The sequence below is a fragment of the Taudactylus pleione genome, unplaced genomic scaffold (genome assembly GCF_031769625.1).
Source record: "Taudactylus pleione unplaced genomic scaffold, aTauple2 ptg000731l, whole genome shotgun sequence".
In the NCBI taxonomy this organism is placed as follows: Eukaryota; Metazoa; Chordata; class Amphibia; order Anura; family Myobatrachidae; genus Taudactylus; species Taudactylus pleione.
In genome coordinates this window covers 1,524,650-1,663,100 of record NW_028285133.1, presented here as the reverse complement: position 1 = coordinate 1,663,100, position 138,451 = coordinate 1,524,650, and the positions used below count along the sequence as shown (strand labels likewise).

The window sequence follows — 138,451 nt, the reverse complement described above, 5'->3', positions numbered from 1 at the left end:
TGTCCACCCTCATTTCATCTTCAGGATCCTGGTAGATGGCAGCAGATATATATCAAGATCGTCTCTGTACATTTTTCCATTCATCCTTCAATTATTTTAAGTATGCCAGTACCATATGCTGAAAAACAGCCCCACACCATGATGTTCCCACCTCCAAACCTCACTGTTGGTGTTTGTTTGGTGATGTGCAGTGTCATTTCTCCTCCAAACATGGAGTGTATTATGGCATCCAAAGAGTTCCATTTTGGTCTCATCTGACAGGCTATATTCTCCCGGTATTTCACAGGCTTGTCCAAATGTTGTGCAGCAAACTTTAAACGAGCTTCAACATGCTTTTTCTTCAGCAGTGGAGTCTTGCGTGGTGAGCGTGCATACAGGCCATGCCGGTTGAGTGCATTACTTATTGTTTTCTTTTGAAACAATTGTACCTGTTAATTCCAGGTCTTTCTGAAGCTTTCCACAAGTGATCTTTGGCTCTTGGACAACTTTCTCTGATAATTCTTTTCACTTCTCTGTCAGAAATCTTTTGCGAGGAGCACCTGGTCGTGGATGGTTTATGGTGAAATTATGTTTTCACTTCTGGATTATGGCCCCAACAGTGCTCACTGAAACATTCAGAAGTTTAGAAATCCTTCTGTAACTGATACCATCAGTATGTTTTACAACAATAAAGTTGTGAAGGTCTTGAGAGAGCTCATTGCTTTACCCATCATGAGAGGTTTCTTGTGTGACACCTTGGTAATGAGACACCTTTTTATAGGCCATCAATTGGGACTGAACCAGTTTATATTATTTTGCACTGACAAAGGGTAGGATTGCTTTCTAATTACTGATAGATTTCAGCTGGTGTCTGGGTTCTCCATGCCTTTTTGCACCTCCTTTTCTTCATGTGTTCAGCACTTTTTCCCTGTGTCACATTATTACACATAACTTAATTTATGGACAGCTATGGTTTGATCTTTGCATGTGTGGATTGCATGGGTCGTTGCGGGTATTTGGTGAAAATGTCATTACAATAGCCACATTACAAATATATTTACTGAGAAAAATGTTCATGTGTTCAATACTTATTTTACCCGCTGTATATATAAATAACGGAGAAATATACATTCAAATTGGATAATTTCCCTGCATTGATTATAAGGCACAGTGATCCCTATGGCTACATGCATTTTCTGAAAAGTATCAGTGTGTTTTCATCAACAAATAATGCTTACTAACTGCTTTGGGGCTCAGTTACATTTGGATGCAAGTCAGGTTTAGGACACGTCTCAGATGCAGCATTACACGCCCACTTTACCGCCGCGCTCATAGGTGCTGCTTTCACACTCAGGGCCGTATTCCATTAGTTTCGCACTCTCGATACTTTTTCGCATGGTGGACTTTTCACCTACATCACGTATTTTAGCTGCGGAAACTTATCGTGCGCGCCCCTGCTATTCGCCGTATTCAATTCCAAAACACGTGAAAACGCAACCCGGCGCATGAAAACCAGGTGAGAAGTACTGTCAGAATTGAGGAAATCAGCCTGACACCCCGTAAAAGATGCACTAACATTGGGATCAATGTAAATGCCCCCAAAAATAGCCCTAATAAAGCTATGTGGGGTACTTAAGGTGTGTCTATTTTTTCTAATTAGCGTCTCTGCACTAGTTGTGAATAGCATTAAGCAGTTTTTTTTTATAAAATAAGTAGTCCTGTCAGATTTGGGGTACTTAAAAATGGGTGCAAGCATGATTTAAAGTCTCTAAAAACACCTCACCCATTCTTGCAGACCCACTTTGCACTTTTTCGCCCCCAGTTTCTAAGTAATTTTTTGGGGTGTTCTGTTGTTTTTAAGTTTGTATTAATGCAGTTATCTTTTGGGGGGGCTGTCCCAAGGATGCAGGGTGGTTTTTCCACCTTTGCACCCCTAATTAGCGATTTTGCACTTTTTTTTAACATCTATTCATAGGTGAATTTTTTTGCCTATTACATTGCATTGCGTTTTCGCGTACGCGAAAAATGTTTGCAATTGAATACGGAGATAAGTTTCTGCCTGGCGAAAAGTCGCAATCGGCAATACTTTTTTGCGGATTCTAACTTTTCGCCGGCAATTAAATACGGGCCTCTAGATCTCTGGACAAGTGCAAAAGCACATGACTACCCCATATGTCTTAGATAAGAGCCTTTTCCAAATGAATGATTTAGGTAGGTGCATATTACGGTCATCCTAAGAGTAGGGAAAATGGCACAGGATAGTGACAAAAATATTTTTGCTCATCCATTTCAGAATATGCGTCACATCAGATTATTAGGAGGAAAATAGGTTTTGTGAAAACATTGGAACATGCAGCACTTATATTATAACCAATCTCCAATTTTCCAAAACGTATCTTTCACTTAGACGGTGGTAGAAACCAGTATATGAGGAACTGGCAGTACGGTTGGTGTAATGGCTAGCATTGCTGACTCACAGAACTAAGGTCTTGGGCTCGATTCACACCAAGGTCCTCATTGTGTGTAGTCTATGATCTCCCTGTGCTTACGTGGGTTTTCCTCTTGGTAGTCTGGTTTCCTCCCATGGTCCAAAACATACTGGTGTGTTAATTGGCTTCTGACAAAAATGAACCCTAGTGTGTATGTGTAATTGTGTATGTACATGTGGTAGGGAATATAGATTGTAAGCTCCGCTGCGGCAGGGACTGATGTGAATGGCCAAATATGCTCTGTAAAGTGCAGCGGAATTGTGTGCGCTATATAAATAACTGGCTGAGTAATGTTTTGGGATGTGATCCCATTTAATCATTGGAAAATATGTAAATATTGTCATAAAGAAGGCAAAAATAATTTTGGATTCCGCAAATAAAAGGAAAATATTCATTAATTGAAAACCATCTGGTGTGATATATAATCTTCAGTATGTTGTACCTTTACATATTCACGCAAAGTTTGACTGGAATCGTGAATTGGGACTTGCATGTCCCACATGCAAGAAAGTCAACCATTAATGCTATGTAAGTTTTACTATATCTGCTTAAATAAAGATGTGTAAATACCTGATCCTGGTTCCACATTGGCTTCGAGGTGTATGGAGAAGAGGAGGTAATAGTTCTGTTCAACTTTGCAAAGTATATAATTAATAGTACATATAAGTCACTAGTATATCATACCATTTTGCCAGTTTCTTTTAATGGTCATCTAGATGAGGAGGTCCAAAACAGGTTGCTTGACCATTTAAAAAAAAAAAAAAAAAAGGTTGGATTTATTTTTGTCAGTTAGGGCTCACCTGCGAAATCACATAAGCTCCTAAACTTACGCCTCAGAAGTCTTCACTTATAACAGCCGTTGTATTCATGGTACTTGGATGCCGCCAGGAGCTAACTCAGGTTAGTTTAGGAGCTTATGTTAATAACCAGGTCGCAGCAGGGAGTACAGGCTGGAATAGGTATAACTGCCGGCTGGTTTGCCAAAATAAAACAGGACTGTAGTTTTAGTGTTAATAATACAGACTGGATTGCAAAAGCAGAAGTACTGGAGTAGGTATGGTAATGCAGGGTAATTGCTAATGCAGCAGGGCAAAAGCCAGGGCAGCACCTCTGTGAACTTAGCTGAAGGATCACCCAGGCAGCAGGCAGAATGCTTAGACCAGGCAGGAATTGGTAAATAACAGTCAGGGACCAACAGTAACACAGGGTATACACCAGAGCACAAGAACCAGGCAGCAGACACCAAGGGCAAGCTATAACTGGCTAAGCCTTCCCTTCTTTTTACCAACACGGGCCAATCATATGGTCTCATCAGAGACAAGCCCCCTAATGAGATCCTATCTGCAGCTGTGCAGATGCACATACAGGGACAGGCAGGGAAGCATCCTGGCTGCTTAGTAAGAGCAAGGATCATCCGCCAGTGCGGCTGCTCTGGACCTGGCTGCCATGGTAACCGCAGAGACCAGAAACCCTGGCGACTGACGTGACGCAGCGTCCCGGTAGCGTAGCAACGGCCGGGTCCCACTGGAGGATGCGAGACTGAGACTAGCAGGGTGGCTGATAGTATGCCAATATTGTTCAAAACCACATATTATTCTTTTACTTCTTTCCTTTTAGAAATGGCAGCTGTTTTTAAATCATGGCGCACACACCTTATCATGTTTGTAGTCACTTAAGCAAATATCTTGGGACTTGGAGGTGGTAGAGCCTTGGGACGAAAAAAAACAAACTCTTCTCAGCAAAGTTGACACCAGTCATTAAAACATGAGATAAAGTAATCAGTGTGGACCAGTGGTTTTTTATTCCAAAGCTCTACCATCTCCCAGTCCTGAGACATTCGTATCTACATAAACGCCTACAAACATAAAAATCACTGGCCGTCATGATTTAAAGATGGCTGCCATTTCTAAAAGAAGTAAAAGAAAAATATTTGTGGTTTTGAACTTTTGGCATATCATGGTGATACTTGACAAGAAACGTAAAAGAATAAAATAATTGGTCAAGCAACCAGAAAATTCAGAATTGGACCACTTGAGATGGAAAACTAAAGACCGATGGTTCTGTGCAATGTCTACTTTACGGTTATCATCTGTAATTACCATCAAGTCTCCACTTATTCAGAAGTTTAAGTTTAGATTAGACACTGTATCCCATTTTGTTGTGTTTGTAGAGCCTACATAATTTTGCTGACCTGTTCGTCTATCGGGGCTAGATACTCCGCCTTTTGTAGGCAGCTTAAGCAAACCACACAATCCTTCTGGCACTTGGAGTGATAAGATTTATCGTTATATTGGAAGAATGAAAAGGCTGTTTGGCTAGTGGTATATACAATACAAATATACTTGTTTCGCCATTCTCTTTGATAAAGCCTCCTTAATCGGAAGCGAAACGCATCAGTGACTCTGCAATTCATATCTTGCCGGACATCTAAACCTTTACCAAGGACTTCATTAATGTACCAAGCAGGAGCTGTGCAATAGTACATCGGGACGGAGCCCGCATCATAAGATCGAAGCAGCTAATACATAGGCGGTCACAATATGACTGAGGTACAGCCTGCAGAACTGCGACCATCTTAGGAATTGGGTTTATGACCTAAAGCTAGGACTCTGTACCTTGTGGTTATCAAACACCGCCCGCACAGCGTGTCTGTCCATGACACATCTACAAAGGTCCAGTAAAGGAGGACCGTGTTTATTTCTTTGGAATCAAGAGAGTCCGGTGAGAAATTAGGGCCTGGAACAGACTTTTTTTAAATCATTTTTGAGTTTGGTTCTCTAATGAGGATTTTTTTATATGAACCGGTCATTGCATATTATAAACAACATTTTTTATATTTTGTTATTAAATGTTGATACTTATTGCATTATGTATATCATATAAACTATTTTGAAACATGCTTACAGAAAATACTTACATTTATCACAGTATATTGTCGTCTTGATTTTTCTGTCATGTCAAGTTTTTGACTTGTATATTTAAAATTATGAGTGCAACAACATACATAATTAGTTTTGTTTACATTCTTGCAGCTTTGTAAATGACCCTTACAAACACTACAAAACCTAAATGGGGCTTTTGTCAACACTGCAAAAATGTTGCCTCATCATCCTTCAGGTACCACTATAGCGACACTATAGGATGCAATTTCTTGGGCTTAACAAGTCTCATGCTTGTTGTCTCAGTCCAAAAAGTGTCTCCCTTTTTGCTTTAAGTGTAGTTTGAAGTGCTTGATCTGGGCCTGATTCAAGAATACCAAGGTTTGCGGTTTTGAATGAGTATTTTGGTACAGCGCATGTGTATGAGCCACACTACGTAACCACCATGTTTCATTACCGGTGGTGGTCGTAGTGAGGACATGGATTCAGATTTAAAGTCAGGGAACGTCTGTGGGAGGTATCGGAAGAGGAAGGAGGTTATGGACAAACCCAGCCATGTCGCGACTGTTTAGGGGGCGTCTGTGTATTTGTGCGCAGTTGATAAGGTTTTGGCGGCTTACTTCCGACGGACATTCTGAGCAACCATAGGGTCGTCGCTATGACCGATGGTGCATCGGTGTATGAAACCGGCCGTCTTGAGACGCCAGTAGTGGGCACCTCAATACAAATCCCAGAAGCTGGGACATTTGCATATTTTCACACAAACGCTGCACACGGGATCGCAGCCACGACAGGATTTGCGTCCATCGCTGAATGAGGCCCTCTGTGATCTACCAATGTAAAGCTTGCCAAATGTGTAGTTATTTATGATGGGTGGTTGTCTAATATTGCAGCCTGCTGAAATGAGTAAATCTAGTGTTTCAAGGCTGCTTAAAATTTACAGTGAAACAAAATAAGTGTCACAAATTCTGTTTCACAGAAATGTAAGGGGAATGTGGATGTAATTGTAACACATCACAAACTAAAACTATTCATTAGAAATAAAAACTTATGTGCCCAGATAAAAGCAGAAACTTAGAGGCTTAGCAGCTGCTGGTGTACTGATCGAGTCTTCAACAATGTGCGCACAGACATCTAGCTGTGGGAAGACATGCAAGGACCAATGAAAAAAAGCAAAACCTTACAACTAAGGAGGAAGAAAACGTATGTATAAAAGCTATTGCAGTTAAAGGCATTTGGTTATATTAGAGTGGTTCAATAAGTAAGGTAACAAGACCTCTCACGTGTCTAATATTCTCTATTTAATTTCATTTCCCACTAGACCAGAGCAGATAGACCACTGCGTCCACTCACGGCCATTAGATCTCGCCTCATGTTAGTCATACTGTCCCAACATCAGTTGTGAGATGGCGGGGCTGGCAGAAACGGTTTTAAACGCTGCGGTGTAGTGTGATCAGATTTCTGCATCTAAAAGGGCACACAATGCCGAGCATGCACCTTCAGATAAATTGGGTGTCAGACCGACAAACATTTTATCTGACAGGTTGCACCCATAAGATATCCTGGCGTCACAGTATGTATCCTCCGCTGGGGGCTAGACATTTCCATGTTCCTCCCCTGTAAAGGAACAGGGCAAAGGTCGGCCGCATCAGTACATACATTGCCAGATGCGGCCTACCAATTATCAGATCTGTTGGACATGCCGGACGATTTCATAATTGATCATTAGTAGTCAGTGGTGGAAATACATTACACTTATCTCGGCGATCAGGCAGATATTTGTATAGCGTATGCCCAGTATAAAATTCTTACATTGGACGAAGTTCCGATCCATCTGCTGTATAGCCAGGGACGGCTCTGTCTCTGTGCTGACTGTAAATCTCAGTGTGATGCAATGTAACCTGCTGCCTGAATGATGTATTAGAAGTAGGACTCTTAACAATCTGCCATGTTTTTATGTCATAGCGCCAGAACTTTGGTCAGCAATTGGTACATTTTCAGTCCAATACAGGCACATATCAGTACCCAGTACCTTAACATCTTTGCATATGAAATATTTCCTTAGCTTACTACTCTTGTGTGAATCGTCTAAGCCTAACATTGTTCTGCCCACGTGATGGCGACTAAGCCCAATGTTTTCCCACTTTTAGCGGGTGCACAAAAAAAGAGCAGTCACATCTCACTCAGCTTCCAGCCAGTCCTTGCTGCTAGGTAATTACAGTGTGGGCAGTCCTCAATGCCAGGGGATGGATCTGGAGGGAGGTGATTTGGGTGATCGCTCCCATAGCACTATGCGCCAGTCAACCTCCTGAAGTTACCCTCCCCCAGACCAGTAGTCCTCTGAGCTCAGCTGTACTGTGCTCCCTGCATCCTCCATGGTCAGAGCACTGGCAACATTCATTAGAGTCCTGGCTTAATTGTAAAAAATGTTTGGCACGCTAACTGTGTTTTAAGGCCAAAATACTTCTGGCCTCATCACACAGAGGCTTCAAACTCTACTAGTCTTTTTACACAAATAATTGCCCTAGCTGTTTTAGTTTATTAGATACACTAGTACATCCACTAGCTGACTGTTCGGACACTGGACACCAACCTGATCATTACCCCCTTACAATAACAGGCAGTCTGGATCTGCGGGGGGCACTGTGAATTACCAGAAGATGGTACAGCACTTTTACTGGGCCCTGTAAACCTATTCATTACTTTGTAGGGGCACTCTGATCTACCAAAATGTCTGTCATTGGACTATAACCACAGATCATTGTTCACTGGACAGATAACCCTGCTTCTAAGTGTTTAAAAAAACCCATTTGAAATGCAGTTATGGTCCAGGTTGGCAATTTCCCAGGTTGCTCTCCATGCTGGCACTGATGAACTGTCCGTATTCAATGCAGCCACTATTGAACAGGAATTTCCCTGACACCATCACCAGTAAATATGTTAGCAGATAGCAGTAGCAGAGTAGTATGGTGACAGCAGATAGTAGTAGCAGAGTAGTATGGTGACAGCAGATAGTAGCAGAGTAGTATGGTAACAGCAGATCGTAGTAGCAGAGTAGTATGGTAACAGCAGATCGTAGTAGCAGAGTAGTATGGTGACAGCAGATCGTAGTAGCAGAGTAGTATGGTAACAGCAGATAGTAGCAGAGTAGTATGGTGACAACAGATAGTAGTAGAGTAGTATGGTGACAACAGATAGTAGTAGCAGAGTAGTATGGTGACAGATAGTAGTAGCAGAGTAGTATGGTGACAACAGATAGTAGTAGCAGAGTAGTATGGTGACAGATAGTAGTAGCAGAGTAGTATGGTGACAGCAGATAGCAGTAGCAGAGTAGTATGGTGACAGCAGATAGCAGTAGCAGAGTAGTATGGTGACAGCAGATAGTAGCAGCAGAGTAGTATGGTGACAGCAGATAGTAGCAGCAGAGTAGTATGGTGACAGCAGATAATAGTAGCAGGGTAGTATGGTGACAGCAGGTAGTAGCAGGGTAGTATGGTGACAGCAGATCGTAGTAGCAGAGTAGTATGGTGACAGCAGATAGTAGTAGCAGAGTAGTATGGTGACAGCAGATAGTAGCAGAGTAGTATGGTGACAGCAGATAGTAGTAGCAGAGTAGTATGGTGACAGCAGATAGTAGTAGCAGAGTAGTATGGTGACAGCAGATAGTAGCAGAGTAGTATGGTAACAGCAGATCGTAGTAGCAGAGTAGTATGGTAACAGCAGATCGTAGTAGCAGAGTAGTATGGTGACAGCAGATCATAGTAGCAGAGTAGTATGGTGACAGCAGATAGTAGTAGCAGAGTAGTATGGTGACAGCAGATAGTAGTAGCAGAGTAGTATGGTGACAGCAGATAGTAGTAGCAGAGTAGTATGGTGACAGCAGATAGTAGCAGAGTAGTATGGTAACAGCAGATCGTAGTAGCAGAGTAGTATGGTAACAGCAGATCGTAGTAGCAGAGTAGTATGGCGACAGCAGATCGTAGTAGCAGAGTAGTATGGTAACAGCAGATAGTAGCAGAGTAGTATGGTGACAACAGATCGTAGTAGCAGAGTAGTATGGTGACAGATAGTAGTAGCAGAGTAGTATGGTGACAACAGATAGTAGTAGCAGAGTAGTATGGTGACAGATAGTAGTAGCAGAGTAGTATGGTGACAGCAGATAGCAGTAGCAGAGTAGTATGGTGACAGCAGATAGCAGTAGCAGAGTAGTATGGTGACAGCAGATAGTAGTAGCAGAGTAGTATGGTGACAGCAGATAGTAGCAGCAGAGTAGTATGGTGACAGCAGATAGTAGCAGCAGAGTAGTATGGTGACAGCAGATAGTAGTAGCAGGGTAGTATGGTGACAGCAGGTAGTAGCAGGGTAGTATGGTGACAGCAGATCGTAGTAGCAGAGTAGTATGGTGACAGCAGATAGTAGTAGCAGAGTAGTATGGTGACAGCAGATAGTAGCAGCAGAGTAGTATGGTGACAGCAGATAGTAGTAGCAGGGTAGTATGGTGACAGCAGGTAGTAGCAGGGTAGTATGGTGACAGCAGATCGTAGTAGCAGAGTAGTATGGTAACAGCAGATAGTAGCAGAGTAGTATGGTGACAACAGATAGTAGTAGCAGAGTAGTATGGTGACAGATAGTAGTAGCAGAGTAGTATGGTGACAGAAGATAGTAGTTGCAGGGTAGTATGATGACAGCAGATAGTAGTAGCAGGGTAGAATGTTGACAGCAGATAGTAGTAGCAGTGTAGTATGGTGACAGCAGATAGTAGTAGCAGAGTAGTAAGGTGACTGCAGATATTAATAGCAGAGTAATAGGGTGACAGCAGATAGTAGTAGCAGAGTAGTAAGGTGACTGCAGATATTAATAGCAGAGTAATAGGGTGACAGCAGATAGTCGTAGCAGAGTAATAGGGTGACAGCAGATAGCAGTAGCAGAGTAGTATGGTGACAGCAGATAGTAGTAGCAGAGTAGTATGGTGACAGCAGATAGTAGTAGCAGAGTAGTATGGTGACAGCAGATAGTAGTAGCAGGGTAGTATGGTGACAGCAGGTAGTAGCAGGGTAGTATGGTGACAGCAGATCGTAGTAGCAGTGTAGTATGGTAACAGCAGATAGTAGCAGAGTAGTATGGTGACAACAGATAGTAGTAGCAGAGTAGTATGGTGACAGATAGTAGTAGCAGAGTAGTATGGTGACAGAAGATAGTAGTAGCAGGGTAGTATGATGACAGCAGATAGTAGTAGCAGGGTAGAATGTTGACAGCAGATAGTAGTAGCAGTGTAGTATGGTGACAGCAGATAGTAGTAGCAGAGTAGTATGGTGACAACAGATAGTAGTAGCAGAGTAGTATGGTGACAACAGATAGTAGTAGCAGAGTAGTATGGTGACAGAAGATAGTAGTAGCAGGGTAGAATGTTGACAGCAGATAGTAGTAGCAGGGTAGTATGGTGACAGCAGATAGTAGTAGCAGAGTAGTATGGTGACAGCAGATAGTAGTAGCAGGGTAGTATGGTGACAGCAGGTAGTAGCAGGGTAGTATGGTGACAGCAGATCGTAGTAGCAGAGTAGTATGGTGACAGATAGTAGTAGCAGAGTAGTATGGTGACAGAAGATAGTAGTAGCAGGGTAGAATGTTGACAGCAGATAGTAGTAGCAGTGTAGTATGGTGACAGCAGATAGTAGTAGCAGTGTAGTATGGTGACAGCAGATAGTAGTAGCAGTGTAGTATGGTGACAGCAGATAGTAGTAGCAGAGTAGTAAGGTGACTGCAGATATTAATAGCAGAGTAATAGGGTGACAGCAGATAGTAGTAGCAGAGTAATATGGTGACAGGGGATAGTGGTAGCAGAGTAGTAGGGTGACAGCAGATAGTAGCAGGGTAGATTGGTGACAGAAGATAGTAGTAGCAGGGTAGTATGGTGACAGCAGATAGTAGTAGCAGGGTAGAATGTTGACAGCAGATAGTAGTAGCAGGGTAGTATGGTGACAGCAGATAGTAGTAGCAAGGTAGTATGGTGACAGCAGATAGTAGTAGCAGGGTAGTATGGTGACAGCAATTAGTAGTAGCAAGGTAGTATGGTGACAGCAGAGAGGTTTTATCAGGACCGTAAGAAAGCTGCCACCATCAAACATTGATGAACTTAAACAATGCTATGAGGAGTGGGCCAAAATGCAATTTAAAATAAACTGATAAATGCGTACATAAAAGTTATTGCAGCATAAGCAGTGCTACGAGCTTTTGAATCACGGATTATACTTTTCTTGTTTTATTTGCTGTTAAAGAGCATAGGCGGTGCAAAAATAAAAACTGGTGCTAAATGAGGGCTCATCACACAATGAAAGTTATAGAATTGGGATTTGGGAGGGGGGGGGGCATTACTGTTGTGCCAAGAGGTGCCCTGACCCCTACATCCACCCCTTGGGACCAAGCTTTGCGGAGACTGGTAAAATGCTCAGACCTCCCTTTCTATTTAGAATGGGGACTGCGGTCTGCAGAGTGGATATACAGACGTGTCCTCACACAGCTAGCATCAATACGCCATGGGGCGCTCGTGAGCTGCCAGGCCCTGTGCAACTCTGCTAGCGCCAAACGGCTTTTCTTGCCTGTAATTGTGTCTTATTTGCAATGTGACTAAGATGCACCAGGAGACGGCTCTGATTAATTTGATACGCGACACTTGTACATCTGTGTGTGTGTGTGTGTGTCAGTATATGATGCACAACAGAACTATGCGTGGAAAAAAGCCGTAGCAGCTGCATAGTAGCACTTCGTATACAAAGCACACAGATATACAAGTGTCACATATCAAATCAATCGGTACAGTCTCGTGGTTCATCTTCGTTGCATTCATATTGCGACTAAGATGGTTTTCGGGTGCAATATACCCCAAAAAGAGACGCTTGCAGAGTAGCACGAGACCTGCCGCACTGAGAGGGGCAGCGTGGTGCCACTGCAGAGGATCCAGTCATAATACAGACCATAGGGTAGCCAGCACCGGAATCCCAACACCTGTCGGAAATCCCAAACCCTGTTAGAATCCTGGTGCCGGCATCCCAACGGTAAGTACTGGGATTAGGCACTAGGGGGAGAGTTAGGGTCAGGCACTAGGGGGAGGGTTAGGGTCAGGCACTAGGGGGTAGGGTTAGGCACTAGGGGGAGGGTTAGGGTCAGGCACTAAGGGGGAGGATTAGGCACTAGTGGGAGAGTTAGGGTCAGGCACTAGGGGGGAGGGTTAGGTTTAGGCACCAGTGAGGAAGTGTTATGGAGATGGTTAGGCTGGGATGCCGGGATCCCCAGCGCAGACATCCCGTACCCAACCCGACTGCAGCAATAGTGTATGAGGACACATCTGAGATAACGCAGGAGACCTCTCCTGTCAACGGCATTTCTTAAATCGTTGCGAAAATGAGACCATTCGAACATAGTTTAAGTTAATTAGACCCCTAACTAAATAATACATGAAATCAACTGTAGTGATACAGTGCATAGGTGAGTGTCCTGGCAATCATAGTATATATAAATGCTTAATAAGTGTCATTTATGAACATCTTCTAAATTCCTTTAAGTCCTTTATCTCTGTACTACTCCAGTACATGGGCATGCTGCTGCTGCGGAGGTGGAATAGTTGTGCCCTACTGTTGCCATTGCTATTATTTTGGCTAAGTGAGGGGGAGAAGTCTTCCCACTGTTATCCTTATTGCTGTAATGTATCAATAGAACCTGTACAACTCCATATCTGACCTGTGAGGGAAAGGTTACAGGTAAGTGCTGTAGAATAGTCTCAGCAGATAGCACTGTAGCAGTCCTCGTTACCTGGGTATAAGACTGGATATTTTGGCTCACATGGGCTTTACGGCTGAGCACGGCTAAAACACATGGAACAAATCTCCAATAGATCATTGATTTTAGATTTGTAAATAAATAACCAAACAAAAAACAAACAAACGATTACAGGTCATTTGTCCCACGACAGAACACAAATGTTAGGACTTGATGAGAATATGATGATTATTCATTATGTCCTGGTGTATAAGGCGAGATTTTAAGATGGTTTACTATCTTTTTCACCTGACTATATGTACGAGCTAGAGATTGTAAGAGAGCAGGGTCACACCAGGTCCTGCCTTTGTAGCCCCCCGCCCTGCCATGGGCACAATCAATAAATTATTTATACATTAAGCAAAAACAAACAGAAAAAAACTTCCATTTTGGAATGGATGCAGTCCGGGCTATGACCAGCAATGGGCCCGATTGTGAGTCACATATACAGCCATGGCCAAAAGTTTTGAGAATTACAGAAGTATTGGTTTTCACAAAGTTTGCGGCTTCAGTGTTTTTGGACCTTTTTGTCAGATGTTACTATGATATACTGAAGTAAAATTACAAGCATTTCATAAGTGTCAAAGGCTTTTATTGACAATTACATTAAGTTTATGCAGAGTGTCAATATTTGCAGTGTTGATTCTTCTTTTTCAAGACCTCTGCAATTCGCCCTGGCATGCTGTCACTCAACTTCTGGGCCACATACTGACTGATGGCCGCCCATTCTTGCCTAATCAATGCCTGGAGTTTGTCAGAATTTGTGGGTTTTTGTTAGTCCACCCGCCTCTTGAGGATTAAGGTTTGGGGAGTTTACTGGCCATGGACCCAAAATTTAGATGTTTTGTTCCACGAGCCACTTAGTTATCACTTTTGCCTTATGGCACGGTGCTCCATTATGCTGGAAAAGGCATAGTTCGTCACCAAACTGTTCTTGGATGGTTGGGAGAAGTTGCTCTTGGAGGATGTTGTTGTACCATTCTTTATTCATGGCTGTGTTCTTAGGCAAAATTGTGAGTGAGCCCACTCCCATAGCTGAGAAGCAGCTGAGACACATGAATGGTCTCAGGATGCTTTACTGTTGGCATGACACAGGACGAAGACTTTTGGAGGATGGCCTGGTGTCAAGGGCAGCAAAGAAGCCACTTCTTTCCAGGAAAAAACATCAGGGACAGACTGATATTCTGCAAAAGGTACAGGGATTGGACTGCTGAGGACTGGGGTAAAGTTATTTTCTCTGATGAATCCCTTTTCAGATTGTTTGGGGCATCTGGAAAAACGCTTGTCCAGAGAATGAAATGAATCAGTCCTGTGTCATGCCAACAGTGGTCAATCCTCAAGAGGCGAGTGGACAAACAAAAACCCACAAATTTTCACAAACTCCAAGCATTAATTAGGCAAGAATGGGCGGCCATCAGTCAGTATGTGGCCCAGAAGTTAATTGACAGCATGCCAGGGCGCATTGCAGAGGTCTTGAAAAAGAAGGGACAACACTGCAAATATCGACTCTTTGCATAAACTTAATGTAATTGGCAATAAAAGCCTTTGACACTTATGAAATGCTTGTAATGTTACTTCAGTATACCATAGTAACGTCTGACAAAAAGTTCTAAAAACACTGAAGCAGCAAACTTTGTGAAAACCAATACTTGTGTCATTCTCAAAACTTTTGGCCATGGCTGTAATACAGTCCCAATTCCAGACGCCAACAACATTGGCAAAGTCCTATGCGGCTATAGTCCCATATTCAAAGTCGGGCCTGTCTTTGCTTTTGTAATGCCTCCAAGCCTTCAGTCGCGGAAGCAGTCATCACCATAAACAGCACTTACACCTACCCCGTGCTCGGTGTAGTAGAAATGGCTGGGAAAGGACATGCACTGTGCAGAACTCTGCTTACACAGATGTTTCACTTACATGCCAGAAACAATTGAGATTGCATACGAGTCAGGATTGCTAGTAATTGCTTAGCATAGAGATTCATATATAGAAGGCAATGTATGAACAGCTGGCTTCAAATTGCTAGATGTGACCCATATAGACCAGGGTGCTACTTAGAATCAGGCCCAGTGACAGGTCGGCGATTCACCCACCGCTCACCTTCACTTGCATCTGTGTATGAGGGATTATTTAAAAAGGTAGTCAGGATCAGCGTCCAATGCAAGAGGCTGGATCTGGATATTCACTGACCTGGCACCACCCACCTCTTTGTCCACTGTAACAGGTAATGAGGATAGAGCAGGAGGGTGGCTGTATGCAGACCAGGTCACATGGAAGCAGCACAGCCAGCAGCCCCTCTTCCTCCCGGAATGCCCCCCCCCCCCCCCCCGGTTAACATGCATCAACTCAATTTGAAAAAAATATCAGTCTGAGCTCAGACCCTGCATTGTCTGGGCTACAACACAACATGACCGGCAGCCCCTTTACTTTTGAAGACTCCAAAAAGTTAATGTACATTCAAATTGTCTGGTTATATGCTGGTTCCATCGCATTTGCTTTGTACCACACAAATCATGGACCTTGCTTTTGTGTAGAAGTTGTGTTTGGGCATACAACCATGTCCTTGCTCAGTTTTTCTATATTCAGTACATTGATCGGAGTGTATCGATGTCATACCATACAGAGCTTTTCATAATGAAGCGGGTTGGGATTTTAAATTGACCGAGAGACATTCTGTTCTAAGAGATTCTTTTGTGAATGTTTCATACTGTTGATTCACGGAGAACTTAGCCAGATAAAATGCTGGTGAACCCCCTACACATTCAGGAAAGCAAGCAAACTCTGCCCCTACTGACCACTGTGATGGGCAGCAGACCCCTGGCAGCCCGCTAACAGCCCATCAGTCCTTCTTCACTGCGCCTAGCTCTACACCCCTGCTCGGACATATTTTGTGCTTTGTCATAACCAGAGAGCTTAAGATTGAACTGTTTAAGGGTAATGTGCAAACTTTTTTAAAAATTGGAGGGCCACCCATTAGACTCTTGGAGTGTATCAGGTAGCCCATCACTTCTCTATATTTTCCTAAATGTTTGAGCAGTCATGTTGATGCAGGTAATCAAGTTTTGATTTTTTTTTTTAAATGACTGAGAAAAAACATTCCATTCATGTCAATGGCTAAAGTATATGTGATGCCTAGTTAGCAGCTTCAGTGTATGCATCATCCATCTTTCCTTAATGAATCAGTTTTGTGCTTTTAAACAGGGACGTGCTGTCAGGGTAGGCAGAGCCTCCACTGTCATACTCCCTCCCCTATCATACTCCCGGTCATGCTCCAGAGTTTTGATATAAAAACTGTGATTTTATACAAAAGTGCCTCCCCAGCCATTGACCTCACAGCACATAATTGATTTAAAACAACTGAATTAAAAGAAAATCATTGCCACGGTCACTACAATGCTTTTCACAATGCTTTGGTACAAACACACATTGTGTCCACATACATCTAGTCAGTCACAATATGCCACGTAGTGCGACTTGCCTGGCATAGGTGAGCCGCCAGTTCCTGTGCTACCCTGCTAGTGTCGGGCGTAATTTTTTTTTTTGCCAAAAAAGCAATGTAATGCGACTAGGACGCACCAGCAGACTGTGCCGATTAATTTGATATGTGACACTTTTATATCTGTGTACACCTGAGTCTGTGTATGAAGCACAAGACGTCTGGCACGCCGAGTGGGGCTTTTTAGCACGACTGTAGCAAAGATATGTAAGGACACATCAGTAGGTCACCGTGGCAGCTCCCATTTTGCAAGGACACATTCCAATAATGTGAGAAAGCTCATGTGCCCGAGTTACAAACCATAAGGAGGAATATTCTCAAGCTAAGCATGCGGTGTGTGTTAGCGTAGCCTTTCTCTCCATCACCTGTACGTCTTAGTAGGATCGCACCACAGTGTAAAGGCCGTGTTACCCTCTGAACTTCCCCATCATAAAAATTTGCAGCAGTTCCCCATATGACCCATAGGCGGTTCCACACAGTGTGTCAGATGTACAAACACTACAAGTCAAACAAAGCCTTCCGCGCCAACAAACAAGGGAGGCTTCTCTTTGGATTTTATTTAAAGCATCAGTTTTCATTCAAAAAGAAAGTAAATGTGTGTGCACACGTCTGTGTGTGACAATGTATCTATGCATACATATACACACACATGTATACATACACATACAAATGGTTATTTTTTTTTTTTTTTTTACTTTTTTTTTTCTTTTCTTTTTTTTCTTAACAGAACAGACCTCTGTCTATTGACATGAAACAGAGTAAACAGGTAACACTGGGGTTGGGAAAAGTGTGCAGATTACAAACACCAAACAACAGGGAATATTACACCTTTATCAGCAAACCCTCTTTTCCCCAAATCCTAACATCAGGTTTTGTTGTGTGTTAGCTCATCGGGTCAGGGGGAAGTGCCTGTAACACGCTATGTACAGCGCTGCTAATGCAGGCCATGAAGAGCTGTGTGCCCCATTGGGGGGAAAAAAAAATGCAAATAAATTCATTAATTAGCAGTGAATGATCCCTGCTGGTAAGAGCTGAGTGATCTTAAAAATATATTAAAAAAAATTATATATAGTAAAAAAAAAAAAAAATAATAAAAAAAAAAAAACAGGGAGAAAGGAGTCTTTTGGTTAAAGAGCTAAAGGTTAGGTTGGTTTACAATGTGGCAGGTGGGGCGATCTGACCCACAACAAACGTCAATATGAGAAACGGCATTTGGACACAAAAAGTACACAAAAGGATCTCATCCACGTCTGAAAACTGTCTTGAATCAATGGCCTCATCTACAAGAAATACAGAAAGTCTGTTCATTACTCTTTAAAGTATATATATATATATTTTTTTTTTTTGAGCTGTGGTTCCCGGATGTGGAAATTATAAAGTATGAACGCCACCCAACAATTACTGTCCCATGGGAGGCAACTTTTTTTTTTTTTTTCAACCCAGTCCTGAAACTTTTTCTGCCCGATTAAGTTAGCAATTACTTAAAAAAAAGAAAAAAAAGAAAAATCACTGAACAAAAAATAAAAAAAAACAAAAGAAATAAAATAAAATAAATACATATATACACACATATATATATATCCCTATTCATATATATGTATATATAAAATTCCAAGACCAGAGTCAGAACACGGTGTGAACATTTGACCTGAGAATAACAATAATTCCATTGGTTTCTTCTTAACAAAGCCATCCTAAGTGAGCAGAGAAGGGCCGTCACCGCTGGGTGACCAAACTCCACAAAAGGGGACAAAAAGGAGTTGGGCCCAGCTCCCCTGTGTAAGGGGCCCAATGTGACAGTAGGTAGAGAGGGAAGACAGGGCCGTGGGGCAGGTGCAGGAATGAAGAAATTCATACTGGGGAAGGGAGGGGTTCCTCTTTTTTTGGTTAGAAGCTTTGGAATTTGCAGTATTTGTTTGTGAAATTGGTTTGTTATTTATCTTTTATTATTTAAAATTCATATTTATTATTATTTTTCATCATCGTCCATCTCCGCAGTCCTACAGTCGTAAAGAACCCACTCCCACAGCAGTTCGAGAGCTGTCCTCGTGACAACTTGGGTTCTCAGGAGCGCCTACTGGACTTCCCACCCTATCAGACTTTTGGCTGAGGTCTGAATCAGACTCCTCAGAGAAACCGTCTGTTGGAAAGGAGGTCGCAACCCCTGAGGTGCTGCACGGGCTTGAGGTAACTGTTGAGGATGAGGAGAGTGTGGGGATAGGAGGAGGAGGAGGTGGTTTTCTGGGGGTACTGTGAGACCAAGTCTTTGTGGAGGCATGGGGAGAAGCAGAGGGGGAAGGGGGTGAGAGGCTGGCTTTGGAGTCAGCAGCAGACTGAGAGGTAGATGCGGTGTCAGGATTGGGGAAGCAGGCAGAGTGAGGTAATATACTGGGGTGCTCTTTGGCGTTTCTTGCTGTTCTTTTGATTGTTCTGTGTTTGTGCAAGGGTGACTCCAGGTGTTGACGCAGAGCATCGCCCCCACACAGCGTGGCCTCACAGCCTAAGCAGCGGTAGGAGCCACTACTGTCACCAGTGGGGACGCATGTCACAAACTCTTGCAGGTTCACCACAGATTGGCCAAAGAAGCAGAGGGACTTCAGGTGGCAGATAGCCGCCTCCTCGCTGCTGAAGCTCAGCTCACACTTCCGGCAGACCAACTTGTACTGCACCTTTGGGACTATAAGTGGATCCAAGAGACAGTCCGCACCTTGGTTTTCCACGTCTAGCTGTTCAGGGGGTTTGTTGGAGTGCGATACCTCAAGGGCTGCAGGATTCTGTTCTTCCAGCTTTGGGGAGTCTTTGGCAGGGTTTTTGTCGGAAGGGGAAACAAGGGAAGGTGTAGGGGTTTGGCTTGCTTTGGGCTGTTGCTGCTGCAGTCTTTGATGATGGTGGTGATGGTGGTGGTGGTGGTGTTGCTGCTGCTGCTTTTGCTGCTGCATTTGTAGCTGCCGCTGCTGTTGCTGGAGGGCTTCCTGTAAGCTTTGCTGGTACTGCTGATACTGTTGAAGCAAAGAGCTTGGCGAAAGCCCCATCAAAGCTTGGGAGATAGCAGGGTTGTACGGCAACAGGCTTTCCATTCCGTACATAGGCTGCAGGTAACCACCTGGCAAAGTCCCAGGAATCTGAGCACTGTAGTAGGGAGAGAAGCCGGGAACAAAGTAAGGAAGAAACTGGCTAGTGAGCAGAGCGGATGGATCGGACGTCAGAGCTGCTTGCAAAGCCTGAAGCTGAGATGGATCCACCACATACTCCATGCCTGGCATCGAGCTGGAGGTGGACGCTGCATGTCCTCCCTTCTCTTTTTTGGGTACCGGAGAGGGTTCCCCCTTGCCTTTCCCCCTTTCCTTCTCTTTCGTCTTCTCATTGTCTTTTTCCTTCTGCAACTCTTGAGTCTGGAGCCCAGGTGACGAGTAAGTCTGTGATGGGTTCGTAGGACTTTGTGATTTAGGGGGCTGTTTATTTGGTTGTCCAGAAGTGGGGAGGCCAGGGGAGGGAACTGTAGTGTTGGACACTCCCATCGCGTTGGATTTCGGAGAACTTAAAGCTAAAAAGAAAACAGTAAAAGAAAAAAATAAATCACACAGATGAACAATATTGAAGGAGGCAGTTATTTTTTTTCTGTCCAGATTGATATTAAATTATGAAAAAAATAAATAAAATTATACACATTTTTATATATATATATATATATATATATATACATACACACACACACACACATATACATACATACATACATATACACACACACACACCTGCACAACCACACTGTCAATAAATGAGGATTCACTGCATCTGAACACTGTCTATCTAACCTTAAACTATTACTAAAAAGTAGTTCAAGGAGCAAGCTAAAGAACGGTACGGTCCATCCTGCTACAAGTAGTTTGGCAGGGAGAATCTTCTGCTTCCGTTGGAGAAGTGGTATAACGGAGAACAGAAGAGGACATGAGGACATGGACACATAGTCAGCCCACCCCATGCCATGACTCTTAGGGGTAAATTTACTAAAGCTTCTAAAAATCAAAACTGGTGGTGTTGCCCATAGCAACCAATCAGATTCTGACTGACTATCATTTCTCTATTGCATCCTAGAAAATTATAGACAGGATCTGATTGTTTGCAATGGGCAACGCCACCACTTTTCATTTTTAGAAGCTTTAGTAAATCTACCCCTGAGCATTTAGTGAAATCATATCCTGCTTTACAATGAGTGACTGATGAGACAACTACAGATGCAAAAGGATAAAGTGGTAAAAACAGAAGTTGCCAACGGGTTGCCCAGGCAGTTGCAATAACATTGCTAATTTTAGAGTGGAGGAGAGGGTAAAAGGTTTCTGCAACTATTAATTGTGCAGTTGCCCAGGAGCCACTTAAGTGATAACCAAGACCCCAAAACCCATTCAATGTATCGGTCATGAATGCACGAACACCAAGATCTGTATTACACTATAATCAACAAACACTTTGATATCATTAATATAAAATTAAAAACCCAACCCATAAAATGCACAGTAATTTAGATGTACTGCTATCAAAGTGCCGCGTAGAGTAGATGCGGATTTAAAGCCTTTGTTAAAGAGTTAGAAGAGCCAAACTTGGATAAAGCGTCAGAGCCAGAGTTTGTATTATGGGCTTGCTATTGTCCTAGGTAACAAATGCTCTACACCAGTGTTTCCCAACCTCGGTCCCCAAGGCACACTAACAGTCAGGTTTTAGTGATATCCATGCTTGAGCACAGATGGTTACATCAAAATAACTAAGGTTCTAATTAAAACACCTGTTCTCAAGTATGGCTATCCTTAAAACCTGGACTGTTAGTGTGCCTTGAGGACCGTGGCTGGGAACCCCTGCTCTACACAATCTGTAGACTTGAGGACTGACACAAAGGACAGGGACTGTAGTGCTTCAAATTTAAATTTTTTTTTTGTCTTATAGCAAAGATCATTTGTTGCCGAAAAGCTTTGTGGGAAAGGAGAACAAATTTACGTCCCCACATAATCTATAAATAGTCCTTTTAAATCAAAAATACTATAAAAACTAGACAAATCAAGTTTTATATTAAAAAAAATAATCATAAAAAAGTCCTCTTGCTTCTAATTATTATTATTATTATTATTATTTTTTCTTGCTTTTAAAATTAAAAAGAGAAAAAAGTAAACTTTATTAATAAATTAGGCTCATTTCTCTATTGCAAGGTAACCAGATGAAGTGGGTGGGTATTTTCAGCTGCAGCGTTTGAAGTAAATTCAAACAAAATTTTAAGTTTTAAAATGACATATCTTGGGGAATAAATACAAGCCGTACAGATAGATGTCCTTAGTACTAGGTATTTAGGATTAGTATTTCTGTAGCAATGGAATTAGTATAAAGTTGGAATAACAATGCATGGCTCAGGTCACTTGTATCGGACCTGTCTTTTTACTCTAGATTGTTCTAGACTTTTTCCTCAATTTTGTTAGTTTTTCCTAAATGTTTCTACATTTCATTCCATTGTTCTAGTTTTTCCTCAATTTTGCATCTTAGTTTGCTTATAGTGTACTAGGTACTGTCCTGAGGATTAGTGTTTTGGTGCAGCTTAGACACAAAGGGGTGTATTTACTATAGTGTGGGTTTATAGAAGGGGAGGTGTTGCCCATGACAGCCAATCAGATTCTACTTATTTATCTAGCACCGCCGAGAAGAGAATAACTAGAATCTGATTGGTTGCTATCGGCAACACCTCCACACTTTAGTAAGTATAACCCAAAGTCTGTGGTGCTCTAAAGCAGGGGTAGTTGGCACGATTTGAGGATAGGTGAATGTGAACATGTGAGTATACTTAAAAAGCCTAAACCACGGTTTTGTAAATTTTTGTTCTATGCAATTCCACTTCGAATTTTGTGCATAGAAAAGTAATTCTACACAGAGAAATCATCATCCATTAACGTGAGTGGGCCATTTTGCAGTTTACACTCAGGAGAACAAGAAAAAAAAAAAAAAAAGTAAATACAAACTTCAATGAAAGAGCACCCCCTAGTGGCCACATTATCAGGGAAAAAAAAACAAAAAACAGAGCACCTACACTCCGTATTCCAAAAATTTTAGAACACCATCACTTATCCAGAAACACAAATCATTTTAATAACTTTTCTTTGATCCGTATAGTAAAACTGCAAATACGAAGAATTATGCTCACCTGTGTTAGTGGGAGGGAATCCTGGTAAAGATGGGCTGCTGAGGCCGGGCAAGAGTACTGGAGAGATACCTTGGATAGCTGGGTAGGGTGTTGGAAGATTGAGTGCTTGTAAGGGAGGATTATCAAACACACCCTGTTGTTGTGGAGTCAGACCCAGAACCTCATTAGCTTTTTTGATACGGTCCATCTCTTGATGGGCCATTAGCTGACGAACAGTGGCTGGATCAAAGTACTCTTTCTCCTTGTCCAACTGGCTTCCAATAGCATCCTTAACTTTGGAGATATGCTGCAGGGAGAAGATATGATCCCGCACAGACAGACGTGCGCTATATTTAATGCCACACAAAGTGCACTCTGTTTTGGGTCCCTCATAGTTTGTTTGGTTTATTCCGAAGTGCTTGGCCATGCTTAGTTTCGACTTCTTGTCCTTTGCCCGGGCATTCTGAAACCAGACCTGGACAACTCTCTTTGGCAGTCCGATATCATTGCCCAGGACTTCACACTCCAGCATGGTTGGAGTTCTGTAATCATTAAAACAAGATTTGAGAACTTTCAGTTGAAGGTTTGTCATTTGTGTTCGAAAGCGCTTTTGGCCAGGCCGGTCTCCACTGTCACCTGACTTGCCCGCTGAGCCACTTGCACCTGGGCTAGGAGAGCAAGGGTCTGCAAGACTGGAAGTTTCACTATAATCAATGATGTTTTCATTTTCGTACTCTTTACTGTAAAAACTTTGGGCAGGGCTGACCAATCCAGAAGACATTTGGTCCTCATACTCAGACATTGCCATCACTGCAGACTTCGGAATGCCTTCACTGGTTACAGATGCAGATTTGGTTTCAGCTATGTTACCTGTTGTACTGTCATTGTCAGCATTTCCTTCGTCTCCTGTTGTGGTGTCAGTTATAGCAGTATTCACTGAGGAGCAGTCATCATTATCCAACTTAGCCTGATCAAAACTCAAATTGACAGATGACATAGAAGGGCTTTCGAAGTCTTCTATCCCTTCAACTTTAATAGATGATGGACTAAGCAGCGTACGGGGAGAAAGATCCATGCATTTGCTCACCGGGGAAAGGGAAATACAGTGTCCATCACTGCTACTCTGTGGTAAGTTATGAAAGGCAGTACTGTCAAAAAAATCTCCTTTCAATTGGATCCCACCGTCACAGTCGACAAGCATTGCTGATAAACTCATATTGTATCCGGCTCGCTTTGCTTCGTGCCAGTGACGGGATCGTATGTGAGCTTCAAGAGCAGTTTTTGCTTTAAACAGAGCTCTGCAAAATGGACACCGTCTGTGAGCTTGTGCTGGACCAACTGCTCTAAACTGCCCTTTCCTTTCCCGCGCCCGGGTGTTTTGAAACCACACCTGAACTACTCTCTTCTTCAATCCTACTTCGTGGGCAATATGATCCAGCATTTTGCGAGTTGGGTTAGAATCTAGCAAGTACTTCTGGTACAAAACCTCTAGTTGCTCTGGGGTAATTGTGGTTCGTAACCGCTTGTCCCTTTGAGGTTCTTCTCCACCCGTCCCACTATCGTTTTCCCCCGGACTTGCATTTGCCTTTTCTTCTAGCTTCCTTTTCAGGGTATTCATTGTGGAAGATTGTGTTGAAGGTGAAGTAGCTGAACCAGTTGGCATCTGAGAGAGTCCTCCAGAAAGAAGCTGGCTTGCTATTAGGGGATTACTAGGGTCAAAAAGCATGAAGGACATATCCATTGGTCTATCTAAAAATTGTGGATGGATAAACTGATTTTGAGCACTAAGAAAATGGAGTTGTTGGTGTTCCTGCCAATGTTCAAATGAGGGGAAAGCTAATTTGCACTGATCACACTGATAGGGTATTAGCTGAGAAGGCAAGCTGGCCAACTGCTGCGGAGTTGAAGAGTGAAGAGGCTTCATAGGATGATGTGAGATCTGGGCTGCATTGGGACTTGACTGAGTCATGGAACAGTGCGAGGCTTGTGGCTGAGAGGATGGAGATGAATGGGGTGGAAGTTTTTGTGGCGTTGCACTACCTTTTTGTTCCGCTTGGTCCGGCTGTGGTTGAGACTGTGTGGACTGAGGCTGCTGCGGCTCTTGCTTTGGTTGTGGTTCTTGTGTTTGGTTTTGCTGCGTCCTTGGAAATTCAAAATGCTTTGGTTTATCGTCATGGGTAGCCTCGGATTTTGTACTATACATTGTAGATTCTTCCATGTCTACCACATGTTGAGTTAAAAGCGTGCAAGCCGTGTTTGTAGAAGTTGAGGCTGCAGTGCTAAAAGACTGATAGGGCATAGGGGTGCTGCATGATGAGCTAGAAGGAGTAAGCAGATCGGTGGCATCCATGGAGTCTTCATTTTGACTGTAATCTTGTAGATCTTCATCCTCATCTTTGTAACATAGCTTTTTCTGATGCTTTATAAGGTCAAAGATCCGTTGAAAGACCAAACTACACTTTTTGCACTGGTAGTTTAAGTTGCTTGTACGGATATACCGATCATTAGTCAGTTCACGGCGCTCACATTCTTTGCCATCTCCTTGATTCTCATAGTTTTTTCGTGCCTTCTGGCGAGCATTCTGGAACCAGACAACAATGACACGTGTAGGAAGGTTGAGTAGGTTTGAAAGCTGCTCAAATTCATCATCCTTTGGATAAGCATTGGCATCAAAAAAATCCTGAAGAACTCGAAGCTGGTAGTCTGTAAAGCGCGTCCTGGAAGACCTCTTACTTCCCCAGTATTCATGCTTTTGAGGCTCTGGTGATGGAGGTCTTGAGTCCATCTTCAATTCTTCCAAACTAGTAATGGGAGGGTTATTAAAATTGTAAGGGGAATCTTTGTTGCGTTGACGTTCTTTAAAAAGGGTGTTTCTAAACCAGTGCTTAATCACTTTTTGGGGCAAACCAGACTTATCAGCCATTTCCTTAATCTGCTCCTCACTTGGGGAATTATTAATATCAAAGTACTGTCGTAGCACTCTCAGTTGATCATCGGTGATCCTAGTTCGTGGCCTTTTGTTCTGCTGTTGCAAGAGACTAGGATTTAGCTGATGTTGATACAACTGGGCCAAGTCTGCAGAAAGTGTGTCTACTGACCCCAATTGAGGGGGCAGCTGGGATGGCATGGACTGTAATGGCATGGTTTGCATCATGAGGGGTGAAAAAATAGGCAGCTCCATTGGCATAGAAAGTTGAGCTAATGACACAGAGGCTTGTGCTGGTGAAATGCTGGGTGGGGTAAGTGGTGGAGCAGAAGTAGGAACTGTTGGCGTATTAGCTGGTTGTGGAGTTGCTGGAGGAGGTGGTGGAGGTGGGGGTGGAGGAGGTGGGGGTGGGGGTGCCTCTGGTGTTTGGGGCCGCAATGGATAAAGTTGATCATAGTGATCTCTGTATTGCTTGGCAAACTGCTCAAGCTGCTTGAAGGGTAAATAGCGTTGGTGAACATGCTCCTGGTGGCTCTTTAAGATAAGGATATTCGAGAAAAGCTTTCCGCACGAGCTGCATTCCAACTTCTCCAAGCTATCGGTTTGTTCACCCTTCCCATTCTTTTTCTGGGATTTCTGTTTATTTTCATTGAACTGAATTACAAGCTCAAACCCAAAATTTTCAAGTAAAGCTTTGGTGGCATTACCTCGAGCATCTGATGCAATACGAGGTGGAAGCAAGAGAGCTTCAGAACCTGAACCAGGTGCCAGCTCTTTCTTCTCTTTACACTTCGTACCATCAGATGTGGGTTCATTAACTGCTGTGTTCTCATCTGCTCTCTCTAAAAACTCTCTTTCTTTTTTCAGTTCCTTGAAGATTTCTTTCACAGGTTTGTTCTTTTGTTCTGGTGGTTGCAGAAGTGAGGAGTGGGTTTCAGACATGCACATCTGACTTTGTTGTTGTTGCTGGAGGAGATGTTGGTGGTGAGAATGAGCTTGTTGGGAAAGTTGTATAGGAGTCTTCATGTCTTCCAACAGACTGGACGAACTTCCAGTAAAGGTCAGCGTGCTGCTAGTCATGGGCAAGCTGACTTCTGGGTTGAACTGGAAATCTGTGCTGGGGATGTAAAAAGGAAATAGCAAATGTTGCTGTTGCTGAAGCTGAAGTAATGTCTCTGTGGTCATGGGAAAGTGGGGGAGAAGAGTGGGGTTTAACAACTGAGACTGCAAGATGGCAGCTTGCTGCTGGAGCTCTTGCTGAAAATGGGCTTGCACCTGTGCCTGGGCTTGGGCCAAGGACTGAGCTTGCTGCTGTTGTTGCTGTTGCTGTCGTGAAGCGATCATATCTGCCAGTTTCTTACGATTGACTTCTTTATGTTCAGGAGGGCAAGAAATGCCGATAGCTGTAATTGGGTTGCTCACACCCGTGTTGACTACCTGTTCAATGGATGCTTGGCTCATGAAACTGGAGCTGACAGCAGGCGTTACGGTGGTTGTGCAACTTGAAATTGTGGTGACATTGCTACTGACAGGGTTTGATGGCGTTGTAGAGGTGGCAGTGGTTGCTGATGCGCAGGAACTGTTGGCACTAACTCCGCTGTTACTACCGCTTGCTGCTTCCAGTTTTGCTGCACGGGCCTTGGTTTGGTGTAAAACAGACCTCATGTGGATTTCTAGAGTTGAGCTCTGGCTATATGCGACACTACAGGTATTGCATTTAAATGGTTTATTATCGGGGCTGCTGGTGGGCTCGGGTTGCCCAGTGGTCGACTCTTGCAAAGCTCTTTTCAGTTTGTGCAGGTGAGACACAGAATTGTAATGGACCAGCAGAATGTTTTTCTGCGTGAAGGACTCTTTGCATACAGTACACTTATAGGGTCGGGAGGGATCCAAAAACTTCTCCATAGTAAAATTTGGACCCTTACGGAAAGGAAGTGCTCGCTTAGGTTCAGAACCAGAGTCGTCTTGCACAGACCCGGAATCGCTTCCGGTAGGACTCTGCTTATCCTCTAGGTCACTCTCATCCTCCTTTTCCTCATCTACCAGCATGCTTTGGTCATCCACCATTGCGGAATCTCCCACATTTGTAATGTCTCCATTTACTAGAAGACCACTGTACAGCTGTTGGATGTCGGCCTCGCTCAGCTCCAGATGGCTGGTCTCCAGATGCTTCTTAAGAGCTTGGAATGTTCGGAAGCTCCTCTGGCAAAGACAGCACATGGTGGCGGCGCGGATCACGTGGTACTGTGAATGCAACTGAAGTTTCTCGATGGTCTTGAAAGCTAAACTGCACTGGTTGCAGCGATACTTGTAAACGTGGCGGTCGGAAACTGGCAACTGAGGGCGCTTGTTGTGAATTTCATTGAAATGTGTTTGCAGCGCAGCAGAGGTTTTGAACACTTGGTTACATCCTTTCTTCCAACACAAGAATCCCGAATCTTCTCTTGCAGAGTTATTGTCACTAGGCGCCCTCTGTTCCATACTCAAGTCCGCTCCCTCGGGATTAGCTGAACTCTTGGACACTGCTTCAGCAAGTTCTACAGGGAAGCAAAAAGAAGAAAAAAAAAAGCAATATAATCATATGGATGACTTCCCGATTTATTTACCTCCTTCTAGATTTCCAAAACCTTTTTTGATTACACAAATTGACCTCCTACCTGGAAGCTTCTCTGTAGCTTCAGAGGCTGATGGCGTTCTCTCCTGCTCTGGCGAACTGACTGGGAGAAACATACTGCTTGGCATGAGGATCTCTGGAGACGTTACCTGCAGGCAAGAAAGACGATTTGAAGTCCCAAGCACCATCCCAAATAAAGTCACTGAGAGTGTCCGCAGCTGCTCAAACCCCCCCCCCCCCCTCATTACTCCGGAGGTGGCCTGCTGTAATTATCAGTACGCACTCAATGAATAATCTTCTAATTAATATTTTTGCTTTTCGACAGAAACAAGGCTTTGATCACAAAGTGTTTTGTCACAGGCTGGGGGGCAGCCAAATACAGCGACGGGTTGGGAGAACCTCCCCATCCTTAATCTACCACACACATATTAACACCCCTAATTAATGCAGGTCTGCTAAAGACAAAATAGTGTGTCATGTCTCAGAGTGAAAGGATCAGCCTGTTAGGGTTTCCTTAAAGTGAGGGACACCAGAAAAAACAAAGATGGAGGTATGGCTGGGTGGATGGGGGATATGGTATGGGGGGAGTTAGATCTTGTGATAACGAAAGTAATTTAGATGCTAAAGGACGGGTAGGTAATACTTGAAAACACCCTTCTTCCCTCCCCAGAGGGGTTAATAGATAAGAGAGGACTCCAAAGCCACTTGGACACAAATCCTCAAACATTTATTCAAACCTTGCGATAGAATGGAGACCAGGAAACTAAGTGCGTATAATGTCAGCGTTCAACTTCCCACATAAATTGTAATTCTATTCCATTCTTAAAACAACTTATTCCACAGCTATCCCTATTTGTGCGTGCAAATGTACATATAGGATTAGAGGGTCGGTAATATGTCACGTGGAGACAGGATTTGGTGTCGAAATTATGTTGAGAAATGCAACCGATGATGACAATAAATGAATATCACATATGCTAGGTTAACTTATGTTTTATGCAATAACATAATCAAACACGGGGAAACAAAGCCTTCTTGTCTGATCTTCTCTGCGAGGACATTACAGGAAGAGGCACGCAGGATCACAAGCATGGATGCACTCTCATTTAAAGGCAAGGGGGAGAGAGACGTGTCCGCTAAATCCCCCACACCCAGCGAGAGCAAAGCTGTATGCATAGGCTCCGAGAATTCCAGCTCCACAAGACAGCTCTATAATTGTTTTCATACACTTTAATTAGAAAACCTCGCCTGGCCTTGAATAATAAGAGAAAGACTTCTGTACTTGAAAGGTTGAAGTCAATCAAGTGTGAATGACGGCAGACGAGGAGGTGAGCGCGAGACATTGTCTGCTCTCCACTTTAATCATCTTTCCTGATTGGAATTCTGGCAGGTTTTGAGAGGTCTAATGTGCCTGCTACCTTCTCTGTGCCTCATCTCTAAAAAGTGCCTCCCGCATCAAATATCAAGTGACACTGCGCAACCCGCAAACACCGCGCCCGGCATCCCGCCGAATCAAATCCCGGCTTATAACGGTGCACCCACAAAGAGCGCACCTGTAACCCAGCTCATCTGTGCCTGTGTTCCCCGAATACTCTATTTACACTGGCTGCTGTGTGCTTAATCTCTCTTGTCCTGCATAACACACACAGCACGGGTTCCGCAACACACAGCTGCTTGGCCAGATATGTAAATGCCATCATTAAAAAAAAAAAAAAATGTAGCGCACTGCTCTGCGCCCGCTGATCTTTGACTTGCGGGTCAGCAATGCAACGTGTCAGCTGGCTCTTTACCAACTGCCCATCACGCAAGATAATTACATGCTAATTGTGTGAGGAAGCCCAGCTGACAGAACATGGCCACATTTTCAGGGGCTGTGCGCACCAGAGGGGGAAAGCTGGACTCGCAGGCCTGCCCTGTAACCCAGCTATTGCTCTGTGCATATTGCAAAAAAAAAAAAAAGTGGTTGTGTGTGGGGGGGTGTAGAGGAAGGCAGAGTGAGCAGGAGATATTGAGAAAAGCGGCCGACAGTGAGAGGAGAGCTAAGGACACAGACAAAGAAGAGAGGAAAGAGGTCAGGGGAGGGGGGGAGCCTTACTGACTGTCAGCGAGGTCCAACATGCAAATCCCACACGTAGACAGACTGCATATTTCCATTACAAAGAGCGCAAAGGTTGGAGAGAAAAACTCGTTAGCAAGGGGAGGATATTAAGGTCACTTTGCATTTACACCACCTAATTGGCAAACATGAGCCTAGCGCCTTCCACTTAAGGTCCCAGCAATTGTGTGCAAACGACAGTGGAGGCAAACGCCAGAGGGGAAAGGAGGGGGGGGGGGTAGAGAAAGGCAGAGACCAGCAAGAAACGGCACATGGTTTATGTGAATGCGCAGGAAATCGGCAGGAAGGCTTGGGCGTCGCGTTTGAAGATGTACGGGGTGTAGGAAGTACAGTAGATCTGGTCAATGGAGTGAGGTGACCACTTGCGAGTCTCCGAGAGGACGGAGTGCATGTAAAGAGTAATGCAGGATATAGAGCAGAATCAAAGCTCCGGTTGCCATGGTAACAGACATGACACAGGGCAGGTTGCAGAGAGCTGTCTGAGTTATTATTAGGGACATTACGTGAATGGCAGCAGCACATGCGCGTAACTGTGCCGTAACCATCTACAATTACTCGGGATGGACCCTCCTTTACATTCACAGTTTTTATTCTAAACACACACCTTATATATTTATTATTAACCGGCATTCCAAAAGGAATACCAAATAGTTTTACGTAAATAAATAAATATTTGGTGCAAAATGGCAAACACATAGGATTAAGTAATATGTGTATTGAGAAACATCCCACGGCTCCAAATGTTATAACCTGATGGGAACGGTTGCATCGCTTACCGTGACAATAAGTTTGTCCACGCAGTCTGCGGCCACGCTGTGCAAATGGGTGAGATGCAGCTGTAAGTGGATCTTGTTGTTCAACATATCCTGGCAGAGTGGGCATCGCAGCATCGGTTGCACAGAGTGCTGCGTCATGGCGTGGGCCCGCAGGCGGTTCACATCTGCATTGCTGTACTTGCAGTACGGACACTGGTAGAGCTGCAGGGAGCAGAGAGTTAGTGTTAGAGGAGAACCCTGAACTGAAGACATGGCAGCGTTCAGCTGGAGCTAGAAAAGTGACGCCCCTACCTGCTCATTCTTCTTCTCCTCCGCGGATTTTGGTCGCTTGGCTGCGGGAGGCTCGGTGTTGGTAACTGATGAAAGCTTGGAGAGCACAGAGTCCTGAGGATCTTTCTCAGGGGAAACGGAAGGTGCTGGGACAAAAATAAAATAAAAATTTAACAGTTTTGGAGTTTGGAAACGGTCTCTCCAAATTTCTCGTTCTATGAAATGCAATGAATAAACCTATTGAGCGACATCTAGTGCAGATTTTTATCAAAGCGTTGTCTGGCAATGTTTTAATTGGTTTTATAGCACTTGCTCATTACACCTGGTCAACTGGAGGCCAAATGTTACTCACAGGATGACTAGATACCTGGTGTAATACCTTGGCTCTTGTTTGTATCTGTTGCCCCCTCAGGCTCCTGGTCTTTTGGGACATCGTCTGGGTCAGTAGCATCGCAGGGCCCCTCGGCATCCTCGATTGGATCATCTGTAGAATAAAAACAATATTGTTTGAAGGAGAGGTGACCTACAATACACACCCACACACATTCATACATGCAGCCAGCAAAACTACTCTCTTCCAGCTGCCTCCTGATCCGCTCTCCTGATAATTGTTATACTGATATCTAAGATTTCACCTGGTCAAATAACAGAACAAGAACCTTGGTTAGGCCTAATAAGGTGTGTAAAAGCAGGCGACATCGGTCAGGCTCATGCTCCTCCTATAAACACCACCTGTAACTCCATATTTAATACACAGCATAAATTGTTGCGTCCCTGAATTATTCTACAGATGGCGCATACATTAACGTTACGCTGCCTTATGGAAACCTAGAGTAGGTCATGTTCTGATCAAGCACAACAAGATGCTAGATTCAGCTCAGAAGCATAAAGGCATGACGTACGGCAATCTCTCTTCTCAGTGCCTTTATAGTAGCAGAGCCGCAAATGAGCAGAAAAGTGGTTTCTTTATTGCACGATCCTGCGATTACTCATAGGCTCTGCTGGCCTTCTGGGTGCAGTTCCGCATATGGCCTAGAGGTGTCATCCTCAGCATAGGGAGGTACAGAATAGAAGCAGAGAGAAGACGCCAAGGAACCCAGAGACATGGGAGAGACTAAATGACTTCCTAGGTCATCATGTCTGATTGCAGTGTTCATCTTACTGCAAAATGCAGAGAGGAGCTCCAAAAAAACCCCCTCACACTTCACAGGAGTCTTCTCATGGCACAGATGGTGAGAGGTGCAGAAAAAAAAAAAAAAGAAGGATATGCGAGCCAAGGTATCAGTTCAGCACACACCGTAGGTGCGTTAGGAGGGTACATATGTACTGTATTAGCAGAAGACTGTGCAGACGTACAGGTGTGCAGATTAAGTAACACAGTTAGGATGTACACAATGAATGGAACATATAACTTCCTTAGCATTTAATGAATGGAGTAGCAAGGTGTAACGTTTGCCTACCTAGAGGTTATGATTCATTATTGGGCAAGCAGGTCTGTGCATGCTGCCTGTGTACCTGGAGTATAGAATGGCAACGTTATATGTGCCAGCTCCTAGCTATCACTGTCCCGTCATGGTGAGAATGAATCTCTCACTTCCGCAAAACATACCCATGTTCAGATCACCATGAGGAATGTAAATTCTATACCAGTGGGACAATGGGAGATATGCATTAGAGCGGCTCCTCCCACCCACCATCACTACAAGTCACCCGCATAATACCATGGGTAAAATAAAAATCCATATATGAATGCCAGCACGTGTAATAAGAGCTTTACAAATAGATCTGACAAGAGCTACTGCCACACCAATGTACAACTGGGTACACAGAAGCGCGGAGAGGGCACGCAGACACACGGGGTTCCAGCTTAACCATCCTGACACCCAAAGTCCTCCGCACCCCAGACTTCTTTACAGAGGTCACCTACGCTTAGAAGCTAAAAGGGGAACGGTGACTGGAAAACGCAGTACAAGCCGCACAACAAAAATGAAATCGAAAAATGGGTATTATTTAATGCTAAACATTCACCAGTATGATCCATTATCCTAACACGCAATTATTCGTTAATGGAGATCTCCAAGACTGCTAAATATAGGGACTTAAGTTGAGGGATATATTTTGGAGCCTTAAAAGGGGTAGGGCATTTTGGAAGTTGTAGTTCCACAGCAGCTGCAGTGTCACGTTACCCATTTGTGGCCTAGATGACCAAGCCACACAGGTGGTTTTCAGGAGCGTCCAATGCAGAGTTGACAATTTAGATACTGCCCAAAAGACGGCTCATACACACTAAATGACGTGTGTATGAGCAAATATCGGCAGCAGCGGGGGGTGCTGACATCGGTAAGTGTATACACACTTGCCGATGGTCAGCCGCGATGAACGACAGCGGAGGTGGCTATGATGCATTAGGCAGCATGGCATCGTTAACAATATTCCCAGATTTGGGTGCATGTACAGCCGGCTGGGGAGATCACGTGGGAGCGCGCATCGTTGACCGTTCTGTCCATACATACTGGACGATATGAACGATATATAGTTGAACGATATTGTTATCATTCGCTTTTATCGTCCCGTGTGTACGGCCCTTTAAAAGAGGTTTTAATTTTAATATAAGTATTCATGAAGAGAAACTTTCAGTCCACACCAAAATCACTTCCAAACCAAGTCCAGGCAACCTGATCCACAATTGGGAGGTCTAGCTTCTTTAGAAACAAATTATTTAGTACTGACTGGCTTGCAGGATCAACGTTTCGGCCCTATACCTGAAACATTTGTCTTGACAAAGGTCCAGGTATAGGACCGAGATGTTGATCCTGAACTGCTGTTAATTTTATCTGTTTGAATAAAGAAAATTATTTAAGAAGATTGGTGAGTGCACCCCTAATTTTTTCTATATATCTATCTATATTTATATACTGTATATATTACACACACAAGTATTTATCTCCTAGGGCAGAGCTAGGAACCAGATGCAACACTGCCAAATAACAAAAACAGACAGAATGTTATGTAATAATCACCAGTTCATCTTTTAAACAACTATTAAAAAGAAAATAAACACCGGGATTAAGGATGCTGTGCTATAGTTCTGGCACAATGCTAAGTCCTGGTACAAATAAATCCCTTTACACTAATTTGTATATGTAGATAATAGCTACATTTTAGCTCTCCAATCGATAATTGTTGCATCAAAGAAAAGGAAAAAAAAACCAAACACTGTCCCTGGATTGGTAGATAAGGCAGAAACGAGCGCAGGGTGACAGCAGACATACTAACTTCCTAGGGATATACCGTCTCCCTGCGCTGTCCTGTCATGCTGCTCCTGCAGGTCTCACTAGCACAGCTCTGAGAATTCTGGATTGTATCTCTCATACCCACACAAACCAGACTGCAAGACGTCTCGCTTCCCTGAGCGTTCTCAGGCTCTCGATCAATCTGCCACACATATGGTGCGTTCAGTTCTGTGTATAATCAATATGCAAAATGCCTTCTGCATTGATCCTGTATTAATTTTCAATTAGGGAACTCGCAAGGGGTCTGACCGGGTCAATAAGGGAAGGAGCAGACAAGTTGAGAAGGAGCAGATTCCAGGGGACTTTGCTCAGGCCTTGCTGAATAGCTCCCGCCTCACCACAAATCCCTGTCCTGGGCCTCAGTTACACTCTCACTACTTAAGAGCTTATGTTGAACTGCTACCTCCCCCGCCATCTTTTACAACTCCCATCCTCAGCCGGCAGCCCGATGGACAGAAAACTATAGCGCATCCAATCAGGACTACGTGTAAACAGCCACAGGCCCATCTTCTAACACACAAGACTGTAGCACACCAGGTTATAACAAGGGAGGATGAAATAGTCCACAGGTCAAAACCAACACAGCCCCACAAGTCTCACCAATAGACATCTGTTACTCCAATCATGCTGACCAGGCCAAATGGAAGCCTATTTTTGAATGACAGAGCTGAACACTACTCAGACGGACTGTCACGGTGCATAGTGATCTGACAGGAGCTGCCTGCGATTTGCATTACATCCAGTTCTCGGTGAATGCAAGGCTGTTCCTTTTCTGAGACCATTACATCGCTTTACCATCTCTGCGGCTGTCTGCGCCCTGGCACGTGACCCCTCCAAGGTCACGGTGCCCTTGCATTTATTACACTTGCTGCCACCGCTGTTTCTCATCTGCACACTAAGTGGTGAGTGCAGGCACCATCTCATGATGCACTAAAGCCTAATTGGTCACTGGATAACCGTAATTAGTGCTCTGCTCATTAATGAGTCAAATCTTTATTGGATCCATTGATCAGTGCACTTGTTAGTCATTCTCCTAACCAATGGCAGGCGTAACGAGCTGGCTTATTGGCATAGCAATTAATTAAATCAATTTCCAACCAGCAGCTGACACTTGTTCCAAGCTTGTTAGGAGACTGTGACAGGGCAAACACCAACTCTGAGGGACCAGCAGAAGTCCCAGAACGCTCTCAGGCCCAACTACACGACAATGCTGTCAGTGCCAGGTGCCATGAGCTCCTGCTGGAAGAGATTCCCAGCAACATATCCCGGTCAGGTTGCTGTCCTGTTAAGGAATATCCCTTTATTGAGGACACGGTCATAGCCGATTACTTTAGGGGACTACAGGGGAAGAATAGGGACAGTCTGTTACGGTTCATTGTTTGCATAAATGCTAGAGAATGAAAAGGAATACTCATGTCAGCCCCTAGCAGTCTACCTGCATCACTGGCCATAAATACTGGGGGGGGGGGAATAAGTTACAATAATAATAAAGAAATATATACAGATATACATGCAGCTTCATCAAAAAGTCTGCAGCATCATCTCCCATGTCTATTTATTTTGCTTGGAACCAGACAATAAAAAAACAACGAAACAAAAGCCCTTGAAATCAGAGAGAGTAATTACAGTTTCTCTTCTAACTTCAGATCAATGGCACATTTTAAAGATGCATTGATTTACAATTAGCATGGCTTCCCCACTTAAGGCTTTAGGAGAAAATTCACTTTTCTGTTCCATACTGCGTGATCCGGTAAATGTAGCACAGGATCTTAAGCCGCGATGGTCACTGAAGCCCAAGCCCGCAGCCCTTGCGATTGGTTCCTGCTGTTTAACAGCGTGAGCCAACGGTCACCGATAAGGAGATACAAAACTGGTTTCACACCATTGAGAAGGACAAATCTTAGCAAGAGCCAAATGGGGCAGGAGGCAGCTAGCTATTCGGTATGGGTTTAAAAAAAAAAAAAAAAAGAGCCACAGAACTATTTTGTGAATTAGTCTTCGAACTGCATCTCTTAACGCAGTGCTGTAAGTAAATCACACTGGGATATTTCGCACAGTGTACAGATTACTCAGCCCCCTGTAATCTCTACACCAAATTCTTTTCCCGTCAGCATCTGTAACTACAGCAGTTTTCTAAGTAGAACACATTTTACTTGTAAAAAACCAAAATAAAGAGTTCCTTATGCCTCAATAATACCAGGAAAAATACAGGCTGCATTCCCATTAATATAGATTCGGCTCCCACAAAATGGCTGCTTCCTCAGTGTAAGTGACAGACAAGACGTAGGAAACAATTTCTGACAAAAATATATTTCCGCTCGTAGCAAAAATGGACTGGAAAACAGGTTGCCAACTTAAGCTGGATACGCAATATATGAAGTGTGACCCAGCCGGCCATGCGATGTGATGCAACGATACATCGTTCGCGCTGTACTATAGCGCAATGTATCGTAGTATTTTACACCGCGTCATTCATTGCATGGTCCAATCTGCTGTACAAAACAGCAGATGGGACGATGCGAGGAGACACCATCGTGTACACGCTGTACGATGTGTGCAATATATTCCTAACTCCCCAATTGGCAGCCAACATTTGGTTGCTGACGCCCTGCTGCTTGTGTTATGCAGCCAAGCTCTGAGTATAAACCATGTCCTTGTCCTGCATTGTTTTGTATTACTATTAACAGTTTTTCTTGTATGCTCATTTATGTACTGTGTAAGGCGCTGCGGAACCTTTGTGGCACCATATAAATAAGGGATAGTAATAATAATATATATTGTTACGATGCGCGTCGGAACAATATATAGTATAGTGTGTACCCAGCTTCAAGCTCGCATTACCCCCCCCCCAAAAAAAACCAGCAGCCTCTCAAGCCACATATTGTTGAAAAACTGCTAAAATATAAGACTGCATAACACAAACAAAAACAAAACAGAAATACAAAAAAAAAAAACAATAAAAGAAACAATCCTGTTGGTATATTAATAACGGCACAGACACGTCCTTCAAAACAAAAGGATGAGGTGAAAATTCCAAGCGAGTGAATGCACTTTGCTCTGTTTTATAGAAGCAAATGGATTTGGTGCTTTTTATACATTAATCAATCAATATTACTGGCCGTACATGAGCGGCACAGCCAAGATAGGAGTGACCTCCCAGGCAGACAGGACACTTTAATGCTTGGAAGACAGCTCAAAGCTCTGCAACTTTGCGAATATGTTTGTGCCTGATTAGCCCTGGAAAGCAGCGGCTGTGAGCAATGCACTAAATATGACAAGGTTAGTCGTTTTCAATTTGCGCAGGGAGACGAAATGAGTGACTGGGGGTGGGGGGGAGAGAATATGAAGGGGGAGAAGGAGGGGGAATGAACTGTCCCACTTGTACATGAAGAGACACTGCATTCTTCCAGACTGGAGAAGCTTGTAGTGCACGGAGACTATAATTAAAGTGTATCAGTCACCTGCACACAGGCGAGGCAGCCATTTTGTGGGCTGAACCATTATTCAGCCAGCCAAGGCACTAGGAAATGGGGACATCAATCTGTGACTTAAGTCAGTAGTTCCCAGATATACTTTAAAAAGACCTTAATACAGGGTCATCCTTTTAACCATGACCAGAAACTGCTTTCTGGTCTGTATCCTCAACAGGAACAGAACTCCTGAGCAAGGTCAATCCCAATAATAATCCCATTAAACATTGCTGGATAAAGAGCATCTAATGACCCAAACTGTTTTCCATAATCCTTACGTTAGGGGGAGTGTTCCATTGTTTACAAACTACAGGTTTAATTAGAAAGTTGCTCGGGTCAGTACATCAGTTGACATTTATGGAAACTAGTGCACAGATACTGGTGCAAAAACGGTGTTGTAAGACAGAGCAAGCATTGGCTCTCATATACTAAGCTCAAGAGAAAGGTGAGCTGTGGCGGTTGCCCAGGAGCCCCCACACATGGCTACGTCACCATTGTGGGGGGCACTGGGGTTTCTGTGTGGCATAATCTGGGATTGGGCCAACTACAGTGAGTTTAACACATGTATGGTGCAGGGAGTATATCTTATTGATAATTTTATTAGTAGAGGCCCCCACAAGTTAGTTGCCCTGGAGCCCCCTCAAACCTTAATCAAGCCCTGTCTAAGATGCATTCAAATAAACGTATAGATAACGCTGCAAATTCTAGTTCTAACACACAACAGTTTTCATTAAAGGAATTTGCAGTCTATTCTGAAGTGGTTACAACAAGTCACACCAGCCAAACCTTCTAAGAGGTTCGCCAGCAACAATATGGCCGCCTCGCCGCCCACTTCTTTCTCCTCCCCTTCAAAAAAACAAAGCCAAAAACTAGCTCTAGAGGGAAAAATGATATGAAAGACACCTGACTAGAGAACAACATTTAGACTTTCGTGGGCTCTGCCTCTCGCTAACCCTGCCCCCGTTACCTCTGGTAAACACAGCCTGGGGGCAGATTAAATAGAAGAATTATTCGGCAAACACTTTAATAAAAAAAGAAAAATGAGCAGGATGAAGCGTTTCATATCCTCTCCCAAATCGCTGTGCTCGGAGCAGGAGAGAGCAAACAAGAAACAGGCTTCATGGCATTGCTGACATTCCAGGGCCCTCTTCCCTCCTGTCTGCATCTCGCTGCCTGGAAGCCTGAATACTGGACGCTCCTGGTAGCGGGACAAACAAAGAACAATCCCCCAACAGTGCAGATCATTATGAGGGTTGTGTAATCCTTGCAGTAACCTGCCCGGGCATCACAGGGAGGTCTGAGTCCATACTGTGCTCCCCTGTACACTTCACATGGCCAGGGAACGACAGTGCACAGCTAATTGTCACTGACATAACTGCCGTCCTGTATCTCCAAGTGGGGGGGGATCTGTGTTACTGCTCCAGAGACGGCTATTGGTTTAGGTGTGAAAGCAGCCCCCGGCGAAGAAAAGACATGTATCTGTGTTCTCTTGTTACATTCTATGTGGACAATAGTGAACATATTGAGTGTGAAGGAACTGTGTGCACACATGACTGACATGAGATGCTTTCAACAGGGGCCCAGAGAAAGAGAGTGGGGGGGTATATCCCAAATGATGGGGTTAATGAGATACAGACTCTCTGGCCTGCACACACAAAGCCCCAGTACCATAGAGCCTGGACGGGAGATTGGGGAGGAGCCCAGGCACTGGGAGACAAACTGGTGGAATCAGAAACTGACAGTAACACTCACCCTCTTCCTGTCCAAACAAAAGCTCCCTTCAAGGAGCAGGCTTTGTGCTTAGTATCCCCTCCTAGACCCCCGCCCGCCCCAGCACCACACATTCTCATCAGAGACCTGTAACAATGCGGGCAATGTGCAAGAGGAGAGATGCCAAGGACTCCGCAGAGATTAACAGAATCTGCTGAAACAATATGTCCACTAAAAGGATCCCATCTCAGCAGAGGAATGCAAGGGGCCGAGCCAGCCTGTCCTGCAGGGGAGAGCAGCACCTCAGCAACGCAGGTTCTGGGGGACACTGAAGATGACCATAGAGGAGAAAAAAATAAAAAAAAGTCAGGGCAGGGGCAGAAACTGAAAGTTATATCAATGTACGGGCAGCAAACACCCCCGAGACTCCAGGATTCCTGGTCTCCCGATACGTCTGCAGTGTCATCATTGCAGCAATTAGCAGAAAGTGCCCCAGGGGGTAGATACATGGAAAGGTTACTGGAGGTTGGGGAGTCTGCAGATACATGAACACAGTTGTTGCACATTCCAGTGAGGGTATATAATGGTGCGCCTGCAAATCGCCAGCAACGGTGGACAATGTCCCTACCGGTATTTAAAGAACACTCACCGGATTCCGCAGGGGGCGAAGAGGTTCTGATGGTGAAAATCTGCCCCAAGTCTTCCTCTTCTTCCGGGAGCCCCTTCTGGAGCCTCTGCAGTTTGCGCAGACTCTCGCTGCGCTGGTGCTTCATGGAGCGGACATGCTGGATCAGGTTGAGCTTGGCCTTGGTGGAGTAGGAGCACAGTACGCAGTGATAGTACGAGGACTCGCCTTCCACACCACTCTCGTGCTGCTGTAAGTGCTGCACAGGACAGAGAAAGGGATTAGTGCCCGCAACGTACACAACACTGACACAAAAAGTAATGCCGAACCCCCACAAAAATATACTGCAAAAACACCCACTCCCATTTTTCTGGAATAGACATGAATTAAGGGCACTGGGCGCCTGTAGTGACACAGTTATTTGTTAATGGAAACTTAAGCATCACTTTTACCAGAACAGCAAGTTGCACCGAGCAGACTGATATTCATCTCATTATTCAGACTACGAGGAGAACTGGGCTGGAATTCAGCAGAAACACTGCAGATCATTGTCATTACTAATATAACACAGCATATGTAACTACTATCCCAGATACCAGGCCTGGCGGGGCACTGTGGGGAAGAATTACTAACATATGAGAAAAGCAAACACACACACACACAATCACACCCCCCCTCTATATAACACACAACTTCTACTTTACACACAACCATCTACACTATATATACATAAATCATACATACACCACTACATGTACACACATTATACACACATATCTGTCCATTAATTACAAATATATACACACACATGCTATGGGTTGGGTATGGCATCCCAGCATTTAGAACCCCGGCCGTAAGAATGCTGGCAGCGGGGATCTGGACAGTGAAAATGCCGGCGAAGTTCGATAAGTATTTTCCGGCTAACCCGAACCAATCCCTCCAGCAGCCTAACCCTAACCCCCTCCCAGCTGCAGCCTAACCATAACCCAGCCTTCCTGCAGCCTAACTCTAACCCCCTCCCAGCCTAACCCTAACCCCCTCCCAGCCGCAGCCTAACCATAACCCATCCTTCCTGCAACCTAACCCTAACACCCCCTCTCCACAGCCTAACCCTAACCCACTCCCAGCCTAACCATAACCCATCCTTCCTGCAGCCTAACCCTAAAACCCCCCAGCAGCCTAATCCTAACCCATCCTTCCTGCAGCCTAACCCTAACACCCCCCAGCAGCCTAATCCTAACCCATCCTTCCTGCAGCCTAACCCTAAACCATCCTTCCTGCAGCCTAACCCTAACACCCCCCAGCAGCCTAAACCTAACCCATCCTTCCTGCAGCCTAACCCTAACACCCCCTCTCCGCAGCCTAACCCCAATCCTCTCCCTAGTGCCTAACCCTAGCCCTCATAAGGGGTGGGTACAGGATATGGTAACCCTCCACGGTGCCAGACCCCAACCTCTCCCCCTAGAGCCTAAAAATAACCTCCCCCTCCCCTCATCCTAAACCTAACCCTCCCCTTTAGTGTCAAACCCCTAAACCTAACCCTCCCCACAAACCCGCTACTTACCTTCGATATCCTGGTGGTCAGGATGCCGACCGTATCCCCCTCATACTTATTGCTACAAGCGCTCAGCATTCTGACCCAAGGGGATTCGGAATGCCCGAATGCTGACTACATCCCCACACTGTATTACCCACATTATGCATCATATCCCTGTACACACACTGTATTACACACATTATGCATCATATACCTGTACACACACTGTATTACACACATTATGCATCTTATGCATGTACACACACTATTACACACATTATGCATCATATGCATGTACACACACTGTATCACACACATTATGCATCATATGCATGTACACACACATTAAGCATCTTATGCATGTACACACAATGTATTACACACATTATGCATCTTATGCATGTACACACACTATGCATCTTATGCCTGCATGTACACACTGTATTACACACATTATGCAACTTATGCATGTACACACACATTATGCATCATATGCCTGTACACACACTATTACACACATTATGCATCTTATGCCTGCATGTACACACTGTATTACACACATTATGCATCTTATGCATGTACACACACTATTACACACATTATGCATCTTATGCATGTACACACACATTATGCATCTTCTGCCTGCATGTACACACACAGTATTACACACATTATGCATCATATGCATGTACACACACATTATGCATCTTATGCATGTACACACACTGTATTACACACATTATGCATCATATGTCTGTACACACACTATGCATCTTATGCCTGCATGTACACACTGTATTACACACATTATGCATGTACACACTGTATTACACACATTATGCAACTTATGCATGTACACACACATTATGCATCATATGCCTGTACACACACTATTACACACATTATGCATCTTATGCCTGCATGTACACACTGTATTACACACATTATGCATCTTATGCATGTACACACTGTATTACACACATTATGCAACTTATGCATGTACACACTGTATTACACACATTATGCAACTTATGCATGTACACACACATTATGCATCATATGCATGTACACACACTATTACTCACATTATGCATCTTCTGCCTGCATGTACACACACTGTATTACACACATTATGCATCATATGCATGTACACACACATTATGCATCTTATGCATGTACACACACTGTATTACACACATTATGCATCATATGCCTGTACACACACTGTATTACACACATTATGCATCATATGCCTGTACACACACTGTATTACACACATTATGCATCTTATGCCTGCATGTACACACTGTATTACACACATTATGCATCATATGCCTGTACACACACTGTATTACACACATTATGCATCATATGCCTGTACACACACTGTATTACACACATTATGCATCTTATGCATGTACACACACTATTACACACATTATGCACCTTATGCATGTACACACACTATTACACACATTATGCACCTTAAGCCTGTATGTACAGACACTGTATTACACACATTATGCATCTTATGCATGTACACACACATTATGCACCTTATGCATGTACACACTATAGCATCTTATTCATGTACACACACTATTACACACATTATGTATCTTATGCATGTACACACACATTATGCATTTTATGCATGTACACACACTGTATTACACACATTATGCACCTTATGCATGTACACACTGTATTACACACATTATGTATCTTATGCATGTACACACACACACATTATGTATCTTATGCATGTACACACACTGTATTGCACACATTATGCACCTTATGCCTGCATGTACACACACTGTATTACACACATTATGCATCTTATGCCTGCATGTACACACACTGTATTACACACATTATGCATCTTATGCATGTACACATACTGTATTACACACATTATGACCCTTATGCATGTACACACATTATGCACCTTATGCCTGTATGTACAGACACTGTATTACACACATTATGCATCTTATGCATGTACACACACTGTATTACACACATTATGACCCTTATGCATGTACACACATTATGCACCTTATGCCTGTATGTACAGACACTGTATTACACACATTATGCATCTTATGCATGTACACACACTATTACACACATTATGCATCTTATGCATGTACACACACTGTATTACACACATTATGTATCTTATGCATTTACACACACTGTATTACACACATTATGTATCTTATGCATGTACACACACTGTATTACACACATTATGCACCTTATGCCTGTACACACTGTATTACACACATTATGCACCTTATGCCTGTACACTGTATTACACACATTATGCATCTTATGCATTTACACACACTGTATTACACACATTATGCATCTTATGCATTTACTCACACTGTATTACACACATCATGTATCTTATGCATGTACACACACTGTATTACACACATTATGCACCTTATGCAAGTACACACTATTACACACATTAAGCATGTTATGCATGTACACACACTATTACACACATTATGCATCTTATGCATGTACACACACTATTACACACATTATGCATCTTATGCATGTACACACACTGTATTACACACATTATGCATCTTATGCATTTACACACATTGTATTACACAAATTATGTATCTTATGCATGTACACATTGTATTACACACATTATGTCTGCATGTACACACACTGTATTACACACATTATGCCTCTTATGCATTTACACACACCGTATTACACACATTATGCACCTTATGCCTGTATGTACAGACACTGTATTACACACATTATGCACCTTATGCCTGTATGTACAGACACTGTATTACACACATTATGCACCTTATGCATGTACACACACTGCATTACACACATTATGTATCTTATGCATTTACACACACTGTATTACACACATTATGCACCTTATGCCTGTATGTACAGACACTGTATTACACACATTATGTCTGCATGTACACACACTGTATTACACACATTATGCATCTTATGCATTTACACACACCGTATTACACACATTATGCACCTTATGCCTGTATGTACAGACACTGTATTACACACATTATGCACCTTATGCCTGTATGTACAGACACTGTATTACACACATTATGTCTGCCTTGTACACACACTGTATTACACACATTATGCATCTTATGCCTGTACACACACTGTATTACACACATTATGCACCTTATGCCTGTACACACTGTATTACACACATTATGCCTGTATGTACAGACACTGTATTACACATATTATGCATCTTATGCCTGTACACACACATTATGCACCTTATGCCTGTACACACACTGTATTACACACATTATGCACCTTATGCCTGTATGTACAGATACTGTATTACACACATTATGCACCTTATGCCTGTATGTACAGACACTATTACACACATTATGGCTGCCTTGTACACACACTGTATTACACACATTATGCATGTACACACACTGTATTACACACATTATGCACCTTATGTCTGTACACACACTGTATTACACACATTATGCACCTTATACCTGTATGTACAGACACTGTATTACACACATTATGCATCTTATGCATTTACACACACTGTATTACACACATCATGTATCTTATGCATGTACACACACACACATTATGCATCTTATGCATGTACACACACTGTATTACACACATTATGCACCTTATGCATGTATGTACACACACTGTATTACACACATTATGCACCTTATGCATGTACACACACTATTACACACATTATGCACCTTATGCATGTATACACACTGTATTACACACATTATGTATCTTATGCATGTACACACACTGTATTACACACATTATGCACCTTATGCATGTACACACTGTATTACACACATTATGCACCTTATGCATGTACACTCTAATACAGTGTGTGTACAGGCATAAGGTACATAATGTGTGTACAGGCATAAGATGCATAATGTGTGTAATAGTGTGTGTACATGCATAATGTGTGTAATACAGTGTGTGTACATGCATAAGATACATAATGTGTGTAATACAGTGTGTGTACATGCATAAGTTGCACAATGTGTGTGTGTGTACATGCATAAGATACATAATGTGTGTAATACAGTGTGTACATGCATAAGGTGCATAATGTGTGTGTGTGTACATGCATAAGATACATAATGTGTGTAATACAGTGTGTGTACATGCATAAGATACATAATGTGTGTAATACAGTGTGTGTACATGCATAAGTTGCACAATGTGTGTGTGTACATGCATAAGATGCATAATGTGTGTAATACAGTGTCTGTACATGCATAAGATACATGATGTGTGTAATACAGTGTGTGTAAATGCATAAGATGCATAATGTGTGTAATACAGTGTGTGTACATGCATAAGGTGCATAATGTGTGTAATAGTGTGTGTACATGCATAAGGTGCATAATGTGTGTAATAGTGTGTGTACATGCATAAGATGCATAATGTGTGTGTGTGTACATGCATAAGATACATGATGTGTGTAATACAGTGTGTGTAAATGCATAAGATGCATAATGTGTGTAATACAGTGTCTGTACATACAGGTATAAGGTGCATAATGTGTGTAATACAGTGTGTGTACATGCATAAGGTGCATAATGTGTGTAATACAGTGTGTGTACATGCATAAGGTGCATAATGTGTGTAATAATGTGTCTGTAGATACTTGCATAAGGTGCATAATGTGTTTAATACAGTGTGTGTACATACAGGCATAAGGTGCATAATGTGTGTAATACAGTGTCTGTACATACAGGCATAAGGTGCATAATGTGTTTAATACAGTGTGTGTACAGGCATAAGGTACATAATGTGTGTAATAAACACATTATGCACCTTATGCCTGTATGTACAGACACTGTATTACACACATTATGCACCTTATGCCTGTATGTACACACACTGTATTAAACACATTATGCACCTTATGCAAGTATCTACAGACACATTATTACACACATTATGTACCTTATGCATGTACACACACTGTATTACACACATTATGCACCTTATGCATGTACACACACTGTATTACACACATTATGCACCTTATGTCTGTACACACACTGTATTACACACATTATGCACCTTATACCTGTATGTACAGACACTATTACACACATTATGCATCTTATGCATTTACACACACTGTATTACACACATCATGTATCTTATGCATGTACACACACACACACACACACACACACACATTATGCATCTTATGCATGTACACACACTGTATTACACACATTATGCACCTTATGCATGTACACACACTATTACACACATTATGCACCTTATGCATGTATACACACTGTATTACACACATTATGCATCTTATGCATTTACACACACTGTATTACACACATCATGTATCTTATGCATGTACAGACACTGTATTACACACATTATGCACCTTATGCATGTACACACTGTATTACACACATTATGTATCTTATGTATGTACACACACACACATTGTGCAACTTATGCATGTACACACACTGTATTACACACATTATGTATCTTATGCATGTACACACACATTATGCATGTACACACACTATTACACACATTATGCATCTTATGCCTGTACACACACTATGCACCTTATGCATGTACACACACTATTACATACACTATGCACCTTATGCATGTACACACACTATTACACACATTATGCATCTTATGCATGTACACACACTGTATTACACACATTATGCATCTTATGCATGTACACACACACATTATACATCTTATGCCTGTATGTACACACTGTATTACACACATTATGTCTGCATGTACACACACGCACAATACTGTAAAAGTCATGAGACCTAGTTCATGTGTTTGTTACAAATGAAATATGGATACAACGGCTACCAAAAGAACATTTTATTCCCACTTTACCAGGAGATCATTTCTGTTAACCACATAGGACAGGGCCTGACCTCCCATAGGGCGTAGGAGCAGAGCCGGAGTGGCTACTACAGAGGCACACAAGGCAACACAGCTGGCAATGAGTAGTGTGACGTCAGGGCCTCTAATACAGAGACCAGAAGCAGGTACACAGAAGTAATAGAGAACCCTTTCCCACATAAGGAGATAATAAGGGCCTGTCAGCGGGAGGAAGTGTAACTGGAGGTACTTTGGGGAGACCCCTGCAAGCCAGCCAGAATGGCTGCCCAATTCCAAAATCTGTGCACCCTGAGAGGAAGGATGTGCTCCTGCCAGATGTAAAGGAGGCCATCAGCGCATGTGTCAGCGTATTGATTGCTAGAAAGCTTGTGGGGCCGTTTTTCCCTACAATAGGAAACTTCTAACATCTGGTTCTTCACGCATGGAAAGCAAAATATTGATCAGGTTTAGCTGAAGCACCACTTTAAAACAGAACAGACAGAGGAACATTCTGATGGAAGGCAGATAATACCCTAGGGAGGAGAGACCGCAATCGCACACCATTCTGTGTACACTCTCAGCACTAAACCACCATCCCAACAACCGCACACAGACATAGGATGTCCCTGGGTTCCACGACCCTGCATGAGCCAAAAAGGGGAAGAGGACTTATGCTTCCAATGTATCAACGCATTTACCAAATTTGCTACTAGTGTTATTGTTTATTTGGACCAGACGTCAAGGCTCTCCTGCTGTTGTGGAACTACTAGATCAAGCATGCTACACCAGACTTTGGCAAAACATATCAAGTATTAAACCAATAATCATATCCGTCTATATTCAGATCCCAGAGGGTAGACCAGACCGAGGATTGGTGAGCAGCTGGAGAGTCACAGGTTCCCGGCCTGACTTAGGGCTGTACATACAAATGCTAGGGGGCAGCAGGGGGTGGAGACCACAAAGTAAACCAAATGTGAAAAGACAATCAGAGGTCCAAAATAAGGCGTAGACAATACCTTGTACTTTATCCCCACCAAGTTTTCCCAAGTTCTCAAAGCCTCCTTATGTGATTGTGCACAAACTATTATATTCAACAGACCATTAACGTTTGCCAGCTCTGCAATGGCAACGCAAAGCAACGAGAAGTGAACGCTGTGTGCGTACCGGTCCATTCTCTTCCATCATATTCTGGACTGTCTGTGCCAAAGTGCATTTAGCGTACTTTGAGAGTACGCCTTATGCTTTTAAAATCAGCACCCATGTCTAATAGGCCTTCGAGGAAAATAGAACCGAGTGTACAACACAGAATATCATACGCAGATTTTCTAGTAGACCCTGCACAGCCACGGCCACCATCGACCCAATCTAGGAACACCCACAGCACTCAGTCATACAACATTCAGGCAGATATGTATTACCCAATGTTTCTGCAGTAAAGGGGAGTAAAGCTGGGTACACTAGATGGGATACGTTCTATATGCCGGCAGATGGGATTCCGGTGGTCAGAATGCCAGAGCTGGAATCCCGACTGCCGGAATCCCAAAGGTAAGTAGCAGAGTTAGGTGGAGGGTTAGTGGTAGGTTCAGGCACTAGGGGGAGGGTTAGGTTTAGGCACAGAGAAGGGAGGGTTAGGGGTAGGGAGAGGGGGAGGATACCGACAGACAGGTGTCCAAATCCTAACCCTGTCGGGATGCCTGTGTCGGGATTTTGAACGCCAGGATCCCGAATTCCGGCATCTCGTACCCAACCCCACCAGACTATATTTTGGACAATTTGTTGTTTTGAGCCGAATTGGAACAAAATATCATCCCATCGTCTAGTGAGCGCACACTTTTGCGCGCTCCCATGCGTCGTTTCTCGCATCTTCTCACGTGCTGTACTGCAGAGCAGATGAGAAGAGATCTTTAACGAATTTGAGCTTATCGATTTGGAGTGTACGCCCGACGGAATGACCAGACGATATGCTGTTCCGATCTGGGCTCTGAAGACGTCCCCTCAGCCACTCCCATATCCTTCGTTTTCTCTTCCTACAGTCAGCTCATCGCATGCTGTATTCCAGAAATCGTTACGATGGTCGTATGATGTTTAAAAAGCAAACAATATATCGTTAACAATGTAACAACCAAACAATGCAAGATATAGATCGTTCCATTGTATAGAGGATTGCATAGTGTACGCACTATATCGTTTTCTCGGAGGATGAAGGGACATCAGGATGACCATCGCGGTGTTTGCACGTTGTCTAGTGTGTACCCAGTGAGAGCAGTATGGCTGTCTGTAGGGACCGGTTGGGGGCCAAAAAAACAGAAAAAGCTCAGGGAAGTACGGAGACTGCTGCAAACTATTTGTTTTGTAGACCTATTTGTATGCATGGAATGTCTAACATTTATCTGCAAAATATAAATATAAAAAAAACGCACAACGCACAACTACCCCCCTCCCCAAACCTTAGAGGCCTCTTCCTAGCTTCTTTCAGATCTCCACCAACTCAGGTCATAAATCACATACTCTTCAGCTGGAGAATCCATCTCTTTAATGAAAAAGTTATGTGAAAGCAGCTGTCCTCCCCAGCTCTGTTCCAAATAGTCCATAAAAGTCTACGGCTGGTTACATCCTCAGCGGTCCACCACCTGCAGACAAGCCTGGAATTTCCTGCTGGACTGGGGAGGGCTCCAGCCTTTCAAATCATTCACCCTGCTCTGAAGTGAATGTTCCTTATAAGTTCTCGTGACACCCCCCTCCATTCTAATCATCACAGGAAAAATCCTGGCCTGCTACACTGCTAACAGCTAGAAAGATAGAGGTCACACATCCTGGTGTCAGGAAGAGAAAGTTTTTGCGGCAAGAAAAATTAAATATCATCAATTATGAACTGTGCAGTATATCAGTAGCAAATGCTCGGGCAAGGTGAGGCTCTGCAGCAGTCATGGAACTACAAGTCCCAGCATACCCTGTCAGTCTGTACATGCTGGGACTTTTTTTTTTCTTATCTCTAAAGCTTCTGCAAAGAACATATGGGAATAGCTCATGTGAGAAACTTTGTTCATCTAAATATCTGCAATTGATCAGGTGAACCAACAAGATTGATTCCACCATGACACTGCCCCTAGTGGTCACATTAGAATGAGAACCCAAAACTTTCTTAGCTGTTCCAAGATACTAGACAACATCCTGCAGACATGACGGGTCACTTGGGTTAGTCAGGAAGGCTAGCTTTGTAAAACGTTTGAGCACGCTGACTTTTTAAGCAAATATTTTACCAGCATATTGCATCTTTAAGGCCAGTTTCAGCAGCTACTATGCCTTTGATAAATCCTAGGGATGTGCAGGCTCGGATAGGTTCGAGTTTGCACGTTGAGTTCGGATTTTTCCCTCCAAAAAAACGGAACTCAGAAAGAGGCAAAACGTCATCTTACATGGACGAACATCATCATTCCTGGACAAAAGTCCAGGAATGATGATGTTCGTCCATGTAAGATGACGTTTTGCCTCGTTCTGAGTTCCGTTTTTTTGGAGGGAAAAATCCGAACTCAACGTGCAAACTCGAACCTATCCGAGCCTGCACATCCCTAATAAATACATGGATCACGGTTGGTTTTCATCTAAACTACCTGCAATGTATCACTCCCCCACAACACCAAAACCCCCACATGCTTTGCATCTTTGTAGGCTGAAAGTATGGTTTATATTTTCTGAAAACCTTAAAACCCAAAGCACGAGTCACATAAGGCCGCCAGATGTCTAGACTCTCAAACCAGGAATTATTAGCATCCTAAATGAACATTTAGGGGCTTATTTATTAAAACGTAGTTAACAGCACGGGTGCACCTATTGTTATATGCCGTCACTGTATTTCCAAACTTCTATGTATGAAGCAGAAATATATTCGGCGACCACAATACCGATTCATTAGATTTATATTTTTTTTTAAAAAAAGAAAAAATTGCCTCATAGATGAATGCATTGCTGCAATTGAGGCGAATGATTACGCGTTAGCTGTAAAGCACAATATACGGGCGATACATAAAAAGGTTAATAAAATAATGATATTGTTTATCCAACTGTCAACTACGGTATATATGATCTTAAGGTTGATATTTTACATCCTTGTGATTGTAAAATAGTCAGTTTCACTCATTGCTTATATGGTTTGTCAATACTCTTAGGAATTTTCCAATGTGACATTGTAATAATATGCATTTGAAGTCTGAACCAAGGTTGGTAATTTGTGGTTATATAGTGATTTAAGGGCAGTACAGTAAACTAGTCTTCAATGGACGTCTGTACGGTCTCCACACATGTATAAGAGAGTTAACGTGAAAATTATGTGTTGTCGGAAGTGAAGACAAAGACCTCCGGTAGTGCATGTATGGGCTACATAAGCATTAATGTGACAAACCCTCAGCTATAGGATAACCACCCGATGCGTACCCCCTTCTGCATGGTAATTGTAGTACCCTCCTTTGTGACCCACTGCATTTTAAATTAAGGAAAATACTAATATTTACAATTACGAGTGAGGAGTCTCCTCAATGATTTCAAGGCTGGAGGAGGAGGGACTGTGGTTCATGATCCGAAAAGGACCACAGACATCCAATGAAAAAGACGCTAAAGGTGCGTACACACTAGATTATTAAAATGAGCGATTAAACGATCACGACATCTTTCTATCTTTCATTAATCGTTCATGAATCGTCCAGTAAAATGTCGATAACGACCAGCGATGCGCGATCCCGCTGGTCGTTTTTTACATCTATCATCGCCTGAACATGCAGGCCAACCTGCCGATAACTACAGATGGGCCATGTTCAGGGATGAGGGAGGGTGCCTGCACGGAACAACATATCGTTCAGTGTAGGCACATTATCCACTGCACAGGAAGATGAACGATTGTATGATTACAACGTTGTAATCGTACAGTCGTTCTTCTATCGACTAATGTGTACGCACCATAAGACCCCTCACCCTTTAAAAGACATAGGGGTTTGCTTTATAAGCATCAGGTTTTTAAGATCCAGCGCTCCCATCAAGTTTACGCCCAACATTTAAAAGGGCAATGCTTTTACTACCAGTGTTTTGCTAGTAAAATCATTGCCCTATTAAATTTAAAGCCTAAACGCGATCAGAAGCCCCAGATTTTAGAACCCGACACTTAGCAAATATACCCCTAAAAATGTGAAACTAAACGGTTATTGGTTCAATCCATGTGCCAGTACCCTCCCGCCCCCACCCAAAAAAAAAAAGTGTTCCTGAGCGATTTATAGTATTCTCCACCAGTAGAATTTGCAGCAGCGTGATATACTACCAACCAGGGCCGTAGCTAGGGTAGTGCGGCCGGTGCCATCGCACAGGGCACCACAGGTCAGGGGGCGCTGTTTGGGCCTGTAAAAATTTTGTTTATTATCATTCTTGCTTGTAGCTTCCTCTTATTTCATCCCCAGCATCTCCTGGCCTCTCCTATCTCTTCCCTGGCCCTTCCCCATGAAGCCTTGGCCCTTTTTTGGGTGCATTATGGCCCTTTGAAAAAAGAGGGGGGCGCCAATGCTCTTTCTGGCACAGGGCACCAAAAAGTCCAGTTACGGCTCTGCTACCAGCTGATCATTTATATTTTATTATGGAGTACAAGTCATATTATAAAATACACATATACTGCAGGAAGGAGCATAGTTATTAAAAGGAAAATCCATTGTTGAAGGACCATAAAAATCTAATATCCCCACAGTAGCAAGTAGGAATCAAGGATTATTTGGTACATATAAAAGCTCACTAGGATACTCACCTCTTAAGCTGGCCACACACTAGACCAACTTACATCCAACCAGCCAACTTGTTGATTGGTTGGAATAAAAATCTGGTAACGTATGGGAGTAACTTATGATCAGCAATTTGCTGCTAAATGCCAGAAAACAGATGAAAATGGTCGTTCAGACAAGTTTGTTAAATGTTTGATCTAAACTATTTGTTCAAACAACAGTTTTTGTCCATTTTCCAGTGTTTGGGAGCAAACTGCTGATTGTCAGTTACTCCAATACATTACCAGATTTTCATTCCAACCAATCAACTAGTTGGCTGGTTGGACAGATCATCTATAGATGTGTGGCCAGCTTTAGGAGTCCACGCCAAAATGCTAATGGTTCTCTATGAACTCTAAAAGAAGTTTCACCTAGAGGAATGGAATGGTCTGTACCACCTGTGAAAGGTGTGGGGGGTTTGGCAACTGAGAATTTTGTTGATTTTACAGCTGTTTTTGATTAAACTATGTACTGCTGATAGCTATGATAAACGTGCATGTGCCACAGGCTCTGGTAGCAACGAACTAGAAGCACAGGTACCAGCATGCTCTGGCAGATGATGGGCATGCTGGGTCATGTAGTTCAACAGTAGCAATAAAAACGTGGAATAAACTTTAAGCCAGGTACACAATGCTCTGCTCCTGGACTTCCCACTTGTCCATTGTCCTTGCCTATAACTCCATTCCATTGATCCTGCAAAGGACCCCACTGTTTGCTAGCATGCACGCAAACAGTGGTGTAACTACCGTGGGTACAAGCGGTGCGGTTGCCATGGTGCCAGAGCTGCCTCTGTGGCCTGCCGCTCCCCCTGCTCCCAGTCTACAGCACATTATGATAACCTAGCTGGGATACCCGGCATTGCCTGGGACCCTGACGTACACATGCAACCTTTATTTATTTACATGGTCTTCGTCTATAACCCCATTCCATTGATCCTGAAAAGGACCCCCACTGTTTGCCAACATGCATGCAAACAATGGCGTAACTATCGTGGGTACAAGGGGTGCGGCTGCTATGGTGCCCGCCGCTCCCCCTGCACCCAAGGTGGGCAGGTACAGTCAGGGCCACTGAGGGTGACCCAGGTGGCAGCGGTGTTGATTTGGTGCCGGTCCGTCAGCTGGTTACAGCTGGCACACATGGATAGACAGCGCCGTCGTTCGCGAGGCAATCAGAGCTCATGGATCTACAGCCAATGAGCAGTGGCGGCTCCTGAATGACTGCCAGTCCGCGCGCTCAGATTGGCTTGCGACCGGTGCCATATTCAAATTGCGCCGGCTGTCCATGTCTGCTGCTGTGCCACCTGTAATTAGTTGGCAGCCCAGCCCCAAATCCACACCTGCTGGCTGGCTGATGCACACAGGGTAGTGTAAGGGGCATTATTGTGTGGCATAATGTATAAGCTTCACTACTACTGCATGGCATAATGTGTATAAGGGGTACTACTGTGTGTACCACTTAATTTGGGAAGTCCAGGAGCAGAGCATTGTGTACCTAGTGGAAGGGGACACGTTGGAGGGTCGGACAGCGTGGTTCCTGAATGGGTATTAACAGGACCACTACAATACTTAATAGCCTAACACTATGCAAATACTCCAGCAGGACAGAGACAACAGGCATTCACAGTGAGGAGTTGTGTTGCTCATCATGGACTAAGGTTTCAGCAGCAAGATTTAAGCACATTTGTGCTAGAGTCCCATTGTTCCTGGGGAGAAGGTTAAGGAGATTCATTGCAAGCAACAAAAATATTGTGCATAAATAATGGAATTAGGACTGTTCGCGTCTGCCTATACTTTCTATAGGGTAAGAACAGGTTGTGTATTTTCAGGGGAATTGAATTGGCCTCTTGGGGGGGGGGGGGATTCAAATGTTGTGCGGGCGCCAATTAGTGATTGGCCCCTAACAGAGCAATTCAATTGTTGCTCCGAATTGAGTGCCACAAAAGCCCAGATTTGTGCTCACACCCTCCTGAGGTGGCACGCAGAAATCCGCAAAATGTCGGTATGTTGGGTGCTCAATCGCCTCTAACCAGGACTTTAGAAGGGTTCAGCAGATTTCCACGGCTAACCCTGGGACATTTGGGTGCGACAAGTGTGATAAGTAATGGGCGCCCAATTCATAGAATTGTTCCGTCGGGCGCCCATTATTTCTGAGCGCTCAAAAAAACTTTTGAACTCCATTTGGTACGTGTTTACTCCCTTCTAAAAAAAAATACAATAAGAAATAAAAAAAATCCACAAAAGAGGTTTTATCCTATAAATAGCAGCAAGACTAGCACTTATTATTGACAAAGAGGGCATCTACCAGGATTAACTTGGTATCAACTGCAATTCCACCGCAAAGGACTTTTAAGAAGTAACCACAGGTCAGCCAGGCCACCGTTATAACACAAACCAATGACGGAGAATGGTCCATTACTTACAATAAGATAGCAAAACCCATTTGGGAGTTCCTAGAATTGTTCTTGTGGATTTTATTTTTTTATTAAACTATAAATGACATGATGTGATGGCTGGCAGCCCAAGCAACAGAGTACTGACGGTGCCCATAAACAAAAACACCTGCTGGGTCAGCAATGGGGCTGTGTGACTCGTTTTATATATGACAATTCTAAATACTTTACTTCAATGTGGACCGGGATTCTACAGCACATTATATATATATAATAGATGTTGTGGTGCCACGCCAATTAGCACAGGATTTTACTACAGAGAGTAAAGTCTTAAAGGAGATATGTACTAAGATCTGGCTAGTGATGATTTGGAAAGTGATAAACTACCAGCTCCTAGCTGTCATGTTACAGGCTGTGTTTGAAAAAGGACAGTTAGGAGCTGATTGGCTGGTAGTTTATCACTTTCCAAAGCTCAGTATATCTTCCCCTTATGGTGCATACACACGGTCAGATTTTTTCTTCAGATACGAACGATAACGATTTTAAAAATCGTTCATATCTGAAGGAAAATTTGACATATCTGACATGTTTGTCAGATGAATGATGCGCGTTCCTGCTTCTCAAATAACGATATCTGACATCTGATGTGTTTGCAGTCAGATTTGGACGATTCCATTCATTTTAATGCAGTCAAAAATCGTTCAAATCGTTCATCTGACACATCTGACAAAGCTGACCTTTATGGAGCATACACACGGTCAGATGTGTCATATGAACGATTTGACCAACTATTTTGCAAACTATTTGAACTATTAACGATTTTTGACTGCATTAAAGTGACTGAAATCGTCCAAAACGGACTGCAAACACATAAGATATCAGATATAGTTATCTGACCATCGGGAACGCGCATCGTTCAGACATGTCAGATATGTCAGATTTTCCTTCAGATATGAACTATTATCATTATCGTTCAGATCTGAAGGAAAATCTGACCGTGTGTATGCACCATTAGTCCTCAAACCTTGTATGAGGTTTCGTTATTAACAGGACATAATACGTAAGCTTTATCACAGCCCCAAAAAGATGCACTGACTTCCGAATTACGCTATACCAGGGGAATTCAACATGCGGCCCTCCAGCTGCTGTGGAACTACATTTCCCAGCGTGCCCTGCCACAGTTTTGGCATGCCGTAATAGCAAACCTGTGCTGGGCATGCTGGAATGTGTAGGTCCACAGCGGCCAGATGTTGAATATCCCTGGTCTATTAACTCTCACTTTTTTAATCAGACGTAGTATCACAGACAAGTTGAGGGAGGGATAGGTGGGGAAGTAGTTATTGTGGTGAGAAAATTGTGGAAAACACATCATCATGTAGGTTCAGTCCAAGGGGAATTAAACTGAATTGTTTTTTTTTGCGCCCAATCTCAAGGGACGGGTTACTTGGGGGGCGATATTCAATTGTTTTGGCCGCCCATTACTTTTCGTGCAAGTCATACTCAAATGCATAAAGCGGGTAAACCTGTCTAAACTATTGGGCACGCTGCTGAAACTGCAAGCAGAAATCTGAGCACCCATGGCACTGGTGCCCGAACAAAGCAGAATTGCTATGTCAGGAGCCCGCCACGAATTGGCGTGCAAAAAAGCATTTGAATTCCCCTCTACGAGTTACTGAACCCATGCCAGGGCGCACCCAAATAGAATCTGCCTGATGCTCTTCACACCAGGATTCTATCTCACCGGACCAGCCCCCATCCTGGACCGAAACCATGCCCTCAGGACTTGCATTATTATCCTCTCATTGTTCACCAATCGCAGAAGTATGAAAACATGCAGTCAATGAGAACACATTTACGTAGCTACACAGTACACACACTTAACGGAGGTCTAATACGGTCGCTGTTTAGGTCAAGTTTCCCGTGACATCACCAAGCGCAAAGCTCGTACAGGAAAAATTAAAATGATGAATAAGTCACACAACACTAAAAATTTGGAATCTCTAAATTCGCCTTCGGCACTTCCAGCCAACAGCCCGAGACGTTTTACAGATGTGACCATCCGTCTCTGAGTGCAGAGCATTTATTCCTCAATGAGATGAGCACTTAGCACATATAAGAGACCTGGGTCATCCAGTCACAGCCCAGAGAACCTACGGCTCACACTGGTACAATGGTCAATGAGATTATTATTCAAATTCAAAACCAAAAAGGACAAACGGTCAAATAGAGACATTTGAGCTTTAATTTTTTTTTTCCTCCTGGCCTCATTAAAAAACTATTTCTTTTGACTTTTAGATTAAGGTCCGGCTCCAAGTTTGCCGAACAGTAAATCAAGCGTTTCAACGCAACTAGCAAACTCTGCGGCACTTTAACTTTAAATAATGCAATAATTATTGGATTTCCTTTTTATAACTGAAGTGCTGGAATGTAAACAATGGATATGTAATTGCAGGAAGGGGAATCAATACGGCCAATCGTTTTCAGCCATGTTAATTGTAAATACAATTGCTCCAAGATGTCAGCTTGTTCTTCTCGCTCCCGGAATCGCCCTAACGGATGACAGAGTCCAACTTTCCCATTACGGCTTCTCGTTCCTTTAAGAGGTTCTCAATCAGGTCTGATCAATCTGTCAAGATAATGCATGGAGTAAGTAAGACTCCTTCAAACACAGCTTCCCAATCAATAGCCAGGACTGACTTAATGAGGAGGGGCCGGAGCCCGCGGGGAGCTTGCACCAGTAGCCGCCTGAGTTCGTGCTTTGGGGCTTTTAGTACAGGCTGATAAACAGACCATCTCTTAATGAGCTTGCAGTTTATGCATGCTTCACTAAGCATTAAGCCTCTCCCCCTCCCGGGACAGAAAACAAAATAGATTAACACAAAACAATACGGTCCCAAATTAGCTCCATCATGTATTGCCTTCTTCTCACGTTAATTGTGCTTGGAGGAGAGGATAACATTTATCAATGCTGTGCCAGGTTTCATCCCCTGAGTAGTTGTCTCTGTTCTCGGCGGTGGCTCCTGTGCTGCAGGAAGGAACGCTCAGGACAGCCCTTATCCACGCCTCGGATAAAAGTACATGTTGCCTGAAGCATCTACTATACGGCGAGAGGGCGCAGGCAACAGCTTGGCGGAAGAGCTTCCTCGTGAAAACCCTCTCGCAGGTGCCTACTCTGGCATCCAGTCTGGAGATTGCTCAGCACAGGAACCTGAGCACAATCTCCGGCCTGTATCAGAGTTTCTGCGCTGGGACAACACGCGGTGACGTGCTCTGCAAAAACACAGATGATTTCAGCAGGATAAAGAGGGTGGCTTTCAAAACACATACAATAGCCCTGTGTTTTCTTAGCAAGTGGCAAACAGAACCCCCCCCCCCCCCCTTCCCCTTAATCCAAACATCATCGGACACAAAAAAAAACTAAGTGAGGGCAGGCGAGAAATGAAAGTGCAGCCTTACACAGACATCTGCTACCACTGCCACCGATTCTGGGAGATTAATTTCCAAGAAGCTTGGATGCACAGAAAGCTTGTAGTGTGAGGGGAGGAGGGTACGAGAGGATGAGGCTGGGGTCACAGCCTTCTACTTGTCTCTATTGTGTTAGCTTTGATGCATGCTGTTTTCAGGCCTCATAATGCTGAGCCAGGACCTTGTCCTTAGGAAACGGGGAAGAGGCCTGCACGTTCCCTAGCAACCTCCTGACAGCCAGCTGGCAAAATCCCAGCTGGGGTAAGTAAGAAATAGGTGATGCTTATGGACAGATAAACAAACAGGCGGCCAGGTCACTGGAGTAGAGCACAAAAGGCACGGGCTGGAAACTCCACACCCTAGGAAATAAAAATAATACTGGAGAAGGTGGGCCTGTCCCATTATCACATCTTAGTGACCATGTGCTGGCCAGGCTGCCAGACTTATTCCCATGACTGAGGCACAACAAGCCTGGACAGATCCGCAACACAAGTGGCTCAAAACACAAAAGGGAGAGGCCCCATGATTAACCTACCGAATATTAACCCATCAATTGCCTAGTAAACAAAACAAAAAGGGGTCATTGAACACACAAGCCCTCCAGATGCTGTGGAACTACACATCCCAGCATGCCCTGTCACAGTTTTATCATGCCTTAATAGCAAAACTGTGGCGGGGCACGTGTTGAATACCCCTGCTCTATATGATCAGAGGCCCGGAGGCATCATAAAATCTTAGTACCCAAGATCCATCGGACAACGCAACAGTCAATTCAACACGTTCCCTGCAATGACAGGGAATAAGACACGTATTTGGCAATCGTGGTTTACAGCGATGCAAAACATGGTCCATTGTCTACGGCTCAGAAAGAGTCCGTGTCTTTCACAAAAGCTCATCTGCATAGGGAAACGGCATCTCCCACACCATGCCCTCGCACATATTGAAAAACTAAAAACCCCACAACACACGGGGGCCAAAACAATTAGGTGCGAGTGGTGCAATTTTGTATGTAGTCCTGTGGGTCTGCGAACAAAAATCTGCGAGTACGGGGCTATTATAAATGCGGTATAAGGCCGCACTTACTGGAGCTGCAAGTCAATCCGTGGCTAACTAAAGTACTCCAGCTGATATGTGGTGTTTGGGCCAATATGCAGCACGTGTGGCCTGAATAAAAAGCAAATGGTACTAATCAGAATAAGACTAGTCACCCCGAGTGTGGTCACCACCTGACCGCAGTAACAGGCCCCAGTGATTGGTCACCTCCTGACCGCAGTAACAGGCCCCAGTGATTGGTCACCTCCTAACCGCAGTAACAGGCCCCAGTGATTGGTCACCTCCTGACCACAGTAACAGGCCCCAGTGATTGGTCACCTCCTGACAGCAGTAACAGCCCCCAGTGATTGGTCACCTCCTGATCGCAGTAACAGGCCCCAGTGATTGGTCACTGACCCAGGAAGCGCCAGACGTTTGGCCAGCAAACAAGCATAAGCCAATTTGAAAAAAGAAAAAAAGAAGAAAGGTAAGAGATGAGCATACGGCAGCTTGCGGAGTGTATCTTCTGTAAAAATCACTGCGTATGCTCCGAAAATGGGCGCATGCAAGTACGTGCAATGCAGAGTCAAACGCATTCTGATGACATCTACACTTACCACCGGAGATTCGGAACATGAGTATGAAGGGATGTTCTCACATTGACAAAGTTCGGCTCAATCAGACCAGCACTTAGGGGTCTAGTTACTAAGCAGTGTTAGGAGACAGAGTGAAAAGTGATAAGAAAGTGATAAGGTGTCAGCCAATCAGCTCCCAACTGTCATATCACAGGCTGTGTTTGAAAAATGATAGTTGGGAGCTGATTGGCTGGCACTTTATCACTTTTCACTCTGTCTCCTAACACTGCTTAGTAACTAGACCCCTTAGGCGCAAATACACCTATAAGGAGTCATGTCTTCTGCATCTAGTCTAGAGAGGCAAATACCCATTAATGCAAATGACTAGCAGTAGTCCAGACGCTTATACCGTGCATCTGGAGTGCTGTACAATTCTGTACATGTACAAGAACACACGCTGAAATCTATAGTGATGACGCCAATAAGTTAGGTCCCAGCAGCCAGTCAGAAAGCTCCAGGCATAAATGGCACCGGAGGTTTGATCACTGCAGACGGATATATCCACCACAAGGCCTGGAGAGCTGTGAAAATCTGCACTTGCTCTTTTTTGGCGAGTGACAGAAGGATGTGCAAGTGAGAACGAATAAAATCACACCCAAGTTCCTTATCTAATTTATCATAAACCGAAAAGAGCAAAAGCAGCTTTGTGGGGATTAGACGCATCAGCCCAGATAAAAGCTGCACACACACGCACACACGGAAACGCCAAATCTGCACTGTCTCTTTAAGACAGAAGTCAGTGCGCCCATGCAAGAGGGAGTCTACTTTCTGCCGGGCGCGGAGACAGAATAAAGAGAGAGAGAGAGGACCAATTCCTGCTCTCTCCCCACCAAAAACCCTGAGGCCTCCTGTGTGTACTCTAACCACAAGCCTTTGAGTGCCTCATGTATTTACAAACTGAGGCATGTTCAAATCAAAGGGGATACCACATGACATAATTCACATTAAAATGTCAGCAGGCTGACAATTTATAGAGCCAATCTGCGGAAGGTGAGGAGAACTAAAGGCTGGGTAATTGTTTAATGCCTACTTAAACCAACGGTGGCTTTGCCTTGGGGAAAAGCATCATGTGCTGCTCTGAGCTGTCAGCCAGCATGTGCCAGGGAGACTGGAGCCGTGCCAGTCCAGAGATAACAGCTTTCACTTGTAGCTGCATTATATGGCGAGAGCCGACACTCCACCTTCCCCACTAGACAAACAGAAGCTCCCCATATGGCTACAAGCTGCCAGCTCCAGCGCCTGCATTTTGTTAGTTTTATGCTGCCTATCTGTCAGAACGGTCCCCAAAGGCCTCAGCTTTGTCAGTCCAGGGTCTATTGGATATGACAAACATTAAGTAGCCCTGCCGGAGGAGAACTAGTGCATCACACCAGCGGCAGCTCCTATTCTATACAGGGGACTACCTGACTTTGGCCACAGCAAGTAGCAGCATTTAGTGGAGGGCATTCAAGTTAAGACTTGCAGCCACAGAGGCCTGCATACATTCAGCAACACCCCCTCCTCTCGTCTACCTCATTAACTGAAACACATTAAAACAAGTGTGCTTTGGGAGCAGAAAATGAGACTGTTACACTAGGCTCCTCTAATCCTCATCAGCTGTGAGAAATTAAGCAGCATCAATTATGCTGAATCAACATAACAGATATTCTACCACCACTTCCAAGACCCAAAAATGGCCAACAACGACCCTCGTAAGATTACGGTACTAACCCGATCGGCAGACTGCGCCTTTGCCCAACATCGTAGGTTATTTTGGCTGTATACCTCAATGACAACCTTCAGGAGAATGCAGGTTTGAAAATGATGTTAACTGACAGACAGAGGACCAGCGTCTTTGGATGAACGTTCACAGAAATATGGCAGAAGGCACTGAGCAAATTCTAAATCATTGATCACAATGAACAGTGCTGTTCTGGCACCAGAGAGGAATGGCTACAACTTTATTATACTTTACAGCAATTGTTCCCAAGCTCGACCCTCAAGGCACCCTAATATCCCTTTCACACTAAAAATTAAATTACTGGGTAATTCACTTTTACCCAGTAATTTGCTAAACAACCCGGGATTTTTCCCTGTGTGAAAGGGTCATCCCGGGACATAATTCCCGGGTCTCCGACCCTGGTTTTTTGCAGGGTCGATGACCCGGGAATTAAGGACCTCATTCAGAGTCTGTCGAAGCGGCCGCACGGTCGTACGCCACAGATGTTCGCTATACTGCGCATGCGTAAAGTTCGCAATGCGCGTGCGCAAACTAGCCGCTACGATCAGAAATTTCTCTCTCCTTGAACACAGCCAGGTTGGTAGTTTGAGTGACAGATGGAGGCGTTTGTGGGTGGTAACAGGGGAAGGTGCTTGAAAACGGGGGAGTGGAGATCCGAACGCAGGCGTGCCTCATTATGCGAACAGCGTTTTATGGGAGTGCATACGGTTTATGGGAGTGCATAATTAACAAAGTAGCGTCATGGCACATGTGACATGGGAGGTTTTTACACTGACATGATCGTAGAGCTTAAGAGAGGGTATGGTCAACCTTAAGCTCTACAACCAGTTCCGATGGTTCCCGATGGTCGCGATTAATCCTTATATGGCCGGAGATGACGTGCAATGCGTACGTAAAGGGGGCGTATTTTTTGTCTACCGACATCTTCCTCCTCTTGGTCGGCCAACTACCGATCCGAACTTAGGGACGCAACTTGCGAGGGAATCATATGAATATCCGGCCCCTTTTCCCGTACGACCTTGCGGCCGCTTCGACCGACTCTGAATGAGGTCCTAAGTCCCTGGATGGCTCTTTCACACAGGGTAGAATCCCGGGTTGTTCAGCAAATTACCGGGTAAAAGTGAATTACCTGGTAATTTTATTTTGAGTGTGAAAGGAGTATTAGACAGAAAATGGCAAAAAACCTGGCATGCAAATGCCGGGTAAAAGCCTTGTTTTTTTGCCATTTTCTGTCTGAAAGTGGTATAACTGCCCAGGTTTTGAATAATAACCATGCTTGAGCACAGGTGGCTTTATTAGTACCTCAAGTCAATATGATTTAACCATCTGTGCTGATGTATGGATATCCCTAAACCCTGGACTGTTAGGGTGCCTTGAGGACAGAGTTTGGGAACCACTGCTTTACAGAATATCAAAATTAAGTTTAAGTGGTTTCAATCCATTTTAAAAAGAAATCAAATTACAATGGTACAACAGGGTGATGCAAGGAACTGGACATCTCTTTACTAAAATTACTTTTCTCTTAAATGCGACAAAAGCTAAACGGTTTAAACATTTAAATGCTCAAGTAATTCATAATCATTAGTAGGTCAGGATGGATGGTGTAGTGCAGTGGTGTCAAACTCGGGCCCTTCAGCTGAAGTGGAACTACACGTCCCAGCATGCACTGCCAGAGTTTTCATATTAGAGCATGCTAAAACTGTGGCAGGGCATTCTCGGATATGTAGTCCCACAGCAGCTGGAGGGCCCGAGTTTGACACCACTGGTGTAGTGGTTAGCATTATTGCCTCAGCACTTGATCATGGCCCATCTGTGTGGAGTTTGTCTGTTCTCCCCAGGTTTGTTTCCTCTGGGTACTGTGGTCTACCACAATCCAAAAACATACAGGAAAGTGAATTGGCTTATGACCAAAATGAACCCTAGTGTGTATATGTTATAGGGCAATGGTTCCCAGACTCTGGGCCTGATTCAGAGCCGGAAGCTATTTGCGAACGGTCGTTCAGAAAAAGGACCCGGCTATTTAAATTGAGCGCTCGCTCTTTGCGGTCTGTTGATGCCTCTATGTCTGAGCGAGCGAGCGAAACATGCGCTCGCTATTTTGTAAAAACGCCCCCTGGCCGTTCGCATCATACGTCATCTCCGCTATTTATTAGAGTAATCGAGTACATCGAAAGGTGTCTGAACTGCTCGCAGTGCTTGTGTTAGGTTTTACTTCCCGCAATCATGCGAGCAGTTCAGGCTAAAAGACAACCAAGTGACGTGATCGATGACGCTGCTTTACTAATTATGCACTCCCATTAAACACCCGTTTTGACCGTTTGGCACGCCTGCGTTTGGATCTCCACTCCCCGTTTTCAAGCACCTTCCCCTGTTACCACCCACAAACGCCTCATTCTGTCACTCAAATTAGCAGCCCCTCGCTGTTTTGCGAGCGCACAATTTCCGACCGCAATGACTGGTTGGCGCATGCGCATTATGACCCATACGCATGCACAGATGTGCGAACATCGCTCGGAGCGAACGAGCGGCCGCTTACGAGCAGCTCTGAATCAGGCCCTCTGTCTCAAGGTACCCTAACAGTCCAGGTTTTAAGGATATTCATGGTTGAGCACATATGGTTTCATCAAAATGAATGAGGTACTCATTAAGTCACCTGTGTATAGACATCCTGAAACAAGGACGGTCTTGAAGACTGAAAGGCCCAATTCAGAGGGGTGTAGTAGGTATTACCGCTGGCCGCCCGGCCGACGTTTCAAATCCCGACAGCGTCAGCCCGGCCGGGGTGAAAATCACTAACCTTATTCTACCCCCTTCCCTTAGGGGTGCCTAACCCTAACTACCCCCCCCCCCCCAAATGCCTAACCCCCCTCTAAGTACCTAAACCTAAGCCCCTGTCCCCACAGCCTGACCATAAGCCTCCCGTGGGGGTGCCTAACCTCCCCCCAGGGGTGCCTAACCCCCAACTTCCCCTAGCATAAACCTAACCCTCCCGGGGGGGGGGGTTTACCTATCCCTAATTCACCCACACAGAGAGCCCATTCGCAAAGTGAGTGACAGGGAGTCAACCTTTGGGGGAGGTAACGGGGGTGGTTAAAATAAATGTGGGTCTTACCATTTAAACGCCGTTACATGGGCATGTATAAATCAGCCATTGCCATCTCCTATGCAGCAGGGCTCCCAGTCTGTCAGGAGAGACGCTGTATTTGAGACAGTTCAGACCTGCGGCAAGGGCTGCATAGCTGGTCGATGTGACAGATATTTACGCAGGTACGCAACATCGGACGCATATGAGAAGGCAGCAGTGAGCTTTGGAACTATCATATTTTGGCAGTGAGGTCCGTGTGAAATAGCTGCAATTGCATTAGCCTCAGAATCAGGCCCAGAGCCTGGGAACACCTGATAGGAAATGTAGACTGTAAGCTCCATTGGGGAAGAGACCGATGTTGGCAACTGAAATATTCTCTGTAAAGCGCTACAGTATGTGTGTGGTGTGCGCGCTATATAAATAAAGGTGTTAGCACCCCCTCCCAAATCACAGTGCAAAGGTCAGTATTAGTTACACTTGTAACCTTATAAAATTCAGACCTAACTTGCAGACAGCGCCTAAGCCTGTGTAAGTGGAGACAGACATCACTGAGAAATGCTGAATGACTGAAGACCCCTACACACGGAATGATATCGCCAACGCTCTGACGGATCAGAACGATAAATCAGCAATATCGCTCTGTGTGTATGCACTATATCATGCATTCCGCGCTCCCGTGGGGTCGTCAGACGCTTTGTCTGATCTTTCTGCATGTTAAAAAGAGCAGACAGAGCGACTGACAATCCCATGCAGCGCTAAGCAGGGGGGGGGGGGGGGATATCGGGCACCAGATCGCCCCGTTTGTAGGGACTGCCCAATAGATCGGCCATGGGATCGTCGGTTGCATCGGTGCACTGCCTACATATTGAACCGTGTGTAGGCACCTTTAGACTTGTAAGCAAGAGGACACAATCACAGTACAGTGTCTCCAAGGCAGTCTTCTAATACTAAATAATTAACGGCATTTGCGGAGGGTGCCCAGGAACACTCATTAATCCCTACATTTGTCCGTCTATACATTACAGAAGCATATCCTGTGCTACATTGCAGACCAAGATGGCACTCGCGCCCTGGATTTGGTTAGCGCCTGACTTAATGAAGCAATGGGTCAGATCTTCCTATATGGAAAACAGAGAATTCTACATCAGCCAGAAAAAAGCTAATTATTATGTATATAGCACAAGTACAGCACAGTAAAGTCAGTCTTCACGGTTCTTCTATACTGTGTATATGCCACATTGTATGGTGTTGTGTACAATAAGCACTAGACATGTTACAGCCATCTGCATTACACTATTGGGGGCATCCTGGTCGCAGCAGCTTCAGGTACAAATGAAACACACACACACACACACACACACACACAGTGGTACCTGCCAACAGATAGTCCTGAATTTACAGACATATACAATCTGTGAAACACTTTTTGTTCTTAAGTCTCCGGTACTATCCGGCCTAGATATGACGAATAAAAATGACCAGTCTCAGTGTCTGCACCACAGTAGTTTAAGAATCAGCTGCGTTAAAGTAAGAAATGCAACAAATGAATTTAACCTCCCTGATCCCTGCTCGGGGGAAACAAGAAAATAGATCACGATCTGCAAAACGAGACGCTCGCCACAGAAAAAAAAAGGCAAAATTGTCTCAGTCATCAAAAGGCTGGATGCTCGCAGAGACCATACAGGGATAACAGCCAAGTCATTCAATATTCACCTTTAACCAAAACCAGATTGCAGCTTCCTGTGTATCTCTAAATCGCCTTCCTAGGCTGCCACATAGGCCTCCTGCCCCCACCAAGACAAAGGCCGGCTATTTTCACTCCTAGATGCACAGTTCTGTTATGGACACCATTCTGGCATCTGGTGGGATTTTCTGTATCTGACAGTGGAGAAGTTGATTACATGCAGTTAACTCTACTCTAACCTGATTATAGATGTGCCAGCCTAATGGATTACATTTGCAAGAGGAAACATAACATGCAATCAATCTCAATCCACCTCAGATCTGAACTACTGGTCAGAGGCCCACTCTCGTCTACAGTATCAGCTCCCTCGCAGCAGTGTGGTCAGAGGGATGGGGGGGGGGGGGTACTCTGACATCACCATTAAATAGAGTGCAGAGAGAGAGAGAGCTGTCCGTGTGCAGAGAGTGTGCGTGTGTGTGGAAGGTAAGGGAAATGAGCCTGCTGAGATTTATGGGGAACTGTACCTGACCGTTCATACTAAAGCCATTATGGGATGATTAGAGAGGAGGGTGAGGCTTTAAGTCCAGTGAAAATCAATAGAAACGTCTGGAGGAATTCTATGGGGCAAGCAAAAGGCTATTTACGGGATTTTCACAGCGTCTATACTTACAGCACACAGTGGTTAGAGAGCCAGAGGCCGTGACAAGCCAGGAAGATGGGGGTTCGGTGGCTAATTCGCTATAAGCTTTTTTTATTTGTGGTGGTTGGACACTAGGGGGTAGTTCTTTTCATACCATTAAAAAGGCCAAGTAAAGCGAAAGAGTAATTTTGAAATTCGTAAAGTTGCTCATTTCTGATTTTGTATTAAAAAAAAAAAAGGAAGCCATTTCCGATTGCCCGCGGAGTCATCACATGTAGGATAAATTGTTCGACTCGGAAATGCAGGTAGGGATCTGGCTGTTTATCCCACCACCCAAGCAACCAGATCAGCACAACTGGATAACATGGGTGACAAGGTTCCTCTCTAACCTAGCTGTTCTCTGGTCATTCTCCGGCAGATCGCAGAGTTAGGCCGGGAACACATCTATGCAATTATTGGGCCATATGTACGCAGGAGCGTTCGCCGATAAACAGCCACCAGCATCTCTGCAACGGTCTGATGGAGAGGTTGTGTAATTTTAGTCCTGCTTAAAACCAGCGACCTCAGACCTCCCGACAGGGTGCTTGCTGATCCGGTAACCGCTACTTGGACTGGAGCGTTTATCGCATCTGCAGAGTGACCTGCAAAGTGTGCGCCCAGCATTAGCCAGTAGGTCATTTCTTAGTCTATGTACCTCTGCCAGCAAGTTGCTGTCATGGCAGTGAGACATACCAGCCAGGTTGCGAAGACCCAGGGGATACTCCCATGTCCGCAGCACCCATATTTTAAAGCGTGCTCAGAGAAAGTACTCTATTGTCATGGCAATATCCCGGCTTTGCTTACACGATACAATGTTGCTACATGACTGCCCGCAAAGATTCTTGTGGCTGATGACCCTCAATATGCCAAAGTAAATTGGTGTTAGTGGGAAAATCTATTAACACGACACGGATACAAATTTACAACATCACCAGTCAATAAACTGAAATTAATTTTTTTTAAAGCTAAGCCACATGATAAAAACATACTAAAATTACAAACCAAAACTATACCCAAGCAGCAATAAAATAGGTAGTAGAAGTCAGAGATGGGTCTAAAAGATATAGTCCAGAGCCACAAAACTGATCTAGAAGTTGATGTCTTACCTTGTACAGTTTCAGGCTAGCCTCGTGTCTAGCATTCACAGTGTGGAGACGTAGTTTGTCCAGGCTGTTGGTGTAATAGTCACAAGCGTTGCACTTCAGATGCACTGGGTTCCCAATGGCGACGCATTTCAACCTCCATTCGTTGGCTTTTCCACCCTCTTTAATATGAGCCACAAGCTGGTACTTCTGGACATGTTTGTCAGTCTTACAATGGAGCTGGAAGTTGGCCTTCAGCTGGGTGTTATAACGGCAGAGATTGCACTGATAAGAGTCCCCCACCGCCGACTTCCACTCCTCCTCCGGTAGACTGCGCTCGGCGCCCATGTGCAGGCCTAGCATGTCCAAGTTATCCGTGGTGAAGCGGTTACACACTGCGCACTGGAAGAGTTTTAGAGTAGGGTCGTTGGTTTGGGTAAAACTCTCACCCAGGTTCATGAGTTCTTCAGACACCAGCTGTCCACCTCCCAGCCGCATGTCCAGAGGGATCTCACCGCCCACTACAGGAGGGGGAAAAACCAACAAAAAAACACTAAGCGACTCACAGAAGGAAAAGCACTCAGGACATCATATCTTTCTAATGCTTTTGGGTGCAACTCATACAAACATCTTGCATCCCGCCACATAAACCAGCTGCATTCACCAAAATCATGGAAGTCACGGGCCTATCTGCAGCAAGACCTAAAGACAAAACAAGTGCGCCCAGTCTCTGCTAGTGGTGATGATCCATAAATAACCCCAATGATCTATACTGAAATTGCATAATAGGGATTTTACCATCTGCAGCTAATAAGTAAATCTCAGCAAGGGGCTCGGCAGGGGAGAACCACGGTTTATAAAAACCTAGCTCACTGCCGTGGCTCAGAACTCAACCCGACTCCTGCACATCATCATTCCCAGATGACTAAGTGCAATCCTACTACAAGGACAATGGAATCTGAAGAACACAGGTCTGACAGATAGAACCAACAGGATGGTGCTGGTGCAATCTAATTTCACTACGAAAATGAACACTGTGGGATTCTAGACTGGGACTGTACTGCATATGGCACATGCTCATGTTAAATGTTCATATTATTTATTTTATTTGTAGTCTTTTTTTATGCGAGCTAGTCTTTGCAAGTAAAAAAAAAAAAAAAAAAGCGGTGTTGGAAAGGGTGGCATAACTATGTGGGGTGCACATATTTACTCATTAGGGTGCGTTTGATCAATGTTGTGGACAAAAGGATAAAACTGTACATGGCACCCTTTGAAAGGAGATGGGCAGAGATTAAAGTTTTGCATGTAACTGCAGAATTCATCTGAAAGCGCAAATGTCTGAAGAGCCAAAAGCAGTGGAAATCCAGGTTTTCAAAGGACAGGGGAAAAGAAATAATAATAAAAAAAAAAAATTATAATAATTTTCAGCATTTGCATATTTTCATTTGCCATTGGTTTAATTAAATCACAAGAGGTCATTAGAACACTGTCCCCAATCGCGTAATAAAATACATATATATTTTGTAGGCTGACAGATTTGCTGGCTGGCAGGCGATCACATTAAAAAAAAAAAAAAAAAAAAACCCCATCTCCTACAAGGAAGAAAAAAATCCCTTATTTAGAGAAAAGGGCTTTTTGATTTTTCTTTTCTAAATAAAAAGTTTTAAATTAAGGTGGCCTACACACAGAGGAGTCATTTTCTGGGTTGAACATACTCCTGCCAATGCAGCACGTGTGTTCACTTGAAACCAATCAGGCGATAGGTTGCCCTTTTCCTTAGTGATGTCACTGGCTGGTTCGGCATACAAAATGGCTGCCTCCTGTAAGTAGGCAGCAAATACACTCTAAGGTTAGTTTAAAAAGGTAATTACCAGCTAATATACAAACTATGGATAGAACACTGCTGTATGCATAAAATGTAATACTGTACAAGATCAATAGTTCCCATGGAAAGTCCAACACAATAGACCTTAGTAATGCTCATTACTGTACACAATGTCATAATGGAGCAGCACATTTTAGAGGTCATGTCCTACCCCATTGCTTACCTACTGTGGGAGCCATTCCTGGCATAGGGCTGGTAGGATCCAGCTGGAACCCTCCCATGATATACTGCGACTCATTAGCTGGGTTGTCCATCTTCAGGTTCATGTTTTGTGCTAGGTAGAAGTGATAGAGATCCGCTTCAGCAGGGGAGGGAAGGCTGCTGAGGCCCAAGTGCCGGTTATGTTGGATTTGGGTCATGTTTTGCTGTAGCAGCATCATATTGTGCATGTGTTTCTCACTGGTCATATGAATGCGCAGGTTCCTGGCGACATTGGTTTCATAATCGCACACTTCACAGCGCCAGGTGGGTTTGGTTTTTGGTTTAGTAGGTGAAGGGGCCCCGCAAGAGTTACTCATGTTGGATGCAGCAGCCGCAGTGGCGGCGGCAGCGGCAGCAGCAACCGCAACCCCAGCAGTGTGACTGAAAACTTGGTCGCTTCCCCCATTCTGCAGATTCTGCATGTTGTTCAGATGCTTGTCCGACTGCATATGAATACTGAGGTTGCCTTTGGTAGTGGTGGAGTAGTTACATACCTCACAGCGAAAAGGCTTGTAACCACAGGTGTAACTCTCTCCCCGGGCAAGTCGAGGATGAGGCTGACTTGATTTGCAGTAGACACAGGAACCACCCGATTCAGGGTGCTTTTCTTTCATGTGAGCTTCCAGCGTCTGCTGGTATTTGTAGTGCCAGTTACACTTTGGACACTTGAGAGTCTTGCATGAATTCCGTGAGTGCATCATAGTCATGTGTCCACCAAGTGAACGCGACGAGCCCAATACGGTGTCACACTTTGGACACTCCACCCCACTCCCAGATGGGCAATCCCCTGCGCCAAGCTCGCAGGGGTTATCGCCATGCTGGTGGTGTGTGGCCAGGCTTCCGTCTTCTCCCTCTGCATTTTCATTTGGTTCAGGTGCTGTGGCATTGTCCCTATTGGCACTTTCATCAACAAAGTCCAATTTCCTCCCAACCTCTGCCATGTTAACCCCAACGCCGTCACTGTTAAAGCTTAAAATGTTCCTCCTGCTTGCACCATCGTAGACAACAAAGGAAGAAGAACATGTAGTAGGTGTGCCCCTTGCCAAAAGCTGGGGAACATTAGGCATTAAATTAGAGTTAGAAATACTTTGGTTTGTGAGAGCCAGGTCCTTTTTGCCGCTGCTCTCGGCAAACACCCCAGACTCCTCCTGAGGCCTGTCCACAAAGTCAACATCAAGCCCACAAGGAAACAGTGCTTTGCAATCCACCCCATCCTCATCATCTACACCTTCCTCATCCATATCGTCTTCCTCCTCTTCTTCCTCCTCCTCCTCCTCCTCCTCGTCATCGTCATCTGGTTCCAGCCTTTCTGATATGCTGTCTTGTACTCCCAACGGATGCTTCTCAGGCTCGGTCATTTCTGGTTCCTTGCTACAGTCAGGTTTACTAGAACCAGAACCTGAGGAGCTTAAAGGGACAGAGTTTATGGAGGTGTTAAAAGAGGAATTATTAAAACCCCCAAGATTAAGCAGAGGGTTTTGGGACATAACGTTTGACTGGGTATGCTCTGTCCCACTGGAAGTAGTGTCATTATCTTTTAGAAGTGCTAGGCTAGCCTGCAGGGCTTCATCGCCCTCGACTCGAATGCCACTAAATTTTCCATAAAAACTATTACCGGGTCCAGTAGCGTTGGCAGAAGAAACTAAAGGATGCTGAACATTTTTATTTTTTGGTTCCAGAAAACTAACAAGAGGCTCCTTATCTTTCCCGATCCCTTGAATGATGGCAGAAATGTTTTTGTTGCCAAGAATCTTACGCTCATCCTCGCTCAGAGTCATTCGATGGTCATGCACAGCATGGGTCACAAATGACCGGACATAGCCAAAGGAAAGTTTGCACAAAAAACACATTAGAATTGGTTTCCTTTTACCGTACAGTACAAAGCCATCATACTTGGACAGATCTACATTGTTTGGGACATCTTTGGATACACAAGAGCTTTTGGCAGAACCGTCACTGTTTAGGTAATCCTTGCTGCTTTGGTGCCGCACATCAAAAACTCGGAAGCTGTGCAGAACCGGGCTCACGCCCGACAGGGTGGAGGTCTCCAGGAAAGACTTATCAGAATTCTCAAACCACTTCCTGAAAGACGAGGCTATGTGGAAAGTGTTAATAATTTGTGGGTAAACAGGACCTACAGAGGAGGACTCCTCAGACTTTCCCGATGTGTTAGTCAAGGAATTTTTGTAGAGGGAAAGAAGAGCCTCGCTAGGGGTACTGTCACAGGCGTCACCACTTTGGATTAGCTGGTTCACACTTTCCACTATATAAGCGGAACCGTCAGGCTGGTAGACTATTTCTCCTGCCAGACTCTCCACATCACTCTCCTCCTCCCCATCGTCACTAACATCACTTTCACTTTCCTCTTTCAGTGCGAGAGATGACCGTGTAACAGGGCAGCGGTGCTCCATGTAGTTCTGTAAACTGGGGAAGAAGGACGAACATTCGTTGCAACAGACGGCTCTGCTGGGAGACTGCGAGATGGCACCAGATGGGTTAGCGCTTTCAGACACGCATTCATTGAAGGAGCCGCTCAGACTCTCCAGGGACCCGTGGCTTTCCATGTTGGGCTGCTCCGTGTTGCCGGACTGGTGGAGGGCGCTGTTGAGTTCAGTCCATTTTTGGTTTGGAGAAACGCTGCACCCATTGTCCTTCCCAGCAATGACAGGAGCATCACAGCCTTCCATGGCGAGGTCTGCACGGAGAGTTCATTGCACCTAGTACGGCTCGGACCTACAGAAGAGACAAAAAAGAAATAAATATCAGACTGGATGGAAGGAAGCATAAAAAAAAACAAAAAAAACATTGCTTGTTCTCTAGTTCAGCCGCATACATACACACAAATACAATTTTAAGATTTTCAAATAAAATCCTACGCTTAGCAGCGGAGAGACACACGTATTTGAGTTTTAATTGCGACGGATGGTGGCTGTATAGAAATTCTTCTGATCTTTCAGGAACTTCTATTGACCACAGCTAGTTAGTAGCTTGGTCAGCGAGTCTGAGAACCTTTACACATGTTTCATGATCTTAATCAATAAATTACAAGTGCCTACTATCTCTTTGAACAACTTCAACCGCACAACCATCCCAGTCACAACCCCTAACACCTCCCCACCCCCCTAGTGCTTGACACAGAAAAGAATCTATGAGGCTTTTAAAGTTAGACACAGTTGTACCGTGAAGGAAGGAACTCTCAGAAACCCTCATTACCCACTCATCCAAATTTTAACAGATGCTCCACCACGTGCTAAAGATATACCCGCGGTGAGATACGGACTCATTGACTGCTCTGTCCGGTAGCACTGGCAAGGCTAGAAGGGCGGGAGGGTTAACAGGCTAATTGTAAAATCAATGTATATAAAAGCTTGGCAAGTTCCAGGAAACTGTGGGAAGGGGAGGTAGTGAGAGAAGAGAAACACGTTGGGCACCAGGGACCTGTTTATCGATGCAAACGCCACTGTGCTCCCTTGGCCAAGGAGAAAAAAAAAATAAAAAAAATTGTATTTTACCTAGATGCGAAACAAATGGTCGACCAATTACAATCCAGAACTTGGGGGGAGATGTATCAAGGCTTGGAGAGCGATAAAGTACCTACGAATCAGCTTCTGTTATTTTTCAAGCACAGCCTGTAAAATGGCAGTAGTACTTTATCCCTCTCTCTATACAATGATGTATTAGAGCATGAAACTCTTTGAAAGACAATCCAGATAGGAACACACCAGTACCTATATACCGTGTATCGGTTAGGCACCCTATGTGATTAAACATAAGGATTGGAATTCCGCGATTCAGAACCCTAGCCATTCTCAGCAGAGTTGCAAGAACGCTTGCACAGCTATCAAAAGCTTTACTACAGCCTTCTTCCAGCTCCCCTAGCTTTCATCTCTCACTCTGATTGTCAGTCAATAGGAGAGAGAGGCAGCTCTTACTTAAGGAAGCAGAAGTCAAACTCCACTGGTCGATCAGCACTCTGTCTATAAACATGTTTTCCCGTAAAATCAATGACCTCCAATCAGAGTGCAGACGTTGAAGGCAGCGTGTTCCTGAGCTGTGTGTTCTGTTCAAAGACAGCAGGATACTCTTACCAGTGGCTGCGAAGCTTAAAACCATAGAGCAGAGGTAGAAAGCCAGCATTTCTCGGGCTGCTGGGGAACCGCAAGTCCCAGCGTGTCCTTCCAGGCAGAGACTTTTAGTTCCACCCCAGCTGAAGAGCCACAAGTTACCAACCCCCCTCGTGCTTGTGAAAAAGCCTAAAAGGTTCAACTGTACTATAGAGTGGCATTGCATTGTCTGCCCTCAACAAGTGGCACACCTGTCCCGTAACAAAATTATTTCTGATCTTCCCACCATAATACATATACACATGTAGACGGCCCGTGACAGCGTGCTACAACTGTGCGAGGGAAACATTCACAGCAAGCCGATAGCGCTAGGAAAATGCAAGAGGAGGGGGCGAGACCATGCCACCCCGACATTCTCAGGATTATCTCAACAGCGGCACTGTGTAATCTGAAATTGTTAATTAGAACAGTGTTAATTAGGCAATTCTCCCACAAGAGGCAGCTTGGCAGCAGACCAAAATTCAGAAAAGGCCATAAAATAGATGGAGGATTGCAAAAAAAAAAAAAAAAAAAAAAATACTCATACACAACAAAACTGGATATCAATGACGAGGGGCAACTACTGACATTATCAAAGAAAACTTCAGAAGAGAGAATTTAACACCTACAATTTTTCTTTATATTTGGTAGAAACGGTTTAAGATTTGGGAAACAGGAGTACACACACACACACACACACACACACGTCGGCTACAGATGTATCTTCGTATATTTAGCCTCCTTGCGCGTTAAACAGCCCTTCTAGTGGCGCCATGCCATAACTGTAGCGCCAAGCGTCTTTTTGTGCAATGTTTTACCTTCAAATGCGTCTTATTCACACAGTGATGTGAATAGGACAAGCAGCTTCTGCTGATTAAAATGATATGCGACATGCCTATATTCTGTGTGCGACTGCGGGTGTATATGCATACAAAAAGCTACGTTACAGTGTCACAGCTACGTTACAGTGTCACTATTTTGCATGAAGATACACCCGGAGCCGCTGACACTGTAATGTAGCATTTCACATGCAGATACACCCGCAGCCACTGACACTAACGTAGCATTTTGCATGCAGATACACCCGGAGCCACTGACACTAACGTAGCATTTTGCATGCATATACACCCGAAGCCGCTGACACTAACGTAGCATTTTGCATACATACACACCCGAGGCCGCTGACACTAACGTAGCATTTTGCATGCAGATACACCTGCAGCCACTGACACTGTAATGTAGCATTTCGCATGCAGATACACCCGGAGCCGCTGACACTGTAACGTAGCATTTTGCATGCAGATACACCCGGAGCCACTGACACTTTAACATAGCATTTTGCATGCATATACACCCGCAGCCGCTGACACTAACGTAGCATTTCGCATGCAGATACACCCGCAGCCACTGACACTGTAACGTAGCATTTTGCATGTATATACACCCGGAGCCGCTGACACTAACATAGCATTTCGCATGCACATATACCCGAAGCCACTGACACTGTAATGTAGCATTTTGCATGCAGATACACCCGGAGCCGCTGACACTGTAACGTAGCATTTTGCATACATATACACCCGGAGCCGCTGACACTAACATAGCATTTCGCATGCACATATACCCGAAGCCACTGACACTGTAATGTAGCATTTTGCATGCAGATACACCCGGAGCCGCTGACACTAACGTAGCATTTTGCATGCAGATACACCCGGAGCCACTGACACTGTAACGTAGCATTTTGCATGCATATACACCCGCAGCCGCTGACACTAACGTAGCATTTCGCATGCACATATACCCGAAGCCACTGACACTGTAATATATCATTTTGCATGCAGATACACCCGGAGCCGCTGACACTGTAACGTAGCATTTCGCATGGTTACACCCGCAGCCACTGACACTGTAACGTAGCATTTTGCATGCAGATACACCCGGAGCCGCTGACACTGTAACGTAGCATTTTGCATGCAGATACACCCGCAGCCACTGACACTGTAATGTAGCATTTCGCATGCAGATACACCCGCAGCCACTGACACTAACGTAGCATTTCGCATGCAGATACACCCGCAGCCACTGACACTGTAACGTAGCATTTTGCATGCAGATACACCTGCAGCCGCTGACACTAACGTAGCATTTTGCATGCAGATACACCCGGAGCCACTGACACTGTAACGTAGCATTTTGCATGCAGATACACCTGCAGCCGCTGACACTATCGTAGCATTTTGCATGCAGATACACCTGCAGCCGCTGACACTAACGTAGCATTTTGTATGCAGATACGCCCACAGTTGCACACGGAATAATTGGCATGTGCATATCATTTAAATCATCTGAAGCTTCTTGTGCGTCCTGTTCGCATTGCTGTTCAAAGAAGACGCATTTGAAGGTAAAAAGCTGCACGAAAAGACGCTCAGCGCTACAGAGTCACACTGCTCTCACACGTTGTGTGTTACGCCACTTGTAGCGCACGGAGGTAAGATGTAAGTGGACACATCTGCAGTGCCGTTTCCTGCAAGGATGTTAAGAAAACCTGGAGGAGGAGAGTGTCAGCTCTGTAGCAAGGCGAAGGCGGGCTTCACTGTGGATCAGAGCAGCAGGATTTATTTTTTTTTTTTTTCCACTGTTTGGAACACTAGGGAATAAGCCCAAAAAAAAATAATTATTATATATATATATATATTTATTTGCAGGGTAAAAAAAAACAAAATAAAAAAATACACAAGTCGCCCGGACGACCTACAACAGATCCATCATCGTCTTTCCCGCAAGTGATCACGTCAGGGTGTTGGTGAAAGTTACAAGTGCTTCCTATGAACTCCGTGCGTTTTCTTCCCAGCATGAAAAGATGGGAGGTGAGAGGCTGCCATCAACAGCTGTCTCTCTTCCTGTTGCTCTGGCACAGGGTGCCGGAATTGGCACCCTGACAATACAAACAAGAATTGCCCTGTGCATGCTCATTAATGGGGCACAGCACACACACAGACACCGGGAATGGCAAAGGCCTTCAAATCTTAATAGGCTCATTAGCATAAACAGCTTTTCTAACAGCAGGAATCTACAGAAACGACCATACCAAACAAGACTGCTGGCGGCTCGGTTACAGCCTGGGGATCACCAATGGAAAGCCCGTGCCAGCCTCTTTCACATAGTACATAGTGGAGAGGGGCCAGCACTGTGCCAGTATGGACTGAACAGACGACTCAGGAGCCTGGAGCAACCCTGAAACGCAGAAGGGGTGTGCGCAGATGGCTCTGCCAGGTGCTCGGATGTTTTGATGCGACAGATAAATCCTGCTATTGATTTAGTCCCTTAGCCTGATCCGCAGCCTTTTCACAATCTTATTGATTCTTCATTTGCAGAGTTTATCTACAACCTAGGGAGGTCTCTGGCATGCAAATACAGGGTTGACATCAGAAGGTCCCTTCACTGTATTTTTAGAAAACTTCATAAAAAGAGGACGTTAGCTGGACGTCATCAATGGACCTGAACTAACCGATGACTATACTTAATCTTTACAGACATATACATCACAATACTTTAAGAATGCCAATCAATATATAGATAAGTCTATTAGAGCAATATGAGCATGAAAGAATAACAACGCAACTGACCCCTTTTAACCCCTTTCCTCTAAAAAGGGATCGGCGTATTCTCAGCACAAACATTTGCCAGGGTAACGTGTTGGGGGGACCGTCAGACATGCAGGAAGAGAATTTCATTATTCAGCAAATCTGGAAAATGTCAGCTATACAGAACGGTACGTTTTCAGGGTGTTCTTTCATTATTGAGAAAGAGTATGGCATGGGGTACTAAGAAATGAGCGGCATGGGGTACAGAGAAATGTGCGTTTACCACGAACTCCGACAGACACACGAAATGGCGTCGGTTACCAAGTCTGCCTATATATTATCACAGTCGTCATCATCTGGAACAGATTGTGAAAACGAGTTTAGCGCGTGCTCCCAATGGCAGCAGATTCTGGGTGGCACACAAGTCGCAATGCGCACGGGTTCCAGCATACTGTGCGTGTGCCAGAGAAAGGGAACCAAATTCTGTGCATTCGCCGTTTTAGGTATCCGCACATGGATGGAAAATCACTAGTGTGTACAGAACAGTCCGTTTGCCCACGGACCACATTATCTGTGAAACGAGTGTTTCCGGGCCGTCGACCATGCATCAGCATGGAACTCTTCTGCCTGGTGGGTAGTGTCATAGGAGGGTCTCAGGACGGTCGGTCGACTAACACGCTTTTAAGCAGTGCGTGGACGCCTGTTTCAGCCAAATCTATTGCACCCAGATTGGCACTGGTGTAAGTCTGGATACGGATGATGGCTGCAATAGCGGCTATGAGAACAGTGGGTGGGAAAGGCTCCCACATGCAGTCACAGGGATTTTTACTATACAAATGCGAATTCTCACATTTCCATAATGTAGCAAACAGACTGAAAATCAATCCCATAGACACATTTCGCATCGGATGCCTTATTATAGGGTTACTAGTATCAGTCACAGTTTTTCAGGAACTTGTCAGAAGTGAATATTTCAGATGACGCTGGTATAGTGGGGAAGATATTATTGTCCCCTATGTAAAGCAGACTTCAGATCTAGAAATCTACTGAAGGACACTGCATAGAGCATCTCTGAGCCTGTAATGGATGAGAATATAATTGTACGCTTGCGATCTGAGCCCTCCTACCTCTTTTATTACTCTTCTGTTCTCAATTGTGAAGTGCCACGAAATATGCTAGGGCTACATAAACAGTAATAAAAGAATAACAGAGCAGTAACTTGCACTTGGCCATGTAAAAGTGTAAATATCACCTCCTATGGTATGGGAACCTTGACATGAAGATTTGGTAATATTACAAGATACCCTTTGGATGACCCTTTAATATATATATATATATATATATATATATATATATATATATATATAAAAAGTGAAATAAACGCACTCGGCATTTACGGAAGCCTGTGTGGTTTTGCTTGCTGTTATAGTGGGGTGTCCAGAGGACAAACTACTTGACATATTAGTGACGCTACTCAGTACTAGGGCACGGCCTTGTGTTGCTTTAAGAACATGTGAAAGTACTTTATTGCATAAGGCAATGTGTGGATGCAGAAACAGACAGACATAATGCTAGTCTATAGGGCCCTAAAACTGAACGTCTAAAGTAATCTAAACAGTATTTATATTTTACTCCTATATTTACACACACAAAAAAAAGTTAATGAGGAAAACATGACCGATTAGTCAGCATGGGGAGGAGATACAGTTTAGTGGTTTGTTATACTCCAGAGAAAAGAGGGACTTGCCTAGTACTTAGCGGGGCCATCCAATAATTATGGACAATAAGGAGCCTGGTTTTGTAGGGCTGGGTACCTGAAACCTCTATAATAGCTTCCAAAACACTGTATTTATTTATTTTATTTATTACCAGTTATTTATATAGCGCACACGTATTCCGCAGCGCTTTACAGAGAGAATATTTGCCCATTCACATCCGTCCCTGCCCCAGTGGAGCTTACAATCTATATTCCCTAACACATGCTCACACACATACACACTTGTGGTCAATTTTGAGGGTAGCCAATTAACCTACCAGTATATTTTTGGAGTGTGGGAGGAAACCGGAGTACCCGGAGGAAACCCACGCAAGCACAGGGAGAATATACAAACTCCACACAGTTAGGGCCATGGTGGGAATTGAACCCATGACCTCATTGCTGTGAGGCAGTAACGCTAACCATTACACCGTCTGTGCTGCCCATATTTAGCAGTATTGTGGCTGGAATAAGTCTTTAACAGGACCAGATGCATGAATACTGCAGGAAGTAAAGGCAGTGTGTGTTGGGCAGAAGTGTACTGCTATTTATTCACAGCACGCAGCTAGTTGTATACAGACATGTTACTCACCAGATTACCTGTATATTGGAATAGAAATGAGAGTCCCATAGGGGACTGCACTAGTAAACCTCTCTCTCGCTACCAAGCTGCCATTTGACATGGCCACCGAACAAACAGATTAGGGAACAATCTGGTCACACGTAGAAAGGATATGGCTCTACAGCCATGGTCAAACAAGACAGTTCCTTTGACTGGGCAACACCCCCATACAATTAGCAATGGGGTCACGGTGTGATCAGTTATTCCATCATAACAGATCAAACCCAGCAGTCTTCCGTCCAAATACAGATGTGTCCGCATACACTATTGCCGCAGCTTGTCTCGGCGAGCCTGTTCTCGTGTGATATGGCGTTCGCTGAGCGTCTTTTTAGCACGAATATGCATCTTCGTCACAATACGATGTGACAAAACAGCTTACAAGGTACTCTCTGGTACAGACTGGGTGGTATTACGCTGCGTCTAAGACCCAAATTTAAAGAAAAAGTTGCTATGTTACACCGCTCACTTGCGTCGGGTTTCTCGCACTACATGGTATACTGAGGGTTGGGGGAATATTTACTAAAGTGCGAGTTTTTAGAACTGGAGATGTTGCCCATAGTAACCAGATTCTACTTATTTAGCTAGCACAGAGGTTCCCAAACGCAGTCCAAAGCACCATAATAGTCCAAATTTTAAGGATATCCATGCGCAGTCAATTTGATATAACCAATTATGCTCAACCATGGATATCTCTGAAATCTGATGTGTTGGGGTGCCTTGAGGACAGTGTTTAGGAACCTCTGATCTAGCCCCTTCTAGAAAGTAATAGCTACAATCTTGTTGCGAAGGGCAACATCTCCGCTTCTAAAAACCCTCACTTTAGTAAATATACCCCTTGGTGTATGTCAACACATCTGTATATGGTTTAAGATTCTACATCAAAAGACTGAACTCACACCTCCACCATTTAATGGGGGTCACATGAACGGATTTGCCGGTTCTGCATTAGGATTACAGGTAGTGACACGAGAAAGCTCTACATATAGCATGTTTCTGCAAGAGGGTAGGGCTAGCTTACTAAAATATCCTTCCTAGGTGGCAGTGCAGCTTTACCCAGCCAAATCTGCACTGTGTGGGGTTAAAATTATTAAATGACTGACACAAAAGGGTCTTATGGTCAAAATGGGTTTAATTTATTCTCAAACACACCACAAAAAAAATCAAAAAAATTTGCAGAATATATATACCCCGTATACACCAGGCATTGGTCACAGTTAAGAACCTTGTTTTTAACCATTTCTTTACTTGTAATATACACATTATTATGCATCAATAAAACTTTTAAAGAAATCAAAAACATTAAGATTGTACTGAAAAAAAAAGTGCTAAATACGCACAAAACCGCAATATATGCCCGACTAACCCAGAAAGCACCAATCAGCATCATCGATGCAAACAGCCAATCGCAAGTGGCTCATTAGTGGTGACAATCATCTGGCGATTGCACATGCCTGTGACCACCATAAAATAAATGCATCTATGTCCCGATCTGTCCGTGTTCGCAGTTACATGAACACACCCTTACTGCACGCACCCCATGTCAGAACGCCACATCCCTCCCCTGTACAATATTTCCAAGCATAGGCAACCGTAAGCGCCAAACCCACACAATTCTGCGTGGGCACATGCATGCAACTGATTTCTGGGCATACAAAAAAAACGATTTAGCACAAGACCCACTGCGCCAACTGGCGGCGTGTTCTGCATCAGCATCAATGCTCCAGTATTTTACAGAGTATTAGTCCGCATGCAAATCGCACAAAAGTCTTTTTTTGGTCGGACGTATGAATTTGTGACTTGGCGGATACTGAATAGAAGAAGTACATGACCTCAAAAGATGAATCCTTCTATAACAGGACTAGTACTCTACACCAATACACTTCATTCTGAGCCCCAGCTCCTAAGCATGTGATAAACCGCATTCCAACAAATACTGGTTAATCCCACAAAATAGCTGCCTCCGGTGTAGACAACAGGTGCGTTTTTATGTATGTATAAGAGTTAAAATCGGGTGGGCATGGGGTGGCGAGGGGGGCGTTTCAGCTCATTAACTGGTGTATTTGTATTTCATAAATCTTTAAGAATTTAATCCAGACTCCACCATGAAAAGTGATATTAGTGAGCTCTAGATAAAGCAGGGAGACCACGAACTGGCCACAAGCCCAAGGGGGAGATACAGGAAACAAAATCCACATTGGTTGAATATGTAAAACATCATTACCCCCAGGGTCAGAGCAAGGGGAGGATGAACAGTGGCAGCTATTGTCAAAGCAGCTTCCTAAACAGCGCCCATCAGTGAGACAAAAGAACCCTAAACATGTCCAGGGTGCCGAGGGTTAACCCGCAGTGATGGCCTCCGATCATTCCCAGCTTGTTCCTTTATTTCATCTTATCCGGCTTGTGCTGCTGATCAGCGGGTTTTTACCGGAACTGACACGGTTGGAGGCAGCAGAATTCTGACCAGCCTGCAATGAGCTAACAAATTCATTTTCATTGATCAGAAATCAGCAGGGCAGCAAGTGATGGGAAATTCCATTAGACTCAAGCACCTGGTTTCCCATCCTCTCTCCGGCAGGGAGGGCGAGTATGAGTGAATCCTGTGTGCTCACTCCCGATATTTTACCAGAAGCACTCTTAAACTTATCGGAGAGGTTTGCAAGCTGGCAGTTTGTCCATTAGATTGCATTAATGTGGCTGGAGGTGATAGAGAAGAAAGCAAGGGACAGGGCAGACTGGTTGCTCAGTTCTGCATGGAAGCCGGCCAAGGTTACTATAAAACAGAATTTATTGTGGGGAGAATGTTGTCATCCTAAGTTTATGGCAACTGGCTGCTATGCAGCTGTTGTAGAACTACAGGTCCCAGCACAACCTGCCAGCATACCTTCCTGTGTTCCCCTAGCTGAGGTTTAGCGACAAGGCCTACCATGGCCAGAAAAGCCGCTGGCTGCCTAAAGCTGCTGCTATAGATATATATATATATATTACAGGCCTGTCCAACAGCTGGAAATGGCCTCAATTCTAGCAAGACACCCGCAGGTGACCCAACTCCTGGGGCACAATAGATGGGAGAGAGCTGGCCATAGATCAGCGGCAGAGGCTAGGAGACGCACAAAGTGTGACATGCAGAGGTGTACTGAAGGGGTTAGCAAAGCATGGCCCACAGCGGAGCTGTTAATGGTAATCAATAGCACTGAGATAATACACCAGCCTCAGCCACAATATTGATTGCTGGAAAGATGATAAAACTGTTTATTAGGATAATTGCATAGACCCTAAAAGAATAAAAGGGAAGGAAGAGCAGAGTCCTACATCCCATAGCTGAGGCAGCGAGCAGGGTACCAGCACACAAATGTACAGTGACAGTGTCTGGGGTTTGATTGAAAGCAGAGAACACACCTGCAGGCGGAGGGAGGGGCGCTGGTGTTTTGACACGGTTTATTTTCCCTGGTAACACCTGTTTGTATCATTGTCACTGTGATTAGGTTTAATTAGGACTTGGCGCAGGCTCGGCTCACTCAGCTGTGCCCATCACTGCCTGCCCGCAATGAAGGAAACGCCAGCGGCTGCAGCTCTGCTCCCATCACCGTTCACTCTGTCAGCAACTTCAAAGTAAATCATCAAGTTAAATGCAGATTCCTGAGAGGGAGAGAGAGGGAGAGGGAGAGGGAGAGAGAAAGAGAGGGAGGGGAGCAGTTGAGGCAAAATACAACCAGCACCCAGCTGCAGGATCACTGCCTCACGCTACCCTAACAGGAAGGCCCCACCTCAGGAGCAGACAACCCTTTAGCCGGGTGGTCAAGCCCAAGCCTTTGAAGTCAGAAGCCAACACTTTAAGAATCAGGCGGTTCGGTGTCACCGATTGGAGAGGACGTGCAAGTGATAAGACCTGGATAGCATCTTCCAAACATACACATTGAGGGGTCTATGATTCAGAGGCGCTCGCTATTTGCGAGAGCTCGCTCTGAATCAGGGCGGATTTTTTTGTTAACAAAACCGCCTCCAGGCCACTCGCATAGCAGTGGGTGACCACCCACAGCTTGTGCGGGCGGCCTGGCGATGGTCGCGACCATCGGGCTTGCGACGAGACCCTTGTGGTAGGGTCTCGTCCACCGCAAGCCCCAGTGAACTTCCTGCTCTAATAGAGCAGGAAGTTAACTACTGACATCACGTGTGATGTCAGTAGGGTCGCCCACAAACTGCAGGCGTTCCTTTGGGAATGTCTCCGTTTGTGCAGCCACCCCCCCCGACCCGCCTACAAAACAGGGCGAGCTGTTGATCAACATCGACAGCCGCCCCGTCTTGTAGCCAGCCCCAAAGCGAGTGATTTCTCACACGCTCGCGCGTGCGCACTGCCCGACCATCGACCCGCTTGCGAGTGCTATGTGCTTGCGAGCGGGTCTGAATCAGGCCCACAGCCTGTGAGATGACAGTTGGGAGCTGATTGGCTGGCACCTTATCACAGACTTATCACTTTTCACCGCTTAAGTAAATAGACCCCTCAGAGGCGGATTAACAACAGGGCAGCCGGGGCCGCAAAAACCACACTGGGGGCCCCACATGTAGCTGCATCACCAATGTGAACTGGGGTTTCTTTGTGGCATAATGTGAACTGAAGACACTACATTGCGTTCAGCACATTTGGTGGCGCTGTGAGCATTTACACATACTTTTTTACATCGCCGCCTGTATATCATATTGGAAATTTAACTAGTGGGAGCTCACCGCAAACCTTACACCAGCCCTGACACATTGCACCTGCTTCATTGCACACTGGTCCGGGTTATTATTACTGTAGGTACAGTAATCCAATCTGTCTAGCTGTAGTACAGCTGAGGAGCTAGCTGCGTACGTTGTACTGAATTGCTTTGCAGTTTAGCGATGAGAATACCACCATTAGCTAGGCAACCACTGGCGTTTGTTTGAATTTATAGTCTCAACCAAAGCCGCAAAGTAACATGCAGTTGTTAAGTAGTATTTAGATGTCTGTTTGGGGGGGGAGGTAACCCCCATGTCTTTAAACTTCCATTTAACACATTAAATGGATAAAAGGAGCAATCAGAAACGCACGCTGACTGTTTGAGGCTTTTATATGGGCTGTATATCAGCGTTACTTCTGCAGTCTCGTTTGCGCGTCAGCCAGCGTCTTTGGGCTATATGGCCAGTCGCCTATAGACATGTTAATAAATACACGTGTCCGTTACTACGAGTGGTGCAAAAAAACGAAGCTCTGCAGACATCCCCGGGGCAGACAGGGTTAATAAGTGCTACTCTTTTATTCTCCTCTCCCAGAGGTAAAACCCAGAGATCTGCAGCACTCAGGCTGAAAATGCATCAAGACTGCTTCTCACAGGAAGGAGTTAGGAATAGACCAGAGCAGTTTCAATAAATCCTTCTTTGTCTGGGCGGTAATTAATATTATAATCCGTAGGTAAGATGCTGTAAACCCCAGGGCAGCACACAGCTGGGGGACCCTCCCACGGACCCAGCACTAGGACCTGCCAAGTCTCTGTCGTCCCTACCACCCCACCCTACTACTCCTGTGGAACACGATCGTATTACAGCACCCCCCAGTGACTGCTCACAACCACAGGCTATATTGCTGGTCCCTGCGCACAGGGCACGAGCATCACACAGAGCACAGACATCACTGCAGAACGATGAGCCATAGCAAACAGACAATTTTTTGTGGAGATGCCATTACAAAAACACCTTTCTTGTTACAGTTTCCCATGCAGATCCGACGGATGCAACCTGTTCTGCCACCTTTTGCACGGGTGGCAGCTGTCAGAATAAAGGCAGCTGCAGGTAAAAGAAAAGATTTAGAAACCTGCTGAGCACTAGTGGCACGGTGCCCGTTTTTCTGCTAGCCCCGGGCTCTCCGCTGCCTTCCAAGTCTGACTGTAATCCAAGCTACGTCAAACCCAGGCACAGAGCCAAACACACGCGGTACGTAAAGTTGTGGCCCACCAGGGCTTGTGCAGTCAACAGCGTGTAAAAAGCTGTGGCTCACTAGTGCAGGCCGGATAAGCGGGCATCATTCAGCGCAGGCAGGACAGCGACCGGGGGCAAATCGCTGTTGCATTCTGGAGTGTGCGCTCTTGCTCAGGCCCTCTCTGCTACCTGCCCAAACCTGTTTTATAAGCCACGCTTTACACTTACTGATTCACATCTGCCTTTGTAGGCACTCCCCCTCTGAAAGGACACGAACTTGGCTGTCGAGTCATCATCAGTGTGTCAGGAAGCGAGGCCTTTCTGGAGAGCTCCCAAGTCATTTCCTAGACAGATACCTCAGCAAGCCTGTGTGAACAAACCTTCTGCACTAACCCACACAACAATGTACACACACATACATACACATAATGCAACCGAGCCAGAGGAAGCCGGGGGGGGTGACTATACTCTGCAGATTCGCCCGGTGACTGCTCCAAAACATACTGCAGCCTTTTTCCCTGTGCTGTAGGACATAAAGGGAAAACGGTAGCATGACAGGTGAGAAAAGGGTTACTGGCTTCTAGCCCCATCTGATAAATAGAGCTGCATTAAGAAGGCTCTCTCACTTTGAGATATGATGTCACTAACCTTTATTGATCCACAATCAGGGAGCTCTGCTTATCTCTTCCTCTGATATACTAGCCTACTGCACTCAAGTCTTGTTTAATACACTGCCCAGCCACACGCGTTCCTTGGCAATCCATCCTTGTACCGTGCAGGCACAGGGACAATATTTCACATCCAGATGTGCAGTTACACCACAGAAAATAGCCCTGGCGAAGGTCAGAAGGGCATCGGAACGCTATATAGTCCGCGCTGTTCCGCGGCCACTGAAGTGGGCACGCCAGGTCTCGACACACCCTAGGTTTGTTGGGGCAAAATAAAAGCACTTTCGAGCTCTGTAATACAACCTCTATTATTCTACAATCGCACAAATGAAGTATGCCCATAAGGGGTGGGGGGACCCCATGATGCACGGAGCGAGTTAGCCGGGCTCTTGCGCAGATACCAGTGGGACGCAGGAATGGGATCGGGCATAACACATGAAAGACACTGTAGGACAAGTGTAGGAATTATACCTCCCATCGATTTTCACTCTGGGGTATTAGAAAGAACACAGCATTTACCAAGAGATTTTTTATTCCCCCCCCCCCCCCCCCCCCCTGAAAGCAGAATGCTGACTTTCAATCCTAAAGAGACTTAAAAGAGGCTTATCAGCCGAATGATTACTGGAGAACCCATCACTTCATCCTATTGTTCCACTCGGAACAAAAACGTAAGGACGGCTCAAAAGTCGCCAGCGTGAGAAAAGCCCAAAACCCATCGCTCACCTCTGTCCTCTCGTCTGCTCTACCCCCAGGCTGAAGGTAGCCGCGAGGCTGTAATTGGTGAGGGAAGAGATTAGAAATATCGGCAGCTTCTAAGTAAGACTTTAATTTACTGCCGGATCAATAGCTCTGGGGTTCTATTGGCAAACTGTCTACATCTCCATTGACTCACACAATTCCTCTTATCAATTTATCAGAAATCATCAGATAGGGCTTAAATTTAATAAACAAACAGCGAATAAGCAGAGGACTGTGATGAAATGGTCGTTACGGAGAACAGAGGCCAATTGTGAAGCGCACTCTCCATATTTGTACTTGAATCCATGTCAGCCTTGCGTGGGAGAGAATGGGCAAGCAGCTACCAGGTCTGCATTTCCCTTTATGAGGAGGTCTGAGAAGAACTGGATATAAGGGGAGGGGGAGAAAAGGCTGGTATAATCTATAGCGATGATATCAAGGGAGGGCACGGAAATGTCCCTATCATAGGGTGACAGCTCTGCCACCCTGGCATCATATACCTACGAGGCCCATGTTTAATTGCTGTTTTGCATTTCATTGAGACAAGTATCCAGCACTTACACAGCGCCAGACAAATAATACCCTAATGAGGAGGTGCGTGCTAATTAGTCCCCACATCGCTCACCACATTATTTCATGCTAGTGGGCTCCCTACTTACACAGCTTGACAAAGTAACAATTGGAACCAATAGAGCAATTTTAATTTAACAGACTAAATGGGGAGTGGATAAGGGCGATGGGTTAAATGCACGTAAGCACAGGATCGTCAGCAGACTGCACCATAAACCTAATAACTGAGAGCGGCATGTAGGTTCTTCTCAGTCCCGACGTCTAATAAAGAAGAGTTATACAGTATATCTGCACACATTGGAGATGTATAATAAAAAACCTTGATGCTACCCCTTGATATTGTATCAAAATAGTAGTTCGGTAGGGGGTGCAGTCTAGACAACCCAATAGGACCAAACGAAAAGAATAGAGAAAAGCGGCTGTACATGGTTGGCGGACTAAAAAGTGCACCAACCAGGTGCAACCGCTTTTCTCTATTTTTTTCGTTCAGTCCCTACTTCTACATGAATGTCTGCGCTATAAGCATACATAAGTCATCTGTACACTTTTCTATGCGATTGCAAAAGCTCCAGTCTCGGGCCTTAACATTTAACCACTTTTAGGACCTATGTGAACGTCTGTAGAACGACTGGAATCGGTCAGGCAAAAGGAGCCCTCTAATTGCGAGACCTGTCATGGTGTCCGCTGAGTTTATTACATTGCTCTCAATACAGAATATACTTAAGCGGCCAGCATCTTACCAGCGGTTTTAGAACTACAAGCCTCAGCAAGTCTGACCAGGCCTGTTTAATTCTGGGATTTCTAGTTCTTCAGGTTACCTCCCTCTGTCCTACAGCATAGTTAACATTAAGGCTGCGGAGCGGTAGAAAAATGATGTAGCAACACTTAATAAATTATATGTATAGATTTTATTAATATATTATAGATTTTATTAAACAACAACAACAACAACTGACTCCTAAATTTTTGGGACTCATTTCTTGGCAACATATGCTCATAACGGGTTTCAGATTAGACTACGTTGTCTGCACCCCTTGATCATCATACAGACAGAACGCAGGAGATTCTCCTGAGTACCACAGAACGCTGGGATGGCATCTGTACCATTACAAATCTCCATTTTAGTGTATACCGTGCACTTTCTCTCCTTACACCCCCCCACCCCCAGCAAATTCCTGCACTAGGAGCTACAGATCACTGCTGTTCAGTCTCCAGGGGTGACATGTACTATCTACCTGAAAGCTGATAAAGGCAAATCCCCATGAAACCCATACTGTAGTCTCTGGGGGGGGGGGGGCCTCCATTCCATGGGTGTGAGGTCACTAATCCTCCCCCAGGCATCTTAGAGACCTCCTTGTTAATGTTGTAGAGGAAGTGTGGATAAACATTAACCCCACAGGGAATCTTGCAATCTCTTTCACATTCAAACAGATTAATTGATGGCGTTTGATGGCACGGGGAGGGAACTGGGGCTGTTTACATTTATTTAACACCGTCGTAAACAAATCAAAGCAAATACCCTGATTAGCACCAAGTGCTCTAGGGAAGGGTGTTGGAGAAGGGAAAACATCCAGCAGCCAGCCAGCAATCAGTCCTCCAGGACTGCAGCTATACACTGGTGCACAGTATAGTCAGGCCAAGTGCAGAGAACAGACCATAATAATTCCACTTTATAATCATCCCCAGGGCCTCACTGCTCCCAGGCCGGGGGGGGGGGGATGGCACAAACTATACTGCTATCTCTATGGAGAATATGGAGAACTACAAGCCCCATCATGCTGGGTTTCCTCTATTGGATGAGAACAGATTTTTTTTTTTTTTTGCATTACAAATACTCGATAAAACATAACTAATAGAGCCTAGAAAACAGGACCAGATTCTAAGACGGACACAACTGGAGTTTTATTACGCAGGTGGCAGTCACTGAAATATAGGGGCAAACCAGAGACGAATCTTTAGGACCTAGGACTGCTATATCCTTTGGCACTGCCGAAACAACCTGGGTTATTGCCGGGTCGCTGTTCAATGTAAAAGGGTCCCTGAAAAATAACCTGGGTCGAGTGACCAGAGAATCCGACCCGGGTAGCAAGTAGGGTTGGACACGGGAACAACCCGGGTCATGGTGCAGTGTTGGTCCAACTGGGGGTCATGCCTAATATGAGCTGATTGGTGGCTGTGGAGCAGTCACCACCCACTTTTTATGACCTCACAAGTTTAGCAGGGCAGACATGGGTTCACTGTGAACGGGGCCTGCCCGGAAATAACTCGGGTTGTAGGTGTACTGTAATCAGGGTCTGACCAGAGTCTCATCCGGTACTGACCCGTGATCAAAATCCCAGGTAGGACCCCGGATTTTGGTGTGAAAGGGGTATTAATTAATTGAATTCAGGGACAGATGGCAGCGATGTACAGCGGGTGTGTCACGGTCAGCGACTGCATCTTAAGACGCAGTTGTACGGACACAGGCAGACACATTCAGACGGATAATCTCCCTAGGTAGGCAGTAATGTTCGATGGCGCGTCTTTATACACACACACACACACACACAGAGGTTTGGCGTCTCTGTACACTATACAATCGTCTGCTCGATTAGCATAAAGACGCAGTCACAGACGCAATGGCGTGCACCGCCGAATCAGCGCCTTGGTCTAAAATCTTTATGGAAAAAGATAAATATAAGCGACAAAACCCTGGAATATAACCTGCAGTCCGATAAGGCAAGGTTGTGGATGAGGGCTCAAGCACATGTCCCCAGGTTTGGATATGGAAACCATTGCTTTCAGTGACCTTCAGACCCACCTGTGATGTAACTTGCATACGGTAGCATTGCCATTTGCCAAACGCTGCCTGCTCAACGCATCTGCACTTAGAACCAGTGAATGCATTGGGGAAGCCAAGACAACCTCAGTGACCTCACCATGCACAAACAACCGCATGGCGCTGTCTTTTATAAATACTACACAAGTGTCAATGGCTATGGGCCTTGTTGTCCCACTTTTTATTTTAGTTTTTGGCAGGATTTGTTAATATGGGACATAAGTAAGAAAGCATCTGCCTTGTTAGAGTCCTGGATTAAATCTGTGTTCTTACTGTAGTGGGATTAACTCCAACATCTCCTGATTTACTCAAGATAAAAGTCGCAAGTTTCCTCTGTAAATGGCGACCGTAACCCTACAAGGAAGGGGAAAGGTAATAACACCCTGTGCACTTGGGCTGGATGAGGACTGAAGGGGGTAACAGCAGCCCGCAGGGAAGTGAGGGGCTGATGTCATGCAAAGTCAGAAAACCCCACTCCCCTCGGCCTCTTTGATTGCCTGTAATCCTGTTGCTACAAGAAGCAGAGCAAAGTTTTATGTTAATAAAAGGAAATTAGAGAAGAATGCAGAAGGACAGGTCTGTGAGGCCTGCACGCTGTACCTTCAGAGCTCTGGGCATCAGTAATCGGCTCTCGGGTTATGCGTTGCAAAGATCAGAAAACTTCTCTGCGTCTCTGTGCATTGTGGCCTATTGTCGGGATATAATAAAGGGAGTGGAAGAAACAAAACAAGCACAAAGCTCCTGCATGGAGAGCACATCACTAGTGGACTGATACATAAAGTTATATAACCAATTAAAGAACACAAACACCAAAGCTTTGATACCACTGTATCTAGGATTCAGATGTACAGAGATATAGGAAAGGAAGGCATTTATTGGAATCAATCTCTGAAACAAATAAACTGCCACTTACACACCGATGCTGCAAAGACAAAGGGGATGCAAGGATTCATGTGAAGGAGGGAGGGGCACAGTGCCAGGAAAGGAGAGAAATATTTAGAGGACACCCAGATCACTGCCAGATCGGGAGGGGCTCGGGGGGGGGGTTGCTGGGACTGTGCCATGATCAGATAAGGGAGCGCAGGTCTGGACCATGCAGCTGGTGTACAGGATGAACAGCAGCCTTACATACAGTTGTCTCACCAGTAACTTGCTGATATCGGAATCTAGATTAATGACAGATCACAGAGATTTAGGACAGAGCAGACATTCCAACACTGGCACGAGGAGGTCTATAGATGCCAAGCGTCACATACAAAATGCCATGTACCAGACCGCAATGGGTGGTGCCTCTTGGAGTGACCGATTCACTGCCCCCAGTGAAGCGTGGTCTGCAGCTATTTGGAGCACCCAGTTATAGAGGTGGAGATTGGGCCCTGATATGTGGGACACACAATTGAGCAGCAGTGCCTAATTAGCCATCAGATTGGTCCTTCACGTCAAGGCACTGTACATACCGTGCTGTTATACAACCATTAAAGGGATTCACTGACCGCCCAAAGAACAGACCCCGAAGGGGCCAGCCAGGAAAGCGAAGGCAAGAAGAGATCATTGGGCCAAGGGATCAAACGTGGAGATTCCAGCAACTACACGGTTAAACAAAACAGTCCACACTGCATTTCTTTTTTTTTTAATTTTTAAATATACCTCTTTTTTTTCCTCCATTGTTAGTACACATAATTGGCAAAGGCAAGTGTTCTTTATGGGATGCCGAGCCGGGCCAAGAGTACTGCAGAAAAGGGAAATACGATAATATTCCAATTATAAACCACCTTACTGATCACCCCCCCCCTTCAAAACCAAAAAAACTTCGGAACCCATTGCTTCCTCTTTGCTGACTGATAGGTATTCGTATTAAATGTACTTGTTGTAAAGAGAAAAATAGAAACAAAAAGCACAGAACATATAGGTTCACAACACTCCAAAGCTCCACCATCATTAGGCCGGCTTTCCTGACGTTATCCTGTAGGCAGCTGACTGCAGAAACTGCAAGCTGGAAATGCAAGACTTATTTTGCAGACCGGAAGAAAATGACAGACCCTATTGTGTCACAGCCGAGGAGTGACCCACTTTTATCCACACTCAGCGCTGTATCATTGGATACAAGGTGGTCACATGACAACTTCCCTAAATCAGGGAGCGAGGAGACAGGTGAATGACCTTACCTGGCCTGTTGAGCAGATCTATTACGTCCGTGTGCTATCCCCTACAGGACAAGGGCTTTGGGTTCAATTTCAGGTTATCCATTAATTGCAAACATTTATCTCCTAAACGCATAACAGAAAGTAAAATATGCAGGAGAAGCTTCCGTGTGAATAGGTCTCATACAAAAGAATCCGTCCCTAAGTGCAACGTGACCTTATGCCAATGTCATTAGCATGTGCAGACCCTTGTGTCAAGTATAGCTTTATAAAATGTGCTTAATGATCACTAAAGTATGCAGAGAAAACATGTCTGTATTATAAGACACAACATACCACACACTACCATTTATTAAGCATACTGAAATTACCCCAGTGCTCGGTGCCCTGTACAGAGCCTCTCATACAGCCAACACTAAATATCCTTGTACCCTGGGTGTTTATATTCATAACAATTTTTATTTTTTATTTTAGTCATTTACAATGAAATTTAAAATAACTATAACCTCTTTGGCAGCATACGAGTTACAGCCAAGCCAGGCTGGATTTTCAATTAAGGAGGGTAATTTAAAAATTGGGGTTGCACTTAGACAGCCCCCCATTCCAACTGCATATATGATCCTTACATTATTATTATTACATATAGGGCGCCACAAGTGGTCCGCAGCGCCGTACATACAGTAAAGGGTACACAGAACATTACAAATTATAAACAGAGCACAAGTAACAATTAGCAACACAATTCTCCATACACAATACAGCTGGGAAGGTGAAGGCCGTTATAGAAGTGAGCTGTGAGACAGTGGGGAGGAGGACCCTGCTCCTAGGAGCTTACAATCTTACATCACGTAACATGCATAAAGAGGGGGCTGTAATCCCAACGATTGGCATAAAAAAAATAACATAAAAACGGAGAACAACAATAAAAAAAACAACAGTGAACGTTATTGTTTATACGGCTGGAGAAGACCCCCCCCCCTCCAACATGGGTTGTTATGGCTTACTCAAATTTTGATTTGAGCGGTGGAAAAGCGTCAATGAGCACAGTAAGCAAATGACAGACAGTATACAGGAGGAGACTCTGGTCACCATCACTGCCCAATTATTAGTGTTATTGTTCTGGGACAATTATTTTTCTGGTTGTATGCAGAGAGCTGGATAATGCCGCTTAATCCTGGTCTGTACGCGTCGGTAGCCCTAAAATAAAAAAATTTTAAAAAAAAGAGTCCACACCTTGAAGTTGTTGAGTCAGATCTGCATGTGCCAGAAAAAGGAAAGTGATATTAACCTATATACATGCGACACGGCTAAAGTGGCATGTAACGACCAGCAGAGAGGAGGCCAAATCAATTCACAGACACTCAGGCTGCCCTCTGTGGCCTGCGTGCAGTCACTCACAGCACAGGGCGAGCTTATTTCAAACACATTAGGAACGTCGCCACAAATAAAGGCAGCGACGTTAGGGAAAGAGGTGGAAACCAGGCCTTGCAGTCACTACATATCTCCACTGGAAGGCACCTCGTATCTTATCTCCGGATTTCCATTATGCGATCATGAAAGACAGAAAAAGGAGCCAAAACGAGTCCACTTCATTATACATTAAAAGGTAGGCCTTCCCACCAATCCGATTTGCCGCAGGATCACATTGCGCTGTCTGTCACTCAAGGAATAAGGGGTTGGATCATGACCGAAAAATCACGCTGCATAACAAACCCCAGGGGCCTGGAACAACTACATTAAGGGCCATACCATATAGAAGAAGATCATCGTACGGTGATTTTTTTTTTTTTTATTAGACCATGGATATAACTATATATTTGTGTGTGTGTGTAGGAAGAGGGGTTGATGAACATCGGAATTGCCAGAAACACACACACACACACACACACACACACACACACACACACACACACAAAACATTAAATGGTCACAGCCAAAATCTATGCAAGCCTGAGTGGTCAGTACAGAAAACTAATTATTTCACCAATAAAGATAGCAGCCATTAGACATTCATTGCACCAATACTGTAGAATTGTATATTTTATTGAAATTATAGTCTGTAGAAGGCATCCCTATCCCGTATAATTAGTTATATTCCTCCGTGGAGGACGCAGCCTTCACAATCAAAATGAGTAGGCCCCTAATAAGACACATTTAGGCACAGAAACTGGCCACCGAGAGTGTAACACACAAAAGCATTTCCTATTTTTGGTCAGTGCTAATGTGCGGCTGATGTGGCACAGGTATGACAGGTAGAACTGTAAAGAACCGGTAATGACGAGCTTTCTCCACATAACAATGTCTGAGTAAATTATTATATATCTATATATCTTGATAAATGCCATTCAGGTTCTGTTGCTGTGGAAACCAACGCTCTGCTTTTTTTAACTGGATATTCAGAGCAGACAGAGGCGGGTTTGGTGGTGTTGGGGGGGGGCTATAGAAAAAAAAATTAAATATGTCTCTCAGATTGGCTGAGGGATTAGTAATCTGGGTGCAAACTATACCCAGCACCAACACCATCAAAACAAACCCCTCTAATTCACCCTTGGGTTAATGTACACGCAAAAACTAAAAAGCCAGAATTTACACCTATGCTTGCAAACGGACAATGCTTTGTAATGATAGGTAAAACATATTGGCATGAACAAATGACCACAAGCCTGAATCCCTCCAAACTCATTTAAATCACATGCGTACGAGAAAGAAGATAAAATCTACACCAAACTAAAGTGTTTTAGAGGCTGGTAAGACACCGGTACAAAATAAGAAAAATGGGAGGGAAAATAAAAAAATATATGACTACTGCTTGGTAAAGCAGTCTCCAATTCTGATCGCTACTGGAGAGGTATGGAGAACAGAGGTAGGCTGACCAAACATCCGACAGTTTATAGAATAAAAAAGGTGCAGACAAAAAAAGACTAGGTTATTAAAAAAAAAATAAAAAAATATATTGAAAAAAAAAAAAAAGCACACCACAGCGGGAGATATTACAGACCAGATGAGAACAAAAGAAAAACACAAGTATTCCAAGCAACGCCATTCTTTCATGTATTAGATATAGTAAATGAAGGGGACAAAATTACAGCTCCCTTGGGGAGTGAAGTAAAAATATATTGATTTTTTCTTCTTCTTTGTAAATAGCAGCCTAGAACTTAGTGGATGCTGACAGGATGATGTTTCGATATTTTTCATTTTTGTCTCTTAAAGCCATAAAACATAAGGCCCTACAGTGTTGTACCTACTGACACTAGGACAAAAATAGGGGGTAAAGGGGGGCGAGAGCAAATAAAATCTATTGTACACTTTATGGGTTAAGAAAAATTTGAAGTTAATGTACCAAGAATTTGGTACTGGTTTTCTTCTGAAAAAGATTTTCCAACTCATAACTGTAACCTAGAAATGGACAGTTAATGAGTACAGAAGTAAGAATTTCCAGTTGTTCATAAGGGAGACTAAGTTGTGTAGCATCTGTGGGGCACCGGTCTACTCCTGTGCCTCGCCGTTCACTGCCCACATCTTGTTTCTATACCTCCTCGTACAATGAGAAGTCGGATGGATTTCGGAGATCAGGGAGCACACATGAATCTCCTGATCCCCTGCAGTCACACTGAAAAGCACCTTAGCTCAATTCTCATTGAACAAAAGACCAGCAGCTGAGGGGCACTAAGAGTTTACCCTGGGGTTTCGCAGCAAGCCAAAGTGTCAACACAGAGAAGCACTTCCAGCCATTGCTGGTTACTGGAGACCACATAAAAATAAAATAAAATACATTTTAAAAATGGCCTGGACCCTCTGGTTCCTAAATGCCTTAATCTGGTTTACAGAAGCATCGTCATATCGTGCGTAGGCCACAGTAATAAAGAGGGGGGAAAAAAAGTTAATCTGGTACATAAATTAATGCAAATGACAAAACACTACATGCATGATAAACTAAAGCAAAGCATAACAGGTTTTAAAAAAATAAATAAAAACAAAACCATTACAGACCCGAAATAGTATAAAAGGGGCAGTTATGGTGGTCTACTTTCGCTTCTCTCAGCATGACACTGTCAGAGTTGGGATTTGCAAATGACTTGGACATTCATTGTACAATGTTTTCCGCTATGTAAATACAGAATAGGAGAAAGTGAGGAGCAGGGGGGGGGGGGGGGGTGTAAATTCAATGCTTTTTTCTCCTCTACTTCAGCACAACAGACATGTAGCCATCACCCAGGCACATATTCCATCCTGACTATACATATCTTAAAAATGTGCAGGGTCCAGATTTAACAAGGGTTAGAGGGAGTGGAAAAAAAAACAAAAAAAAAATAATTATATATATATATATATATATATATATATATATATATATATATATATATATATATATATACACATACATACATACATACATACATACACACATACACACTTATGGAATGGCGACTTCTACAGATAAAATCAGCTCAGGGAAAGAAAAATATTATATTTATTTATTTTAAATCCAATACTGTGATGACAAACATCCAGTTTTAGGAAGGGAGATGCTTGAGCCAAATGCTTCAGCAACTGCAGCTTTTCATGTTCAGATACTTAATATTTATTGGTGTTTAAAATCTAAAAGCCCTGGCTTGTGTTTGACTTAATACAGGGCCAGACAGAGCTCCTAATGAGGCAGCATTACAATCAGCCTGTAATACTGAATTTTTAATGCAGCTTTGGATTCTGTTACGTAATAATTTTAGAAATAAATAAATAATAAAATAAAATAAAAAAAATAAAAAAAATTGGAAGTGGGGAAAGGAGGGCCAAGGTTGAGCCATCGACATTTAAAAATATTTAAATCCATACAGCGTTCAAAACACGGCAATATCCATGTCTCATGCGACAGAACTTGTCTGGGGGTAACGGAATTGTAGTGTCCCCAAAATTCCACGACTCAGCAGAATATTGCTGACAAAAGTCCAATGTGATAGGTGTTGGAAAATTTTTTAATATATTTGCAATTAAAAATAGTAGCTGCATCGCAAACTACTGGACGCAAGGCCTGAACATTCACGTAAACCCAGATAAAAGACTATAAACTCACCAGTCCAGTATTACAAATCAGAGTCAAGCCCCGATTGGGGGGATAAAACACCCAGGTGTCTTCATCAACAGGGGACTGGTATTGGCAACATATCAAGCACACTCATCTGACACTCCAACTGTAAATTCATAACCACGGCAATGATTTACTGATCACAAACATGACAACATATTGTTTAGCTGCAAAACCACAGGATCATACACAACTCCCTTCCAATATGCAAAAAGACACAAGCTTGTAATAAAATATGGTGGTCAGGAGGGGGGTGGGGAGAAAAATAATAAATAGCAAAACACACAGCCTATAAATTCTTATTTTACATTAATCACAAAAACATATCTAAAAGGCCATGAAAACCCCCCACAAAATAATACATATATTATTGAAGAAAAAAAAAAAGGGTTGGGCTCATGTTGAATTATCAGGCAGAAAAAGAGCTTAAAATACTTTCCATTTCTTGTACTAACAAATTACAATTTAAATGTCTTTTTTTTTCCCCCCAAGTTGTAGCAACAGGAATAACTGGTCTGGTGCGATGGGCAGCATATTCAAAACTGCTTTGTAATATGATCTACAGACCTAACCTTATTTGCCTGAATTCAATAGGGTTTGCTGGTTTTGTTTTTAGCTAAGCTTCAGAGCAAATACTTCACAGGCAGGTCGCAATCTACAACACAAGAGACAGGGACACGGTGAAAAATGAAGAGGCAGAAAAACCGGAGGGGAGGAAGGGGGCCAGAAAAGATTAAAAAAAAAAAAAAAAAACTAAACCAAAGCAGCTGGTATTCTTTTCTCTTTTTGTTAATGTCGCCTCTTCGCATATGAGCTGACCCCGTTTTGTCGTTCAGCTTTTCTCATTGCAGGATCCCCTGCACCTTCATTCACAGTTTCGAACTTGATGTGACCCTAAGGAGGCGATCAGAAAGCCTAGGAAAATTGTTCCATATTAAGTAGAGGGCGACGGGGAAAATAAAAACAGTAATAATAAAAAATAAAGGGGGGGGGCATTTTCAATACTTGGAAACAGGCAAATGGGCCTACCCAGATACACCATAACTGTAGAAAAATGGGGCCTGAAGCTATTTTTTTTTTTTTTGTACACCTTTCATAAAAATGTACATATACGTACACATACATGTATAAAAAAAAAAACCCCAAAAAAACAGACACAAAAATAGTAAATATAAATAAAATTTAAAAATTCTAAACAAGTCAACAGGATATGTCATTGTGTAACCAAAATATAATACAACATCTGTATGTGGCCAGGAGTATTGGAAAATATCTAATAAAGCATCATGCAGTGTTGTTAAAGGATGATGGTCAGATGGGTGGAGGGGGGGGGGCGCCATAGGTCTCACTGACCCATTGAGGAACTGAAGATGTTCAGCATCAGTACCTTTCACCTCCGAGATGCAAATCCTCTGACACTATCCTCTATTTCCAGCTGATCAACGTACTCAGCAGCCAACTAACCAACCATTTCTGGGGATGCATTGATGGAAGCCACAAGTCAACTTCTAAACCATGTAAAGGTGACCCCCGACATAAAGTGGGGGCCACATACTCCCAATCACCACCGTATATATTGTTTTGCATATCATTTTTTTATTTTATTAAACAATCTTTTCCTGACTCCTACAAGCAGTAAAAAGGAATTTAGATAGCAGCTACCATCAGCAGAGAAACCAACATACTTCCCCTGTCTACCAGAATGCAATAACCCCCAAATATTCCAAACACCAAGCAATCCAGACCCTAGCCTGTGTCCGCACAGAGCGATTAGACAGCAGTGGCGACCCATAGAGGAAAGGCTGGCCAGCCCAGACCGCTGAAAAGTACAGGAAATGAAGGAAAAAAGGATTTCCTACAAACACTTATTGATTATGGAAATCATCTCTACATTGTGTGTATGCTAGTGTGTGTTCGCTCTCTCCCCCCATAGCCACCAAAGCCATACCACACAACGCACTGGGATAAGAAAAAGTTACTAGGGAATACAGAAATAATCCCAAATAACACAAAAGGCCAGATCTTGCAGCATGACAAAGAGAAGCAGCTCCCAGAGAGAGTGACATCCTATACTTTTTGTATCACTGCTAAAACTGACATTGGGGAGGTGGGGAGGGGGACCTAGAAAGGAGCAGAATAAAGACACCCGGTACCCCTACTGATTCTTATACCCAGAGCATTAAGTAGAAAATCCAAACTCACTCATTCTCCAATGCAGAATTCTCAGGAATACAAAATAAATAAAAATAAAGTTATTTATGCAGGATGTCCCCATGGTGCCATTGGTTAGAGAGGATAAGTGGCTAGACTAGGATATGCATACAGTAGGATGGGGGCACCTATAGCAGATGACAGTGCCGGTGGAGACTGTATACAGTAGGATGGGGGCACCTATAGCAGATGACAGTGGGCAGCAGCCAGTGCGCACAGAGTGACATACCATCCAGGAACAGACCGGCTGCACATGGGATGTGCCATGGATCGCTCTCCCGGGCACCTCCAGCTCTTCCTCCGCGGCGGATCCCGGACACCACGGCAGGTCAGTCCTCCAAGTTTTCGGGAGGGGGGACCCCCAGAGGGAGAAGGGGGGGAAAGTTGTCAGTTCCTCGGGCTGGCGGCTGGCGGCTCTCGGGCGCTGCGCCCTGGGCGCGCACCGGCTGGGCTCCGGGGGATAGTCCGCTCCGGCTTGGTTCGGGGTCCCATGAAGCCGCTCGGGCTCAGAGCCGGAGCGGTGTCGGCTCGGTGGCTGCGGGCTCCGTGGGGCAGCCCGGGCGCATGGGGGGAGAGGCTCCGGACACCAGGAGCCCGCACTCACATCTGACGGTCGCCAGGCACAGGAGGAAAAAAAAGTCTTTGGATCTTTATTCTGCTAATTAGTTTCCTGCAAAAAATGGCTGATTAATTCAGTGCGCATGTGCTTCATTACACAGGCACGACGGGAAGGGCTAATTACCAGCGCCTGGATCAATGAGATTCAGAGGGGAGAGAGGAGAGGGGGGGAGAGAGGGAGGAGAGGGGCTGGGGGAGTGAGGGACAGCAGGGGCTGGGGGGTGAAGGACATAGGGGACAGGGGGTGACTGGGGGAGAAGTGTCCTGGAATGAGTCTGGGGGGGCAAAGGAATGAGTGGGGGGGGGGTGTAAAAGAATGGGGAGGGATATGTTTGTAGGGTGGGGGGTGGCTAGGGGGTAAGTGAGGTGCTGAGTAGTGGCACAGTGGCAGAGGATAGGGAGCAGGGCACAGGTGAGTGGGGAGGGGGAAGTGCTGGGGAGTGAAGGGAAAAGTTTGTCCTGGGATGACAGACTCGCCTCTAGCCTCTCATTGCATGTCCCTGCTTTTCTCTAGCCTTTTATTGCATATCCCTGCTTTTTTCGTGCCTCGTATTGCATGCCCCTGATTTTCTCTAGCCTTATTGCATGTCCCTGCTTTTCTCTAGCCATATGTCCCTGCTTTTCTTTATCCTTATTGCGTGTCCCTGCTTTTCTTTATCCATATTGCGTGTCCCTGCTTTTCTGTAGCCTTATCGCATGTCCCTGCATTTCTCTATGTCAGTGAGAGGGAATGGGGGAGACCAGCTCCAGGGGAGGGAGGGAAAGGTGGAGGAAGGAGAGGGACCAGAGCACAGAGAACCCCCAGAAATAAGAGTAGCCCCCTCTCCTATTGCATGTGTATGTGCAGCGGACGGTGTGTGCTGCTACCTTGTATTAAGTTTCTCTTTCCCATCTGGGAGTTGCACATGTATGTAGGATTTGATGTGATCACAGTAGTGCTGGGTAGGGTGACACACACACACACACATGCACACACGGGGAGAGGGGGGGCACTGCACAGCCAAAGTTGTGCTGAAGTTGTGGCATCAGAGGAGATGGGACCAGAGGGCGTCTGAGTAGGGTTAGGGAGGGGCAGAGGGGGTTTTGTCAGAACTGACCCCGAGGTATTATTTTTGGAGACAAAAAAACAGCAGCTGCCCCCTCCCTGGGCAGCAGGAGCCACCCTCAGCCACCTGCAGACTGTGAGCCGGGGAAAGTGCTGCGAGGAGCGGGCCGTGTGCTCGGGCTGTGCTGTGTCCTGGCAGAGGTTACAGGGTGTACCAGCCTGGCACATATGACAGATAGGAAGGGGAGGCCTCTGCTCTCACCCACCTGAGGGGCAGGAGGTTCCGGGCACTGGGGTGCCAGAGGTGGGGGCTCCACTGCACAGGTAAGAGGGTTGCCTACTCCCCCTATATATACACATTATATTACAGCCAGACACATGCATGCCGAACACTACATCCCTATCATATACATACTGTACAGTACTATATACACATTATACTACAGCCATACACATGCATGCCAAACACTACATCTTTATCATGTATATACTGTACAGTACTATGTACACATTATATTACACTCATACACATGCATGCCGAACACTACATCCCCATCATGTACATACTGTACAGTACTATGTACACATTATATTACACTCATACACATGCATGCTGAGCACTACATCCCCATCATGTACATACTGTACAGTACTATATAGTATATACACATTATATTACACCCAGACACATGCATGCCGAACACTACATCCCCATCATGTACATACTGTACAGTACTATATAGTATATACACATTATATTACACCCAGACACATGCATGCCGAACACTACATCCCCATCATGTACATACTGTACAGTACAATATACACATTATATTACACACAGACACATGCATGCTGAACGCTACATCCCCATCATGTACATACTGTACAGTACTGTATACACATTATATTACACCCAGACACATGCATGCTGAACGCTACATCCCCATCATGTACATACTGTACAGTACTGTATACACATTATATTACAACCAAACACATGCATGCGAACACTACATCCCTATTATGTACATACTGCACAGTACTGTATACACACATTATATTACACCCAGACACATACACACTGAACACTACATCCCCATCATGTACATACTGTACAGTACTGTATACACATTATATTACAACCAAACACATGCATGCCGAACACTACATCCCTATTATGTACATACTGCACAGTACTGTATACACACATTATATTACACCCAGACACATGCATGCTGAACACTACATCCCTATCATGTACATACTGTACAGTACTATATACACATTATATTACACACAGACACATGCATGCTGAGCACTACATCCCCATCATATACATACTGTACAGTACTATATACACATTATATTACACACAGACACATGCATGCCGAACACTACATCCCCATCATATACATACTGTACAGTACTATATACACATTATATTACACCCAGACAAAAGCATACTGGGTACTACATCCCCATCATGTACATACTGTACTGTACTATATACACATTATATTACACCCAGACACATGCATACTGGGCACTACATCCCCATCATGTACATACTGTACAGTACTATATACACATTATATTACACCCAGACAAAAGCATACTGGGTACTACATCCCCATCATGTACATACTGTACTGTACTATATACACATTATATTACACACACGACACATGCATGCTGAGCACTACATCCCCATCATGTACATACTGTACAGTACTAATGTATATACACATTATATTACACACAGACACATGCATGCTGAGCACTACATCCCCATCATGTACATACTGTACTGTACTATATACACATTATATTACACCCAGACACATGCATGCTGAGCACTACATCCCCATCATATACATACTGTACAGTACTATATACACATTATATTACACCCAGACACATACACACTGAGCACTACATCCCCATCATATACATACTGTACAGTACTATATACACATTATATTACACCCAGACACATACACACTGAGCACTACATCCCCATCATATACATACTGTACAGTACTATATACACATTATATTACACCCAGACACATACACACTGAGCACTACATCCCCATCATATACATACTGTACAGTACTATATACACATTATATTACACCCAGACACATGCATGCTGGACACTACATCCCCATCATGTACATACTGTACAGTACTATATACACATTATATTACACCCAGACACATACACACTGAGCACTACATCCCCATCATATACATACTGTACAGTACTATATACACATTATATTACACCCAGACACATACACACTGAGCACTACATCCCCATCATATACATACTGTACAGTACTATATACACATTATATTACACCCAGACACATGCATGCTGGACACTACATCCCCATCATATACATACTGTACAGTACTATATACACATATTATACCCAGACACATACATGCTGAGCACTACATCCCCATCATGTACATACTGTACAGTACTATATACACATTATATTACACCCAGACACGTACACGCTGAGCACTACATCCCCATCATGTACATACTGTACAGTACTATATACATATTATATTACACCCAGACACGTACACGCTGAGTACTACAACCCCATCATATACATACTGTACAGTACTATATACACATTACATTATACCCAGACACATACACGCTGAGCACTACATCCCCATCATGTACATATAGTACTATATACACATTATATTACACCCAGACACATACACACTGAGCACTACATCCCCATCATATACATACTGTACAGTACTATATACACATTATATTACACCCATACACATGCATGCTGAGCACTACTGTACATCCCCATCATGTACATACAGTACTATATACACATTATATTACACCCAGAAACATGCATGCTGAGCACTACATCCCCATCATGTACATACTGTACAGAACTATTTACACATTATATTACACCCAGACACATACACACTGAGCACTACATCCCCATCATATACATACTGTACTATATACACATTATATTACACCCAGACACATGCATGCTGAGCACTACATCCCCATCATATACATACAGTACTATATACACATTATATTACACCCAGAAACATGCATGCTGAGCACTACATCCCCATCATATACATACTGTACAGTACTATATAAACATTATATTACACCCAGACACATACATACTAAACACTACATCCCCATCATATACATACTGTACAGTACTATATACACATTTTCACACATGCCTGCTGAGCACTACTTCCCCATCGTGTACATACTGTACAGTACTATTTACACATTATATTATATTAAGCAATACATCCCCATCAAGTACATTCTATATAGTACTCTATACACATTATATTACACATGCATGCTGAGCACTGCATCCCCATCATGTACATCCTGTACACAGCACTATATATATATATATATATATATATATATATATATATATATATATATATATATATATATTACACCCAGACACATGCATGCTGAACATGCTATGAACGACACTTTATCACATCATACTACACATGCACTTTGATTGCTACATTCCCATTACACAGGACACAATCAGCTACAATGTGTCAAGTTCAATTGACACTGTAAACCCATCGTATCTCTATATACTGTTCTTATACATACTGAACTTACTGTTATTACATGCACAATCTTTGTATGTAACAGACGTTTGTACAAGCTGCTTATACAAACTGTACTCACTATTGTTTCATACACATATCCTTATACATACTGTACTCACTGTTATTACATATACACAGGCGCCTGTAGTATTTATGATTATTATATGCTGACAGCACATTACTATATATATATATATATATATAAATATATATACATACATGTGTATATATATATATATTCAGTGTGTGTATAATATAAATACTGTGTGTATATACATACATACACATGTGTGTAGTATGTTTATATAGTGTGTCTATATATGTTGTATGTTTTATATAAATACACTTATATAAATCTATATGTTTGTGTGTATATATATATATATATATATGTGTGTGTGTGTGTGTATAGGTGTATATGTGTAGTGTGTGTGTATATATATGTGTGTGTGTATATATATATATTATATATATATATATATATATATATATATATATATATATATATATGCGTGTGTATAAATAAATGTGTGTGTATTAATGCCCGCACGATGGCCAGTGTACATGCATTAAATTAACATTTATTACATTTATTTTAATTAAACACTACAATATTTGCTGTTAGTTCCTGCATATGAGTTATAGGTGTGCACGAAATTTAAATTTGGAATGCATTCAATGTGTCACGTTTCCATATAAAGAGTATTTAAAATGTTATGTTATATAACGTTATGTTATATTACATTCTATAGAAACCAATAAATGCGTTAAGAGGACCAAATTGTGTGCAATACACACACACATAATATGTATACAGATAGAAATATAAAACTATACAGCGTACATGTACATATTTCCGTGCACTGGTGTAATGTAGCTGCATATGTCTTTGTGTGTATGTGGGTGATATATGTGCCATACATGTGGGGCACAAGGTGCCATGCTGCATAGTGGGTGATGTGCCGGTGACCCTGAGATCCCGGGTGTCGGCGGGTGTGTGCTCCATATACCCCCTCTGCTGGCATCAGGACTGATGGATACAAAGTTATACACATGAGGATTGAGGAGCACCTCGCAGGGTGTCAGGGGCACACTACATGCGACTCCCCGGGCACATGCATGTCTGACCTGCACCCTGGAGAATAGAAGCGGGTATTTTCGTTGCAGCATCGTCCTTCCCGGTGCTATGTACTTATATTCGTTACAGCAAGGAATTCCGCCGCGGACCGGACGGGTATTCGTTGTGTAGAGGTTGTACATAGGACAGCACATGTGTGTTCGTTGCGGTGTGTCTGGGTACATGGGTTGTATGCCGGGTGAGTGATGGGAAATTAGGGCTGCGGCTCCGGGGGTGGCAGGGACTCACTGGGGGGATTCGGGGGACAGAAGGGCACTTTCTGTGTCCTCCCCAAAGTGCTTATACTGGGGGCTACACTGTAAACTACCACCCAGTTTAGGGGACCCTAGTCACCGTGTCACCCCCCCCCTCCAGGGTCACTAGTGGTCAGGAAAAGGTTCTGAGGGGAAACGGAATAGGGACAACCAGGTACCTGCAGTGATCCCAACTATACAGGTGTACACACTATAAATATACACACACACACATATACACTATAAATATACACACACATATACACTATAAATATACACACACATATACACTATAAATATACACACATACACTATAAATATACACACATACACTATAAATATACACAAACATATACACTATAAATATACACACACATATACACTATAAATATACACACACATATACACTATAAATATACACACACATATACACTATAAATATACACACACATATACACTATAAATATACACACACATACACAAACATATACACTATAAATATACACACACATATACACTATAAATATACACACACATATACACTATAAATATACACACACATACACTATAAATATACACACACATATACACTATAAATATACACAAACATATACACTATAAATATACACACACATATACACTATAAATATACACATATATGTATATAAACACACAATTATATTTCTACACACACATATATATATATATATACATGCACACAAACGCACACATATTGTATGTATGTATATATATATATATATATATATATATATACATATATACATACACACACACACCTATGTATACAGACATACATACATAAATAACCCACATCACATGTAAATATATATATACCCCCATATTACAAACACACACACACACAACAGAGTGTACCTATGTTATGTGTTTATATAGCGTTTGCAGCAGTTCCCCGTGTGTATATGATATATTTGGCTGCATGCAGTCAGTCGTGTTATTATTGGCAGCTCGATGTGACACTATACACAAGTGTACCCGCACGTAGGATATGTGAGTGACAGGACTGGCCCTGTGACACCCCACCCCCCAGCCTGCAATGGTCATCCCCGGGAACAGACGGCAGAGGACGGGCCCGGGAGCCCCCTGGCCTGGAGAGTTTGGGTCCGGGCAGGGAGCGGGGTCTCAGAGGGCCGCACATTACACCGCAGCTGCTCTGGTGTCTGGCCAGTAAATAGCACACCCCAAACAGGAGATCATTCCGGAGCTGCTGTATGGGGAATCTCCCTAACACCCCCCCAAATACAGGACCAGCGGTATGTCACCGAGCTAAGCTGCTTACCCCTGAATTCCCCATCACTGTTACATAATGCTGCATTGCTGCTGCTGCTGTGTATACTGTCATTTCTATTGCAGATATCATGTGCATTATATGTACATCCCAATTGTTATGTAGGCCCATCAATAACTGCATGTCATTTTTGCACCAAGGATATTATCAATATATTTTTATCTATCTATCTATCTATCTATCTATCTATCTATCTATCTATCTATCTATCTATCTATCTATCTATCTATCTATCTATCTCTTGTAGTTATTAATGGACTTACATAACTAGTGATGTGTGTGTGTTTAGATCTATACTCCTGCATTTCATTTCATATGGATTCAGTAATGTTACTGCATACTGATAGTTATCCTATGTACCAATGGGCCCACCATCTGTGGCTGAACACATTGGTTGTTACAATATGTGCAATGTCAATGCAAACTGAGTTTTTCATTCCAAAGAATTAAATAAGATAGACAATGTATTTTTTTTCTTTATTACAATTCTATAGTTTAATTATTTAATTTTGAATGTAATGTAAGAGTGGTGTGTCAGGGGGCAATTACTAAGCATGGAAGGTGTGTCGGCAGGTGTGTCATGTAAGCAGAAAGGTAGGGATCCACAGAGCAGAGTGTTCCTACATACATATATGTGTATTTGTTATGTCTGCGTGTTCATATATATATATATATATATGTGTCTGTATTTATGTAGATGTGTGTGTGTGTGTGTGTATATATATATATGTATATATATATAATAAGTGTAAGTGCATATATACAAGTGTGTGTATATTTATGCAGATGTGTGTATATATGTATAGTGTATGTATGTATGTATTATATATATATAATTATATTAATTCAGGTTACTTTTGGGCATGTGATGGACATATTCATGGTATATACTAAGTAGCAGTCTGTGAAAGAGAGATATGTAATGGTAACATAGCAGGAGCAGAGTAATTCACAAAAATATGCTAATTTCTATGTTATACTGCTACATTTTACACACTGTATAACTATTCTCAATAGTAATATCACAAAAAAAAAACATTTGTTTTGGAGAATAACAGGAATGGAAATTATTATTATTATTATTTTTTTTTTTAAGGAATGGAAATTATTTTAAAAACATTTATAAGACTCGCAGGCAAAAATATTCAGCAATATGAGCCGGAGGGGTCCAGGTGGTGCCTGTAGTATAATGATTTCATGCGTATATTCTATAATCTGGCTGGCCTGCTCCAGAGACAATGCCTGACCCTCCCTATCCTCTAATATAGACCCAACACTATAATGTCACATATTCATAGGCTGATATTACAGCGTGATACCTCTCTATCTGGAATGTTCCCATCCAGCTGTAACAGCAATCGCTTCCTCCATGACACACCGACGGCTGGGGCCTGTAACTCTGTATGCATGCCCTTCTGGGTTATTATTATTATATAGCGACAACATTTAATGCAGAGCTGTACAAATTATTATAAGGTGCATGTGCATGACATGGAAGTATATACAGAAATATAGTACATACACCCCCCTATTTGTGCGTTTACAATCTAAGGACAAATGAGCAACTAAGGCTTATTTGCATTGTACGGCCATGTAGACATTTTGTATTATATATATTTGTAAAGAAAACAATTTTATTTTGACAATATGTAAATTCTTGTCCCCAGGTATTGCCCATTAAAAGTCTGGGAAGTTATAGGTGGTGGCACATGTAATATCTGCTATTGCCCTCACAATTACCGCGCACGGGTCACCAGTTTGCGGCGAGCTACACTGATGTCACGCAGGCCAGTTTGTGTAGCATGGATGCTATGTGCAGGGACCAGCTGTCTGCCAGTGGAAATGATTCTGATCATAGCTGCAGTGTTTGGGCCTCTTATACCTGATGTGTCTTATTGCTGGGATCTGGTACAGGTGCAGTGTACTGTATATCTCCTAGCCCTGCCATAGTACGCCATGTCCTACATCTTCTCTGCAGACTTCTGTACGCTCAGCCTTATACCCATGTGTGTGCCATCCATTATTGTCTGTACCACCTGCACGTTATGTTGGATAGTAATACTTGGTGGCAAAAAAATATATATATTTTAGATGTGTCTGTGCATAGTGCAGGCCATTTTTGCACTCTTCCATTATCATAATACACATATAAGGAACGTTTGAGAGAGAAAACAATTATACTGTGAGTGTGTGTGTATATATATATATAATATATATATATATATATATATAAACTTTTATATAATACACATGGATAAATGTATATTTTACGAAACCTTCAAGTATTCCATGAAAACTATATTAAATTCTCAAACCATCTACCCAGGGTCTTCCTGTACACCAGTGGTTCCCAAACTGTGCACTGCGGCACCCTGGAGTGCCTCGGAACACTTGCAGGGGTGCCTCAGGTTGGTGGTCCAGCAAAAAAATCGAATTCTTTATGGTCAATGTAATGTAAATATGTGCACAAACAGAAGCACAAACCTGTCCAGCACTATATAACCAAACCTAAGGATGACAGGGAAGCACAATTTACTGCACTTTATACTTCACTGCATTTTTTTCAGAATTTCTCAATAACAACCTTTTGGCCTAGGGGTGCCGTGAAAACAATTCTAATGCACTAGGGCTCCGTGATTCAAATAAAGTTTGGGAACCTCTGCTGTACACAGTTCATGCAAAACTTACATGTATTCTCTTTCTATGCCCAAAGTGACCTCCAATCTATCATTGCTTTGTGTTTGTCTCACATACTCCCAATCATAGTTCCCATAACCACTGTTTCCCATTGCAGTCTGGCTGGACCAATATTCAGTTGTGCCACTTAACCACCTGTATTCCTATAGACTGTAGATTGCAGAACCCTCTTATCTTTTGTCTGTTTTGTAATATCCAGCCTTGTTTTTACTGTGCATTATTTAGTAATATAAAAAAATAATGTTATTATGACTGACCAATATTCTCTGTACAGCACTGTGTAAAATATGGGGATGTTTAATAAACACTAATAATAATAATAATAATAGTATTTTGTTCTGATGCTCCTTTCCTCTAGTCTCAAGGTTTTATTTGGCTCTGTCCACCCCATGGCAAAACAGATCTGGAAAAAAAAATCCTAGTAGCCACGCACAACCGAGAGGTGCACGAATGTCCGTCCAAACATGGCGAATATTCCCTATATAGCAGAGCTCCTCATAGTGACTACAGGAAGAAACATTTCTTGATTTATATCTGACAAAAATCACCACAATGCAGCTATATATATATATATTTTTATCTTTACACAATATTGAACATATAGATTAAAGGTATCTGGTTAGAAGATCCATAGATTCACAAGTGTGGGACCACATAACTTAAATTATGTAATATATATATATATATATAAATAAATAATATATATATTTGTAAATGTTGTAATTGAGATGCAGATATGGTTTTGGGTAAATTTACCTGCCAATGTACTTTGCCCTGTGTTGGGCGATATTGAATACATGAATGAGGCCCCAGAAAAAAACAAACCGCAGCCGTATGGTGAACTTTCCACTGACCAAACCATCCTATAAACCCGTTCATTAACATTAGACAGAAACTGCTGTAACCACACACCTGCAGTTTACAAAACTATCGTAACAATACATGTTCATAAAGTAAAAACTGCAATTAATAAATACAATGCAAAGTTTCATTCATTTAAAATAATAAAAATAAAATAAGATTTGATAAATGTCTAATTAAAAAAAAAAATGAGGCATCCAGGAAAAATGTTTTACCACAGAGGAAAAAAAAACATTCCAGAATTTTATGCTAGAAATACTTTGGTTTTTTTTTCTCAAAGACTCTCAAGTCCCAGGGAGAAATAAATAGATGCTGATTTGACTCTTCCCATATTCCAATGCGATTCATTGCTGGTGAGATTTTCAGAACAGCATTATCCAGATTATGCAAAATAAATAGCATAAACTGTGGACTGTGTTTAATGAAATGTAAGGACTATACCTGTTATAATAGTGGTCAAATCATATAATTTTTCATGTTTTATTAATGAGGAAAGCAGATGAAGGGGTATGTGTAGTCAGAGTATTATCAGGACACGGGTAAGGCAGTGAGATCTAACGGTGTTACAGCCTGCCCGTCTCCTGCTCTCAGTGAGGCGGCCATTTTGTCGGGCGACCCAATATCCCTGAGCACGCAGTCTGTTCATTCACTAGGGATGAGTATATTTCTCAGCCTACAAACGGCTAGGTATGGGGAGCAATTTAAGGCTTACATACTGATGAGCAACTCTCTCAATTATTAGAGAAACGCTATGAGCTTCTTTCAACACGTCGCTGTGTCCGATAACGTGAAAAATTAGGCGGTTCTTGTTTTCCGTACCAGGAGTTTTCTACAGGAAGATGAACATTTCTTTTAGAATCCTGTTGAAGTGAATGGAGAGACCCTTTAAGAGGTTTTTTTTTTAATTAATTTTCAGTATAAACGTACTTAAAATACGCTATATAAAAATAAAATAAAACTTGTCTGGATGCAGCGTAAATAAACCCATGTAAGGGCGACATCGTATTAGCAACGCTGCTTTCCATGGATATATTTGGTGAATAATAAATCCATTTGCTACTAGGAGTTATCTGAAGAACCTGAGTGCTTTGTACATCTGAGGCAGGAACAGTGCACCTGCCCTTATGCCAGCCGTCTTTGCCACTCTCCGGCAGCGAATTACTGCCTTGTGGCAGGTGCGGATCTCTCGGTATCTGTAGTAACTATCCTTAGATAGTGAGATTAACAGTTTCAGTGCCAGAGGGAGGTTTTTTTTTCTTTTCTTTTGGAAGACGATCAAGAACCAGGATTTTCAGGTTTGTCCCGATGATCCTGGCATGTGTAGCTATACCCAGGGAGTGCCCATTCACAAATCTGAAAAGCCCAAAGGCTGTACAAAATAACATGCCAAGAGGTGCGTAAAATAGACAGGGAGGAAGAAGGCTGCATTCACTGAGAGCAGATTTGACAAGCACCCCAAGGCTACACAAACTACGTGAACAATACCTATCTGCCTGGGCAGGGTAATCAGCATTTAAACATGTGCGCCTCCCAATACCACGCTACCCGCAATACTACCTTGTCGAATCGTACACATTATTAAATAGGGTCGACCACCAGATCGTAAACTGTGCTTCCAGGTCGCCAGATGAGGCTAACCTTAACCCTGTAACTGCTGCTGGGCGACCAAACATGGCTTTGCCAGTTCTAAGCGTGCAGGGCATGTAATCTGAGGCACACGCAGAAAGACAAATGCATCACGCGTTCTGAAGACCAACTATCAGAGATGGTTCTAGTAAAAATAAAAATGTAGTAAGGAAAGGGTTGTTCTGAGTTGTTGGCGACGTAAAAATAAAACTGAATCGCCACAAAAGCGAGAAATTCTGAACGAGGTGCAATGATGATGAATTGTGTGCAGTGTTTATTAATGCAGAACAGGTGTAATAATGCAGAACAGGTGTAATAATGCAGAACAGGTGTAAGAGCTGCATGCATCACGCTGCACTCAAGTGTAAAGATATGTAACTGCTCATCATTGTAGCCCAGGCTTCCCTGAGCGATGCTATCTGAAGCTCTCTGTGTCCCCAACCCGCTGCCTTTCAACAAACATGAGCACACTCCGGGATTTCTCATTTGTTTACCTGGCAAAGGAGCACATGACAGCTCGGAGTAAATGGTGACATGACACACTCTCAGCCCTGTTACTTTCACAGGCTCACAATGCCTGGCGCCCTCCAGCAACTTGGGCTGCCTTCTCTGTGTCTAGTAGCTGGAACAGAGAACACACCCTAGTACAGGGATGCACTGGCAGCCTACAATGATACAGCATCCCTATTTTCTCCTTTCTGACCGAAAATAGCAACCAGACGGATTCACTAGGCTGGGAAGGCCGTTTTATTAGTACATGCACGTCTTGCTGGGCCTAATTCAAATAATGCATTGTGTATTTATCGTCAGCACCAGAAGTGGTCGGATCTGCAGATCTCTTTTTATAAGGGATTAATGATTGTTATATTATTATATAAGGTACTGAAATATCACACTGGAATGAGTATATACATTATTTTTGATATATATTTCTGTATTTCTTAGCTATAATTAGCAAATAAATTAGAAATGGGATTGGCACCACAAAGATGTATTTAAATCTGCAGCCTAACTCCACACTAGACGATAAGTCGGACGATATTAACGACATCGTTATCGTTCATCGCGTTTAATATCGTCCAGTGTGTATGCAAGACATCGTTAACGATGCGCATTCCCGCGGATCATTAAAAATGTCTATCATCGCCCGTACTTGCAGGGCATCCTGAGGATATTGTCAGGTTCTGCAAGTACGGGGATGAGGGAGGGTGCCGTCCAGGGGTGTCTTTAGCGAGGAGGGTCCCGGGTGCATCCCCCGTCACAGGTCCCTTTCTCTCACCCTGGCGGCCGGAGTCTACTGCGCATGCGCAAATCAACGGGAAAATGGCGCAGCCACCATTTTCCCGGCGATTTCCTCACAGCGCATGTGCAAAACGCAGGAAAAAGGGTTGCGGCGGCCATTTTCTGGCATTTTGAGCAGCGCTGAGAGACCCGACGCGGTACCTCGGAGAGGTCAGTTTTGGATATGGGTGCAGGGTGTGCGCTGCAAGTCTCTATAGACTTTTGTATCACAGCTGGAGGACCTGATTTTACAGATCTGGTTGGTTGGAAGTCTGGCCAATCACAAAGTGCCCTTATTTCCTGGTTTTACAGACGACCTCCAGCACATTCCTATAGGGATCATCAGGAACCAGGGTTTCTATTCCACCCATCAAATTATCCAAGCACAGGTGTTTGTAACAGAAAAAGGCAGGAAAATGTAATCTTTTGTTCTGTAGGGGATAGGAAGTATCGCTACATGTACCGTAATTAATTACAATGTGTTCCTCCTATTTTAAGATTATTCTCTTTTGTTCAAGATAATTTGTGCTTAAATTAAGCAGATGTTAAAATCAGAATTTTTTTAAACAAATATATAATTTACCAGAACCACTAACCATGAATAAATACATTCTCTATGCCATATTGTCACTGACATTGTGGTTTACTACTTATTGCCTATAATCACCAATTCTTAGCTAGGAAAGGGGTTACTTAAATGAGATGCAAGAAAGTGGGGTCTGCATTATTACTGATGTCTATGTGGGCACCAGAGAAAGAACTTTATCAGTGACTCTTTAATGTACCTGATGGGTTTGCACAGGTGTATTCCACCTGGAATGCGACTGGAGAAACCGCTCATGTGGATGGGCCCCTAAACAAACATTATTCCACCAACATTGCACTTTCTCCAGCTCTCACCTCCATCTGCTCCTCCTCCTCTCTCTTCTCTCTGCAGGTAGAAGCACTTTAGATGTTTAGCAGAGAGGAGAGTGGGGAGATGAGGAACCACAGAGGACCATTTATGGTTGACATCTGTGTATTAGCACTCATTGCTTCCCACAGAAAGATCTTAATTGGAAGTAATTGAAAGACAGAGCATAAAAACACACAGTGGAGGTAATTTGTTAAACACAAAACATCCGCTGCACGTGACAAGGAACGCTGTGGGTGTGCCTTCATTTGCATAAGTGAATATAGCTGTCTGCACAAGCACCTGGGTTTGTAAAGCAAGATGGCAGTGTTTGCATAGACAGAGGGTTGAGTAGAGTTAAGGGACTCTTAAGGCCCCCCTACACGGTGCGATAAAGCAGCCGATCCGGCTGATTGGTACGATTTGGTTGCTATATCGCACCGTGTATGGGCCTGATGTCGGACCGAGCGCGCTCCCGTAGGGTCGTACATCGCACCCCCTGACCTTACTGCAGGTTCAGGGGATGCGATGTGTGATCCCATGCAGCACTATACGGGAGGAGGAGGGGGGAGCCGGCATATCGGGCGGTCGGCCACCCGATTGCACCATGTGTGGGGACCGCCCGATATCTCGGACGTCAGATCCCCCGTCACGTCGCACGGTGCCTATCGCACCCTCTGTGGCCGGCATAAAGGCCTCCACACACGGAGCAGTATAGCAGCCAATCTGATGGATTGGAACAATATCGCAGCTATATCGTTCCGTGTGTGGGAATTATATCGTCCGCTGCGCGCTCCCATAGGGTCGTCCATCGCTCCTCCAGATTTTTCTGCATGCATAAGAGATCTGGAGAATCGACGAACGATCCCATGCTGGTCAAGGCAGGGGAGGAGGGAAGGGGGGGGCCGGCATATCGGGCGGTCAGGCACCGGATCGCTCCGTGTGTGGGGACGCCCGATATTTCAGCCGTCGGATCCTTGATTGCATCGCTGGGCACACATCGTACCGTGTGTAACCAGCTTGAATAAAGTATGGAGCCTAATTCAAACTCTACAAGACGTGCTTGCCTACCCGCCCCCTAATGTCCAGGAGAGTCCCGAATTTTGGGGTGGCTTTCCTGGACACCTGCAAGAGTGTAACAGTCTCCCGAATCCCGCCTAGAGGTTTGATGATGCTATTTGCATTGAATTATGGTTTAGAACAGCAGGAAGTAGAGCCACAAAGACACAATTTGTATACAGCAGAAAGCCAGATTTACTCGCTGCTGACTACAACCTTTTTATTGCAGTTCTTACTGTAGCTGACACAGTCTATCTTATGTACAAATGGTAGTTTTTTAAACATGTATGGGAAATATTTATGCAGGGCCAATAACTGCTTGTGTGCGACCCAACAGTATATAGCACAGTACATGTATTTGCTGCTGTGCCTCCATACCTCAAGCCAATTAAAAAATGTATGAATGTAAGGGGATGTGTGACTTGGGGATGACCCTTAAATAAGCAGATAGGGCGTCTCCCGATATAACAAGCTTCTGGTTATTGATTACTGTCGCCAGGGATCGGCAGCTTCCTCCAGCAATAGGTTCACCACTTAATAAGGAGAGTGCGGGTAAAGGACCTCATTCAGAGCCGGACGCTATTTGCGCTCGCTCGTTCAGAAAAAAGGGGTGGCTATTCAAATGAACCGTTCGCTCTTTGCGGTCTGTTCACGCCTCTAGGTCTGAACGAGCGTACAAAACATGCGGTAGTTTTTTGGAAAACTACGGCCCCTGGCCGCTCGCATCCTACGTCATGTCCGCTATTTATTAGATTAATCGAGTACATCGACCAGCGTATGAACTGCTCGCTATTCTTGTGGTTGGTTTTTCCTACCGCAATCTTGCGAGCAGTTCTGACTATAAAATAACCCAGTGACGTGGTCAATGACGCTGCTGTATTAATTATGCACACCCATAAAATGCCCGTTTTGACCTTTAAGCACGCCTGCGTTCGGATCTCCACTCCCCGTTTTCAAGCACCTTCCCCTGTTACCACCCACATACGCCTCCTCCTGTCACTCAAAATAGCAGGCATTCGCTATTTAGCGAACAAACGATTTTCGGCCGCACTGACTGGTTCGCGCATGCGTGTCACGATCCGTACGCATGCGCAGTTGTGCAAACATCGCTCGGAACGAACGAGCGGCCGCTTACGAGCGGCTCTGAATCAGGCCCAAAGTACTGCTGGCAGTCCTCTTATCCCATCTCAGTCCAGGGTTTCAGAGCACGGCACATGTGTGAACCGGCACAGTCAGGTCACACGTGCAGAGGGGCCCAGGACCAGTGTCCTCTTACCGCTGGACTTTTCTTGTTAAATTGCAGCAATAAGAGGCAATAGAAAATCAACCTTATGGTCGCAGACTGGTTAATAGACCCCTTGGTCAGTATTCCCCAGTTGGTTGGTTGCTATGGGTAACTGAACTTGTATCCTGCAGGCAATATGTTATTAAATAAGCCTTATCATGTCTGTGTCAGCACAATTATATTACAGAATGAGGTTACTAGTTATTATAAGTGTATAGTATTGAGCCTAACAAATATCTTACACCTGACTATAATGGTAACACTAAAGCTAGGTACGCACTATGCAACTTTTTTTAATCAAACCGATAACTGGGACGTTTTGTCGGCAAAATCATTGTCCCGGTATCTGTGCTACACACTATACAATTTAAATTAAATACCTGGTGAATTTCACAGTGAATTTGCATATGCACGCCCACAAGGATGACGAGGTAATCAGGAACAAGTATAGGAGAACATAGGCAGATTATGGAGAGCGCACACACACTGCTTCATATCGGCAAATTGAGGCCGAGATTTTCGGTCTTGACTGACAGATCAGATAATGGAAGGAATGCGTTTGTAGATGTTTTCTAATAATTTTATCAGTGAAATGCTTAAACGATCGTTCACACACATTATACAATAAATGAGGCCGATCGCCTGATTATCCGCAAATTGGCCTAATAATTGTACAGATTTGACCCACATTCAGTTTAGTAAATACAAGTAACCAACAAACAGCTAAACATTCAAACAGAGGGCCTGATTCAGAGACGGACGCTATTTGCGCTCGCTCGTTCAGAAAAAGGGGCCGGCTATTTAAATTGAGCACTCACTCTTTGTGGTCTGTTGACGCCTCTATGTCTGAGCGAGCGCATGAAACATGTGCTCGCTATTTTGTAAGGACACCCCCTGGCCGCTCGCATCCTACGTCATCTCTGCTATTTATTAGATTAATCGAGTACATCGAAAGGCGTCTGAACTGCTCGCAGTGCTTGTGGTTGGATTTTCCTACCGCAATCATGCGAACAGTTCAGGCTAAGAGACAACCAAGTGACGTGGCCGATGACGCTGCTTTGTTAATTATGCACACCCTTAAAACGCCCGTTTTGACCGTTTGGCACGCTTGCGTTCGGATCTCCACTCCCGGTTTTCAAGCACCTTCCCGTTACCACCCACAAACGCCTCATCCTGTCACTCAAATTAGCAGACACTCGCTATTTTGCGAGTGCTCGATTTCTGACCGCACTGACTGGTTGGCGCATGCGCATTACGACCCATACGCATGCGAACATCGCTCGGAGCGAACGAGCGGCCGCTTACGAGCGGCTCTGAATCAGGCCCAGAGCGTAGTTGTGAATCGTGTCTGTCCCAAGGCTTTCTCTATTGACAAGCATATCCGTTATCTTCCTAATTGGTTGGTTAGCAATAAACTAAATTGCTTAATGCTAAAAATGATATCTCAGGAGATTCCCCTTATTCAAGAAACTTGCTCCAAAAACAAAATGTCTTGCCAAAAGGCATTACGCCTCTGTGTACAGTAGTGAGCTGTGAGGACGTGTTATTTCAGCCTACATGAAAATATGTCAATTAAACATGAGGTGGAAGAATTCTAGTGGTTTAATTTTGTGTATCTGTCTTTTGTCTCCTCTAGATAAGTATCGGAACTTTATCCAGCTAACATCTAATTGAGCACTAAGATGTCCGATGCAAGACTCGCTTTTGTTTAGTCTTTTATTTTTTTTTTGCAATGAATAAAAAAAAGGTTTATGTTACAAAAATACCCTTGTGTGTTCTGTTTATTTGGCTTTAACAAATGCACCACAAATCGGTGTAAATGGGGTTTCAGAATATAAAGTACCCGAGGATGTCTTGAACCATTCTACAACAACATTGCAGTTCCTGCAACCATTATGACCAAGAAAGCGTGGAAGGAAATTACTCTTCAGTTACTTATATGTTAAAGCTGAATACACACACAACGATTTTGTTACCAATGATTTTCTGAACGATTTTCTGTCAGATTATCTGTTAGATTTTTGAAAGTGTAATGAACGATTTTTTTGAACTACAAACGATTTTTGCATATTCCCTTAATGAAAACCGTTGAGTTGACAAGTCTGACTGAACTACAAACGTGAACGCGCATGAACGATTATCGTTCATCGTTTGACTCAGAAAGTGAAAGATTTTTTCAAACGATTATCGTTAAACGATAATCGTTCAAAAGATCGTTGTGTGTGTATGCAGCTTAAGGCTAGGCCCAGGGGTATAACTGTATATTAAAGTCATGTGACTCCAGTTTGTAGTGGATAGCGTCAGAATATGTGAATACCATCAATTATACTATGCCAGAATCCTGGGGTTAAGTTTAGTGTAACAACTAGTGGCTTAAGTCATTTTGGGGTGATTGTCACCAAGCAGATTTTAGGATAGAAGCAATTTAACTTGTTCCAGGGGAACTTATTAGGGCAGTATTTCATTGTTTTAGCGTGTCCGATCTGTCTAAAATGACAGGAAATTGCAGGGCGCTATTCAATTGATTCTGATTATCGCGCTGATTGAGTTTATAGAGGTCTGGTTTAGCCGGCTTCCCCCGACCAAAGTGCTGGGCGCGATCGTGAAAAGTGCAGTTTGGGCGACCAAACGAGTCACGTTTTGCGCATTGGACATGAAGGGGGATAGAAACAATTGAATACCGCCCATAGTGTTTTATAATATGGTTTTACAAACACCAAAGTTAGGAATAAAATAATATCCGATGTCCAGCTACCAATATCAATGTAAACAGCACCTTGATTTTTTGGAACTTTTGTATGTAGTGTTTGGGATAAATAACATATACAGCGACCCGCCAATAACCACCAGTCATCTGCTCTGTTTGCAGCAGCTTCAGACTGGACTGCAGGAAGCAGCATGCTAAGGGGTGATTTAGAGTTTAACATAAAAAAAATGTGGTTTCTATTGTGTGCCTACAAACTTTCTGTTCTACTCCTGTATTTTGTTGTCACACACAAATTCAGGCAACCGTAAACCTGGCGTGTGTATGTGACGAGACTATAGGCTGCCCTCATCATCAATTTGACAAATGCGCCCATCTTGCCTAGGTGCAGAATTTACGCTTGGTAAGTAATATGGGATGTAGTTTGGAAGCTGACTGTCTAAATCCCGACCGCCGGCTTCCAGACGTTCTAATCCCGGCGTGGTACTAATGACAGGTGTCTAAATCTAGACGCCTGTCATTAACCAGACGCCGGAAGACCGACGCCCGGCATCCCGATCGAAGTGATGCCGGGGCGCGGACAGCCGTGGGGGGGAGGGTTAGGTTTAGGGCTCCTGGGGGGGACTTATGGTTAGGCACCCCCCCTGGGAGGTTAGGGTAGGGGAAGAGGGGGTTAGGGTTAGGCACCCCCGGGGGGAGGTTAGGGTTAGGCACCCCCCCGGGGGACTTAGGTTTAGGCGGCAGGGAAGGGGGGGTTAGGCATTTGGGGGGGGAGGTTAGGGTTAGGCACCCCTAAGGGAGGGTTATGGTTAGGGGGGGAGATAATATGTTTTAAAAATGTGTAACACAAAATAAGAATGCACTACATGTGTACAATCCCCCTGATAGCACGTGCTACATATGTGCAGTTCAAAATCATGGTGATTTAATCAATGTGTAGGCATGCCCAAAGATGCTGGGCGCTGTACAATAACATCACAGTGCAGTGACTGGCTCCTCGTCACTGAAGAGGAGATGGTATTTTGGTGTCACGCGGTGCGGTCCGCAACCACCTAGTCATGCCACTGGGAGTGGGGACAGAACGATGTGACTCGGGCCCAATATATTAATCTCTCTATATATATATATATAAATAAAATCCTTGGTCTGCCTGTTCGTTCGGGCTAGTACCTTGAACTGGACAGATTTTTATGGTTTTCACTATTTTATACAGGATTGGTGAAGGAAGGTTGAAGTGTAAGAACCATTCATCTGTAACAAAAGGGAGCCGAACAGTAATGATTTTAGCAAAGTCACAGAAAAAAAATATTGTACCAAGCTGCTGTATTGGAGCTAGCCAGGGTGCTGAAACAGCAAGAGAGCATCTGAAATTGAGGCTTGGAATGAAGCAAGTCAGAAAAAATCTGTTGTGCTGTGTGAGTAACTGCTGATGCAGGGGCGAGGGCTGTGCTCTGATTGGTTCTCTGAGACAGAGCCAATCTGAGACACTGAGAGACAGCAGTGTGCCCTGTTGCTTAGCAGCAGCCTAGAGAGGGGAGGGAGTCAGGGACCGAGCAGGGTCACGTCTGTGGCAGGCAGAGAGTGAGAGACATGAAGATGCCCTGATACAGACACAGTAGACAGGAAGGAGCCAGGGGAGGCATCACTATCAGGAATTAAAACCCAACCATTGGAACACCATTGAATGATTTCCATTCAATGGTGGCAAACATCAGGCCTCTACCATCGGAACAAAAACATCGATGTTATCCCTACGCTGAACCTGCAGGCGGACTCTGGCCGTGAAATGTTCCCTCTCCAACGTAATGTTTCCACTCAGCCACATGCCCTCGGTGAACAGTAGGCACCTCCCATGGTAGGCACCACAGCGAGGAAGCTCAACAGGAAGCCCAGGAAATACAAGGTACAGTGTGCAAAGAAGACATTCCTGTTCGCCATGTTCAGCAGCCGGGAAGGGATGCGCATGGAGGCTGCGGAATATGCCCCAGCCCCGGGAACATGCTGCTGATAAAGCTTACAGTAGCTGCAACACAAAACTCTCATCCATGATCCTTCTGCCCTTCCTAGCACATCTCAGTGGCCAGGCCCCAGCTGCAGGGCAGCAGCAGTAGGGGTTGTTGTGACACTGGTGAGATGCAGGAGGCTGTTGTGAGAAGCAATGGGGCTGCGGTGAGATGCAGGGGACTGTGGTGACATGGCGTAGGTTGTTATGAGATGCAGGAGGCTTTGGCAAGATGAAATTGCTCCGGTGCAGAGTCGGGGCTTGTCGCTAGTATATATATAAATATATATAATATAAGGTTTGAAGAAGTGAAGTATCTTATATACCTCATAGGCAGAGGTTTGAGAAAGCCTCAACCTAACAAAATTGAGGAAATACAAAATTGGCCACGACCCCTAAATAAGAAGGTGAGAGCATTCTTAGGAATCACAGGGTATTATAGAAGATTTATAACCAATTTTGCCACCATTGCTGTCCCTTACCGAGGGTAGTCAGTCAGTTATGGTTAAGTGGAATCCTGAGGCAGAAAAGGCTTTTTAGGCAATGAAGATAGCATTGTGAATCCAACCAGTTTTGATGACATCGGACTTTAAAAATTAATTTGTGGTGAAAACCGATTTATCAGATGTAGAGAAAGGTGCTGTGTGTTCTCAAAGCAAAGATCATGAAGAGCATCCTCTTATGTATTTAAGTAGAAAATTGAATATACACAAGATAAATGTTGCCCCTGTTGACAAAGAAGTATTGGCAATTAAATGGGCATTAGAAATACTAAGGTACTCCCTTTTGGATAGGAAATTTAGATTGATTAATGACCATGCTCCATTGAAGTAGGTGTCTGCTAATAAAGACACAGATGGGAGAATAACTTGATAGTTCCTGGCATTACGAAAATTTTAAGTTCTGAATAGAGCATAGGCCAGGAAGCCAATTGGCCAATGCAGATGGTTTGTCCCATATTTCATGTGGTGTTCTGCCCTACAGGTCAAAAAAGGAGGGGGGATGTACGACAAAAACATTGGTGACGTTGTCAAGAGGAGATATAGATTCTAGCTTTTGTCTGGCAGACAGTTAACTAATTAGCAATCTCGACTGCCAGACCACCTGTGAGAAGCTCATAAAAGGTGGGTCAGTTTCTCTAGTCTGTCTCTCACTGCCTGGGGAACAGGTTGAGGCCTGCAGAGAGAGAGAGAAAGACCACTGCTTGTGATGGTAAGTGCTTTGCTAAATGCTGTTTTGTGAGTTGGACACTAGGGGCCTCATTCAGACCAGGTTGCAAGTGCTCAGCGCTCGCAACCGAGTCGATGTTAAGGCTTTGCGCATGCTCAGCGGCCGCACTGCGTGTGCGCAAGCTCCGGAGCTCACTACAAAAGGGCCGGCTGTCGATGTTGATCGACAGCTCGCCCCGCTTTGTAGGCGGGGCGGGGGGGTGGCTACACAAACGGAGGCGTTCCCAAGCAAACGCCTGCCATTCAGCAGTGATGTCAGTGGGGAGCTTCCTGCTCGATCAGAGCAGGAAGCTCCCTGGGGCTTGCAGTTGCCGAGACCCAACCTTAGCGTCTCATCGCAAGCCCCGATGGTCGCGATGGTCTTGACCATCACGACGATCACCCTGGTCGGTCGCTAAGCTGTGGGTGGTAACCCACAGCTTAGCTAGCGACCAGGAGGCCGCACTAAAAAAAAGAAGCGGCTGCCCTCATTCAGAGAGAACGATCGCTTCTTGCGACAGACTCTGAATGAGGGCCTAGGTCCTTCCAGCTTGAAAGAGGGAATTGTATGTAATACTGCATTTATACTGAAATTCCGGGTCTGACCCGGAGGTTGGAACAGGGTTCCAATCCGGATCAGACCCGGAATTTCCCCGGCGCCGACCCAGGATATTCCTGTCCACACCGGAGCCGGCTTTTCCGGCGTTGAAGTGGACACTTGGAGATGATGTCATCTCCAAGCGCCACTGAAGCCGGCCAATCGTCAGGCATGTGGCACGATCCAGGTCACCGTGACCCGGATCACGCCGTTTACACTGCAGGGTTTCACGTGTTATTCCTGTTTTAAACGCTGCAAGTTACCTGGGTTGGCAAACCAACCCTTTCCCCTTTTACACCAAGGAGCTACCCGGGTTAACCCTGCAATAATCCGGGTTTTAGCTCTGGTGTAAAAGGGGTATTAGTTAGAGCCGAACAGGCTAGAATTTATTTTTACGTATTGTTTATTTTGTGCCATCAAATAAAACTATATGAGCTACTAATTGGCTGCTGTGAACAAGGTACTGCTGTTTACCACAGTAGACGGGAACCCTAACCTAATCTTGCAACAATATATATAATGCTTGAGCTTTTGGTGCTATGGATTTTAACTTTTTCACCCACACTGTGGGTCTCATTCAGACCCGGTCGGAAGCGCCGATGCACTCGCAACTGGGTCGATGGTCCCCACAGAGCATGCGCATGACGGAGCCGGCTCCGTCGTGCGCATGTGCAAGACCCGGCTAGCGACGGGCACTCCGTCGCTAGGGGTCTCGTAGCAGACGGGGCGAGCTGCCGATGTTGAGTGACAGCTCGCCCCTTTTGCTGGGCGGACCGGGGGAGTGCCCGACCAAACGGAGGCGTTCCAGTCGGAACGCTTGCCGTTTGGGGGCGGCCACACTGACATCATTGATGATGTCAGTGGGGAACTTCCTGCTCAAACAGAGCAGGAAGTTCCCTGGGGCTTACACGTGCCCAGACCCAACCTTAGGGTCTGGTCGTAAGCCCCGATGGTCGCGATGGTGATGTCCATCGCGACCATCACCCTGATCGCAAGCTAAGCTGTGGGTGGTAACCCACAGCTTAGCTTGCGACCTGGAGGCAGCACTTCAAAACAAGAAGTGCCCGCCCTCATTCAGAGTGAGCGATGGCTTCTTGCGATCGACTCTGAATGAAGGCCAGTCTCCTTTACGAATCTCTCTCTGTTTGTCTGTCTCTGCTTCTCTCTAGAGGTATATTTGCTAAAGTGCAGGTTTTTAGAAATCGAGATGTTGCCCGCAGCAACAAATTAGATTCTACTTATCATTTATCTAGCACCTTTTAGAGTATAATAGCTAGAATCTGATTGGTTGCTATGGGCGACACCTCCATTCTATAAACTTGCACTTTAGTAAATATACCCCCTAGGTCTCTGGTTCTCTCTCTCTCTCACTCTAGTATAAATAAGACAATACAGAATGTTGCGGGAACATGTAATAAATAACTGTTGCCTCCTTACTTGAGTCACTTGTCATGTGATAAACATTTCTACGCATCCTGTCGGGGCCTAAGGCTGAAATGCACCACCTGTCCAAACTAAATTAATCTGGGGTCTTTATTGTGGGAGCAGTTGAGACCTGCTGCTCAAGGGAAGGATTCATGGTGCTCTCTGGCTCGGAGCCAGAATATGCAACAGAGAGGAAATAATTAATTAAGGACAGGGAAGGCTCCAACAGATTATTTTCCTTGCACTAAGGTGGAGAGGTGGGAGCTTTAGAAACGGTTGAGGACTGGAGCCTGAGATACAGGACATGGCTGTAAACACTGGGAATCCCACCAAGAGCCCATCAAGAGGGTTCATAAACCACTGGGGAAAAATGGCCCATTAGAGAGTCTATTAAGCCGACATTAGATAGGTGTGAGATCATTACCAAGGCCTTTGAAGGAGGAGATTTTGCATGTAGGACATTAGCAATCTAATAGCTACATTTACCACTTATTGCTGTGTGATAAAACACCTCTATGTGTTAAAGTGGTTTTCATCAGCGGCCGGGTACTGGGAACAGGGGAAGAACACACGCAGACGGTCACAGCGAGGGAAAGTGTGGCAAAGACGCGGAGGGAGACTGTTGTGTGTACCAAGGGAGTGTTAAGAGGCTTCCAGGAACTGGTAATAAGTGTTTTGTCTTCACCCACTATTTATTAGTTGCTGCAGGCTGTGCAGCCCTTACCTGGGTGTAATAAGCAGAGCACAGTAAATCTGGGGATTCAGGCCATAAACAGCTTTTAAGCACTCTCCTGGGCCACAGTGCAGATCAGGAGCTGGGAAAACCTGTGATATTGTCAAAATAACCTCAAGACACATCCTAATACACTGCACCAAACCTCACATAACCTAACAGGTATTCCCCAATCTACACTGCTGCTCATATAGTCTAACATGCATAGATATGGCTTTCCCTTCTCATTGTATACTACATAATGTCAGTAACATTCACATTTACTGTATAGATGTCTGCTGCTTGTCATACTCTGCCATGTATAAATGTATACTACCTGTCATATACTGTATCATGTATAGATGTATACTGCCTGTCATATACTCTATCATGTATAGATGTATACTACCTGTCATATACTCTATCATGTATAGATGTGTACTACCTGTCATATACTCTATCATGTATAGATGTATACTACATGTCATATACTCTATCATGTATAGATGTATACTGCCTGTCATATACTCTATGTACTGCCTGTCATATACTCTATCATGTATAGATGTATACTGCCTGTCATATACTCTATGTACTGCCTGTCATATACTCTATCATGTATAGATGTATACTACCTGTCATATACTCTATCATGTATAGATGTATACTGCCTGTCATATACTCTATGTACTGCCTGTCATATACTCTGCTATGTATAGATGTATACTTCCTATCATATACTCTGTTATGTGTAGATGTATACTGCCTATCATATACTCTATCATGTATAGATGTATACTGCCTATCATATACTCTGCCATGTGTAGATGTATATTGCCTGTCATATACTCTATGTACTGCCTGTCATATACTCTGCCATGTGTAGATGTATATTGCCTGTCATATACTCTGTTATGTGTAGATGTATACTGCCTGTCATATACTCTGTTATGTGTAGATGTATACTGCCTGTCATATACTCTGTTATGTGTAGATGTATACTACCTGTCATATACTCTGTTATGTGTAGATGTATACTACCTGTCATATACTCTGTTATGTGTAGATGTATACTACCTGTCATATACTCTGTTATGTGTAGATGTATACTGCCTGTCATATACTCTATCATGTATAGATGTATACTACCTGTCATATACTCTATCATGTATAGATGTGTACTACCTGTCATATACACTATCATGTATAGATGTATACTACATGTCATATACTCTATCATGTATAGATGTATACTGCCTGTCATATACTCTATGTACTGCCTGTCATATACTCTGCCATGTGTAGATGTATATTGCCTGTCATATACTCTGTTATGTGTAGATGTATACTGCCTGTCATATACTCTGTTATGTGTAGATGTATACTACCTGTCATATACTCTGTTATGTGTAGATGTATACTACCTGTCATATACTCTGTTATGTGTAGATGTATACTACATGTCATATACTCTGTTATGTGTAGATGTATACTACCTGTCATATATTCTGTTATGTGTAGATGTATACTGCCTGTCATATACTCTGTTATGTGTAGATGTATACTGCCTGTCATATACTCTGTTATGTGTAGATGTATACTACCTGTCGTATACTGTTATGTGTAGGTGTATACTACCTGTCGTATATTCTGTTATGTGTAGATGTATACTTCCTATCGTATATTCTGTTGTGTAGATGTATACTCTGTCATATGTAGATGTATACTGCCTGTCGTATATTCTGTCATATGTAGATGTGTACTACCTGTCATATATTCTGTTGTGTAGAAGTATACTTTGTCATGTGCAGATATATATATTCTGCTATGTGTAGAGGTAAACTGCTTGTCGTATTTTCTGTATCTATAGATGTATACGTGTGTGTGTGTATGTATGTATGTATATATATGTGTGTATATATATATATATATATATATATATATATATAACAAATAGTCAGGGCGCAAGTCTGTAACACTGGAAAATAGTCCCAATAAGTGAATCCTTAAAACAAGGGTCTGTATGCACTGCCTCGTGTATTGGGCTGGCGTATCTCCCTTTCAAAGGTCCCCGTATCCACAACACAGGTAATCAAATTCTAAAAGACAAATAGAAGGGGCGCCAATAGTGCATTATCTCCAGTATTTTTGAACATATAAAACAAACATATGTCTTAAATGACGTACCAAATAGAGCGGTCAAGCCACCGCAAGTGTACAGCACATGAAAAAAACTCAGTCTCCGGGAACAACCAGGTTCACTCGTCGGAAGACTTGTAACTCAGAACGCTAGGCCACGTCCCTACGCGTTTCGTCACTTAGGACTCTGACGAAGTCCTAAGTGACGAAACACGTAGGGGCGTGGCCTAGCGTTGTTCTGTGCTACAAGTCTTCCGACGAGTGAACCTGGTTGTTCCCGGAGACTGAGTTTTATTCATGTGCTGTACACTTGCGGTGGCTTGACCGCTCTATTTGGTACGTCATTTAAGACATATGTTTGTTTTATATGTTCAAATAAAACTGGAGATAATGCACTATTGGCGCCCCTTCTATTTTGTCTTTTAGGATATATATATATATATATATATATATATTCTGTTATGTGTAGAGGTATACTTCCTGCCGTATATTATGTTATGTGTAAAAAATATATACTCAGTTATGTGCAGACGTATATATTCTGTAATGTGTAGAGGTATACTACCTGTATACTACTGTAGCTGTCGTATATTCTGTTATGTGTAGAGGTATACCGCTCATCATATACTCTGTTCTGTGTAGAGGTATACTGTCGGTTATTAATTGTGGACAGCATGGTGGTAGTACAGTAGACTATAGTAGTAAGACTGCTGTCTCACATTGCTGGGGTGTGACCTGAGCAGTGTGTAAGTGTGGAGTTTACAAATACAGATGCCCGTGATGATGTAGGACTAACTGGTGGCAAGCTCTGACAAATATCAAGTAATCACCAGTACTCCCAGTGGCAATAAGGGATATAAGTGTGCGGGTTCTCAGACCATCCCCGGCCCTACCACAACTGGAATGTAGACAAGAAAACAACAACACTGTGCGATAAACGCTATGGTGGTACGTTGGTGTGTTCCAGCATGACAGCGCCCCTGGATGGTTCGATAAGCTGGAAAATGTAAAGAATATGCTATGGCAGTCACATAGTCACATTCTAGCCACCGGATCTCAACCATATTACACACACAGGGTTACAGACACTACTTTACACTATTAGAGATCATATTCCACTTCTGGAAGGTAGTTGAAGTTTAAGATTTTGGGGTATTTGGAAGATGGAGACTGTATATATTTATCACACACACACACTTATTGTATATACGTTTAGACTGCTCAACAATATGCCTTGTTCATATTACATGTCATGTTTTTAACCAATATAGCTCAACACTGTAACACAAGAGAATGAGATATACTGAACTAGATGAAGTACCCGGAGTTGCCCAGGATTAAATCTTCAAGTTATTACGTTTTATTATGTGATGTTGTCCAAATCCATCCAGTGGAAGGCACAGAGCAGGCTCTATGGGTCAAAGTTCTGCCCGATGCACTTTGCCGTGAGGTGTGTCCGGGACCCCAACCACTCCATTAGGCATCCCAGACCAATTGCCACCCCTCTGTGAAGTTTTTATCCAAATCCAGCCAGTGAAAGGCCCAGAGCAGGCTCCCCGGGTCTAAGTTCTGCCCAGCGTACACCAACAGGAGGTCCAACTGGGACCCTAACCCCTCTAAAATATGGCCAGGATCCAACTGGACCACCTCGCGTTGGTTTCATCCTAATCGGTGTAGGGGCGTCCGAATGCATAACCGGACAGACAAACAAACAGACCAATGAAGTTTATATGTAAGATATGATTAAATCTTTACTTGTACTTCCCTGTGAAACTTCTTTCTGCTTCCAGTATAAGTGAGGTTTGCTGACCAGTCAGATACCCTTCTAGTGCTAATATATGAACACGCTGTGATGTGTAGGTAGCTATGCATGACATTTTAAGCCCTGTTTAATTATGTAGGTTTACAAATACTTCTAAATGTTGCGCATCTATTCCAAAAACATTAGTGTATTAAAGTAATAATGTAGTTTCTAGCCAGACAGTAAAGCCTGAGCATACATTCAGTGACTGTAACCAGTACGCAGCCAGAATAAGAGGGCAGCATGGCTTCTCTGTATTGGGCGGGGGCCCCCCATATGCTGCTGGGCCACAAAGCAGTTGCATGGATAATAAGTGCAAATAAGTACACTTATCCTAGAATAACCTTCTGTTAGTCTTCTGCATTGCATCAGAAATGTTGTACAATCCTGCACAACTGGTCACATATTCATAGCGGCATACTTATTTCATACACATTACTACTGTAGTCACTGGTTCCAACAATCGGGACAAAACTGACTACATCCCCAATACAGGTATATAATTCCTAAACTGTATTTATCATTTCCCCTGCCAAAATAACAAGGCCCCTAACAATATGTGCTATTGGTTATATGACAAGTTACCGATTGTCCTCTATCTAAGCTCTGGCATTTCAGGAGGGAAGGCCTACATAAATGGTCATGAGGAGCTATGGAGACTTACAGGAGACCTTAAAGTCTACTTGTGGCCTACGCACTGTGGGCACAGCCAGCCATATTGTGGACAGAACAATAGTCCTGAGAGTCCAGTCTATTAATTAACTGGAAACACTGGCCCTGATTCAGACCCACTCGCAAGCGGCTGTCCGCTCGCAAGTGGGTCGATGGTCTGCACTGAGCATGCGCACGACGGAGGGAGCTCCGTCGTGCGCATGCGCCAGACGCGACGAGCGAAGGAAAGTCCTTCGCTCGTTGTGTCTGATCAAAGGGGGCGTGCTGTCGATGTTGATTGACAGCACGCCCCCTTTGGTGGGCGTGCCTCCCTGACGGGGGCGTTCCCAAGGGAACGCCTCCCGTCAGAAGCCGGCCCACTGACATCACTAGTGATGTCAGTGGAAGTGATTTTGGCTCTGATAGAGCCAAAATCACTCCGGGCCTTGCGGTTGAAAACCTCAACCGCAGGCTCCGGCTCGCAGTTTCGATGGTCGCGATGGTCACGACCATCGCGGCCATCAAACTGCACGCTCGTATAGGCTGTGGGTGGTGACCCACAGCTATACGAGCGTCCAGGAGGACGCTCCATTTTTATGGAGGGCGGCCCTCATTCAGAGCGTGCGCTCTGCTCAGAGCGTACGGCTCTGAATGAGGGCCACTGAAATTTAGAAATAACATGGGACATGCCCCTTCCGAAATATAAATCTCTCTGCACATTTTAAAGCTGCCCCATCTGCAGGGCAACATGTTTTTATTCTGAATTTGCTCTTACACCTAGATTTGTATAAGGCCCTATGTCTGCATCATCTGGCTGACCTCCTTGCTAACAGACTAATGGCATACCTGCCAACATTCATGATGGGAAAATCTGGGCAAATTAGACAACCACTGATCACCAAACCAGGCACATATCAGGCCATACCCAGATTACTCCAGCAAAGGCCATGACATTGAAAATAGAGATTGTCCCAGAAAACACTGTGAGTCTTGGCAGGTAAGCAATGACAGCCTGATTCCAAGGGTGCCGATAGGGGGATAATATTTACCCAGGCCCAGGCTTGTTGGAGTGGTCTGGCGGGGACCTGGGTCAGCTGCTGAGGAGGACATAGCCCCACTTTGTAGGGCTGCTGAGGGGAACAAATGTGCCCCGCTATACTATTTATTTTTTTGTGGAGGGGGTGTGGGCAAATCCCCCAGAATTGGCCACACAACCCCCAGTTCCCGGCCTTGTTAAGCTCTCAATGGTCTTGCCTGCTTCCAGGACAGTAAAAGGGTCACAAGACATCATGGGTCAATTATGAGGCTTTTCACATTGTCCATCAAGCTGTAATAACTTACCTGAGTGTGGTAGATGGAGACTACATCCACAGGAATCACCTCAGGACCTGAAAACACAGAAACGGGGTCAGTAAGAAATCCAGCTCATGGAAAAAATATCATCTATATAACAGGCCGGTGTCTTTAAGAATTTACAGCAGTGTATTCCTACACACATTAAAGCTCATTCACAGAAGTACAAAACGTGTGCATGCTGTGAGCTGAATGCCCCTCTTTGCCTACATACACACATCAACGCAAACTTTGGAAACTGTCCCAGAAAAATGAATCTGCTCCCACTTTTATATCATTCATTGAAACTTTTCTGTTTTCTCCTAAAAAAAAAAAAGTGCTCGGTTTGCCTTCACTCTTGTCCTACATTAATCATGAGCGTGAAGGACGTCAGCAATGCCTTACATGTGTTATTTTTCACTCTTTGAATGTGCCGACTACACCAGTTGATGTTAGTCCCGAAATGTGATTGTCTGTATGAAACAGGTCTGGAGGGTGCAAAGGGTGTCTCAATGAAGAAAAAAACAGGATGACACCTGATTCCTGCTTACTCCAATTATGCTTGTAGGTCCACTAGACCTATAAGTAGTTATTGCATACGAGTATATAACTAGGCTGACTGGGATGCAGTCGGCATCCTGGCACATACAGTGCTGACGACGAACATCCCGGCGCCGGAATCCTGACAGTAGGCAGAGTCCCGGCTCCAGAATCCCAATGGCTGCAACCCCGATGGTAAGTATTAGAGTTAGGTGAAGGGTTAGGTTCTAGTGGGAGGGTAAGGGTTAGGCTGCCAGAGGAGAGGGTTAGGGTCAGGCTGTGGGGGCGGTTAGGGTTAGGCAGCGGGAAAGGTGGGTTAAGCTTAGAGGAAGGGTCAGGATAATTACCCGCATGCGTCAGAAATTCCACTGTGGGGATTACGCTGCAGGGATTCTAATTGCCGGAATTGTGTGCGCTGGGATCGCGTACCCAACCCGGCTGACTCACCCCAGTCTGCCAGGCGATGATAAATCTTATAGGACAGCTACAGTTTAAAAATATTTAAATTGTACCATAAAGATAAACATTATTGTTTTACCTGTTGCATGAGTCCATAAGGGCCACATACGTACATTACATGGCAAGTAGCTGCCTGATACCATTAGTTCTGCCACTCTGGTCATACCTGCCAGCCACATTGGACCTGAGTTGCATGCAATGCTCATGTGTATGGAGATGAGCAATTGTTTTACTGCTGCACGTGTTACGATTGAGACGCGCATTATCAGAAATGTATTGGAAATGTGCTGGGACTTCCTGGCGGGGACTGGGTGGTGGATATTAAGGCACATAAAAATTATCCATCTTATGGGCGCCTCGCGAGTGTGTCGCTAAAGTGACTGTGTACACAGCTGCTCAAACGCTCACATAGGGCTGGTGTAGGTTTCGATGGTGGCATCTAAAGACACTAGTGGGCGTCTCGGTCCTTGCACAGTCAGACCCACGCTTCTATACCAGGGAAAGGGCTGATACTAGCGTATAGTCACGGATGCCACTACAGCTAAAGTGGTATATATGGATAGCAAATCTACTATACATAGAGCGAAAGGCGCTCGCCAGACTTTTGAAGTCAAAAACATACTTTAAGCTTTATTGGCATGCACATAATCCTTCACAAAGGTTCCGTAGTGGAACCGAAAAGTTGGCAACTAAGGATTATGTGCATGCCAATAAAGCTTAAAGTATGTTTTTGATGTCAAAAGTCTGGCGAGCGCCTTTCTCTCTACGTATAGTAGATGTGTTTATCCTTAATCGTTGGGTTACCCACAGTTTGGTGGAAACTCTAAAGAAGCACCCCAGCAAATTAGAAGATATAAGCTGTGAGTGCTGGACCACATATATATATATATATATACATACATACGGGTTGGGTATGATATGCCGACGGCGGAAGCCCGGTTGAGTGAAATCTTGACAGGGGGGTGCCTATCCCTAACCTCCCCACCGATGGTGGCTAACCCTAAATTCTCCCCAGGGGTGCCTAAACTTACCCCCCCCTATCCCCTGGCTAAGTATCATACTTACCAGTCTTCTTACCTTTGGGTTGGTGGGTGTAAGGATGCCAACGTCGGTATCCTGATCCTCTTTGGGATATTGTTGCTGACATTATGCTGGGCAGTGGGATTCGGCGTTGGTATTTAGACGCCTGGGATCCTGTACGCCAGCATATCCTATATATATATATATATATATATATATATACAGTAGGGTATACGTTTAGGAAGCCGGCGGACAGAATGCCGACCGCCAGCTTCCAATTTAATCCTGACGAGGGACGAATGACAGGCGTCTAAATCTAGACCCCTGTCATTTTACCGACGCTGGGAGACCGGCGCCCGGCATCCCGATCGAGTGGATGCCGGGCGCCGCGAGCGAACAGCTGCGGGGGGAGGGTTAGATTTAGGGCTCCCGGGGAGGCACCCCCCCGGGAGGTTAGGGTTAGGCTAGGGGGAGGGAGGGCTGGTCACCCCCGGGGGGAGGTTAGGGTTAGGCACCCCCGGGGGACTTAGGTTTAGGCGGTGGGGAAGGGGGGGGGGTTAGGTTTAGGCACTTAGTGGGGGGATTAGGGTTAGGCAAAGGGGGGGGAGGTTAGGGTTAGGCACCCTAAAGGAGGGTTAGGGGGAAAAATAGGTTAGTTTATACTTACCTAGGGACGATCGGGATCTCCTCCTCTGTTGGCCAGCCGCTGTCGGGATTTGAACCGCCGGCCAGGGGTCCAGCGGTAATTCATACCGATTCCTACAGTATGTGTGTGTGTGTGTGTAAATATATATATATATATATTATATTATACATTCAATATTTCATTATAGATTTTCTTATAGCACATTTTCCCTACTTTCTGTGATACTAATCCTCTTGCACTATGCAATAGCTATTTCTGAATATGGAAAAGCAGATGTTAAATATCCTAAAAAAAAACCAAACTACAATCCTATTTTATATACAAAATGAAGTGACAAGGAAGCGAGTGCAGCATAAGTGCGGCCGAGAGAGGTTCCAATCCCTCCATCTGTCATCTCACCCTCAACGGTGGGGAAATTAAATGAATCCACATAATGGAAGATTTTCTTCATCACAGCTTACAAGATCTAGTCTAGAAACAAATTAAAATATTCTAGCGTAATTACATTTTTTTTCCCCTTGGTCTGGGTGCTTGTGAGTGAGAGCTCCCGACATGTCAGGTGCATGGGAGATAGTGTCAGTGTTTCTATGAGGAATGTGAGATATAGCTGGCACTGGTTCACAGGCTGAACCTAGAGATACACAGACAATGCAGGAAGCAGATTCCGGGACTTCGGCAGATTAAGCAATGTGGCATTATCAGAACGTGTCGGCCATAGAACTCCATCATTCTTTTTCTGCAGAAGCCTTTTATGCCTTAGCTCACACCCTGGGCATGCTGGGACTTCATAACATCTGGGGCGCCACAGGGTGCCAACTACACCTTAAGGGCCCCATATTAGGGTATATTTACCGGATGACCTGAACAGACGGATCTATAGGTAGAGGCTGAATCAGATTGATCAGATGGGGCGCAGTTGGCGAGGTCGGACAATGGTGGCGTACAGATTCAAATGCTGGCATTGTCTGACCACAGTTTTCTGCCAGCCTAATAGCCTGACAGCATTGCACAGTGTATGGGCACTTGTAGAGTATCTGCCTGCTGGATGGCATGGGCTGGTCTCAGGGCCGGTGCAAAGGTTTCTGAGCACCCTAGGCAAAACTTCAGCCTACTGTCCCCCACCGTCACTTATACCCAGAGCCGAAACTAGGGGTGTGCGGGTAATGGCACCCAGCTGCCAGAAACTCTGCTGCAGTGCCACCTGTAGCATCCTTAGGACCATCACTGCCCTTACAGCACCCCGGAGCATCCTGAGGATGCTCCGGGGATAGATGTGATCACCCGCTCCCGGTCACGCCCCCTCCAAGTGATATCATACAGAGGGGGTGTGGTCTGCACAGGGAGCACTAGCTACGGTACTGCTTATACCCACTTGCCAGTCAGTAAGGTGAAAGTGCGGAGGCGGATTCTTATAAGTTCCCCAGCCGCCTGCCTGCATGGAGTACAACAAGGATGTCTCTCTCTGAGACCTCCTTAATTATGTAATGGACAGACTCAATGGCGCCCC

At 44.1% G+C, this 138,451-nt stretch overlaps 1 protein-coding gene across 2 annotated transcripts; it reads right to left on the bottom strand.

The window, feature by feature from the left end:
• Positions 1-18,576: 18,576 nt before the first annotated feature.
• Positions 18,577-102,732, bottom strand: ZFHX3 (zinc finger homeobox 3). Of its 2 annotated transcripts, none has more exons than XM_088456998.1 (10): positions 102,205-102,732; positions 71,710-74,480; positions 69,686-70,182; positions 40,634-40,868; positions 31,879-31,995; positions 31,533-31,657; positions 31,242-31,442; positions 28,393-28,498; positions 22,831-28,272; positions 18,577-20,196 (listed from the first exon to the last, which is right to left on the bottom strand). In XM_088456998.1, exons 2-10 carry the CDS (start codon positions 74,432-74,434, stop codon positions 18,653-18,655), a joined length of 10,992 nt encoding a protein of 3,663 aa, XP_088313124.1. In that variant the 5' UTR covers positions 74,435-74,480; positions 102,205-102,732; the 3' UTR covers positions 18,577-18,652. The 2 variants fall into 2 exon arrangements, with proteins under 2 accessions (XP_088313124.1, XP_088313125.1); XM_088456999.1 differs by having other exon boundaries at positions 31,891-31,995.
• Positions 102,733-138,451: the final 35,719 nt, after the last annotated feature.

What these genes read in the sequence shown, in the direction of transcription:
- ZFHX3 (XM_088456998.1), bottom strand. Translation starts at nt 74,434, where the DNA reads ATGGAAGGCTGTGATGCTCCTGTCATTGCTGGGAAGGACAATGGGTGC. An exon ending in TGGACAAACTTATTGTCACG is followed by an intron (nt 28,499 to 31,241) that starts GTAAGCGATGCA and finishes TCTTGCCTGCAG; the next exon opens with GTAACGTCTCCAGAGATCCT. An exon ending in ATTCCCTCCCACTAACACAG is followed by an intron (nt 20,197 to 22,830) that starts GTGAGCATAATT and finishes TTTTCTTTTTAG; the next exon opens with CTTTAAGTTCTCCGAAATCC.